This window comes from Phycodurus eques, chromosome 2 (assembly GCF_024500275.1).
Source record: "Phycodurus eques isolate BA_2022a chromosome 2, UOR_Pequ_1.1, whole genome shotgun sequence".
Classification (NCBI taxonomy): domain Eukaryota; kingdom Metazoa; phylum Chordata; class Actinopteri; order Syngnathiformes; family Syngnathidae; genus Phycodurus; species Phycodurus eques.
The window spans coordinates 3,494,752-3,638,930 of NC_084526.1; the positions used below are offsets into that span (position 1 = coordinate 3,494,752).

A 144,179-nucleotide genomic window follows, 5' to 3' on the forward strand; every position below is an offset into this window, starting at 1 on the left:
AATCAAAGTAACAAAGAAACACTTGAATATCTAAAACTGGAAACAAACTATGACCTGTGAGTAAGACGTGGAATAGAAACGGAAAATGACACCTGACAATGACATACCACAATGATAAAAACAACTGACGACTATGACATGGCAGAGACATGTGACAACAACAATGAACCGACAAGAACTGAAAGAAACCAGGGAACTAAATACAAACAGATAGACGAGACAACGAGGAACACCTGGACAAGACATGAGTGGCTGGAGAGAGCTGATTGGTCGACAAAGCAGACGAGAACAGGTGGACACAACAACTTAATGAGCACACGACAAACATGGAACACAGGAAAACATGGAACAAAACTAAACACAACCCAAACCAAAACACAGACCATGACAAGTTCAGGGTGTACCCCACCTCCTTCTCGAAGATCGCTGGGATAGGCTCGAGCATGCCCGCGACCCTCGTGAGGAGAAGCGGCTCAGAAAATGGATGGATGGATGGGATATATATATATATATATATATATATATATACACACACACACACACACACACACACACACACACACACACGGTCTGTATCCATACATCAAGTTAACGATTCGGTAAATATCATGGTTTTTTGGGAGGGTTATAAGAGAATTTTAAACAAATATGTCTTTATTCAGAACACTTAGATAAATGGTTATAATATATACATATATATTATAAATATCCATCCATCCATTTTCTGAGCCGCTTATCTTCTCGAGGGTCGCGGGTATCTCAGCTGACTAGACTATTGGACTATTTTGGAATCAGTACAAAGAGTAAGAGATCGAATTGATTCAATCGTTGGTGGTCAAAGACAATACGATACGAATACTGGAAATTAAATAACAAAATGTGTAAAAATGAAGACACTTTTGTCTTTTCTGTTTAAAAATACTAACACCCAACTCAGCTCACACTCCTTTTATTTCTTTTTTGGTCACACTTTTTGTCAGAAAATGTTCTGTGTCCTGGCAGTCCCAGTCACAAGCACCGCTACTGTAATTAGTTTGCATTAGTGTCACGGACCAACTGCTTCGTGGTTCGAGCTGTGGCCGTTGCACGTTGCCATCCGCACACCGCTGTGATTGGTCGCCGGTTCAAATAACCAGTCATTTTTTATTTTTTTTTGTGTACAAGTTATCACATGATTGTTAAGTTAGATAAATATGCTTTCAAATAATGTAAGGAATGAATACTGTTGCCAATGTGTGTATATGAAGTGCATTGCAGTATTATTATGGTCCACATTGAGTCGCCATTTTCACATGCATTTTCAACACAGGTACAATGCAGAAATTAGTAAATGAATGTGTGTTTATTACTCTGTCAAAATCACTATATAATCACAGTAGATTGATCCTTGATCCTTTATCATTTGAAGTCATTTGGTTCAGTACGGCATTTGCTCAAAACATCGTGATCGGACATTTAAACAGCAGTAGAAGCAAGTCCTCTGTAACAGACATAAAGAAATTGTTACACAATTGAAAACTTGGACACTTGGACAGTTGAACAATTTTGATGTAGTGGTTTGAAAAAGTGATTGATCTGGAGACAGTGATGTAAATTTGGTGTGAAAGGTGGGGGAATGACAAATGGAGATGATTCCCCCAACTCCCCCAATTTTAAATGCATCAATAAGTGTACCTTGAGGGTCACGTGGACAATAATTAAGTATAAATGAACAGCATAGAGCAGTGGTTCTCAAATTGTTGAATGGTGCGGGTTCCCTCGAGTGGTACCTGAAAAAAATCCGCCCGCGACCCAAGTGAGGATAAGCGGCTCAGAAAATGGATGGATGGATGGAAAACAAGAGACAAATTAATTAGAAAATCTTTGCAGTTCGGGGTAAACAGAGACTTTTACTGCCCACATCAGCAAGTGCATGGATGATGTCACCACCACGAAGTCCATCACTGTTCGTGCTAATCAGAAGCCATGGCTGTTGGGGGAGGTCTACAGACTACTGAAGGTCCGCAACACGGCTTTTAGATCTGGGAATGAGGAGGGCCTGAGGACAGCCAGGGCCAATTTGTCCCGTGGCATCAAGGAGGGAGGACTCCAGGAAGATCGCCCACCGCTTCAGTGACAGCAGTGACACCAGGAGTCTGTGGCGTGGTATTCAGACCATTACGGACTATAAGCCCACACCACACCACACTGTGACAGCTCCACCACCCTGCCAAATGAGCTAAATGACTTCTTCGACAGGATCAACACACGAAAAGCCCTGGGCCCAGAAAACATACATGTTCGTGTTCTGAGTGACTGTGAAGCTGAACTCACAGATGTCTTCACAGACATTTTTAACACCTCCTTGACTCAGGCTGTTGTCCCCACGTGCTTCAAAGCCACCACCATCATCCCAGTCCCAAAGAAGTCATCTCCCTCCTGCCTCAATGACTACCGTCCGGTGGCGCTCACTCCCGTCCTGATGAAGTGCTTCGAGCGGCTAATCATGCACCACATCTTGTCCCCCCCCACTCCTCGGACCCTTTCCTCACCTGCAAAGTCCTCCGCACAGCGGGGGATGCCACCCATCCATCACACAGCCTCTTCAATCTGCTGCCATCAGGCAGGAGACTGCGGAGTCTCCGGCCCAGGACTAGCCGACTCAGTTTTATTCATAAGGCCTCTCAGGAATCTGAACTCTCTGCCCGCTCTGCCCCCTCTACCTCTTCTGTCCTTTGCCCACCTGAACTCTGACACCCCACAAACATACACATGCACACACATTCACGCACCGATTACCTATCGCAGCCGATTTCCCAGATCGGGTCCCGACATATGTCGGGAACGACAAAACTTCTTGTAGTGTGACATAAGCCACGACAAACGATTTGGCCCTACGACGCCAATGAAGTCTGGCAAATTGGATTTTTTTTTTTTTTATATCTTCCGTCCCGCGACCCTAGTGAGGATAAGCGGCTCAGAAAATGGATGGATGGATGGATATCTTCCGTGCAGGGTGACATATCAACAACAATGATCCGACAGCGCAACTTGATGGAGACCAGTAGGATTGCGTATTGTGACCGGCGCTTCGCCTCCCGTACTTGCCGTTGTCAACATACTTGCGCGCCGTTGTTAATATTTATTCTCACACACAAACCAAGGTTAACCGAAGCTTTAGGGCATGATTCCACAGAACGCCGGGATGTTTACGTACAACCGTATGTGCTTGCGCTTGCTAGGGTACATTTTGTTGCCTGCTTGCGAGCCGTATCGTATGAAAAGTACGTGAACATTCCTCAAGCAATCTTTCAATGAACGTTCTCTCCCGAGCACCAGTCACGAACAGGTTTTTCCTCATTTCGTGCCCCCACAGTCACTCACACGCACACACAGAAACAAGACATTGGCGTGGCGCATTGTTGTTGTCGTCACCATCGTAACGAGTGTGTCCCGTCGCGTTGACCGGTGACACGTTTTCTGCGTCCACCTCTCGGACAGTGTTTGATTTGACAAGATAAATCCCAGTGATGGTAAAAGACGGGATAGGGTGCTATCGGAATAAATGTTGAGTCGTGTTGCCACTGTCTGCCCCAGAAACGGCTAGGTTTGATGGCAGTTGTCTGACATCGTGTCATCGGGAAAGACCAAATGTGTCTTGGAGCCTGATCCAGCCATGAGACAACCTGAACAGCCCTGTTGCACATTCCAACTCCAATGACGAGACAACAGAGTGGCGCAGCGGAAGTGTGCTGGGCGCATAACCCAGAGGTCGATGGATCAAAACTGTCCTTTGCTATCTGGAGCTTGTTATTGTATGTCTGCTCATAGGATTTTGTGGAACTGCTATCATTTAACGTCTTACTCTTCGTGAGAAATATTGTGCAATTAAGACTTGTCAACTCATTGGCTGAGGCCCACGGGTAGTGACACTTTCCTCAATTCACTTTGTACTGACAAAAATGTTTGTCCTTTATTCACTGTTCTGTCAATTTAAAATCACTGTGTCAGTACCCATAAAGGTGGCACGACAGTTCAGCGTGAAAGACAAAGGTAATGACATAAAGGCAAACACTTTCAGGGGAGCTAATATTTTACGGCGACAAGCAAATGGTCCAAACAGAACGGCAAAGAGCTCGACTTCTTTGTGGCCAAAAATACGTATTATCCCAAACGCCTTGTCGGAGCCAATGACAAAATGGTAGGATATTAACGATAAGGAAAAGGAAGTGGCGGGATTTGAAAACACGTCTCCTGAGAGACAAGAGCTTAAATCCAGAGCCTTGGACTGCTCAGTCACACTACCTGCAAACCCCATTTTTGCTTGGGGATTTTTTTTATAAATGTAAGCCCGACCGAATGGGAAGTATGGTGACAAAACTTCTTGTCGTGTGACATAAACCACGGCAAACGATTTGGCCCTGCAACGCCAAAATGAAGTCTGGCAAATTTTTTGATATCTTCCGTGTAGTGTGACATATCAACGACAACTCTCCGACAGCGCAACTTGACAGAGACCAGTAGGATTGCGTATTGTGACCGGCGCTTTGCCTCCCGTACTTGCCATTGTCAACATACTTGCGCGCTGTTGTTAACATTTCTTCTCACGAACAAACCAATGTTTACCGAAGTTTTAGGGAATGATTCGACGGAACGCCGGCATGTTTACGTACAACCGTATGTGCTTGCGCTTGCTCGGGTACATAACGTTTTGTTGCCTGCTTGCGAGCCGTATCGTATGAAAACTATGTGAACATACCTCAAGCAATCCTTCAATGATCGTTCTCTCCTGAGCATCAGTGACAAACAGGTTTTTCCACATTTTGTCCCCCCACAGTCACTCACAGGCACAAGCATACACAGAAACAAGATGTAGGGGCGGCGCATTGTTGTTGGCGTCACCATCGTAACGAGTGTGTCCCGTCGCGTTGACCGGTGACACGTTTTCTGCTTCCACCTCTCGGACAGTGTTTGATTTGACAAGATAAAGCCCAGAGCCGAGCTGGTGTGTGAGGTCGAGAAGTTCCGACTAGATATCGTCGGACTCGCCTCCACGCACAGCTTGGGCTCTGGTACCAGTCCTCTCGAGAGGGGTTGGACTCTCCTGCCCATGGTGAGAGGCGCAGAGCAGGTGTGGGTATACTTATTGCTCCCCGGCTCGGCACATGTACGTTGGGGTTCACCCCGGTGGACAAGAGGGAAGCCTCCCTCCGCCTTCGGGTGGGGGGACGGGTCCTGACTGTTGTTTGTGCCTATGCGCCAAACAGAAGGTCAGAGTACACAGTATCCAACATAATGGAAACCCCTAATGTTAATAACTAAAAAAAACATCCTACATCATATTATTTGTTGTGTTATAATTAATACATAACACATAATAATACATAACACATAATAATATGTTGGGATCGTCGTATGAAATTGTGTGAAAGAAGGAAGGAGGAACTTTGTGAACCAAAAGAGGAGAAGGAGAATTTTTGTGTCTTGTAAGCTGGTTGAGTAAACATTTGTTCATGCCAACTGAAATCAGTCGTCAGTCCGAAAATGTGATTGCAATGGTGGGAAGTAACCAAGTACAGTAAACACCGTTATATCGCAGTTCACTTATCGCGGTCCGGCTCTATCACTGACTTTTTTTGTGTGACTGCAGTTGTTGCTCTAATTTTTGTACTGTTAATATCATATTTTTATCTATTACTCTTACGCTCTTGCGATATATTGTGTTTAAATGGGTTTGTATAAAGACCTTAAAAAGGTTTTGAGTCCCGTAAATGCCATAAAACCATGCCTAGGGTGTATTTCAACAGGGTTTTTCGAAACTGCAGAATCTCACTTATCACAAAATGATAAATGGACTGGACTTATCTGGAACTTTTTCTACAATATCACAGTCCCCAAAGCGCTTCACAAAGCATCCCATTCACCCACTCACACACATTCATTCACCCACTCACACACATTCATTGACCAATGGGTGGCTGCTGCCGTGCAAAGCGTTGCCGCGCCCACTGGTAGCAAATCAGAATCATCTTTATTTGCCAAGTGTGTCCAAAAAACACGCAAGGAATTTGTCTCCGGTAGTTGGACCCGCTCTCGTACGACAACAGACAGTCAATTGACAGAGAACACTTTTGAGACATAAAGACATTGACAAAAAACAGTCACTGAGCAATAAAGGGTTAATAGTTATCTGGTAATGCCAGTAAATTTTTTTTGTTTTATTTTTTTGACAATTGTGCAAAAAGATGCAGATTCCTCTACCACTTAGAGCAGTTCAAATGACTAATATTGCAATAGTCCGGTGCAATGACCATTGTGCTTAGGGCGCCGAGACTTCAAGGAGTGTATGTGGTTTAAAGTGACGAGTAGCGCGATAATCTGGGACAATGTTGATTGTGCAAATGTTGCAGATACTTCTCAATCAGTGTGCAAATGGAGCAGATGCTACTCTGGCATGAGTGGCCAGTATTGGTCAACAACAGATACGCAAATAGTGTAGCGTGGTGAGACTACTATAGTGAGTGCAGGGGTAATATATAATTGGCCCCACAGAAATGTGACAATGAACTCAAGTAAAAAATTGCCAGCATGTTGAAATGGAATTGTAGGTTAGGTGTTTAAGAAGTTGATCGCAAGAGGGAAGAAGCTGTTGGAATGTCTGCTAGTTGTAGTTTGCATTGATCGGTAGCGCCTACCTGAGGGAAGGAGCTGGAAGAGCTGGTGACCGGGATGTGGAGGGTCCGAGAGAATTTTGCACGCTCTTGCCTTAGTTCTGGCAGCGTGCAAGTCCTCAAGGGTGGGTAGGGGGGTACCGACAATCCTTTCAGCAGTTTTGATTGTCCGTTGCAGTCGGAGGGCCTTTTTGAGGACGGAGTTGATGTTGATCGCCCACTTCAGGTCCTGAAAGACTGTAATTCCCAGGAACTTGAAGGTCTCGACGGTTGACACAAGGCAGCTGGACAACGTGAGGGGCAGGATGCCTCCTGAAGTCCACGATCATCTCTACAGGCCTGAGAAATGAGAAAAAGAAATCAGCGTCTTCATTCCGTTTGTGCATTTTTATAGGTGTTGGGTGAGATAGATCCAACATTAAATTGTTCCTTCGAGCCGGATGTCAACACACCCGAGGATTCTAGTTGTGGAGCCGACTTCCAGTTAAGAGACCGTGGCCACGGCAAGTAAGACCCTTTACGGGACTGGTCTTCGTACTCCTCAACTGGGATCTGAAGGTTGACGACAATCCACAGGATTGAAGACGACTTTGGTGAGTTAAATTTTAAAAAATGTTTTAAAAAAGGATTAAAATTCGCAAAAATTGGTTCAACTTCGAGACGAAATAAAATGTCGACACAAAAATAATATATAAAATATAGAAAAAGAGGGATATGACGACTTATTCTTCTGGCTAAACATGGCGTCTAAAAGAGAAAAAGGAAGGAAGAAAAAGAAGGACTTAGAAAGTGAACAGAAAAGACAGGCAGGTAGGGATAAAGAAATGTTGTTTCAAAGACAGAAAGATGACGAGACAGGACCAGTGGTCAGAGTAAGTGAGAAAAAGATGGTTGAGAAAAAAGTGTGAAAAGAATGATTGAGGTGGCAAATTCAAACGTCCTAGACGACAAAAAAAGAAACTATTTTGGTCTATAGGACCTGGACTAATGAGGATGTGAAAAAGGCCGTAGCCGGCATCACACCCTACAAAGTAGACATTGTCCAGTTTGTTGAGGAAATGGAAAATATTAGACAGTCCTATCATTAAAATGGAACAGAAACTCAATAAATTTGGATGACTGCAATGGGGCCTGATTGGCACCTTTGCCGAGGAGATTGGGACCCAAAACACCATGGTGTTGTAATGCCACATAATGACAGAGAATTACAACATCGAGTTAGGGCTTTAATAGAAAGAACCACAGCCAGGTTCCGCAAAAGGTCAAATTACACGGAAATTAGTAGGGTGAAACAAAAAGACGAGGAACCTTTTGAAGAGTATAGGGTTAGAAGGATCGATTGTTTTAAAGCAAACAGCGGCTTGAATGAGGATGCCAATCCTCAGGGCCCTTATCAACAACAGTTAAAAAATGTTTTACATGCGAATTCGAAAGAACACATTAACAGATGGGTAGATAAACATTGTTGTTAGGACTCAAAAAGAAGAAGATAGATGTCTTCCTCAATAAAGAAACAGAAATATACTAAACTAGACCCAAAACAGAATATAGACTATGCATTTGTTGATATACATTAAAACCAGATGCACGTGAAGGAATCAAACCGGGAATTGAAGCACTAATTAAGGCAGGAGTTACAGTGGAGTGTCCAGAATCACCATGTAACACACCCATTTTCCCCGTGAAAAAAGCCCCACCTTCAGTGGGTTGGAGAATGGTACAAGACTTACAGGCAGTAAATTCTGCAGTAATACAGAGAGCAGCATGCATACCAGATCCACACACATTGTTAAATTCATAAAGAACAGACGCTACTGTTATCTAGCATTATTTTCTGTACCAGTAGAAAAGAACAGTCAATTTTGGTTTGCATTCCCATTTGAGGGCAAAAAAATAGACATTTACTAGATTACCACAGGGTTACTGTGAAACTCCAACCATTTATTCAAAAGTAATGACAACACGCATGTCTAAATTCACTCCCCCAGGAGGGAGCCAAATTTTACTGTATGTAAAACAGTAAAATTTGTAGATGATGTTCTCCTGGCATCTCCAGATGAAGAGACATGCATCAAAGATTCATTGGCCTTACTGCATCATTTAGCAGAAGAGGGACATAAAGTTAGCAAAAAGAAATTACAATTGTGTAAAAGGCAAGTCAAATATCTAGGCCATAATTTAAGTGGACGAGGAAGGACTATATTAGAAGACAGGAAAGCTATAGTCTTAAAAGCCCTTAAACCACAGACGAAGAAACAGATGATGTCATTTTTAGGTCTGACAAATTATTGTAGAGCATGGATTGGCAGAAAAGGTCTTATGAGACATTAATCAGAATCAGAATCAGAATCATCTTTATTTGCCAAGTATGTCCAAAAACACACAAGCAATTTGTCTCCGGTAGTTGGAGCCGCTCTAGTACGACAACAGACAGTCAATTTACAGAACACTTTGGAGACAGAAAGACATGGACAAAAAAAAAAACAGTCACTGAGCAGTAAAGGGTTGCTCAACCACGAACTCCCTAAATACAAGCAGCACAGAAAAGGCCTTCTGTGACATTAAACGACAATTGGTGTCCAGTGCGGCGCTGGCCCTTCCAAATTATGATAAACCATTCATTCAAATGGTAGATTGTAAAAGCTATTACATGACCTCCGTACTTACACAACAATACGGTGATAAGCTAAGACCAATAGCTTATTTTTTCGACTAAATTAGACAGCGTGACGTGTGCATTACCGCATTGTGTCAGAGCAGTTGTGGCAGCCTCGATGGCAGTTGACTGTTGAGCGATGCACAACCTTAAATCCAGCCACACTAATACCCTTACTTGATGAAGGCACTGCAGCATGATTGTCAGGAATTGGCTGAACAAGCTGCTGCATTAGTATCATTAACCGAGGGCATGCAAACTAATGATAAATAAAGATGTTACAATCTATACTGATAGCCAATATGCGTATTCCACAACAAGAACGCAATTATTGGGAAAAACAAGGTGCAAAACTACAAAATGAAATTTACATTAGCACAGAAGGGAAACAAATACTTCCAAAAAAAAAACGATTCAAATGGGCTGCTATATTGAGCCATGGTGTGTCACATGTCTCAACCGCAGGGATGGTGGCACAGCTACATCGACACTTTACAGCCCGAAAAAATAGCAGAAAGAAACACGTGGGTTCATTTAACACACTGTAAAAGAGTCATTTCAGCTGAGTACTCAAATAGTGAAGGTGAGCAAAAGTCTGATAACGGAGCGGGAGCAGATGTGTAGATTCTGAAAACGCTTACTGGTCAGTGAAGAAAAAAGACACCAACCCGTTTAGTGAGAACTCAGCAGAATGGCACACCCGCGTTGGTTACGAAGATTCGATAGGTTGTTACGTAGCAACTTTGGCTACTATGGTGTTGGTTTTGTTTATGTGGCATATGGGACGTCACACCCTGAATGATACCAACTGAGAGGTGTAAATCATGGGATCCTATATATCCTGTAAAAAAAAAAAAAGCACCAATGTTGTTGTCAAATCTAGAACATAGACAAAAAAGAGATTTATCCTGGCAGGGGCAAAATGATCCATCATAAAACATACATCGACGCCATAGGTGTTCCTCGTGGGGTTCCTCGTCAATACAAATTAGCTGACCAAGTTGCAGGAGAATTTGAGTCCCTCATATGCTGGTGGTGTACGATTAATAAAAATGTTGATAGGATAAACTATATCCACTTCAATGTACAGAGATTAGGAAATTGGACTCAGAGTGGGTTGGAAGCTGTGCATGAGCAGCTCAATGCTACCTCTTTAATGACGTTCCAAAACCGCATAGCTGTCGACATGCTCCTCGCAAGAGAGGGAGGTGTTTGAGGTATGTTTGGAGAACAATGTACATACATTCCAAACAATACTGCTTCAGATGGCAGCTTGACCAGAGCCATCGATGGTCTACGGACCCTATGAAGGAACACTCTGGTGTGGACACCTCCTTGTGGGACAGCTGGATGGACGTTTTTGGTAAATACAAAATCCTAATTTCATCAATATTGATATCAATTGCTGATTTTGCAGCCATTCTGACATTGTGTGGATGTTTTTGTATCCCATGCATTCGGGCTTTAATCAGTAGATTAATCACCACAGCAATTACCCCCATGGAGAACCGTATGGAGCAGATGTATCCTTTACTGGTTGTTGATAATGACGATGATGATGATGATTTTGCTTTACCTGATTTGTTTCCTGATCCAGATGATGACGATGTTTAAACTACAACATTCATGTATGACAAGTTTACTCTGAGTGTAAATGTATTTGTTTCATAAAAATGATTCTACAGTTAAAAATCGAAATGAAGTGACTGTAAGATGATATGAGAATTTGTGCAAATACATGATAAACAGGAGGGAAATGTTAAATAAATTGTAGAAGTTATCATTTATTTGCTTAGCTTGCATTAGTATTATGGACGATTTTGATGGTTGCTTGCTGACCGTGGGGGAAAGGAAGATGTCTCGCCTTCTGGAAGATGACTCAGTGGGAATCGTCAGAGAGGGGCGCCTTGACCAAGGACATGTGGCCGGGTGTTGGTCTCATGTCTTCACCTTGAAACCCTCCCCTTAGTGTGTTATGTCTTGTAACTTAGATACCTCCCTATTTCAAATAAATACAGGAGCAACGGGGGAGATTGTTTAGAGCGTGATAGGAGAATGAAATTGAACTATCTCCCACGTTCTCCTCATGAGCAAAAAGAAACCAGCGTCTTCATTCCTTTTTGTCTATTTTTTATAGGTGTTGGGCGAGATAGATCCAACAAATGTGCCACAAAGTTCCAATCCTTATAAGGCGAACAACAAATGTTACAACCTTCAGTAACAAACCAAGATAAATGACTTATACTTGCGAATATACATAATCTTTTCTGTTCCTCTTCCCAGGCTACGCCTGTCTAGATCTCACACCACCTTCTTTATTTATTTATTTTTGATATGCAGGCATTCTATCTTTATAAAATTATATCAGTTTCAAGGAATTTAAATGTCATAGCAAATAGAACAAGTGTGTTGCCAGCTTGTTAACCGAAGTGCTAATGGTATGTTAGCAAGGGATGAAAGCGTACCTGATGATTTCTGACACACTCAAAATCACTACAGATAGCTGCATTCATACCTTGGCTCGCATTATGGATAAAAACTGAAACTATACTTCAGGGATCCATAAGAAGTGAACTCTCGACCCCTGGTTTACAAGACCAGATCTCTAACCACTGAGATTTGAGCCCATGATATTTAAGTTATTGGTGTTCTTTGTTTTTAAATGGGCACTGCTTAAATAGTTGTGTGTTTAAAGCTGCTTTTTTCTGTTTTGGGGAACAGACTTACTCTTGTTCACGCGTTGTTGAATCTTTAGTTGGACCAATGTTCATTCAGGGTCAAAGAAGGAGGCTCTTCCAAAGACAACTGCAGAACATCGCTTTTGTCTGCGGCTAGCGTTGGCATTTTGTTTAAAGTATTGTATACTTCAGGCCTGAGTGAGAATTTAACTCACAACCCCTGATTTACTAGACAAGTGCTCTAACCACTGAGCTATGAGGCCTTGCTTTCCATGACACAGTTACCATTTTGTTTAACGAGCTAACAAACACAGGGAAACTGCATTGTCAGCTTGTGAAGAAAAAAGGTTTTAAGGAATTTAATTGTCCTACCAACACACATTTACACATGCTATGGACAATTTAGAGTCTTCAATTGACGTACCATGCATGTTTTTGAGATGTGGGAGGAAACCGGAGTACCCGGTGAAGGCCCACGCATGCACGGGGAGAACATGCAAGCTCCACACAGGCGAGGCCTGAGTAAGCATTTTGGTTAACGAGCTAACAATCAAAAAGCGGGCAAAAGTGCATTGTCAGCTTGTTAAGAAAAAACAAGGTTTCAAGGAATGTAATTGTCTTACCAACACACATTTACACGAGATTGTGAGTATAGACTGAGGAGAAGAAGGTTGCTCTTCCAATGACAGCTGCAGAGTGTAGCTGTTGGGTGTCATTATCCTGGTTCACATTGTGTGTGTATTTTTGCTGCTGAGCAGACAACTTGCCATCAGGCCACAGTGAGAACTGAATTGATGACCCCTTTTTATAAGACCAGTGCTCAAACGATGAGATATGTGGCCTTTCATTGTCGTGTCGCATTAGTATTTTTGTTAACGAGATAACAAAAGGGCAATGTCGGGCGATGTTAGCATTTTAGGTAAAAGCATTTTTTTCTGAAAATCCAGGGACAGTGCTTTGATTGGAGGAGACAAAACACATACCTGCTGGTTTTTGATGCATTCTTAGAATGACTGCATAATTTGCCAGCTTTTTTTCTTGGTTAACACAACCACTGTCCCACAATACCTGTAAGTGTGCACCCCTATCCGCCCTCCTTTCCACCAAACGGGACACCGTCTCGCCCTCGGGGTGGGCCGGGCACTGGCTGCATTGTGGGGTGTCTCGCTCTCTCGGGGATGGGGGGGCGGGGCTGACTATGGGGTTGGGGTTGGGCCACTGCGGCCTCCTTCGGGTGGCCGGATTTCATGGTGCCTCGGTGAGGCCAGTGAACCATCCTTCTGTTAGCAGTTTAGCTAACTGTTTTAATAATTTAGGTGTGTGTTAAAATATGCGTTGACATTCAGTAGGACCAAGATGCTCATTTATTGTACAGAGATCGTGAGGATAGACTGAGGCGAAGAAGGTGGCTGTTTCAATGACACGTGCAGAGTGTAGCCTTTGTCTGTATTAATCCTGGTTCACATAGCAGCTGTTTAGCTAGCAAACAGGCCGCAGTGAGATTTGAACTCACGACCCCTGGTTTACGATACCAGTGCGCTAACCACAGAGCTATGAGGCCTTGCATTACAGCATACGGTTAGTATTTTGGTACACGGGTTAACAAACACAAGATGAATATTCCCATATTTTTTCTTGCTTAACTAAATGGCTTAGTAGACCATTGCAGTATTCACTGAGCGATGAGACCGAACTTTGTCATTTTGGTTAACAGGCCAATACAGCAGAAGCTTGGAGGGAGACAAGAGATTATTGACACATAAAAGTACCTATACCCACACATACATCACAGAGTCTCATGTGTAACTTGTCATCAGGCCCCAGGGACAATTGAACTCATGACCCCTGAGTTGAGTGCGCTGCTCTATACAGCACTTGTTTTTCAAGTTTGACAAAAGGTAAGAAAGATCTGAAATCAGCTTGTTAACCATAGTGTTAATGGTTTGTTAGCAAGGAACGAAAGGATACCTGATGATTTGTGACACTCAAAGTGACTACGCATAGAGCTTAATTCCTACCTCTTTTAGCATTGACTGTGATAGTATTGTACACTTCAGGCCTCAGTGAGAATTGAACTCACAACCACTGGTTTACTAGACCAGTGCTCTAACCACTGAGCTATGAGGCCTTGCTTTCCATGACACAGTTACCGTTTTGTTTAACGAGCTAACAACCACAGGGCAAATTTGCATTGTCAGCTTGTGAAGAAAAAAGGTTTTAAGAAATTTAATTGTCCTACCAACACATATTTACACATGCTATGGGCAATTTAGAGTCTTCAATTAACCTACCATGCATGTTTTTGAGATGTGGGAGATAACCGGAGAACCCGGTGAAGGCCCACGCATGCACGGGGAGAACATGCAAGCTCCACACAGGCGAGGCCTGAGTTAGGATTTTGGTTAACGAACTAACAACCAAAAAGCGCGCAAAAGTGCATTGTCAGCTTGTTAAGAAAAAACAAGGTTTCAAGGAATTTAATTATCTTACCAACACACATTTACACGATATTGCACGAAATTCGATACCCAAAGTCCCGGATTAGCCGAATAACTTTTGAAGTGAAATCACAATAGAATCAGAAAATAAAAATAAATAACGTAACGATAACACAACGATAACAACAATAAAACTAATGCTAAACCCCCGTTGTGAGTTTGCCCAAAGATGCAAATGCAGTAAAGGCTGAGGATGCAACAGAAATACAAATGTATGAGGCTTGAATTGTGCATGATATTTACATGCTCATTTAGTTACTGGTTTACTATACCAGTCATCTAAGCACTTGTTGTCTATGCTAGCATTGGTTAAAGCGCTAACTTCGTTGCCACCGCATAATATGTCCCAGATTAGCTCGCAGTGGCTAGTTGTAGGTGTGTGTTTAAAGCACACTTTTTAATTAGTCAGTTTTGTGGAATACAGTCACTCTTGTGCATGCATTGTTGACCTTCAGTCGGACCAAAGTGGTAATTTATGGTACAGGGATTGTGAGTATAGACTGAGGAGAAGAAGGTTGCTGTTCCACTGACAGCTGCAGAGTTTAGCTGTTGGGTGTAGTTATCCTGGTTCACATTGTGCATAGCAGCTGTTTAGCTTGCCAACAAGGACCAGTGAGAATTTAACTCACGACCACTGGTTTACAAGACCAGTGCTCTAACCACTGAGCTATGAGGCCTTGGATTATATCATATCATCATCCTGGTCTGGACACACAATATATCAACCTTTCTAATCGTCATGTCAACCAACTCCCAAGATTTTCCTGTCATCGTCCCAACATTCAAAGTCCCCACATTCAGTTCTAGGCTCTGTGCTTTCCTCTTCTCTTTCTGCCGAAGAACCTGCTTTCCACCTCCTCTTCATCTTCGACTTCGACTCACAGTAGTTGAATTTCCACCAGCGCCCTGCAGGTTGACGGCGCCGGTGGCGGACGTTGTTATCCCGGGCAATGACCGATCCGGTATGGAATTCTTTGGATGAACGCTCATATTTGTTTGCCAAAGTTTTAAGCCGGATGCCCTTCCTGACGCAACCCTCTGCATATATCCAGGTTTGGGACCGGCCTACAGTTTGCACTGACTTGTGCCCCCCATAGGGTTGCATTCAACTGAACACGATTGTAATTCAGAATACAGAATACAAAGAAACCACAAGTCAAGAATGGTTAGCATAAACATTAAATCTGTATCTGGGTGGTAGAGATTGCGAGTATAGACTGAGGAGAAGAAGGTTGCTGTTCCAATGACAACAGCAGGTTGTAGTTATCCTGGTTCACAGTGAATACCAGCGGTTTAGATTGCCAACAGGGCCCAGTGAGAATTGAACACCCGACTCTTGGTTTTACAAGACCAGTGCTCTAACGGCTGAGCTATCGCCTCGACTCAGGATGCTATGAGCCGGTGGGGAGAATACTTCATTGCAACAACTTATTTTACAATGGAACTCTCTGTTGTCAGCTTGTTAACCATTGCGCAAATGGCCGTTGATTCTTCCGTTCCACTTATCCTCACTAGGGTCGCGGGCGTGCTGCAGCCTATCCCAGCTATCTTCGGGCGAGAGGTGGGGTATACCCAGAACTGGTTGCCAGCCAATCACAGGGCACACATAAACAAACAACCATTCACACTCACATTCACACCGATGGGCAATTTGGAGTCTTCAATTAACCTACCCTGCATGTTTTTGGGATGTGGGAGGAAACCAGAGTACCCAGAGAAAACCCATGCAGGCACGGGGAGAACATGCAAAGTCCACACAGGCGGGGCCAGGTCCTCAAAACTGTGAGGCAGATGTGCTAAACAGTCGCCCACCGTGCCGCCATTATATAAATAATAATATTATATAAATAATAATATTATATAAATATATAATAATAATAAACATATACATCAAAACATCCATCCATCCATTTTCCTTGCCGCTTCTCCTCACTCGGGTCGCGGGCGTGCTGGAGCCTATCCCAGCTATCATCGGGCAGGAGGCGGGGTACACCCTGAACTGGTTGCCAGCCAATCGCAGTGCACATACAAACAAACAACCATTCGCACTCACATTCACACCTATGGGCAATTTAGCGTCTCCAATCAACCTACCACGCATATTTTTGGGATGTGGGAGGAAACCGGAGTGCCTGGAGAAAACCCACGCAGGCACAGGGAGAACATGCAAGCTCCACACAACTAACCTTAAACCATCCGAAACTGCCCTAACCCATACCTTAGTCCTAAACATAACCACAACAAAATCATTTATTTTGTACAAATGTGATATATATTTGGGATGGACATCTTGTTCAAGGCAGCACGGTGGGTGACTGGTTAGAGCGTCTGTCTCACAGTTCTGATGTCCGGGGTTCAATCCCTGACCCCGCCTGTGTGGAGTTTGCATGTTCTCCCCGTGCATGCGTGGGTTTTCTCCGGGCACTCCGGTTTCCTCCCACATCCCAAAAACATGCATGAATTGGAGACTCTAAATTGCCCGTAGGTGTGACTGTGAGTGCGCATGGTTGTTTGTTTGTATGTGCTCTGCAATTGGCTGGCAACCAATTCAGTGTGTTCCTGCCCGATGATAGCTGGGATAGGCTCCAGCACGCCCGCGACCCTAGTGAGGAGTGGCGGCTCAGAAAATGGATGGGTGGATGGATCTTATTCCATCTGTGGAGCCTACCCTTCTCGCGATGCAGGAGCCAATCACATTGAAGCGGTGCGGGTCGTGGGATTTCTCAAAGCGTCTGTGAAATGGGACGTTGCCTTTCCGGGTTGTTTCAATTGTAATTTGTTTCGTCTTTTGGAAAAGTGTTTCTGCTTTGGTTTTAGTGTTTCCTGAAATGTTAGTGTTTCATGTTTTGTTAATTTGTTTTCTGAAATGTAAGTCTTTCACAATTTGTTTTGCACTCCATACAATACACACACATTTATTTTTGTTTTGTTACATTTATTATTTAACTGACCAATAATTGTCCTAAACGTGGGTGTCCAGGATCAAAGGTGATTAACAGCTTTTTGACTGCGCTGTAGCCTATTGCAGCTTCCCCAGTCACATTTTGCAACCTATTTTCAAAAGGTTTAGTGGTGGTTCACAGCGCTCTGCTTCTGACAGGCATCCAACAAAGATGCCATTTCCAAAATGGCTGACAGGAAAAGAAAATACTTAAGCAAAACTTTTTTTTTTTTTTTTAATTCAACTCCAAACTGAAACTTTCACTGATTAGTAGGTTAAATTAAAAAGGCCTCATTACTTTTGGACTGCGTCTTTTATTTTCCATAGGTTAGTTTTGGCACTGTCAGAGACAAGTGGCTGCTTGGAAAAGCATTTTTATTTTCATTCGTGTAGGCAGCACTTCATAACTAAGCAAGCTTATTAAACTTGTCATTTCGTGTGGAGATACATGCATGTGGAGCAAGCGGCGGACACACAAAGTTAAGAACGCTTTGTTCCCCAACGCATTTTCGGAAATAGGCAACTAACACAAGATTTACTTGGTTGTGTAATTTCACAGAAGACGTGTGAGCAAGCATTACAGACAACCAACTATTTGCATAGAAGCCGTGAAAAAGATATTTTTCTATAATATGTCCCCTTTCAAATTTTGTCCTTGACCTCATCTGTTTGTCTTCATCGCAGAACATCTTGAAGCAGTTCGTGGACGCAGCAGTCACGATGGACGCTGCAAACGTTTTCCATCGTGACATCAAGATGGAAAACGTCCTCATTGACACCAGCTCCGATTTCCCTCGTGTCTGGATCATCGGTCTTGGAAACGGCGGCGTTGGAACCACTTTGGTGCACAAGAATTTCTTTGGTACAGTGTTCACCTCCTGCTCTTCTCATTCACGTCTGCTGTTGTTCTCAGACTGAGTCTCATCATTTATTTCTCTCTGTACGTCTTGTAGGAAGCATTGACTTGGCTCCTCCAGAAGTTACTGCATCTGGGGAGTACAAGGCCAACCCCACCACAGTTTGGCACCTCGGGACTCTGCTCTTCGAAATTCTGCATTATGCTCCATTCGAACAGAGGAGTTCTTCCTCAGGCGGGAAATCGACGCATGGCTCTCTCAGAGTAAGTTTAAGGATCCAGTCAGTACTGGCCATGATACTGTCAGCAGCGTTTCACTCCATGTTGTAGTTCGTAGACCGCATCTTCAACTTTTCCTTGCATCTGTCCTCGCAGCCTGCCAAAATCTGCTGAGCGCATGCCTGACAAGAGACCCTGACGCCTGTGCCACTCTGTCCCAGCTTCAACAGCACCCTTGTTTCCACTGAGGCAGCACGGAAGACTACTGATCAGCCAATTTTATTCCTGAAATTCATATCAACTGTATATATTGCTGTACAAAGAGATCCAACGGTGACAAGATGCTTCAATTTTGAAATCACACCGTGTTTATACTGTATATTTCTGTATTATTTTATGGTTGTTACATTCAGACTTTTTAGCTTTACGGTCATTCCAAAGACTTTTTAGAATGGTACACATTCCGTTCCAAATTAAAATGAACATAAAAGAACATGCAACAATCGTACAAAGCAAACTAAACATTTTTAGCAATATAGCAACTGTACATTCAAATTAACAGTAGCAACAACTGAGCACAAGCCAATATGAATTACATGTTCAACATGGAAAAAATCCATCCATCCATCCATCCATTTTCTGAGCCGCTTCTCCTGACCAGGGTCGCGGGCGTGCTGGAGCCTATCCCAGCTGTCATCGGGCAGGAGGCGGGGTACACTCTGAACTGGTTGCCAGCCAATCGCAGGGCACATACAAACAAACAACATTCGCACTCACATTCACACCTACGGGCAATTTAGAGTCTCCAATTAATGCATGTTTTTGGGATGTGGGAGGAAACCGGAGTGCCCGGAGAAAACCCACGCAGGCACGGGGAGAGCATGCAAACTCCACACAGGCGGGGCCGGGGATTGAACTCCGGTCCTCAGAACTGTGTGGCAGATGTGCTAACCAGTCAGTCACCGTGCCGCTGATACAAAGTTGTTCTTAAAAAATGAAAATCAAATTCCCTTAGCTCTTCATTTATTTTCAAAGTCTTCTGGTTGAAACTAAATCTGGATAAATGTGACTTATTGACGTTGCATGACTGCCCTTTGCATCAATTAATGGGATTACAATCAAAGAGAAGGTTAAATACCTGGGTATTATCATTTCAAAAGACAAAACTGTCATGGAAAACAAAAATATTGGAAGTAATATAGACAAATGTAAATACACACTTGACAGGTGGTTGAATAGAGATATTACAATCTTTGGGAGGGTGCTTTTATCCAAAACTGAAAGTTTATCTCGACTCATTTATCCGGCTTACTCTTTACCTATCTCAAATAAAATAATGAAGGCAATTAATAGCATAAACTTTAAGTTTAGATGGAGGAATAAATGTCAGTACATTAGGAAAGCAGATATGGTTAAAAGTCATGAAGAGGGAGATGTCAATGCTATTGATTTTGAAGTGATGAATGGTGTTCTGAAATTGAAGTGGCTGATTGGGTTTCTTAAAAATAGACATTCTTTTTGGAACATTGTCCCCAAAGTAATTTTTCAAAACATAGGTGGGATAGAATTTTTTGTTAAGATGCGATTTTGTCAATAGCGATAAATATAATCTTCAATGTTTAGTTAGACAATATGAACGGATGATTAGAGCCATTCCACTCCCCTTAGTTGCAATGGTTAGAGAAGACACTTTGCGTTCAAATGTCTCCCCAAGACTAAGACAACTCTGCATACAAGGTATGGATTTATGTGACGTTAAAATTACTAATAAGGTTATCAGGGTCACTTTAACACAATAAACTGTTGATATTAAACAAATTAGAACTAGATATCTTTCATTTCCAGTCCCCCCCCCCCCCCCCCCCCCAAAAAAAATTAAACAAGTGCATTTCAAAATTCTAAATGAGATTTACCCCACTAAGGAATTTTTAAGACTAAAATTTAACATTGAAGCGAATTGCTGTGTTTTTTTTGTGATCAGGACATTGAAAACTTGGAACATCTTTTTTTTTTTTTTCTTGCGAATCAGTACAGACCTTTTGGTTGGATATGCAGAGCTGGCTTCACTCTAAAGATATTGAACTGGCACCTTGGACGATGGACTATATTAAGTTTGGTGTGTTTGTCAAGGACAAGAATTTGGATTTTGTTAATATGTTGTTATTAGGGAGTTTTTTTTAGTCACAAATGCAAATATTTCAGGACAAAACCCTGTTGAAATAAGTGGTTGAACGAGTCTCTGCTTTTGTACAAATCTTTGTAGTTTGTAAAGAATACGAAAGCCCTTCAACGTTTCTCTCTTCTTAGTATATTTAATTTATAACTTAATAAAGCCCTCTTCTGTATTATTATTTTTTAAATTATTTTTTCCCCATGGATTCTACTGTAAAGTTCGACATCTGGCTCATGATATACAGTATGTGTGATATTTAAGGAATGACTTACATAATTCATTGTTTACATTTGTTCTTTCAATTAAAAAAAAACAACAACTTGACAATGACATGACATGTCAAGTCATCAATGGCGAGAGCAACACTGCCGGTCTCAAAAATAAATGCATGTGCCCATTGATATATTATATATATATATTATATATATTATATATATATATATATATATATATATATATATATATATATATATATATATATTTACAAATGCAAAATCATGATAAATGCACACACAACATTAAACAAACAAAAAAAAAAAAACACGTATACATCGTGGATATTTCTGAATTTGTAAAATACGTGCAAATAATTTGTGGATTGGAGTTTGCATGTTCTCCCCGTGCCTGCGTGGGTTTTCTCCGGGTACTCCGGTTTCCTCCCACATCCCAAAAACATGCATTAATTGGAGACTCTAAATTGCCCGTAGGTGTGAATGTGAGTGCGACTGGTTGTTTTTTGTATGTGCCCTGCGATTGGCTGGCGACCAGTTGAAGGTGTACCCCGCCTCTCGCTCGAAATAAGCTGTGATAGGCTCTAGCACGCCCGCGACCCTTGTGAGAATAAGCGGTGTGGCCTGTAGACTTTGTATTATTTTCATTTTAAAGAGTTTTGGTTCGCCATCGAATCCAAATAATCATCAAGTCCGAACTCTGAAATGTACTTAAGTACAAGAGAATAATCTTTTACTGTCAATTATACACACTATTAATTTGGATGACTTGGGAATAAAGTGGCCACTCACAAATTAGTTTTTTTTTCTCTTTTATTAGCTTTACTGCATGCTAAAATCTGACAGGATCATCAGGACTGAGCACATCTGGCATAAGCAAAACAAAACAACAAAAATGCCAAATTATACACCTTATCTGTACTTTTTTTTTTTTTTTTTTTCCCAGATGAGACAGAAAAATTTAACGGCAGAAGGTTAGGCTGGCACAAGACAGCGCATTTACCACGAATCAGTCATTCAACGTTATTAACTATCCATGGCCATGGGGAATATCTTGCATCTCAATATCTGTTGCATCATTGTTGTTTATACTTCTCCTCCAGTCCGTTTTTTTTTTTTTTTTTTTTTTTATAATAGTCCCAGAGATTTCAATCAATCAAGAGCTCAACTGCAGTTGGCTGTGCCTCTCTCTGTCTTTTTTTACGTTGTCGCATCATCCTCTTAGGTTGGGAAAAAAGAAACAAGCCTATTTGGACAAAGCATGGTGTAGAAAGTCCAGATGTTTTCAAATGTAGGGAGTAAAAGTAAAAGGTCATCAGGAAAATAAATACTCAAGTGAAACACAAAGTATTCATACTTCATTACGTCCTACTACTCTTGAACAGTGGAATAAGGTCATGCAGTCGTTGTGACGGACTGAAGGTGAGTCCAGTTCTGTCTACTTCACACAAGCGTGAGGTGGCAGTGCTGCGATATGCTTCCTTTGGTTACATTTACATTCAGCAATGTTGAGTCTGACTAACTGAATATACTGAATAAATTCATTTGTTTCATCCATCCGTCTATCCAGCTTCCGTATTCCAAGCAGGCGGACTGGAGCCTATCCGAGCAGACTTTGGGTGAGAAGCAGGGTACACGCATACAATGCTACAGAAAATTGGTTGTCATAACAACAGCTGATGGTGACCCCCACCCCCCAAAAAAAGATTAGCATATTAGTGTATATGATATTTTTTTGTATCAGTATAAATACAAACTTTAAAGCATATTTAAACACTATACCTTATCATAATACATCTTTTTGGTTTCATAAAGAAATGGAGAACAGCATCCTATGAGCAAGACAGAACGCACAAACATCTGTTTTTTTCAAATCAATTTCTGACCATCTAACCTTTAGTTTACAGCTCTACTTTGTTTTCTTTGGAAAACGCAACTACTTCCTAAATGACTTTTTTTATTTTAGTTTCCCAAGAATAAAAGATAATACAAACAGCATTCAACAACCAAAACACCTAACTGTTACTCAGGGTAAAACACATAACAAAAAGTAAAATCTTAATTTAATATGAATAAATATTACACAAAATAAAGGCTCAGCATATATAAAAAATATTAACATTTCTTATGGTTGACAACAACGAGTGTCATAATGGAAATGCTGTGTTGACAAAGTTGAAATCTGCAAGCGCCCCATCCTTTTCTGTTGCAGTTATTAGCAACCGTGCTACCAGCCTCTTCGGGCCGATCCGATCAATGACATCGTTGATCTGCTCCGCAAAAGACATTTACTCCGCGTCGCCATCATGTACGGTATGTTTGAATCCAAAAGCTAGTTTATTTTTAGCCTTGACACGTGTCTTTTGACATAGTACTGTAAATATCTGGCCGCCAAAAAAGTTATTTAAAAAAAAAAAAAAAAAAAAAAAACACGTCGGCGGTGTGAGACAGACAACACATCTGAAACAGACAACATGTAATGCCCGGATCAGACTACAAGACAAATTTGGTCTTTCACGATTTCAGACTACTGCAAAATCTTGTATTCTAATACCACCGCATCCCTTCTTTTACGATCACTGGGCTTTATCTTGTCAACTCAAACGCGACCGGATACGCTCGTTTCCACGGCCACGACAACAACAATCGATCGCGTTGTGTGTATTATAAGAACTAAATGGGGATAAACATGTGTTTGTGGTCACCGGTGCTCGGGAGAGGACTTTAATTCAAGGATTGCTTGAGGTATATTCACATACTTTTAATACGATACGGCTCGCAAGCAGACAACAAAACGTTATGTAGCCTAGCAAGCTAGTGCTAGCACTAACGGTTGTACCGGCGTTCTGTCGAATCATGCTCTAAAGTTCCGGTGGTGTGAAGTAATGTAACCTTTATGGAGCCAAGGCACATATTTTACAATTGAAAAATCACACGGCACACCAACCAAAATGTTACAAAAATTGGATACATGAATTACTGTATGTACTTCCTGCCATCTAATAGAAGAGCAATTATTTGTTCTGTCTGTCACTATGCCTCACTGACATAAATAGATGAACAAAAATGTATTTCTTCTCAACAATTTTTCGAGCAATTAAGTAAATGAACAAGTCATTTAAATAGACCCATTGCTCCATCTTGTGATCAGACCGGTGATCGGTTATCGTTTTTTTTTTTTAAAACTCGGTGACCCCAAAACCCCGATCGTGTAAAGCCTACTCTTTACCAATTCATTTATGCCGGTGATGGAGGGTTCAACCTGCCAGCTTTCTTTTACAAGATGACAGAAGTATCGCTCGTCTCACAGACCGAAGAGCCGAAAAATGATCATGTACGCCAAATAGGCAAAAAAAAACAAAACAAAAAACAAAAAAAGAATTACTGGATATTTTCTTGAATGTAAATAATACTATAATAAATTTGCACATAAGTGGTGCACAGGTGTGCATGTACATTGAAAATACTAAAAGCACACCAGATTCATGTGTCACTGCGTGCCGAGAACTTTACATTTTGTTTTTGGTGGTGGATGGGGGGACGCCACCAGTAGTGTTGTGTCGTTCGCGGACGACTTGTTCAAAAGACTGAATCTGTTGAGTAAACGTACTGATTGGAATCCCTTCATGAACAGATTTGTTCCTTTCTTAGTTCAGTTGAGCTCAGCTGCGTGTGCCACACAAGAAACTCAGCCGCAAACGGCACCACTTGTGAGGTGGCGACGGTGGCTCATGAGCGCGGAGGGACTACGATGACGTCTTTAAAGGAAACTGGTCTGTGGAGCATAAAATACTGCGGGCTGCTGTCCAAGACAACTGAGCCATATCAGCTGATTGCACAGTCTCGTACTGTAATATAAGAATAAAAAATAAAAATAGTGTGTATCCACCGCAAGAAAATCACACATATCTGGATTCGTCTTTAAAAGATCGGTCTCATCATGCTGGTCTCACGTAAATCAATTCATCTTTGAAATTTTACACACATGCCTACTTTAAGTTCATACAGTGATGTTGGTGGGTAAGGCAAAAGCCTTGCACCAACAACCTCTGATGCCCCTTTGAGAACGAGATCAAAATAGTTATGCACCTCCCTGACTATAATTACGCTTACCTCTCTCATAGAAAACAATAAACAAAACATGAGCCAGTCAAACAATTACCTGTAGAGTGGAAATCTAAATAGAGGCATGTAGGAAACACCAAATTAAAATAAAACGCCATATAAAACATCCAGGCAAAGGAGGAATAAGGAAAGGAGTATGTATCAATGACAAAAAGAAACAAATATTGCAGCTCATCATATGAGCTGCTTCATTAGTGAACTTTCCTTTTCCTTGATCGGTAACGTCTCCTCCTCTGCTTGTATAGATATCGGAAATTGATGAAGAGTCCTGAGGAAGAAAAGAAACGCTGGTCAATATTTATTTAATGTTTATTCATTTATTTAAACACAAAGCACAATAAGAACAAATAATCCCAGAAATGCAATTAATCCATCCATCCATCCATTTGATTCGCACACACATTCAGACCTGCGAGCAATTTAGAGTCTTCAATTAACCTACCACGCTTTTGGGATGTGGGAGGAAACCGGAGTGCCCGAAGAAAAGCCACGCAGGCACGGGGAGAACATACAAACTCCACACAGGCGGGGACGGGGATTGAACCCCGGTCCTCAGAACTGTGAGGCAGACGCTCTAAGCAGTCTTTCCCCGTGCCACGCAATTGATACAACATAACGTAAATGCAATTTGTTGTTGTTGTTTTTAAAAGGAGATTCTATTATGGGAAAACTTCAGGAGTGTCATACGTTACCAATTGCTGTATGAGAGAAAAATCACATTAATTCACTCAGTCATTAAATCAGCAGAAACAACAATGGGTAAAGATGCAAGTGTGCGGTTGCTGCCTTACCCAAGAACAGGAGAACCAGGTAGAGCTGCAGAGTATATGAGAAGCTGAAGTAGTGTCCCAGCAGTGCAGGCAGAGGGAGGCTGAACAGCTGTGTTGCATCGAAGATGGGGAGGGACTGGATCACAGCAGCCGCTACACAAATCCATAGAAAGACAAGCTGTCACCAACACATAAAATGTACTGTATTACCTTTACTCCTTACAGGGGCAATTACCTTCAGCCACAACCCCAAGTGGGTACAGTGGGATCCAAAGGCTGTATCTGAGCCATGTCAACAGCTTCCACTCCGTGCCAATGCAGGCCAGCATGTAGAAAGGGTACCTAACAATGAGAAGCTGAATCAGCCAAAGACAGCCATCATCGTCATCAGCAGCAGTGTTGATAGCTTACCTGAAGACTTCAATGGTGCTCCACAGGTAGAACACGAAGAAGACGACAGGTTTTTTCTGCATCTCTTCCAAGCAGCCAAAGATGACAAATAAAATGACATTCCTCCCTGCTACCTGTGACATGGTAAAAATAGATGTGTCTTTCATTCGTCCAAGACGATCACGAGTGAACATATGGAGAACATGCAATTATGAAGTCAGTAAAACGTCTTATTGAAGATAGGAACAACTTTCCTTTACCTGTATCATGGCGGGGAAAAAGCCAGTTTTGACCAAGCCTAACAAGGGGTTAATCACCTCGAGCACGGCCATCATCTGACAGAAGTACATCACATCAGCTGTGACGTGGAAGGTATCATAAAATGAATCTGTGGAGAAGTAAGGAGAAAGGAGAAGGAAGAGGAACAAACCGCTATAATGAAACAGCACATTGCATGAGGTATTAAGCATAATCATAATTAGTAATCATTGCCATTTGCAAGACAAATCCCCACTGTCTCCTTGTGTTTCGGTTCACTTTAAATAAGAACAAAATGTGTAAAGAGAGTCCATCAGTGTTTCCTTGACCATTTTGTTGTTTTCATGTTAATGAACATACACAATGCACTGATGCGAATTATGTTTGCAATTAAAATCTAGCCAAAATAGTGGTCTAGTATTCACTCAAGTTCAAAAGCCTATCATGAGAACAAATGCATTACTACTGTTCTATTTAAGGCCCCTTAAACGAGATTCCCCTTTCCGATGTTTTATAGTTAGTGTTTAAGAATTGCGTTTCCTCCTCGTCACCCTGCTGACCTATGACTGCGCACCGACATACAGCTCCAACCTCTTCATCAAGTTTGCAGACGACACAGCTGTGGTGGTTAGGGTTGTTTGATGTTGCTGGTCCAGGAGAGGTCCTCAGTGACGTGCACTCCCAGGAACTTGGTGCTGGGCCCCCTCTCCACCGCAGCACCGTTGATGTTCAGGGGAGGGGAGCATGTTGGGAGTGCACTCTCCTGAAGTTCACAACAATTTCCTTGGCCGTAGCCACGCTCAGCGAGAGATTGTTGTCCAGGCGCCAGGCGGCTCATCTCACTCCTGGAGTCTGTCTCATCCCCGTTGCTGATAAGACCTACCACAGTTGTTGTCTGCAAACTTGATGAAGAGGTTGGAGCTGTGTATCGGTGTGCAGTCATAGGTCAGCAGGATGAAGAGTAGCGGGTTCAACACACATCCTTGAGGAGCCCCCGTGTTCAGGGTAATGGTGCTGGATGTTTTGCTGCCGAACCGTATTGCCTGCGGTCTCCCTGTCAGAAAGTCCAGTAGCCAGTTGCACATTGAAGTGTTGAGACCCAGCTGGTCCAGTTTGCGAATCAGTTGTCGGGGGATGATGGTATTGAATGCTGAGCTGAAGTCTATCAACAGCATTCTGACATGAGTCCTTAGAGTCCAGGTGTGTGAGGGCAGAGTGGAGGGTGGTGTAGATGGGGGTGACTTGATGTGGTGCATGACTAGCCGCTTGAAGCACTTCATCAGGATGGGAGTGAGCGCTACTGGACGGTAGTGATTGAAACAGGAGGGAAACGACTTCTTCGGGACCGGGATGATGGTGGTGGCTTTGAAGCACGCAGGGACAACAGCCTGACTCAAGGAGGTGTTGAAGATGTCCGTGAAGACATCTGTAAGTTCAGCTGTACAGCCCCTCAGAACACGACCAGGTATGTCATCTGGGCCCGGGGCTGTACGTGCGTTGATCTTGCCAAGGGATCTTCTCAAGCTGTCCCGGGTCAGTGTCAGCACATGGTCACCAGGAGAGGGTGCAGAATGGTGTCCAGGTGTGCTGTTGTGTGTCTCAAAGCGAGCAAAGAAGTTGTTTCGCTCATTCAGCAGGGAGGTGTCACAGGTCTGTGGTGAGGATTTGTAGTCCGTAATGATCTGAATACCTCCCCACAGCCTCCTGGTGTTACTGCTGTTACTGAAGCGGTGGGCGAACCTCCTACAGTACTCCCTCTTGGCCTACCTGATGCCACGGGACATCCCCAGATCTAAAAGCAGCGTTACGGACCTTCAATAGTCTGTAGACCGCCGTTGTAAGCCATGACTTCTGATTAGCATGAACAGTGATGTACTTAGTTGTGGTGACATCATCCATGCACTTGCTAATGTAGGCGGTAACAGTCTCTGTGTACTCCTGAAGGTCAGTGATGGAGTTGTCAGTGGCAGCCTGTTTTAACATGGTCCAGTCTGTGGTGGCAAAACAGTTTGGAAGTGCCTCTAGGGAGCTTTCTGACCACACCTGTAACCGTTTCCTAACTGGTTGCGTGACTTTAACCAGTGGTCTGTAAGCTGGCATTAGCATTACAGTGAGGTGGTCTGAGGCACTGAGGTGGGGGAGTGGAAGGGCCTTGTAGGCTCCTCTCAGAGGGGTAAAAACGTTGTCCAGAGTGTTATTTCCCTGTGTTGGAAATTGAATGCTGTTATACTAGTTATAGGAGATATATCTTAGGAATTGTCGTATAAACCATACAATATAATTCTTATGTTATCAATTCTTTTAGTATTCCTGGATTTAGTATTTAGTATGAGATTGCTTACACTCGTGGTCCAACAGTAACCTTGAAAAAACATTATAGTTTGTGCAACATGTTCGCAGTGTGTGTCTTTGGATAAGTGTGGGGGGGGGGGGGGGGGGGGGGGGACAAATAAAAATAAATAAACACTAATCAAGCAAGTCAAGTCGAGTCACCACTAAATTTCAAACAAGTCGAGTCAAATCATGACTTGATTTAATGATTTGACGCGACTTGTTTGAAAGAATGACAGGCACAGCAAATAAATCAAGTAATACAAGCTTGCTCCAATCGCAACATATATTGGAGTGGTAATAATTTATTTTCCCCATAAATCATAACACAAAAAAGGTATTCACACCTTATGAATGAACAACAACTGAGATTATGAGTGATTGCTTTGAATTGTTTTAAAGTTATATTTCAAACAATTTAACTGAACTTTATTTCTGAACAAACTATGCTTTGTACCTTTTGGTGAAGCCTTGTAACTCTTCTTAAGAGAACACAATGAAGCAAAAGCCAAGACTGTTTTCTGTTGGTCAAATATAATTACATGTGAACTTAATGAGCTCATGCAGAATGACAGAGATTTATAATTAAGGGAATAATACATGACATAAAAATGTTGCCATCCTTCAAAAAAAAAAACAAAAAAAAAACATTTGAACAAACTCTGCATTCCATTTCTCTCCTCTACTTTAATTAAAACACTTAATCGGGTTTGTCAATTTATTTAGAAGCACTGACTCAGAACAATTGTCATTAGATTAAACGTTATGTTTCATATGCTGTGGTCTCAATTTTAAAAACATAGTGCAGAGAGCTTTATCAAAACGCCGACACAACAGATGACATTTTGATGGTGACACTTAAAAACGTTCACTCGCATGACAATTATATTCACACGCAGCCACTCATAATTTGTACTGTACTTTGTAATAGTGGAACGCACTTTTGTCAACGATTGCGATTGTCGTGACCGTAATGCAAAGTGATCCGTAATGCACTTCTAACGCACCTGGCATCTTTTAGCCCTTTCGTCATGCCCGCAAACGTCTCCGCAACTGTTTTCTTTTTATTAAATCTCCACAACGCTAGCAACACCGCTTCACTTCTGCATTCAGCGTTTAGCATTATATTTTAGGGGCTACTTTCTGTTCTAGCATGAGCTAGAGAGACAGAAAGAGAAAAGGAGATACTTTTGCATGCCTACGAACCGAGACGAAAGGTTCAGACAATTATCATAAAGTGTTACTTAGCTGTACTGAAACGTTCAAAATCAGAGGATTTTTATTTTTAATCTTCCCAAACCAGTCTATGAATCTTATGTTTGACGAGCTGGCGAAACTGTTAAATTAGCTTACCTGTCTTTGTGAGTTTTGTAGTGACGGATGAAGGTGGTGCGAGTTGCAAGCCATGCAGGCTGCCATCCTCTTTTCGCAGACTTCATCGACAACATAATCCTTGAATCCAAAATTGTATTATCTTTGGAGCTCCTTCCATCGTTGTTCATGAAGGTGACTACGTCACACTGGCAAGTGCGCAACAACGCAGACTGTGTTGCCATATTGACGCGAATGACCCACCCAAAATGTTTCTTACTTTCAAAATAAAAAGGCAAACTCTCAATTCAAATGCAGATTTCCAACTCGAAACAAGATGACTTGTCAAGTCATGTAGTTCAAGTCAAAGTCAAGTCTTTCTGAAGTATTTGCCAAGCAAGTTGCAAGTCATAAAACTGGCAATTCGACTTGACTCGAATCAAGTCATTTGACTCGAGTCCCCCCCATCTCTGGAATGAGGTACTTCAGCTTCCTCGAGTCCTAATACATTCCACAAACATGTATGGTAGGTTCATTGGCAACTCGAAATTGCTCATAGATGTGAATGTGAGTATCCTCATTGTTTCGTGACAAGTGCAGCGTTCCCCTTCTCCCGCCCCAAAGTCACCCATGGCCCTGAACAGGATAAATGGTATAAAATGGATGAATGTTCCCCCTCCGGTTGTGAATTGTAATTTACTTTGAGCCTACTGTATGGGAACAAGACAAACTAGACTACTACTAACATTCTCCTATAATTTAAGCAAAAATAGGGCTTGTGCCAGCACTGAGCAGGTTCAGTTGGACAGGGGTATGTCAAATGTTATATGTTTTGTTTTAATCTGATATTATGAATGACAGAGGCACAGCACAGCAAATAAATACAACTTGGAAGGAGATTGACCTTATCATGTTACAAAAACATTCAGAACACTAATTAGAAAACAGAATGGTGTTCAATCAGACATAAACATAAAGAAAAGCATTTGCGCAAACACTTATGCACCAACAATTCTAGGTCCGACCACCACTGAGGATTTGTTCACGGCACTGGGGTAAAATCATGCACTCGACCTCTCGCCATTGCAGCAAGGCCCTGAGGCTCAGCCCACCCCCAAGCTAGGTGAGCCCCCAGGGTAGGGCTAGGCATGGGGGAGAAAGCCCCAAATCATGGCTACCGTGCCACCATCTCCAAAAGGGGACTTGGCACCTCAGACATGCCAGCTCTAATCTAGTGACAAGACCCACCACCTATGTAATTAGTGTATTTTCCATCCAGTCACAATTGCCAAGTCCCAGATTGGCAAACATGATCTTCAGGAATCTACCTGTGAATACCGCATAAAGAGTATATATATATATATATATATATATGCATGATTAATGCATTCAAATTGGGAATGTAGGTTGGGAGCAGTAGTGCAACACAGAAGGCCATGGCAACCCTTGGACCGCTAACCTACACCGCAACACTGACCACCACCACTAAACCAAACTTAACATTGTTAAGCTATGTCACATAGTCAATTTGAAGGTGCAATACGTTTGAGTCTCTGTCGACTTTGCCCTCTGTTGGCAGTGCATTACAAACCTTGACCAAGAATGAAGAGCCGTACGGTCATGTGGACAAAGATCCAGGAGAATCCAAGGAACTGCACCAGATTGTACATAAATAAGTAGCCTTTCTTCAGGCCGAGGTGGACTATGGAAGAAGAATGAAGTGAAAAGAAAGTGATGACAACTATCATGTCTGATCGTTTTTGATTCGTATGCGGGTGAAATTTTAATCTGGACTCACGGTCTTTCTGAATTCTTGACTCCACATGTATCTTCTTGATCTGTTCTTCCTCCTGAAAGATAACAAACCATTATGTTACATATTAACATTTTATTATTCCAGAAATTAATGAGAATGTCTGACTACAGGATTTTTTTTTTGTCGAGCTACTGTTTTAAGGCTATACTTAAAAACATTGAAGTAAAACCTCACAATATATTCTGAATAGTAAATATTGTAGCACTTGGAACGTTTTTCTGCTAAAGATGATGGTCTACATCTCATGGTGAAGACAAAGACAACTTTAAAGATGCCAAGAGCAGTATTTCTGTCACTGAGGGATATCCAGACTTTGTTAAGAAAGAGGGATTTTCTGATGAAGGAATGTTAGATGTTGAAAAGCAGCCCAGCCCTTCATTTTAAACCTTAGCCTGAAGCTCCTTCTCAGCATCAGACTCATCCAGCCAGCGGTTGAAGTCTGGAGCCAGAAATAGAGGCTTCTTCTCCTGTAGCGTCAGACGGTCCCACCAGCGCTCTTCCTGCTTCTTGATTTTGATGTCAACCTGATGCTGTGTTGACTTGTGTTCAATCTGAATGGAACACAGTGATGAAAGAACAACATGGGTAAGACATCAAATGTCCTCATCAGGGATTATGTTAGGCAGCATCACATGCATTTGGCATCTTGGTTATGATACACCAATACGTTCAGTGAAAGCACACTGACTGACCTCATGGTGTACATACAAAGACATCAAAACAAGCATTATACAATGACCATAAATCACAACAGTACCTGTATACAGTAACTAGTCAATCTAACCACTATCTCAAATGAATGATCCGACACTATCAGTCATGATTCTTAAATAGTACTAAAAAGGTAAAAATTTGAAGTAGTTTGTTAAGCAACCGCAACCAAAAAGACATAATTTTGATTCAACAAAAATAAGCTGCAAATAAGTAAAGGGAAGGAATCTTTTAAGTTACCGTATTTTCCGCACCATAAGGCGCACCGGATTGTAAGGCGCAGTTTCAATGACTGGGTCTATTTCTGTACTTAAGCCATACATAAGGCAAACCGTATTATTCGGCGCATGCTAAAACAAGGTAACGGAAGCAAAACAGTGAGTTTGGTTGAACTTTATTCTACTACGCATTTAAAAATACTCTCACATTATTTTTTGATCAATCTTTTGTCACAAATCCATCAAAGTCCTCATCTCCTGTATGTGAATTGAATAGCTGGGCAATTTCGCCATCAAACATGCCGGGTTCCCTCTCGTCATTGTCAGTCTCGTTGCCAGGTGGCTGTTCAGCAATGATGCCGGCTTTCGCGAAAGCTTGGACAACAGTCAAAGCAGATACCTTCGCCCAGGCATTCACAAGCCATTCACATATGGCGGCGTAACTCGCCCGGCACTGCCTCCCAGGTGTCTTCGCCGTCTCTCGTCCGTCGCTCCCACGCCGCTCGCAACTTCACTTTGAACGCCCTGTTTTCACCAATGTGCAGCGGTTGGAGTTCTTTTGTTAATTCTCCAGGAATGATGGCAAGCTCCGAATTAATTTGCTTCACTTGGTTTTTCACAGTAGCGGTGATATGGGTGTGCAATGGAGTCTCCTGCTTCCTCTACTTCCGAACCATAGATTCATTGATTTTGAATTCTCTCGCGGCTGCTCTATTTCCATTTACAACCGCATAACTGATAGCCTGTAGTTTGAATTGTGCCTCGTAAGCAAGTCTCTTCGCTGATGCCATTTTCGGGGGTCCTTAGCCAAACAAATGTTTAGCAGCATACAGGTAGTACAGCATACCTACCGTAGGCGTGGCGGAGGTAAGCGTACGTACTGTACGTAGCTTAACGTAATGTTCTCTAATTGGTTTATCGCTGCCAGCGTACATAGTGTACGTATTACGTCCCTAGGTCGGCGGGAAATGGTCCGACAGGCAATCAAGCGGAGTGCTTACCAAAATCGCACAACATTTTTACAGATTTTGGAACTCAGTGCATACATAAGGCGCACTGGGTGAAAATGCGCACCGTCGATTTTTGAGAAAATTAAAGGCGTTTAAGTGCGCCTTATAGTGCGGAAAATAAGGTAGTTGATTTCTATTTCACCCCTGCTGACCGACAGAAGGCAGGGCTGAAAGTACTGAATACTCGCTTGTATGCATACAAAAAGGTATTGTGTTTATTGTAAAATTTAGCCTGGTGTTGTCACCCAGGCTACTCGGCCCTGCCTCCTATTTTCTCCATTTCACCTCCTTTTTGCTGGCGAAGGTGGCATTTGCATCCCCTATCCCAGCTTATGGCGTTGAGACTTCTCGAAGCAAGCCACCGATGGGGTGTCCCAACTCTGCTGTGTTTATAACTTTGAATGGTGGCCTTTGCTGGGGACAGTAGCGTCCACGCCCCCTCTCTCGGCATAGGTTGTTGCGGCTTTTCATTGTGAGCCGCTTGCGGTACATAGTTCCCACGCGTGCCACAACTTAACTCTTTTGTCTGCCGCGACGTAACTGTTGCACCCAGGCTGCTCGACTGGTTTTGTTCATTCCTCATCTGCTGGTGTGATCATAAATATGAACATTAGAGCACCAGCGCGCAGTAGCAGTCGTGCCTACGTGGCGGCCATCTTGGGTAGGTTGTCGTTACCATGGAAGGCAATGCATGGACATTGAAAATAAGTCGTAACTTGCTTGTTTTTTTGTTTTTGTTTTTTAAATAGATTTTCGTGGGGTTTGCTGTTGTGTCAACACTGATGCGTATGCTATCAGTACGCAACGTTTGAATATACAGAGTGCAAGACACAATGCATATCTGTGGGTGTGATTGTCACCGCACATCCTGCTGGATGGCTCTTGACCGTCCGCTTGGCCTGGTATTAGCACTCAGGCTGCCCGACCCTGCCATGCTTATTTATCCCATCTCTATGGAGTTTGGGTGACATTCGTTCACCTGTCCTCGGCTTTTTGACACTTCTTGTTGTCTATTCGGTGGGTTTCATTAGCTGTTGTTCATAGCCTTCGCTGGTGAGGGCGGTGACCACGTACCCTCGCCCAGGCTGCGCCGTTGTGTTTCTCATAGTGATCCGCGGGTAGGGTTGTTACCGCCCATACCACAGGCCTAGCGTTGGCGCTCATGCTGCTCGACTCTACTATGTTTAGTCTATCTATTGAGTTTAGGTGGCTTTCGCACACCTTTCTCCAGCTTGTTGACTCTTTTTGTTTGTTCGGTGGAGTTCTGCGTTATGGAGTCATGGACTTTGATGACATGGTTGATGTTCGCATGCTCTCTCCAAGCCTACGGCATTTCGGCTTTTCAGTGAGCTGCAGGTAAACTAGTTACCGTAGGTGCCATGGAATGGTTGTTTGTCGTCTATCCTGTTGACATGGCGTTGGCGTCCGGGCTGCTTTGGTGCCCGAGCTACAGACCCTTTCAAAAAAAAAAAATGGAATATCATGGAAAGGTTTATTTATTTCCATAATTCCATTCAAAAAGTTAAAAGTTCATAGATTATAGATTCAGGGCACATAATTCAAACAATTTCAAGTATTTATTTGTTTATTTTTACGCAATTTGGCCTTCCAGCTCATAAAACCCACGAAATCAGGAATTTAAAAAATTACAAGAAATTACCATTTACTTCTCAGTTTTTGTAGAAAAAAAGAAAGAAATTAGGGTCTCAATAAATATGTGACACCAAAATACAACATATGGTACTTTCAAACCGATGTTAATCTTCAATACTTGGTTGGGAATCCCTTTGTTTTCACTGCCTCGATGCGCCGTGTCATTGAGGCAATCAGCAGTTATGGAAGCTCAGATTTCCTTGATGCTTGCTGTCAGTTCGTCTTTGATTTTGGGTCTGGTGACCCTCATTTTCCTCTTGATAATACCCCATAGATTCTCAATGAAAACTAAACTTTTCCTGTTTTATGAGTTGGCTTGCCAGTCAAGCACTGTGATGGCATGGGCATCAAACCAGGTTTTGGTGCTATTGGCGGTATGGGCAGGGGCCAGGTCTTGCTGGAAGATGAAATCTGCATCTCCATACAGATCCTCAGCAGAAGGAATCATGAAGTCCTCTAAAACATTCTGGTAGCCTGTTGTGGTGACCTTGGACTTAAGAAAGTTTACCAACACCTGCACTGGACATTGCACCCCAAATCATGATCAACTGTGGATATTTCACACTGGACCTCAAGCACCTTGGGTTCTGTTCTTCACCCGTCTTCCTCCAAACCCCTGGACCTCGATTTCCCAAATGAAAAGCACACTTTACTTTCATCGAAAAAGAGGACCTCGGACCACTGGCCGACAGTCCAGTCCTCCTCCTCCTTGGCCCAGTTGAGACGTTTCCTATGTTGGCTCAGGCTCAGAAGTGGCTTGACCTGAGGAACCAGACAGTTGTAGCCCATCTCCTGGAAGCGTCTGAATATGGTGTTTTTTTAATCTGAAACTGTTTCTAGATCTCTGCTAGATTCTAGAATCTTCTCTGTTGGATAATCCGCTGAAACCCACGGTCATCTCTTTTTGCTGGTGCATCTTCTTCTGCCACATTCTTTTCCTTCCATTAGAGTTTCCATTGATATGCTTGGATACAGCACCTTGTGAACAGCCAGCCTCCTTAGCTATGAACCTTTGTGGCTTTCCCATCCTATGGAGGGTATCAATGATGGTCTACTGGCCAGTTGTCAAGTCTGCAGTCTTCCCCATATTGAACCCAACTAAGACAATTGAACCATACTGAAGCAATTTAATGACACCTGGGGAAACCTGTGCAGGTTCTTTGAGTTTAGGAGGTGATTAGTGTGTGACACTCAGTTTAAAACATTTATGGCCTGCAAAATTTGGGCTGATTTCTTCACAGTATTCAAATTGTTTGAATTCCTGGGTTTTATGAGCTGGAAGCCCAAATTATGTAAAAATAAACAAATAAATACTTGATTTTTTTTTTTTAATTGTGGGCCCTGAATTTATAATCTATGAAAGTTTAACTTTTTGAATGGAATTAGCGAAATTAACTTCCATCCATCCATCCATTTTCTGAGCCGCTTCTCCTCACGAGGGTCGCGGGCGTGCTGGAGCCTATCACAGCTATCATCGGGCAGGGTACACCCTGAACTGTTTGCCAGCCAATCGCAGGGCACATACAAACAAACAACCATTCGCACTCACATTCACACCTACGGGCAATTTAGAGTCTCCAATTCATGCATGTTTTTGGGATGTGGGAGGAAACCGGAGTGCCCGGAGAAAACCCACGCAGGCACGGGGAGAACATGCAAACTCCACACAGGCGGGGCCATATTTGAACCTGGGTCCTCAGAACTGTGAGGCTGACGCTCTAACCAGTCAGAATCAGAAACAGAATCAGAATCATCTTTATTTGCCAAGTGTGTCCAAAACACAAGGAATTTGTCTCCGATAGTTGGAGCCGCTCTAGTACAATAGACAGTCAATTTACAGAACACTTTGGAGACATAAAGACATTGACAAAAACAATTGTGCAAAAAGATGCAGAGTCCTCTAGCACTTAGAGCAGTTCGAATGACTAATATTGCAATAGTCCGGTACAATGACCATTGTGCAAAGGGCGCCAAGACTTCAAGGAGATGTATGCGGTTTAAAGTGACGAGTAGTGCGATCATCTGGGACAATGTCGGTTGTGCAAATGTTACAGATACTCCTCAATCAGTGTGCAAATGGAGCAGATGCTACTCTGGCATGAGTGGCCAGTATATGCAAATAGTGCAGCATGGCGAGACAACTACAGTGAGTGCACGAGTAATACATAATTGGCCCCACAGAAATGTGACAACGAACTCAAGTCAAAAAATTGCCAGCATGTTGTAATGGAATTGTAGGTTTGGTGTTTAAGAAGTTGATCGCAAGAGGGAAGAAGCTGTTGGAATGTCTGCTAGTTCTAGTTTGCGTTGATCGGTAGCGCCGACCTGAGGGAAGGAGCTGGAAGAGCTGGTGACCGGGGTGCAGACGGTCCGAGAGGATTTTGCACACCCTTGTCTTAGTTCTGGCAGCGTGCAAGTCCTCAATGGTGGGTAGGGGGGTGCCAACAATTTTTTCAGCAGTTTTTATTGTCTGTTGCAGTCGCAGTTTGTCCTTTTTTGTGGTCGCACCAAACCAGACTGTAATGGAAGAACACAGGACTGATTCGATGACTGCTGTGTAGAACTGTCTCAGCAGCTCCGGTGGCAGGCCGTGCTTTCTCAGAAGCCGCAGGAAGTACATCCTCTGCTGGGCCTTTTTGAGGACGGAGTTGATGTTGGTCGCCCACTTCAGGTCCTGAGAGATTGTAATTCCCAGGAACTTGAAGGTCTCGACGGTTGACACAAGGCAGCTGGACAACGTGAGGGGCAGCTGTGGCGAAGGATCCCTCCTGAAGTCCACGATCATCTCTACCGTCTTGAGCGTGTTCAGCTCCAGGTTGTGTCGGCCGCACCACAGCTCCAGCCGCTCCGCTTCCTGTCGATATGCAGACTCGTCACCGTCCTTGATGAGGCCGATGACAGTGGTGTCATCTGCAAACTTCCGGAGCTTGACAGTCGGGTTCGCTGAGGTGCAGTCGTTCGTGTAGAGAGAGAAGAGCAGCGGAGAGAGGACACAACCTTGGGGCGCCCCAGTGCTGATGCTGCATGTGGATGAGGTGGCCTCCCCCAGCCTGACCTGCTGTGTCCTGCCCGTCAGAAAGCTGTAAATCCACTGGCAGATGGCAGGTGAGACGCTGAGCTGGAGAAGATCGGTTGAAAGGAGTGCAGGGATGATGGTGTTGAACGCTGAGCTGAAGTCCACGAACAGGATCCTCGCGTAGGTCCCTGCACTGTCGAGGTGTTCTAGGATGAAGTGCAGTCCCATGTTGACTGCATCATCCGCAGACCTGTTCGCTTGGTAGGCAAACTGCAGGGGGTCCAGCAGGGGACCTGTGACACTCTTGAGGTGGTCCAGCACGAGACGTTCAAAGGACTTCATGACCACAGATGTCAAAGCGACAGGCCTGTAGTCATTCAGACCAGAGATTGCAGGTTTCTTGGGGACTGGAATGATGGTGGAGCATTTGAAACAGGATGGAACTTCGCACATTTCCAAAGATCTGTTGAAGATCTGAGTGAAGACTGGAGCGAGCTGGTCCGCGCAGACTTTGAGGTAGGATGGGGACACATGGTCCGGTCCTGCCGCTTTGTTAATCTTCTGTTGTTTGAAGATGCGTCTCACATCCTGTTCATGGATGGTTAACGCAGAAGTCAGAGGTGTGGTTGTGGTCGCGGGTGCGGCCGGGTGGGTGTGTGGAGTGAAACTGTCCTTTTCAAATCTGCAATAGAAGGTATTCAAGTCGTTGGCTAGTGTGCTATTGTTCTCAGCTTGGGGGGATTGTCGGTTGTAATTAGTCAGCGATTGGAATGCATGCCAGACTGATTTTGAGTCGTTCGCGCTAAACTGTTTTTCCAACTTTGCTGCATAGATCCTCTTTGCAATGTTAATTTCTTTAGTCAGCTGGTTTCTAGATCGATTATACAGGGCCCTGTCCCCGCTCTGATATGCATCTTCCTTAGCTTGGCGAAGCTGCTTAAGTTTAGCAGTGAACCCCGGCTTGAATGTCCGAAATGATTTTGTTGGTTCACAAACCTCTTCACAGAAACTGATATAGGATGTGACAGTGTCCGTATATTCATCCAGGCTTCCAGCTGAATTTTCAAAGACACTCCAGTCTGTGCAGTCTAAACAGCTTTGAAGTTCCATCTTGGCTTCATTGGTCCACTTTTTGACTGTTTTCACTGTAGGCTTCGCACATTTAAGTTCTTGCTTGTACGTCGGTATGAAGTGAATTAAGCAGTGATCAGACGAGCCCAGGGCTGCACGAGGTATAGCACGGTATGCGTTTTTTACCGTAGTGTAGCAGTGGTCTAAAGTATTATTTTCCCTGGTAGGACAGTCAATGTGCTGCTTGTATTTAGGGAGTTCGTGGTTGAGTTTAGCTTTGTTAAAGTCCCCGAGAATAATGAGGGGTGAGTCCGGGTGTTTTTTTTTCAATTTCGTTGACTTGTTTGGCGAGCGTTAGCAATGCGGCGTTCGTGTTAGTTTGCGGTGTAATATAGACTCCAGCCAGTATAAACGATGCAAACTCATGTGGCGAGTAGAATGGTTTACAGTTCAAAAACAGCGACTCCAAATGCGGGCTGCAGTGTGTGCTGAGCACCGTGACGTCCGTAATAAGTATCCCCACACCTGCTGGTGCCTCTCACTGTGGGCAACTCCAGAGTGAAAGAGAGTCCAACCCCTCTCGAGAGGAGTGGTGCCAAAGCCCAAGCCGTGTGTTTAGGCGAGCCCGGCTATATCTAGTTGGAACTTCTCAACCTCACACACCGGCTCGGGATCCTTCCCTGCCAGAGAGGTGACATTCCACGTCCCTAGAGCCAGCTTCTGTAGCCTGGGATCAGATCGCCAAGGTCCCCTCCTTCGGCCACCACCCAGCTCAGACTGCACCCGACCCCTATGGCCCCTCCCACAGGTGGTGAGCCCATGGGAACGGGGACCCATGTTACCCTTTCGGGCCGTGCTTGGCTGGGCCCAGTGGGTCCAGGCCCGGCCACCAGGCGCTCACCTTCGAGCCCCACCTCCATGCCTGGCTCCAGAGGGGGTCCTGGTGAACCGCGTCCGGGCAAGGGAACCCTACATCCATTTGTTTTATTCATCATAGGGGTTTTTGGAGCCATGCTTACTATGGTCCCTCACCTAGGACCTGTTTCCCATGGGTTACCCTACCAGGGGCGTGAAGCAACAGACAACTTAATTCCGAGGATCATTTGGACACACAAACCCCTCCACCACGATAAGGTGACTGCTTAAGGAGGGGGCATTTTCAGTCTCGGTCTGAAATTCTTTTATCTCTGAAACATCCCGTCCAAGACAGGATGTTGTGATGATGTAATGAGAAATTGCGACCAGCATCGCCTGACTGGATAAATGGACACGCATTTGGGTTCACCTAAAGACTATAGCATAATCATGATTATAATTTTTTACATCATCACCCAGCCCAAGTGTAGCATCCCTTCCCCCCTTCACATTGCGCAGGCGCGCAAGAGCTGCGAAGCAAACGCAAACAAACATGTCAGATCAAATTGCACTCACCATAAATAAATTGAAAGATTTACAGCTAACCTACCATGAATGTTTTTGCAATGTGGCAGAAAACCCACGCAGGCACTGGGAGAACATGCAAACTCCACACAGGCGAGGCCGGATTTCAACCCAGGTCCTCAGTAGTGTGAGGCGAATGTGCTAACCGGTCCTCCACCGTGCCGCCCCATGAATGCAATTGCACTAATTATTTCTTAAAGGGACCTAAATAATACAGTATAAAGACACTAAATATGAAATAATCACAAAAACCTTACGTATTATATCATGAATATACGGGGCCACCACTCAAAAAAGCTTTATGTTGCACCCTTGAAAAGCTAATATTTCTTGCTTGAAGGAGATATATTGTGTGTTTTTTTTCACAACTCAAAACAGGTCCTCAGTGTCCTAATAACACAGCTGTGACAAACGCCCCCACCCCAATCAAAGAATTGTCACATAGTAAAAGAAACTAACGTAGATGTTAGCTAATGCTAATCTGTGCAATCAACAAAAATCAACGCAGCTCTGCTTATCCTGCTATCACCCTAAAATTATTTAAACATATCACTCCACTCCCTCTTTTAGTTCTTGTTTGTTTCTGGGGGTTTCTCCCTTCAGTCTCCTCTTCAGGAGGTAAAATGCATGCTCTATTTGGTTAAGGTCCGGTGATTGACTTGCCCAGTCTAAGACCTTCCACTTTCCCCCCCCTGATGAAGTCCTTTGTTGTGTTGGCAGTGTGTTTTGGGTCACTGTCTTGTTGCATGATGAAGCGTCTCCGTATTACAAACAAACAAGAACTGAACACGGCTGCAGTAAAGGCCTGGAACAGCATTTCAAGTGAAGAAGGCAACAGTGTGGTGAAGTCACTGGGTCGCAGGCTTGATGCAGTTATTGCAAGTAAGGGTTATGTGACCAAATATTAAATGTTATTCACTTTTAGTTAATCATGTCTGTTCCAATAATTTTTCTCACTTAAAAAGTGGGTAGCTTCAAACAAAAGGTACTCTGTCCTGAGTTGTTTAACACATCTAGATGTAAATACCATGAAATGAATATATTCATATTCATCTTTCAATCTGAAAACCCAAATGTCTTCAGTATACACCAAAAACAAAGGAATTGACCTTGACCTTGCCGTTCCAATACTTTTGGAGGGGACTGTACTTGGCACAGCTGGACTGGTAAATGGACAGACAGAAAGACAGCTATAGTAAAGTACAATTAGCTGGAACTAAAAAATAATGAAAAAAGACAATACCTTAGGTCTGATGGTTTCCAAGAACTCTAAACTAAACTTGTATTCATTATCTCCTCTAGCTCCATGTCCTAGTGCTGTGGAAAACAATAACATTATGAATTGGAATATATATATAGAATATATGATTTGATCAATTTGATGCTGCAGTTAGTCTCTACTAAATTGAAGAATTAAGACGTACTGTACACTAAGATACTGTACATTGACTACTAGCCACCTAGCATTTTGTTTCTTTAGATAGTGTAAAGACATTTGCAAAGATACAAAAACACACACACAAACCTCTGAACTGAATTGTGTTGTTTTGCAGGTTGATTTCAAGATTCTGAAACAGAAAACAGAAAAGACAATAAAATCAGACTTTCACCCCTATATAATGTTATTGTGTATTAATACTCATTTTATTGAGGTGTAACATATAGAGTATTGTTAAATATTCCCCCAGATTGGATGCTAGGTACATTTCAAGCAATGACATAACTCTCTCTCATAACTCTTCTTGTCCCTCACCAGGGACAGGACCTTGTCATTTCCTCAGCATGTTGTAGAAGAAATCATTTTAAAATGTTAGTTATGTTACTAAATCCTGATCATCGGCCGCCATTTTCTTTCCATTTCACTATGCCCGGATTTCCCGAAGCGAAACGGCAACAGAAGACATGTAAATTATCCATCCATCCATCCATTTTCTTGATATCCTATTATCCTCACTATAGGGTCGTGGATGTCCAAACTTGAATTCAGCGGCGGTCCACCAAAATCGCGTTTGTCATTGTTTCGCGCAAGGTAATCCTTGTTCTACTGGCCAATGACGTTGTCTTTACCACATCGTTTTTGAAATTTTCAATTCAGATGAGATTGACTGTGACTGTGGTTCTGGCAAAGATGAAAATGTTCCTCGATTTTGGCATCCAAAATCAAATGTTCATAGAATTTTGACATGATTGAAAGGTACAGTGACGTGATGATCTATTATAATGCTTTTTTTTCTGTTAAGTTTGATGTAAATCTGTCAATTAGCGTTGTCTCGACATGATCCGGAATAAGATGGCTTGAGCGGACACCGCCATTGGAGAAATTTGAAAATGTCCTCTTTAAACGTCACATTTGTGTCTCAACTAGTAAGAAACATACGGGCATTTTTCAACCAAACAGTCAAGGTTTCGGTCAAATATTTCCTCATGACTTAGACTAATTTCTGTACAAGTCGATTTCGTACAATTTGCAAGATAAAAAGTGGCATGAAATATAAAATCCTTAATCATTATTCAACTCTTACAAACTGGGGCTCACAACCAAGGCCATGACCCGCAGCACCTCAACCCGAAAATACAAAAGACCAGTGCAACAAATACGACACTGGCTGATCTGATGAGCAAAAATGTTGCATAAACGTAAGCGTAGCAATAGAGGAAGAGATCGGGTCGCAGGGGCAGCAGTCGCGAGGGGATCCCGAGGCATTCCCAGGCCAGCCGAGACACAGTCTCTCGAGCATGTCCTGGGTCATCCCCGCGGTCTCCTCCCGGTGGGACGTGTCCGGGAGGCATTCTAATCAGATGCCCGAGCCCCCTCATCTGGCTCCTCTCAATGCGGAGGAGCAGCGGCTCTACACTGAGGCCCTCCGGATGACCGAGCTTCTCACCCTATTTCTAAGGGAGAGTCCGGACACCCTGCGGAGGAAACTCATTTCGGCCGCATTTATCCGGGATCTTGTTCTTTCGGTCATGACCCACAGCTCGTGACTATAGGTGAGGGAAGGAATGTAGACTGACCAGTAAATTGATAGCTTCACCTTTCGGTTTTGGTCATTCTGGACTACATCAGACCGATAAAAATTCCACATCACTGCTGACGCTGCACCGATCCGCCTGTCGATCTCCCGTTCCATTCTTCCCTCACTCGTGAACAAGACCCCAAGATACTTGAACTCCTCCACTTGGGGCAGGATCTCATCCCTGACCTGGAGAGGGCCCTACACCCTTTTACGACTGAGGACCATGGTCTCAGATTTGGAGGTGCTGATTCTCATCCCAGCCCCTTTACACTCGGCTGCGAACTGCTCCAGTGAGAGTTGGAGATCACGGTTTGATGAAGCCAACAGAACCAAATCAGAGCAAAGATGCAATACTGAGGCCACCAAACCGGACTCACGCTATGCCTCGGCTGTGCCTAGAAATTCTGCCCATAAACGTTATGAACAGAATTGGTGACAAAGGGCAGCCTTGGCGGAGTCCAACCCTCACCGGAAACGAGTCCGACTTGCTGCCGGCAATGCAGACCAAACTGTGACACTGGTCGTACAGGGACCGAACAGCCCGGCACCCCATACTCCCGAAGCACCCCCCACAGAACTCCCCGAGGGACACGGTCGAACGCCTTTTCAAAGTCCACAAAACGCATGTAGACTGGTTTTGCGAACTCCCATGCACCCTCAAGGACCCTGCCGAGGGTGTAGAGCTGGTCCACTGTTCCATGGCCAGGACGAAAACCACACTGCTCCTCCTGAATCTGAGATTAGAGTTCCCCACGGTCCCTCCTCTCCAGCACCCCTGAATAGACCTTACCAGGGAGCCTGAGGAGTGTGATCCCCCTGTGGTTGGAACACACCCTGCGTGCCCCCTTTTTAAAAAGAGGGACTAGCACCCCAGTCTGCCAATCCAGAGGCACTGTCCCCGATGTCAATGCGATGTTGCAGAGGCGTGTCAACCAGGACAGCCCCACAACATCCAGAGCCTTTAGGAACTCCGGGCTAACCACCTCAGTGACCTCAACCTCAGAGATAGGAGAGCCCGCCTCAGAGACCCCAGACTGTGCTTCATCATGGGAAGGCGTGTCGGTGGAATTGAGGAGGTCTTCGAAGTATTCTCCCCACCGGCTCACCGAACTCCTCACACGTCAAGAGTTTTTTCCTCATCAACCACCAAAGCTGACACGACCGATCTTCAAACTGCGACCTAAGGTGTCGTGGTGCCAAGTGCACGTGTGAACACCCTTATGCTTGAACATGGTGTTCGTTATGGACAATCCGTGGTGCGCACAGAAGTCCAGTAACAGGATACCACTCGCGTTCTGATCGGGGGGCCGTTCCTCCCAATCACACCCCTCCAGGTCTCACTGTCATTGCCCACGTGAGCATTGAAGTCCCCCAGCAGAACGGTGGAGTCCCCAGCGGGAGCGCTCTCCAGCACCCCCTCCAAGGACTCCAAAAAGGATGGGTACTCTGAACTGCTGTTTGGTGCATAGGCACAAACAACAGTCAGGACCCGTCTCCCCACCCGAAGGCGGAGGGAGGCTACCCTCTCGTCCACCGATAAGTATACCCACACCTGCTCGGCGCCTCTCAGCGTGGGCAACTCCAGAGTCGAAGAGAATCCAACCCCTCTCAAGAGGACTGGTACCAGAGCCCAAGCTGTGTGTGGAGGTGAGCCCGACTATATCTAGTCGTAACTTCTCAACCTCGCACACCTGCTCCAGCTCCCTGCCAGAGAGGTGACATTCCACGTCCCCAGAGCCAGCTTCTGTAGCCGGAGATCGGATCGCCAAGGTCCCCGCCTTCGGTCACCGCCCAGTTCACAATGCACCCGACCACTATGGCCCCTCCCACAGGTGGTGGGCCCATGGGCAGGGGGACCCACGTTACCCTTTCAGGCTGTGGGTGCAGGCCCAGCCACCAGGCGCTCGCCTTCGAGCCCCACCTCCAGGCCTGGCTCCAGAGGGGGGCCCCGGTGACCCGCGTCCGGGCAAGGAAAACGCAATCCAATAATGTTTCTCATCATAGCCGTGCTTTGTCTTGTCCCTCACCTAGGACCTGTTTGTCATGAGTGACCCTGCCAGGGGCATAAAGCCCCAGACAACTTAGCACCTAGGATCATTGGAACACACAAACCCCTCCACCACGATAAGGTGACGGTTCAAGGAGCTTATTGCTTTTGTTTTTGTTCATCTAAATGTAAACACAAGTAGTGCGCCGTTGCCGTCACAGTAACGACGACCTTCCCAAAATGGCCACCACGTAGGCACGACAATCAGCCGGGCTGGCATATCTCGTGTTAATACCTATGAATACCAACAGAAGATGTTGTGTGAGGTCCTGTGACTTTCTTGTGTTGTTTGATTGGTGAACTAGACTTAAACATCACTAGCGCTTAAATTGGATTGGCACAAACAGCGCCTGATTGCGGAAGTGGGAGTCACAGTCGCGCGCACGAAATTGTTGATAATTAAGCAATAATTGATAGATAAAAGTTGTGAGTGACACTTGGATTATAGTAACGGAGTAAAAGTAACGTTACTTATTAATAGCAGAAGCGGCGGAAGTGTTTTTTCTGGACTCGTCAACTTCTGTGACTTATCCAAAGCGAGGTCCCGAGCGCACAGGCGGAACCTCAGGCGAATGCGCGCGCATATTCGTCCGCCACAGAGTAATGTTCACAATTACATCTGTGTGTGGATGGTGGATGTGTGGAATGGAGCTAGCTGCCAGCATTCAAGGAGTACGAAACAGCCTATGACAAACCCCCCACTCCAGGAAAAACTCATCGGATCTATACGATTCAATGGGCTATTTTGAGTTCTAAACGGCGAATTTCGCCGAAAGGCGACTGATTTGTATATATGCTCCAATGACTTCCTCTATTTTGATTTGAATTTTTTAGTGACACACCTAAAAAACACTTGTAGAGATCTACGTATAGAAATAAAGTATTGTGTATTGACATTTATCTGTTTCCTACCTTGTTAAATCGTTGTTGATAATATTTGTGAGCATACACTTTAGTGTAATTTGAAGAAACTTGTGATAAAACTGGTAGCCCTTTGCATTGATCAGCACCAAAGATGTCACTCTTGCAGTTTCGAAAAGGTCGGTAACACCTGCTTTATAAAGGACAACCTTTGCGTGACCTTAAATGCTATACCCGTAATTCAATTCGCGAAGAAAACCGCTTTAATTATGCATGCAGTCAGTATAGCGAGAGCAAGTTAGCCAGACGTTGGACATTCGCCAGGGGCCAAGCATGTAACTGTAGTGTGACCACGATTAGGCTGAAGGCTAAGCAGATGGACGTAGTGGGACGTATTTTACCTTGGTATCGCTGAGCTCCACCCGGAGATAGATCTCTCCGTGCCGCTGCGCCCAGTAAACGTGAGGTGTGAGGATCTGCATTGCAACCGAGTTTCCTCTGATATCTACGTGCCACAATAACTTCCCAAGAGAGCGAACCTGCCCACCAAAGCGCCACACAGCGATGGAACATACTTCCGGGAAGAGGAAGTATGTTCAATTACAAAAGTAAAGGTTCATGTAGCTAGTTAGATTTCAAAATAAAACGGCAATAGAGGCGAAGCAAATTATTCATCCATCATCCCATCCATTTTCTTGATAACCGCTTATCCTAATAATGAGTTTACAGTTGCAAACTAACATCATAACGATAGACAATGCATTAACAACTTTAGACGTAGTCTTGATTAATATTTTGTATTAAAATGTGCAGGCCTATATAAAGTAATGGCTGGAAAGTGTATACTGTACGAATTAGTTATCGTTTCACTCAGACAATATAGTTCAGAACGTTACAATATAAACCCCCCTCACCGATATCATTCTATATCATTTTTTTAATATGCCCAAACGCGGCATCTTCCATCCATTATTTTCCGAACCGCGTCAATAAATCAAATGAAGTAGTTGTGTGAAAACACAAATGTTAATTGAATGCGTCTGTTCATATCTCTGCGATTTTTAGTGGTCATCGATTCCTTCTGTATTTGAATTAACTCAGACCTCCGTTGTTGCTGTTTTTTCTTTTCTTTTGTTTTGACCAACGAACCACACTCAACGATTAGTTAAGTGTTTTTTTGTAAAAATTTCAGTTTACCGTTTGTTAGTTTTTTCACATTCGTTTCGGTTTCCGTTCCAAAGTTCAGCTATTATACATGACGAGTTTACGGTGGCTGTCGTTCCGTACAGGTCACCTAATGACCTCTCCTCTTTTCCTAAATTGAGTTTGACTCAGCAACCCGTGTCTATCCGTGAGACGATAATACAACACGTTTTTTAAAAAATTGTTTTATTCGGCAACATGACAAGAATACTTGAAACCAGCGATGAAACGGCTTTTGTTAGCTTAAAAGCTAACGCTGCGACTCAACTGAAGAAGAAAACAACAATTAACGTCATTTATCTAATCGCTGCTTTGGACATAACATGGATGTTTGTACAGTTCTCCATAACGCCTGTAAGTGTTTCTGTTACATTGGACGAGGGGACGAGTTTTCGATGATTGCCTTCAAGTGCAAGTGGGGGCTCTTCCGGAAGTGATTCGGAATCTTTTATTGGTGCTGTGGTTTTGAGCAAAACAGAATTCATAATACACTTATAAATTAACGTTTGGCATTACAGTATAATGTGATAATTTTCAACCTGTAGCTACAACTTATTCTAAAATAGGTATGATTGGTTCCCTGCTTGGGTGTAATGCATAGCATAGATATATAAAAACTAGATACGCCAGCGCGCTTTAGTAGCCCGGCTAACCGACGTGCCTAAGTGGCGGCCATGTTGGAGAGGTCGTCGTTTGCATGCATAGAATGCAATGCATGGAAACTGAAAGTAACTGTCGTTATTTGCTAATTTCGGAACCGATTTTCATGAGGGTTACAGTTTTGCGAATGCTATCAATACACAACATTTGAATAAACGCGCATATAGACACACACACACACACACACACACACACATGTATGAGGAATACCGAGTTCCTTTGTCGTAATTGGACGGCGTTTTAAACAGCCGTATGCTGCACAATGTACCGGTCTTTTGGTTTTCTTTCCGCCCACACAAGTGGAATACGCTGATGACTTTGACCTTCCTAGCTTAGCGCCCCCGTGGGCATAGAACTATATATATGTGTTTCATGGTTTTACCATTGATTGTCATTATTTTACAGCATTACTTCAGATTAATTTTCTTACTAGGACCATATTAAGAAGACAGATCCTCAGTCACCTCACCACACATCTAAAATAATAATGATAACATCCATCCATCCATTTTCTGTAGTGCTTATACTCACTAAAGTCGCAGGTGAGCTGGAGCCTATCCCAGCTGTCTCTGGGTAAAAGGGAGGGTATACCCTGAACTGGTCACCAGCCAATCGAAGGGAACATGAAGGCATGAAGACACAAAAAGACAATCAGCCTGTTTTTGTCCTGATTTTGACCCTTTCCGACCAAGCATGTCATACGCCAGGCAATCTGAAGTCTTTTAAGATTGTCCTTAGGTCTGATGTGTGTTTAGAGTAGATTCGTCCCGATTTTAGGGTCAGAAACAGGTTGGGGCTGACAATCTTAAATAATGAATGTGTGTTCAATATTTAAAACTCTTCATGTGTGTGGGGAACGCCAACTACTCCCGAGTCATGAGGCTGAGAATGGTGACGTGAAACAAAATGTAGCTAATCAAAGAAGCACCCAAGAACACGGAAACATCTGTAAAAATGCAAACCAAAATGTCTTACCCAATGGTGCCGTATGTAGAAAAGTGGGTTCCCCAGACGGTAAGGAGTGTTGTCCAAAGCAAGTCGTTTTTTGAGAACATCACCATTTTACAAGGTTCTCCGGCAATCTTTGGGAACAAACATGAGCACATATCCAGAAGTGTTCCTTCTTTGGTTTTGTGAGATCAACATACAGTAAGTACAACAGAAGAAGCTTTATGTATGTGGTCTGCTAGGTTGAGATTCTTGGAGCACACCACACGACCAAAACCGTTGAATGCCCGATTTTAAAAAAAATCTTTTATGTGTGGGTCTGTAGCAGATGGAATAATCTTTGAAGAGTGGGACATTTTTTTTTTTCATATCTACAGGATAATTTTGATAATTATAGCTTACAGCAAATTAAATTTACCATCTCTAGAAACTAGAATATGATATAACAATCAATCGAGAAACAATGAAAATGATTGTTAATGTAGAAATTTAGGAAGGAATTTGCACTCTGAGAAGTATTTTCCTTCTGTCTCAGCAGCTTGGGGGGTGTTCGGAAAAATACTCAGATGCTGCTCTGCTACACTCGGGACCGTGCACTCTGAGAGTAAAGTTAGGGTGCCAGGCTGACTTTCTGTATGCACGCTTCCTTGGTCGGAATGAATGCGAGAAAGAGGAGCCGCTTAGTGGCTCTGCGCTCAACAATAACGCCGAGTAGTTTAGCACAGCTCCTCATCATCAGAGGTCGATACAGTAAATATAAGATGACATATTGTCATTCAGTGCATACTGAACCGTGACCACTGTAACGAACGATTCAACGCACGCATACATATATATCTATATATATCTGATCGGTCTGATCTGTGTCAGCCGATAATTAGCATTTTATGCTGATCGGCTTTAATGTCATGCTTCGCTCCGCAAAAGACATTTACTCCACGTCGCCGTCATGTACAGTATATTCAAATTATTTGTAGCCTTGTCGTTTGTCTTTTGACGTAGTACTGTAAATATCTGACCACCAATAAAGGTATTTACAAAAAACATGTCGGCAGTGTGGGAGAGACAAGACGTAATGCCCGGATCAGACTGCAAGACAAATTTGGTCTTGCAGTCTTACTACTGCAATCAAAGCTCTTTTTTCCCCACAATAAACATGTTAAAGTTTGTCTGTTTTGTGCTTCTAACAGTATTTGGCAAAGAAACTGGGTTTTGACACTTTGTGGTTTGGTTATTTACAAAGCATGGTTGGTCTCATCCAGCTGTTTGCGGGTCCTTTGTTTGGAAGGTAAGTACAGGCAAGCTTCGTTTAGATGTTTTAAGAGCTTTGTCATGAGCAACCTAAACACGTGTTGTAATGTTTCCTTTCATGTATGGCAGGTTCGCAGATGTTATCGGGGCCCGAGCGGCACTGTCATTGGCGTGCACTGCAAATATTGTTTTCTTCATTCTGCTGGCTGTAGCAGACTCTCCTGTCATGCTTTTTGTCCACAAACTCCCCACAGTTGTAATGCATGTCCTACCAGGTGAGTCTCTTTTGTATTGCAAATCTTATCCACCAGTGTGGTTATGTCACACATTGAACTTCTATTACATAATTTGCCGTATCTTCCATCTTTGTACCTCTACTGTCGGTTTTGAGAGAGTACGTTGTTGTAATGTTGAGCTCAGTATTAATTTCCGTTCACAATTAAAGTGATGATTTTGCTCTCCACATACCGTCTTTCCAAAAGTATTCTAAAAATGATGAAAGTTGCCTCTTTTTTGCTGAAGACACAAACATTTGGTTTAAAAAAACAACAACAGTTCAACTTTTATTTCCAGGTTTTACACAAGGATCTGATCCACAAAATAGAGAAGTGTTTCCCAACCTTTATTGAAAAATATCTCAGGGCACACCATCAAACATAAATGTCACAAAATGTATACAGAAATAATGATGATGAGTTTGTGCTGTCATGACTTATTCAGTTGTATGAATGGAACAGGTGGATACACAGGTTAATTGTATCTTCTGCCATCGAGTGGATTAACATAAAATCTTTCTGCCTGTCACAATATGTTGCCACCATATCGAAACTACAGGCACCGTAAGGGACAAGCGGTACCAAACGCGGAATAACTATGCTGTTGACTGCTATTCAGAACAGAGATTGAGACAGCGGAGGAGAAGATCATTTTATCACCATACCCCAGCAAATTGCACTACTGCAGCAACATAATGTAGGACTGTGGATATCCAATGGAGACGGTTAGACCATTGACGAGAATGCAAAATAGGCAATTTAAGCAGCTGAGCATTCAAAAGACAAACATCGGGCTAGCCTTCCCCAGGTGGAAGGAACTCATGAAGGAGAAGGATTTTAAAAGGTGACGCTGAAGTTGCCAACTTTTCCTCGACAAGTAAGGGCTCGGAAAAGTCTCGCGACACCGCGTTGCATCGCCATTTCGGACGCTACGGGTTTTTTGTTTACAACTGAAGACGTGCTTGGTCATGGTGTTGCCTCACTATTAACTTCTTATTTTGTTATTCGAATTTAAGGATGGTGAGACACTGCTGTGTTACATGGAGCAGGAGCTTGTCACATGATCGCAAAGGGGGAAAAAATTAACAACAGACGACATTTTTGCAGCTTTCCTGCTTGGCGGTGGCAAGAAAGAGGGAAACCTAGTAGTAGTTTTAGATTACGTCGGATGGCTTTGATGTCAGCTGTAAAATTAAAAAAGAAAATCTATCCTTCGACAATATACTTACATTTTCCTTACAGTAAGTAATAAAATATATACGTGTCCTGTTTTTGTTTTTGTTTTTTTTACATGCAACAAAGCATGTGGGATTTGTCATTATCTGACAGCTGCCTTTATTGAGATTCGTTAGATAAGAATCGTTCATTCTCGCTGGATTGCTGATTAATAGTATAAAAAAAGTATTGGAACAGACATTATTAAATTAACTTAAAGTAAATAACATTTCACATTGGGTGGCATAACCATTACTTGCAATAACTGCATCAAGCCTGCGGCCCATTAAGTTCACCAGACTGTTGCATTCTCCATTTGAAATGCTTTTCTAGGCCTTTATTGTGGCCTCTTTCAGTTGTTGTTTGTTTCTGGGGGTTTCTCTCTTCAGTATCCTCTTCAGGAGGTAAAATGCATGCTCTTTTGGGTTGAGGTCCGATGATTGACTTGGCCAGTCCGACATTCCATTTTTTACCCCCCGATGTAGTCCTTTGTTGTGTTGGCAGTGTGTTTTGGGTCATTGTCTTGTTGCATGATGAAACTTCTCCCTATTAGTTCGGATGCATTTTACTGTAATTTGCCAGACAAAATGGTTTTGTTGACTTCAGAATTAATTCTGCTGGTACCATAATAAGTTGCATCATCAATAAAGACAAGTGAGCCCGTTCCAGAAACAGCCATGCAAGCCCAAGCCATGACATTACCTCCACCATGCTTCACAGATGAGCTTGTGTGTCTTGGATCATAAGCAGATCATTTCTTTCTCCATACTTTGGCCTTTCCATCACTTTGGTAGAGGTTAATCTTGGTTTCATCAGTCCATAAAACTTTGTTCCAAAACTTTTGTGGCTCATCTCTGTACTTCTTAGCAAAATTCAATCTGGCCTTCCGATTCTCTTTGCTGATGAGTGGTTTGTATATTTCTTCTCTTGAAGTCTTCTTCGAACAGTGGATTGTGATACCTTCACCCCTGCCCTGTGGCAGTGATGTCACTGGGTTTTTCTTCACAGCTCTCACGTTTCTGTCATCAACTGTTGTTGATACCCTTGGCCGACCTGTTCGATGTCTGTTGCTCAGTACACTAGTAGTTTCTTTCTTTTACAGGACATTCCATAATTGTTGTTTTGGCTATGCCCAATGTTTGTGTAATAGCTCTGATAGATTTTCCCTCTTCTCTCAGCTTCAAAAATGGTTTGCTTTTCTCCCATAGACCCCTCTCTGGTCTTCAAATGCAGTTTTTCACATCCATCCATCCATTTTCTGAGCCGCTTCTCCTCACTAGGGTCGCGGGCGTGCTGGAGCCTATCCCAGCTGTCATCGGGCAGGAGGCGGGGTACACCCTGAACTGGATGCCAGCCAATCGCAGGGCACATACAAACAAACAACCATTCGCACAACCTGGTTAGAGCATCAGCCTCACAGTTCTGAGGACCGGGGTTCAATCCCCGGCCCCGCCTGTGTGGAGTTTGCATGTTCTCCTCGTGCCTGCGTGGGTTTTCTCCGGGCACTCCGGTTTCCTCCCACATCCCAAAAACATGCATTAATTGGAGACTCTAAATTGCCCATAGGTGTGACTGTGAGAGCGAATGGTTGTTTGTTTGTATGTATGTGCCCTGCGATTGGCTGGCAAGCAGTTCAGGGTGTACCCCGCCTCCTGCCCGATGATAGCTGGGATAGGCTCAAACACGCCCGTGACCCTAGTGAGGAGAAGTGGCTCAGAAAATGGATGGATGGATATATATTTTATTTTATTTTATTTTTTTAAGACAGATGGTTAAAAAGCATATACAATGGGCAACTTAGTTTAACTCCACGTACATTCGTCCGAATGACGTGTTGACATTGTTTGACATCATGTTAAAGTCAGCATAATTCTGAAACTGCTCCGAAGTGTAGGCACACCACGTATGAGGTACACAAATCCGCTGCACACAACAGAGGAAGTAGGTCCGAGGTCACTGCTCCACTCTGTATTCAGAATTTGTACGGATCCAAACTATTTATACTGCGTGTATTCTTGCCATGTGTCGGTGTCTGGCGTTGCAGTTTTTCTGTGTAAAATCCCATCTCTTTCTTGCATTGTAACATGTTTTTCAGTCGCAAAAAAAAATCCACAGCGATTGTACAGTCTGCTTATTAAGCCATTGTTTACCTTCTTGGTAGCCCCTAAAATGGTAGCCTCAACCCACAATGCAAAGCGGTTCCCAAGCCCTATTTCATTTGGTTTTGTTAGACTGTTGTTTACCATAGGGAGCATAACATAGTAGGGTCAACTGTCCCGTATTAGCCAGTGTTCCGACAAATGTTCCTGTCTTTTGAGTTTTTCATATATGACGGCTACCGTTGTTGCAATTCGTGTTTGAAAAACCGAGGCGCTAGAATGCACTATTCGTTTGGATGCTATGCACAATTTCAATGCTAGATGGGAGTAATTCCTACAGTTTCCCTTTAAAGCGTAGTTAGCACCTTTTGTTTGAACTTTCCAACATGTTAATGTGAGCAAAATTATGGAAACGTGACTTACAAGTTGTTTGCCGGGGATGTCCTATTACATAGATTATTCAAACAATAAAAAGCGACGAATGTCTACGCAGTACGCTCAGTTTCAGATTTAAATTTTGACTGTGAAGTCGACATTTCTACTAGAGGTGTAGCCGACATGAAAACCAGAAAACTGTCCACGCGTGGAAAAACAGGCAAGTGTTAAGATGAGAGAAGTTGGAAAATCAATCAGAACCTTTGGATAAGTATTCATTCAGTATACAACAAGCAACTAAATATTAACTTTTCAAAATAAATAAATTATTAATTAAATGTATTAATTAAATATTCACTTTTGCTGAGAAATTCTCATTTCATTGAAAATAATGCTATCCTCAAAGTTTTGTAGTCAGATTCAGATGTAAATTCATAGAAATAAAAACTTCAGCTCTTGTCTCATAATCATCTACAATGGGAAAGAATTCCATCTACAAAGCTTCAACAATTGGTGTCTTCAGTTCCCAAATGTTTATTGAATGTGGTTAAAAGAAAAGGTGATGTAACACAGTGGTAAACATGACCCTGTCCCAGCTTTTTTGGAACGTGTTCCAGTCATAAAATTCTAAGTTAATGATAATTTGCTAAAAACAATAAAGTTTATCAGTTTGAACATTAAATATCTTGTCTTTGTAGTGTATTCAATAAAATATAGGTTGAACATGATTTTCAAATCATTGTATTCTGTTTTTATTTATGTTTAACACAACGTCCCAACTTCATTGGAATTGGGGTTGTATTATTTTGTATTGGGGTTGTACATTGAATCCACAGCAAAAATAATGGTCCTCACTATTCCAACACCTTTGGAGGGGAGCATACAGTAGGTACAGGAAATATTTCTTATCATTGCTAGAAAAATTATCAGAACAATTTACAACTATGATGACTGAGAATACTGCGATTAGCTGGCAACCAGTTCAGGGTGTACCCCGCCTCTGGCCCAGATTCAGCGGGGATAGGGGACCCTAGTGAAGATAAGCGGTACGGAAAATTAATGAATGGATAAATGAATGACTGAGAATAAGTGTGTTTAATACTCAGTAGCCGTATTCCACACCAAGCTGACAAACTTAAAATTTCTTGAGGACCTTCAGGTGTAATGGAGATTTTCAATTAAGCACCAGCAGAAGATCATTGGTGATATAAACAGCTCCTGAATTAACCTCCGATTTTTATCACTTTCCTCTGTTTGTCTGCAGCTTCTCAGATGGTCGTAGCAGACCTTTCAGAACCTGAAAAACGGGCCGATGCGCTATCCAAACTAGGTCTTTGTTTTGGCATTGGAATGATAGCTGGCTCCACTTTAGGTGGCCATCTCGTCACAAGCTATGGGTGAGTGTCACACTGTCACTAACTGTACTGTAGCAGGGATGTACCAATATCTATGTTTCACGGTTCGGTTTTATTACTATATTCATCTCACGGTACAGTAATTATTGCAATATTGTGGGAAAGCTCACAGTATTGCAGTTGCGAGTGTTCCCTGTGGCCGCTGCGGACCGGGGCGTCGGCTTCTCTAACCCACTGTAGCATGTCTGGGCCGTGGGTCTGCGCTTGGCAGGGACGGACGCCGGCGTGAAGGGCGTCTCTCGCCCGATCGCTTGCGAAGTGACACTCAGACAAGCATAGCGCCGGGAGGGACTCGGGGGCCCCAAGGTGCAATCGATGTGTCTTTGATCAATTTGTCCTGCAATTCGCATTAGCTTCTCTCATTTATTTATTTATTTATTTATTTAAATTATTAAATCGGGCGATTCACGTTCGCCCCTTATAACCCAGTTACATTTGGCAAAGTGACGTTTTGTCCGCATTACTTCCGCATCCCAACGCAGCATTTCAGTCACGTGGGCCAGTCAGTCAATCAGTGTATTTATTGTATATACTCTAATAACAAAGTCGTGCGCTGTAGCAGCCTGGCTACGTGACGTGGCTATGTATAGCCGGCCCAAAATTAAAATTTAAGCACAACGGCTCATTGTTCTATACTGAGACAAGACCACGACGATATCGAGGCACTTGTAATAGCGCAATATTGTGATATTTTGAATATTGTAACATCATTAACAATTATACAAGTAATTTTTTTTTTTTTCAGGCATCACCTCTGAGTGTTAGCGAACTGGGAACTACAAAAGTTAGATATATTGAATTTGTATTTCTATCTCTTCATAATGATTGAATGGATAAAGAACATCAGACCATGAACTTAGTGACTCTTCGCTCAAGTAGACAGAGCGTTTAGATTTTGAATGTTTTTATTGTATGTATGCGAGTTTGTTGTGTTGTCCTGCTAATGCTGAATTTATCTTGTATTTCCCAGGGAGAGATTTGCTGCATACAGTGGCGCTGCAGGGAGCACATTAAGTTTGCTGTTGGTATTAAGCTTTATCCCTCAAACCACTAAAGTTCAATCTCCAACAGCCAAAACAGAGTGTAAGACGCACCCCAACGTAATGTTTTTTTGCTTCCTCTTTTTAACAAATTTGTACAATGACTAAACGTTTAATGAAGTTTGATTAGAAAATAGGTTGGTGAGTTTCAATGACTTCAGTTTTCAAGTTGACGTCATCAGTAATTAATATCAGAATCATCTTTATTTGCCAAAAACACACAAGGAATTTGTCTCCAGTAGTTGGTCTCCAGTCAATTGACAGAGAATACTTTTGAGACATAAAGACATAAAAATGGTAATGCCGATATATTTATTTATTTTATTTGACAATTGTGAAAATGATGCAGAGTCCTCGAGCAATTTAGAGCAGTTTCAAATGACTAATAGAACAATAGTCTGGTACAGTGACCATTGTGCAAATGGAACAGAGACTTCAAGAAATGTATGCAGTTTAAAGTGACTAGTAGTGTGATAATCTGGAACAGTGTCAATTGTGCAAATGATGCAGCTACTTCTCAAGCACATGAGTGGTTAGTATTGGTCAACAACAGATATGCAAGTAGTGCAAAGTGGCGAGACTACTACAGTGAGTGCACGAATAATGTATAATTGGCCCGACACAGATGTGACAACAATCTCAAGACAACATTGGCAGCACGTTGCAATGGAATTGTAAATTAACATTTTAAGAAATTAATGGCAAGAGCGAAGAAGCTGTTGGAATGTCTGCTAGTTTTAGTTTGCATTTTCCGATCGTGTGTACCCGAGGGAAGGAACTGGAAGAGGTGGTGACCATGATGTGGAGCGTCTAAGAGGATTTTGCATGCTCTTGTCTTAGTTCTGGCAGTGTGCCAGTCCTCACATGTAGGTAGGAGGGTGCCAACAATTTTTTCAGCAGTTTTGATTGTCTGTTGCAGTCGCAGTTTGTCCTTTTTTGTGGTCGCACCAAACCAGACTGTAATGGAAGAACACAGGACTGATTCGATGACTGCTGTGGAGAACTGCCTCAACAGCTCCTGTGGCAGGCTGTGCTTCCCCAGAAGCTGCAGGAAGTACATCCTCTGCTGGGCCTTTTTGAGGATGGACTTAATGTTGGCCTCCCACTTCAGGTCCTGAGAGACTGTAATTCCCAGGAACTTGAAGGTCTCAACAGTTGATGTAGGTCAGTTGGACAGCGTGAGGGGCAGCTGGGGCGAAGGATGTCTCCTGAAGTACACAATCATCTCTTCAGTCTTGAGCTTGTTCAGCTCCAGGTTGTGTCGGCCGCACCACAGTGCCAGCCGCTCCACTTCCTGTCGATACGCAGGCTCGTCAGTCTTTGATGAGGCCCATGACTGTGGTGTCATCTGCAAACTTCAGGAGTTTGACAGCCGGGTGCATTGAGGTGCAGTAATTTGTGTAGAGAGAGAAGAGCAGCGGAGAGAGGGCACATCCCTGGGGCGTCCTGGTGCTGGTGGTACGTGTAGATAAAGTGGTGTCTCCCATCTTCACCTGCTTTGTCCTGCCTGTCAGGCATCTGTAAAACTACTGGCAGATGGCAGGCTAGATGCTGAGCTGGGGAAGCTTGGATGAAAGGAGTTCAGAACGCTGAGCTGAAGTCCACGAACAGGATCCTCGCGTAGGTCCCCGTGCCGTCGAGGTGTTCTAGGATGAAGTGCAGTCCCATGTTGACTGTGTCATCCACAGAGCTGTTTGCTCGGTAGGCAAACTGCAGGGGGTCCAGCAGGGGACCTGTGACGCTCTTGAGATGGTCCAGCATGAGGCGTTCAAAGGACTTTATGACCACAGATGTCAGGGCGACAGGCCTGTAGTCATTCAGACCCAAGATTGCAGGTTTCTTGGGGACTGGGATGATGGTGGAAGATTTGAAACAGGATGGTACCTCGCACAGTTCCAGAAATCTATTGAAGATCTGTGTGAAGACTGGAGCAAGCTGGTTCGCGCAGACTTTGAGGCAGGATGGGGACACAAGGTCTGGGCCTGCCGCTGTGTTGGTTTTTGTTGTTGTTTGAAGATACGTCTCACATCCTGTTCGTGGATGTTCAATGCAGGAGGGGGAGTCAGTGGTGTGATGGTGGTCAGTAGTGCAGCTGGGTGGGTGTGGGGCGTGAAAGTGTCCTTTTCAAATGTGCAGTAGGTGTTCAGTATACCATTATTATACACTGCGCCTCCAAAAGCATTGGCGCAGCGAGGCCAGTTCATTTACTTTTCATTTACACACATTTCGGTTTGACAAAAAAAATTAACATGAAACGCATGCTCTCGATAGGGTTTAAGTCTGGAGATTGACTTTGCCAGTTGCAAACCTTCCACTTATTTCCCCTCGTTGGACTCCTTTGTTGTTATTTTTATTTCTTGACTCATATTTATATTTGGCTGCCAAACCCAATTTTTTGAGATCCAAAGATGAACATGAAATGCATACTTTCTATAGGATTTAAGTCTGCAGAATGACTTTGCCAGTTGAAAACTTTCCACTTATTTCCCTCCTTGGACTCCTTTGTTGTTTTATTTTTGATTTATTGTGTCATATCCTTTGTTGCCAAACCCAAATGTTTTCAGTCTACTGCAAAAAGGAAGGGATTGGCCTCACATTTCCTATACCCGAAGGAGGCTTTTGTATTAGCCTGCTATCTTCTTTATCAGTTTACCAGATGAATTTTCTCAAATGTTTATATGTTGTCAATCTTAGAGATTATCCTCAAATATCCATGTACCTCATCACTTTCAGTTATACTTGTCTCATAATTGTCATATGTTGTGAATCCACTGCAGCTGATACCAAAAGCAAGTCCATCTTCAGTGTGGGCCAGATCACAAGGCTTATGAAGTATGCAGGCGTGACACCAACGTTCTTAATAAAGATTGTTGCAGGTTTACCATCAAGTAAGAGATTTTTTTTTCTGACAAAATTGTTCAGTATGTTATACACACGTCACAATTAAAGTCCCCCCAAAGTCACCCAAAAATGTTTTGTAAATTTGACACATAAAAGAATAACAAAAGTCACGTTAAAAGCCGGACAATGAATAAAAATAACACAATGTGAAAAAAGGCTTCAAAATGGTCAAAACTTGAGACATTCTTTCGGCTTCTAGACACTGTGGGCGTGTCTCTAACCACTGTCAAATTGGCAAGGGGCTGCAGGACGGCGGATCCCGTCCGGTTCGCCGCTGCCTCGCTACACAAACGGCGGGGGAGACAGTGGCCCAGATAACACAAAACACATCACACTTCAGGGACGATGTATTTTATCGAGTTGCAGGCATAATTTGATGGCTAACTGCACGCTAAACTTGTAGAATTATGCGACGTTAGTATGAATAAGGAAGTGGCAATTCCGCCTAATTAATGGGGGAGGGAATTAGTGCCAGAAAGTATACGACCCAGCCTGGTTTCATCACGGGGATAGTTTTTAACCCTGCGCAAAAAATCCAGCCAGTTGAGAAGGTGAAAAACAGTTTCCAGCTATATCTCAACAATTCAGTACTATATAATTTTCAGTCTTCATCTATATTTTCAGCACTTCAAACTTATTTAATGCATTTATAAACAAATAATGACAATGCCTTTGGGGGGACTTTAATGTTACACATCTGAGAGGTCTGGAAAACATCCAAAGTCCACAGAGGAAAGGCCAAGTTAACAACAATTTTGTTCTTGCTTTGTTGTCGATATAATTGGGGCGATGTCCCTACCAAAAAAATCGGCCTTGGTTTGAACCAAGTAACCCAATCTGAAAAGTGTTTGAACGTACATTTGGAAAGCAAAAAGTCATCGTCTGCTTCATTTATACTTCTTAACACAATTTCGGAGTACTTGATAATAAAATTACTCAGATAAGGATTAAGGTTAACTTAAAAAGTAAATCCAAAGGAAGAAGAAAATGTCAGTTTTGCTGTTGTCTTTGTACAGGCATTTTCCAAGTGATGTTCTCTATAATTGCATTGGAATTTTTGAAGTTGACACCTGAGCAAAATGGATATATAATGGCATATTTTGGAATAGCCCAGCTGGTGAGTCATTATTAAAAAAAAACAAAAACACTTATACTGGACATGTTTTGAATATGAAGTTAAAGGTGCAGTGGGTAATAGGGAAAGAAAAACACTATCATCTATGTTATAACTCTCTCCATGACCTGACAGTGAACATTTTATTTAAATGATCTTTTGAAAACTCATCCCTCTGCGGCCTCATCTAATGCCTCAAATTTAATTTTCATTATTATTTTAAAAAGTCTCCATGATGGAGAGAATTGTCCACTTAGATACTGTACATACTGGAGGTGTGGCCTGGGAGTGTTTTCTCGTGTACGTGCATTTACGCCAGAAGGAAGCTCTGGGAGCAATGGCCCACGCAGAGGCTTGCGGCAGTAAATGCTCGCACATTTTGCGGCACCGGCATAAGGTCTTGGATTCTCGCGGTGTGAAATACGTCACTAACGGCTCACACTGGCTTACCGCCGGCTCATCTTGGCATATTCGACCTGCTGCTCATTCCACGACATCGTATGAGTTTAGAAACGGCTTGTTGTTTTTGATTGTGGTCAATATACAGTACGGTACATTAATACGTGTAAGGGCGATCATCCATCCATCCATCTATTTTCTGAGCCGCTTCTCCTCATTAGGGTCGCGGGCATGCTGGAGCCTATGCCAGCTATCATCGGGGAGGAGGCGGGGGACACCCTTAACTGGTTGCCAGCCAATCGCAGGGCACATACAAACAAACAACCATTCGCACTCACATTCACACCTACGGGCAATTTAGAGTCGTCAATTAACCTACCATGCATGTTTTTGGGATGTGGGAGGAAACCGGAGTGCCCGGAGAAAACCCACCCAGGCAAGGGGAGAACATGCAAACTCCACACAGGCGGGGCTGGGATTTGAACCCTGGTCCCCAGAACTGTGAGGCTCCACCGGGAGAGGGGGTGTTTAGTCCGGTGACTCATGGACCCATTGTTGTAATAGGCTATACTGTACTGTTTTCACCTACTACTGTCTATGCAGAGCCAGTCAAATTACGCCCACGTGTTTCCTAGGCTGTTGTGGCTGACTACCACCTGTCAATCAGTCCTCAGCTAACTGTACTTAGAACCTGTAGATAGATGGCCAGCCGGACCAGAGTTAAGATGGACAAGAGCAAAACAACCTCCAAAACGAAAAGGTGCTGCTGAGAAGTTGAGAGATAAAAATGAAATCCCTCAAGGAAGTGGCAGCCACACAAGAAAATATCGGAGTTATTTGGCGGTCGTTCGAGTTTGGCTACCGCCACACAAGATTCCGTTGCCAGCACAAGCCGCGGCGAGCCTTGCCCTCAACAGCTGGATATCGACAAACACGAAAAACACGTTGTTCAGTTACCTCTTGGTAACTGAACAACAAAGGATATAAATTCACCGGACATTGTTTCTGTACTACATTGTGGAGTATTGACATTTATAGCTTTTATCAAAGCTACTTGTTGCAAAATGGTGCTAAGAATGAATGAAATGCCATGTTCATGTTAATAACTTTGTAACTATAATGCCACAAGTTAGTTTGCCACTTATATACATGATGACTGTTATTATTATTTCTACTGACTGGTGAACAAGACATGCCGAAAATGGCAAAGTTGCTTCTATAAGGTGACCACAGTAAAGTCACTTACATGTGCACGCCTGCGAGGGGCGTGGATTCGGCCAGAGGGGAGGGGCAGGGAGTAGTGAAGTGAGGCTACATTCAAATCTTGCTAGCAGTTTCAACACTACACACTGCACCTTTAATATTATTTTGTTGCACTGACTGCTCCAATCTAACTGTACAATGAAGTTATTAAATCCCAATCATTTGTTCAGGTGGTTCAGGGAGGTGTGATTGGGCGACTTACAGCAAAATACACTGAGAGTTCACTGCTACTTCTGTCTATCGGAATTTCTGCTTTTGTGGGGCTCGCTCAGGTACACACACTGTACATGCACACTGGAAAACACACGCACCATGTTGTTGCATACCAAACTGGTCTACTGAAATTAAAGGTTTGTCTTAATAGGTTTTTCTCCTGATATACTTTTGTCAGCCCTTCTATGCTTCTCTTTTGTAAATACACAACTGCTACAATAACACGTGGTGAAAAACAAGCCATTATTTTCTTGTGATAATAGTTTTACATTGAGATGCGACACATGGCAAAGGTAGAGGTGGCAAAGGCCAAACAAGAGGCATATGATGACATGTATGGCAGGTTGGACACTAAAGAAGGAGAAAATTATCTATACAGGCTGGCCAGACAGAGGGATAGAGATGGGAAGGATGTGCAGAAGGTTAGGGTGATTCAGGCTCGAGATGGAAATATGTTGACTGGTGCCAGCAGTGTGCTAGCAAGATGGAAAGAATACTTCGAGGAGTTGATGAATGAGGAAAATGAGACAAAAGGGTGAGTAGAAGAGGCAAGTGTGGTGTACCAGGAAGTGGCAAGGATTAGTAAGGGGGAAGTTAGAAAGGCATTAAAGAGGATGAAAAATGGAAAGGCAGTTGGTCCTGATGACATTCCTGTGGAGGTATGGAAGCATCTAGGAGAGGTGGCTGTGGAATTTTTGACCAGCTTGTTCAAGAGAATTCTATCGCGTGAGAAGATGCCAGAGGAATGGAGGAAAAGGTTACTGGTGCCCATTTTTACAAACAACACACAACACGTGCTGAGCTGTGGGAACTATAGAGGAATAAAGTTCATGAGCCACACAATGAAGTTATGGGAAATAGTAGTGGAGGCTAGACTCAGGACAGAAGTGAGTATTTGCGAGCAACAGTATGGCTTCATGCTGTAGGTGTGACAGATGAATTTAAGGTGGAGGTGGGGCTGCATCAGGGATCAGCCCTGAGCCCCTTCATGTTTGCAGTGGTGATGGATAGGCTGACAGATGAGGTTAGACTGGAATCCCCGTGGACCATGATGTTTGCAGATGACATTGTGATCTGCAGTGAAAGCAGGTGGAGGAACAGTTAGAAAGATGGAGGCATGCACTGGAAAGCAGAGGCATGAAGATTAGCTGAAGAAAGACAGAATATATGTGCATAAATGAGAGGAATGAAGGGGGAGGAGTGAGGCGACAGGGAGAAGAGATAGCAAGGGTGCAGGACTTTAGATACTTGGGGTCAACCGTCCAGAGGAATGGTGAGTGTGGTCAGGAAGTGAAGAAACGGGTCCAAGTAGGTTGGCACGGGTGGAGGAAGGTTTCAGGTGTGTTATGTGACAGAAGAGTCTCTGCTAGGATGAAGGGCAAAGTTTATAAAACAGTGGTGAGGCCAGCCATGATGTACGGAAAAGAGACAGTGGCACTGAAGAAACAACAGGAAGCAGAGCTGGAGGTGGTGGAGAGGTTCGCTCTCGGAGTGACCAGGTTGGCTAAAATTAGAAATGAGCTCATCAGAGGGACAGCCAAGGTTCGATGTTTTGGAGACCAAGTTAGAGAGAGCAGACTTCGATGGTTTGGGCGCGCCCAGAGGAGAAATAGTGAGTATATTGGTAGAAGGATGATGAGGATGGAGCTGCCAGGCAAGAGAGCTAAAGGAAGACCAAAGAGAAGGTTGATGGATGTCGTGAGGGAAGACATGAAGGCAGTTGGTGTTCGAGAGGAGGATGCAGGAGCTAGGCTTACATGGAAAAGGATGACGCGCTGTGGCAACCCCTAACGGGACAAGCTGAATGGAAAAGAAGATTTTCTTGTGAGGCATATACAACCGAAAAAACAGAATACAATGATTTGCAAATCATGTTCCACCTATATTTCATTGAATAGACAACAAAGACAAGATATTTAATGTTCAAACTGATAAACTTAATTGTTTTAAGCAAATAATCATTAACTTAGAATTTTATGGCTGCAACACTTTCCCAAAAAGCTGGGACAGGTGGCAAAAAAGACTGAGAAAGTTGAGGAAAGGTCATCAAACCCTGTTTGGAACATCCCACAGGTGAACAGGCTAATTGGGAACACGTGGGTGCCATGATTGGGTATAAAAGGAGCTTCCCTAATTGCTCAGTCATTCACAAGCAAAGATTGGGCGAGGTTCACCTCTTTGTGAACAAGTGCGTGAGAAAATAGTCGAACAGTTACAGGACAATGTTCCGCAACGTACAATTGCAAGGAATTTAGGGATTTCATCATCTACGGTCCATATCATCATCAAAAGGTTCAGAGAATCTGGAGAAATCACTGCATGTAAGCGGCAAGGCCGAAAACCAACATTGAATTCCCATAACCTTCGATCCCTCAGGCGGCACTGCATCAAACACCGACATCAATGTGTAAAGGATATCTCCACATGGACTCAGGAACACTTCAGAAAACCAATGTCAGTAAAAAAAGTTAAGCGCTACTTCCGTTAAGTGCAACTTGAAACTCTACTATGCAAAGCAAAAGCCATTTATCAACAACAGCCGCCGGCTTCTCTGGGCCCGACCGAACTCATCTAAGATGGACTGACGCAAAGTGGAAAAGTGTTCTGTGTTCCGACGAGTCCACATTTCAAATTATTTTTGGAAGCTATGGACCGCGTGTCCTCTGGGCCAAAGAGGAAAAGAACCATCCGTACTGTTATGGACGCAAATGTGATGGTATGGGGCTGTGTTAGTGCCAATGGCATGGGTAACTTACACATCTGGGAAGGCACCATTAATGCTGAAAGGTACATACAGGTTTTGGAGAAACATATGCTGCCATCCAAGCAACGTCTTTTTCATGGACGCCCCTGCTTATTTCAGCAAGACAATGCCAACTGTGCTGGAGCCTATCCCAGCTATCACCAGTTCCCAAACGTTTATTGAATGTTGTTAAAAGAAAAGGTGATGTAACACAGTGGTAAACATGACCCTGTCCCAGCTTTTTTGAAACGTGTTGCAGCCATAAAATTCTAAGTTAATGATTATTTGCGAAAAACAATCAGGTTTAACAGTTTGAACATTAAATATCTTGTCCATGTAGTGTATTCAAGTTGCACTTAGTGCTGTAGCGCCGAACTGTATTTACTGACATTGGTTTTCTGAAGTGTTCCTGAGCCCATGTGGTGATATCCTTTACAGATTGATGTCGTTTTTTGATGCAGTGCCGCCCGAGGGATCGAAGGTCACAGGCATTCAATGTTGGTTTTCGGCCTTGCCGCTTACATGCAGTGATTTCTCCAGATTCTCTGAACCGTTTGAATATATTGTGGACCGTAGATGATGAAATCCCTAAATTCCTTGCAATTGTACATTGAGGAACGTTGTCCTTATACTGTTCAACTATTTTCTCACGCACTTGCTCACAAAGAGGTGAACCTCGCCCCATCTTTGCTTGTGAATGACTGAGCAATTTAGGGAAGCTCCTTTTATACCTAATCATGGCACCCACCTGTTCCCAATTAGCCTATTCACCTGTGGGATGTTCCAAACAGGTATTTGATGGCCATTTCTCAACTTTCTCAGTCTTTTTTGCCACCTGTCCCAGCTTTTTGGGAACGTGTTGCAGCCATAAAATTCTAAGTTAATTATTATTTGACAATCAAGTTTTTCAGTTTGAACATTATATATCTTGTCTTTGTAGTCTAGTCAATGAAATATAGGTTGAACATGATTTGCAAATCATTGTATTCTGATTTCATTTATGTTTAACACAACGTCTCAACTTCATTGGAATTGGGGTTGCACATTGGATTATTTGTGTTTATGTCAGTACAAAGTGGAACCTCGGGTTACCAACAATTCAGGTTATGTACAAAATGTTGGTAGAAAGCTTACCTCTAGTTACGTATTACTTTCGGTTTGCAAAAGTTCTTGGTATGGACGGACGGAAGGATCTATGTTGGACTTCTACTTGCACTGCGTGGAGATCATTGAGTCTGTGCATAATCCTTGGATTACTGAAAAGTATAATCTGTTCTGCGGTGTAAAGCGGAAATCTGTTCTGGGGGGATGTTCCGCCTCCACATCCTCGACCATCCAATCACAAATCCAATAGCATTTGTGATTGACGTCGTTAAAAAAAGTCAGGAAATCATTATTATTATTTTTTTATACATATATTCTGAATCAGAATTTCCCCATGTTATTATGGAAGAAGGCTCTTCAATGATGAGCTGTAGTCCTCCTCCCCTTTCCCCTCCTTAGTTAAAGTTAATGAGCAATAAACTGTTACCATATTTATTTAGTGTTTTATTTCTTTAAAATTGTGTGTTTCAATTATTTCTATATTGCAATATATTTATTTTTAACCACACACTGATAAAAAAAGGTAAGTGTATTTTAATTTGGGGGCTGGAACAGATTAATTGCATTTCCATTCATTTCAATGGGAAGCTTTAGTTTGTGTTAAGAACATTTCTGGATACAAACAAGGTCACAGAACCAATTAAATTGGTAACCCGAGGTTCCACTGTATTAGTACGTCATCTAACTCCAATTTCAAGTAAATGTTTATTAAGATGTGAAAACAGCCCTCTGAAAATGTCTTCTTCCTGCAGGCGTACATGCAGAATGTGTTCCAGTTCTGCCTCACTGTGGTCCCCATGATGTTTTCTCTCAGTATGTTTAATGTCATCACAGACAGTTTGCTCACTAAGAGCGTACCTTCCTCTGACACAGGTAAGATCCTGCTGAGTTGATGTACGCAAGTCAAAGGTATTTGTGTAGCTCCCAGACACAACGTGCAAAGTTCTTCATCTGTTTCTCATAACAAACTAATTTACTGTACGTTTTACAAAGGAAAAGCATGCAAAACCGCTAATGGAATGTTCAGTGACATTTTCGTGTTTACTTTAAGTCAATGAAATTCATTTGGACACAACTCTACATGCGAGATTCACAACAACAACAACAACAACAAAAATCATTATTTCTATCAGGTTATTAAGTGATACCTCTTCTGCTTCCTTGTCCAGGGACAATGTTGGGATTGTGTGCATCCGTTCAGTCTCTACTTCGTACAGTTGGACCGACCATTGGCGGCTTTCTCTATGTGAACTATGGCATTTTTTCCATAGGCTTTCTTCAGTTTATTGGCAATAGTGTTATGTTTGTGTACCTGCTGCAGCGTCGACTCAACAAGAAAGCCGAATATATGGAATGATACTCTTAATGTTTGCAAATCTTTTTATCTTCCAACGAGTTGACAAATATTGAGATAGGTTGTTTCAACTCAATGGGTAATGTAAACATATTTTACCCATTCTCAAATATGTACACAAAATCAGTTTACATTACATTTGTATTGTTTTATTCACATCAGTAGTACTGTGTTGTATAGTTGAATCAGTATTTTATTTTTTTTTTTCCCATACAATTTGTCAGTGTATAACTCCTGGACAGGATCTCTGGTGGGAGGGGCTCACATTTAAACAGAGGAGCAAGGAAGTTGCAAATAAAGAATTCATTTTGGACGCTGCTGTAAAATTTTGTCATGCCAGTGGACTTTCTGCCACGCACACAAAAACCTTTGAAGCAAGTATTACCACAGTTACTGGCACATGTTCACTAGGAATGTGTACAAGTGGTACACTGGACCTGGAGAACATGTTGGCGGATGTTGTAAACGAAAGGTGATGAAAGCTGAAAGGTGATTACGGAGAACTGGAGGTGCTGATGCATGCTTTTATCTGTTTTACCTGTCGTTTAGAATGCTGTAATGCCCTGCTCTCTGGTCTTCCCAAAAAGGACATTTCCACTCTAAAACTACTTCAGAACTCAGCTGCTCGTGTGCTGACGAAAGCCAGAGGTTGGGAACACATTACACTGATTTTATCACTCTCTTATAATTGATGTGCTTAACGGCTTGTTCCGTTAAGGGGTCGCCACAGCGTGTCATCCTTTTCCATGTAAGTCTATCTCCTACATCTTCCTCTCTAACACCAACTGCCCTCATGTCTTCCCTCACTACATCTATCAACCTTCTCTTTGGTCTTCCTTTAGCTCTCTTGCCTGGCAGCTCCATCCTCATCATCCTTCTACCAATATACTCACTATTTCTCCTCTGGGCGTGCCCAAACCATCGAAGTCTGCTCTCTCTAACTTGGTCTCCAAAACATCGAACCTTGGCTGTCCCTCTGATGAGCTCATTTCTAATTTTATCCAACCTGGTCACTCCGAGAGCAAACCTCAACATCTTCATTTGCGCCACCTCCAGCTCTGCTTCCTGTTGTCTCCTCAGTGCCACTGTCTCTAATCCGTACATCATGGCTGGCCTCACCACTGTCTTATAAACTTTGTCCTTCATCCTAGCAGAGACTCTTCTGTCACACAAACACACCTGACACCTTCCGCCGCCCATTCCAACCTGCTTGGACCCGTTTCTTCACTTCCTTACCACACTGACCATTGCTCTGGACTGTTGACAACAAGGATTTAAAGTCCTCCTCCTTGCTATCTCTTCTCCCTGTAGTCTCTCTCTTCCACCACCACCCCTCTCATTCATGCACATATATTCTGTTTTACTTCGGCTAATCTTCATTCCTCTTCTTTTCAGTGCATGCCTCCATCTTTCGAACTGTTCCTCCACCTGCTCCCTGCTTTCACTGCAGATCACAATGTCATCTGCAAACATCATGGTCCACGGGGATTCCAGTCTAACCTCATCTGTCAGCTTATCCATCACCAATGCAAACAGGAAGGGGCTCAGGGCTGATCCCTGATGCAGTCCCACCTCCACCTTAAATTTGTCTGTCACACCTACAGCATACCTCACCGCTGTTCTGCTGCCCTCGTACATGTCCAGTATTATTCTAACATACTTCTCTGCCACTCCAGACTTCCGCATGCAGTACCACAGTTCCTGTCTGGGTACTCTGTCATACGCTTTCTCTAAATCTACAAAGACACAATGCACTTTTCCATCAACATCCTCAAATAATACATCTGTGGTACTCTTTCTAGGCATGAAACCATACTGTTGCTCGCTAATCTGTTCTGAGTTTAGCCTCCGCTACTCTTTCCCATCACTTCATTGTGTAGCTCAGGCATGCCCAATGTCCGTCCCACATGCCAAATCCGGCCCATATCCAGATTTCCTCCGACCCGAAGCATCATGTCATAAAATCAGTAATATGTGGCTCGCCAGCACAGTTTCCCACAGTAAACAATACACACATAAAAAAAAAAAAAAAAAAGCAATTGTATATTTCACCAGAGGGTGGCAGTAGACCTGTGGCTGCACTCTCGTCACGTGACCCCTCTGTGAACTTTCACCCCTGTGGTATGTTTTAGCCCATTTCTAAAATGGCAACTGAAACTAAAAAGAGGAAAGTTGACAACGAGGGCCGCCGTTTCCAGCACAAGTGGAAATTGGAGTATTTTTTCACTGACATACGAAACAACTGTGTCTGCCGAATTTGCCAAGAGACTGTGGCTGTTTTCAAAGAATTCAATATTAAGAGGCACTACCAGACGAAACATGCTAACAACAAGCTAACGGCGAACGAAAAACTGAAGCAACTGCAAGCTGTTTTGATAGCACAGCAGCGTTTTTTCGCAAGAGCCCGTGACTCAAATGAAATTCTACAAAGGTGAGCTCTGAGTCTCAGTGAATTGGTTTTTTTTTTGTGATGGTCAAACCACAGTTTTGTCTAATTTCTGTCATTTGTTTTGACTATACTATAGTTAAATCAGTATATATAGTCACTATACTATTCTTTGTCAAAATGCACTGGGATGTGATTTGGTAAAACAAAATCAAATACATGTTTCTAAAAAAAATCAGTCAACTTTCATAAAATAGTTAATTTGTATTTAATTTAGTATGATTTTAACCTTTAACTATCCTGGTAATGCAGTTGAAAACAGATTCTCATTTGCAATATCGACCACGCCGCAGACAATAAAGTGATATAGATACATATTTACATGTTAATTTAGAATGGTAATGGTTCGAGGGATGTCAGGCCGAATGGTCGGCCCCCATACGTTTTCATCAGACCAAATCTGGGCCTCTTTTCAAAAGGTTTGGACACCCCGGTCGACAGTTTGCACTGGCTTGTGCCCCCCCATAGGGTTGCATTCTTTTAATTATTCCAAATACTAGAACAAAAACTTACAGAGAGGCTGCATTCAGCCATTAGGGCCCGCACCTCTCGAACAACCTGCCAGATGGCAGCAAGAACAGAGACTGTTGATGCTTTTTAAAGGAGGCTCAAGACGTTTGATTTAGCTTTTAACTGATTTATTTAGTATTTATTTTGCGACTCTTTTATCTTTATCTATTATGTATCTATTTTTATCCCATTTTATTGTCTCTCCTATTGTCCTTCAGTTTTTATCCACTCAAATTGTCTTTTAGTCTTGTTAAGTTTTACTTGAGTGCGTGGCTTAAAGTACTCCGACGTTGTGCCGGAAATCCGGTGTATGAATTTTTTTTGACAAGACTCACTGTACTTGTGTGTTTATAAAAAAAAAATAATAATAAAAAACTCACGTGACATGATATGAAGGGCGTCCATGGTTCCTGCCTCCACCTCCTTTCCACCTGCAGCCACCCCTGAGGTTGCCGCCCGTGCATCAGGGGATGCTACTGAATCTGTCTGCAAAGCCATTGGACCCGCCACCTTGGTCACCCAATCCAGGTCAAGGGTCACCGACCTCCTCATCATCACAGCGCTCATGGCGACAACATCTGCTGTGGCTGCGGGCTGATGAGCATGAGAGAGAAACCAAGACAAAAGACAAAGCACTAATTGTAAAGCCCAGGGGTCCACCCAAGAGCAGCTCGGTGGATGGGACACGTCCCACACCGAGGGACGCAGGGCGGTCCGCCAGCCCCACCGAGGCGCCCCAACAACTGGCCACCCGGAGGAGGCCGCAAGGAAACCCAATGCCACCACCTCCACCAATATTTATTCGGTAGGTCGATTATGCTTGAGTCGCCAAGTATGCACAATCTTGGGGAAAGTGGAATCCTGAAATTCAAAATATCAGAGAGTTTCTGTGTAACCGAAGACCAAAAGCATTGAATTGGTGTGCATTCCCATATAGCATGAAAATAGGGTATTTTTGGTGCATTGCGCGCATATATTAGATGGAGAGAAACCCATTTTATGCATAGTATACTGAGTAAAGTGTGTTCTATGGCGCACTTTATATTGTATAAGCTGTAAATTTGTGTTTTTTTGTCCTTCTAAACGTATTGTTACAAATCTGTATCCAGTAGCTACGGTCAGCGGACATGGGAATGTCTTCTACCCATTTGGTGATTGGTAAATGCATTGATTTAGAACATAAAATTCATTTAACTTTTGAAAGATCTCTTTTACTTTGCGGGAGAAGCTTCACTATTTGCTTGGCAAACTCCGGCACTTGGAGGGTGCTCTGGAGTGTATTCTTTTTTTTTTTTTTTTAATTGCTGCTTTTAATTGATTGTATTGAAGAAAGTTTCCGCCTGTTATTTGAAATTCTTGGAACAGTTCATCATGTGTCCTAAAAATATTATCGTTAAATAGTTGTTGTAGGTGGTCAATTCCATGTTGTTCCCATGTAGTAAAATGGACGATGCCAGATTGGGGAGAGCATACCGGGAGCTCATCGAGATCCTGTAGATTCTAAACTTTACCACCAAGCCGTTAATGTGGATGCGATTATTGGGTTCTTGAAGCATTTATGGCGTTTTAAGACGTGGGGAAATAAATGGCCGTTTTGGGAGTTTGATGTTGTTGCAGTCTATTTATTCCAATTCTAGCCAAGAAAAATACTCCTCATTGTGGTGCAACCATTTGATGAGGTATTGTCATTGGTTAGCTCAATAATAGTGTTTAAAGTTGGGAGCATTCCGGCCTCCCTCCTGTTTACTTTTCTGAAGAGTGGATAGACTAATTCTATTTTTCTTTTAATAAAAAATTATTACAGCAGAATCTAATGTTTGAAAGCATTTAAATGTGGTCTTAAATGGAATCATTGAGAATAATTTATTTGAGGTAAGGCTTTCATTTTTATTGTGGCTATTCTTCCCAGTAGTGACATAGGTAAGCGTCTTAAGTCATCTGAGATATTTTCCAGAAGTGGTGTGAGTTTTGGCGCAATATTAATACCTAAATACTTAATGTTTCCTATAGGAATGTCCACGAGTTTGCTGTTATTAGGAGTATTGAATTGTATATTGCGATCCAATGTATAACTGAATCTCCAAAGCCAAATTTGCGAAGTACAGCAAACAGGAAAGCCCAGTTAAGTATTTCGAAAGCTTTCTCTGCGTCAAGTGACATGATGATTGCGTTTAGATTTTTACGCCGTGACACGCTTATTAAATTTAACAGACGTCTGACATTATTTGTGCAACTTCGACCTTTAATGAAGCCTGTCTGGTCATAGTGGATTATCGACAGGAGTACCTTTTTAAGTCTCACTGCGAGGGCTTTCGAGATTATCTTGACATCTACATTAATCAGTGATAAGGGCCGATAATTAGCCGGGAGAGTGGGGTCTTTACCTGACTTTAGTAATAATTTAATTGAAGCTGTGTTCATATGGCTACTAATTTGACCTTTATCGTTTATCTCCTTGTTTTGCCTTTTTAAGTTGGTTTCTTAGCGTGTCTGTCGGATTAATTGCATATTCTTCTCCTCAATTCCATTTTCCAATTTTTGTTCTTGTTTTTTCTTATACGAAGAGTATGATACGATTCGACCTCTCAATAGAGCTTTCCCTGTTTCCCACAGCAGAGATGGGGATATGGTTGGGGAGTCGTTGAATTTCAAAAACCCATCCCATTTCTACCTCACAAAAGAATGAAAATCCGGGTCCTTCAATAGGGACGTGTTGAAGCACCATGTGGGCGGGGGTCCCAAACTTGACTGTTTTTAGATTGAGACAAATTGGTGCATGGTCGCTGATGATGATTGGATGTATTTTGGAGAGAATCCTTTGAGCTGCCAAATTGTTTGAAAGAAAGAAATCTATTCTCGTGAAAGAGTAGTGAACCGTCGAGAAAAATGTGTATTCTCTTATTGTATGTTTTGTCAGCCTCCATATGTCAACAAGACCAAAGTCGTCCATATACTGCTTGAGTATATTGGGGCATCGTGGCTGATTGCTATTTTTGAGATTTGAGCGATCTATTAGGGGCTTTAGCGTAAGGTTAAAATCACCTCCCATGATAATTGTAGAATTGGCTGACAAGTGTGAAAAAAGGCTGGATCATCTTTATTAGCAGCGTACACATTGACAATTGTGTAAAGTTTGTTAAATATTGTAGCCTGTATAATTATGTATCGGCCTTCTGGATCTGCGACTGTACTATTTATTTTAAAAAGTAGTCTTTTATGGACTTGTATTGAGTCTCCTCTTGGTCTACGGTTAAAAAAGGCCATGTAAATGGGTGCGTGAATCATAAATTTAATTAGATTGGGTACCATGTCTTCTTTGTTGTTGTTTTTGGGAGATTGTTTGGTATTGTGTTTACAAATGTTATTTAGAGACGGTGATAGAGATGCTATATTTAAGTACAGCAAAGCCAGGGTAGATGGAAGGGTAACGAACAAACACTGAACATAGAAAAACAAACAGCGATAAGGGGATAATAATAGTAATCAAACCTGTGGTGGTGGTTTGTGGTGCGCAAGAAGAGTTTTGAGTGACTTGTGTGTTTAGTGTGTGTGGAAAACAAGCAGAGCAGGAAAACAGACAGATAGGAGTGAGAATCCATGCTGGTTGCATGCGTGATTCCATTTTATTATCCATCCATCCATTTTCTGAGCCGCTTCTCCTCACTAGGGTCGCGGGCGTGCTGGAGCCTATCCCAGCTGTCATCGGGCAGGAGGCGGGGTACACCCTGAACTGGTTGCCAGCCAATCCCATTTTATTATTATTATTATTATTTGTTTTTTTTTTAATCGAAGCAAAAATGGAAAGAATGACACAAACTACAATACACTTTTGACAATTCATAACGACAACAGTGTCATGTACTGCCCTGCAGTACCGTCTCGGAGCCCGGATGGCGCTTTGCGCCCTCTCGTCTTCTCTCTCCCCTCCCCTCTCCGTTTCAGCTTCTCCTCAAGCCACGCACCTGTCTCCAATCAACCCTCATCACCGCCTACATTTAAGCCTGCTTGTTCCCGGTAATCCTCGCCAAAGTATTGCAGCCTCTCCTAGCGGCACCACGGCCCACCGCACTCATGTAAGCTGCTCAACTTAGTCTTAAGTTTACTTCTTAAAACTTTTGAGAGCTAAATTAAAATTCAAGTTCATCATGTGACCACCACCTTCTGAGGGGAAGCAGCCCAAGGTGCAGGTTGACCACAGACGTGGGGTCAGGTTGCGACTCACCAGAAGGCCCCATCCCAATCAAGAGGGGACAAATCGAGACACAACACTGCATTTTCAATAAACATCAGAATAATTAAAAAAATGTAACAACAAGCAGAGGTAGAATTTAAAACTCGCCTGTTCTACAGCAAAACTGTTCCAGCACAAAGGCATACAGATCCACCATTCTACAAGGTCATGCAGCTGAACAGGACAGGTTTAAAAAATATATATATATATTCAGTCTGAGGTCCTGAGCACTCTGGAGAAGGTTTTCGTCCAGGATATCACTGTACTTGGCCGCATTCATCTTTCCTTTGATTGTAACCAGTCGTCCTGTCCCTGCCGCTGAAAAACACCCCCACAGCATGGTGCTGCCACCAACATGCTTCTCTGTTGGGACTGTATTGGACAGGTGTTGAGCAGTGCCTGGTTTTCTCCACACATACTGCTTAGATTTAAGGCCAAACATTTCTATGTTGGTCTCATCAGACCAGAGAATCATATTTCTTACCATCTTGGAGTCCTTCAGGTGTTTTTTAGCCAACTACATGCGGGCCTTCATGTGCCTTGCCCTGAGGAGAGTCTTCCGTCGGGCCACTCTGCCATAAAGCCCCGACTGGTGGAGGGCTGCAGTGATGGTTGACTTTCTAGAACTTTCTCCCATCTCCCGACTGCATCTCTGAGCTCAGCCACAATGATCTTTGGGTTCTTCTTTACTTCTCTCACCAAGGCTCTTCTCCCCCGATTGCTCAGTTTGGCCAGACGGCCAGCTCTAGAAAGGGTTCTGGTCATTTCAAACGTCTTCAAGAATTATGGAGGCCACTGTGCTCTTAGGAACCTTAAGTGCAGCAGAATTTTTTTTGTAACCTTGGCCAGATCTGTGCCATGCCACAATTCTGTCTCTGAGCTCTTTGACCTCGGATAAGCGGTAGAAAATGGATAGATGGATGAACTTTTTTCTTACGACGTGATGTCAGCCGTGCAGCACGTTCAACCAGCTTACAGACGAAGTTGAGAGTTCTCACTTTTCCTTGAAAATATTATTTAAGCTCAGTATTTTACAACCCCAATTTCAATGAAGTTGGGACGTTGTGTTAAACAAAAACAGAATACAATGATTTGCAAATCATGTTCAACCTATATTGAATTGAATACACTACAAAGACAAGATATTTAATGTTCAAACTGAAAAACTTGATTGTCTTTCGCAAATAATCATTAATTTAATGATATTTAATGTTCAAACAAGATAAAATTGTTTTTACCAAATAATCATTAACTTAGAATTTTATCGCTGCAACACGTTCCAAAAAAGTTGGGACAGGGTCATGTTTACCACTGTGTTACATCACCTTTGCTTTTAACAACATTCAATACATGTTTGAGAACTGAGGACAGTAATTATTGAAGCTTTGAAGGTGAAATTCTTTCCCATTCTTGCTTGATGTACAGCTTCCGTTGTCGTATTTTACGCTTTATAATGCGCCAAAGATTTTCAATGGGAGACAGGTCTGGACTGCAGCCCGGCCAGTCTAGTACCCACACTCATTTACTACGAAGCCACACTGTTGTAACAAATGCAGAATGTGGTTTGGCATTGTCTTGCTGAAATAAGCAGGGGCATCCATGAAAAAGACGTTGCTTGGATGGCAGCATTTGTTTCTCCAAAACCTGAATGTACCTTTCAGCATTAATGGTGCCTTCCCAGATGTGTAAGTTACCCATGCCATTGGCACTAACACAGCCCCATACCATCACAGATGCTGGCTTTTGAACTTTGCATCCATAACAGTCCGGATGGTTCTGTTCCTCTTTGGCCTGGAGGACACGACATCCACAATTTCCAAAAACAATCTGAAAAGTGGACTCGTTGGACCACAGAGCACTTTTCCACTTTGCATCAGTCCATCTTAGATGAGCTCGGGCCCAGAGAAGCCGGCGGCGTTTCTGGGTGTTGTTGATAAATGGCTTTTGCTTTGCACAGTAGAGTTTTAAGTTGCTCTTACAGATGTAGCGCCGAACTGTATTTACTAACATTGGTTTTCTGAAGTGTTCCTGAGCCCATGTGGTGATATCCTGTACACATTGATGTTGGTTTGTGATGCAGTACCGTCTGAGGGCATTCAATGTTGCTTTTTGGCCTTGCCGCTTACATGCAGTGATTTCTCCAGATTCTCTGAACCTTTAGATGATGATATGGACCGTAGATGATGAAATCCCTAAATTCCTTGCAATTGTACATTGAGGATCATTGTCCTTAAACTGTTCGACTATTTTCTCACACACTTGTTCACAAAGAGGTGACCCTCACCCCATCTTTGCGAGTGACTGACTGAGCAATTCAGAGAAGCTCTTTTTATACCCAATCATGGCACCCACCTGTTCCCAATTAGCCTGTTCACCTGTGGGATGTTCCAAACAGGTGTTTCATGAGCATTCCTCAACTTTCTCAGCCTTTTTTGCCACCTTTCCCAGCTTTTTTGGAACGTCTTGCAGCCATAAAATTTAAGTTCATGATTATTTGCTAAAAACAATAAAGTTTATCAGTTTGAACATTTAATATATTGTCTTTGTAGTGTATTTAATTAACTATAGATTGAACATGATTTTCAAATAATTGTATTCTGTTTTTATTTATTTTTAACACAACGTCCCAACTTCATTGGAATTGGGGTTGTAAGTACTTGCCCACCCCGTGGGGGACTCAGCCAGGGGGTGCCACACAGCCCAAGTGAAGGGCCCCGACCAGTCCCAAAGGGAGCGGCACGGGTACAGACCACCACCACCCCCACCATGGGGGCCCCAACCACCAACAGGGCCCAACGCAGGAGCCAGCTGCCACCCAAAAAGTCACAGTCCGCCAAAAGCAAGCCATGTTAAGCGCCCGCCACGAGCAATGATGGGTGAGAGCACCAGGAGTGGGGGCAGGAAGGTGGGGACCCAAGGGGTGGAGGACCCCCATTCGCAGGGCGCAGGGGTCAAGCCAAGAGAAATGTGAAGACCCAACACCAACCCAATTACTGTGGTTACCAGGTCCACGACTGGCAACCCTTATCCCTCTACCGTGATCGTGTGGTGTAGTGCATTAAAATTGGGGAGACTGGTGGGGGTGGGCCGAGACACGGGGCAATGATGACCCACAACCCTCACCCCCACTCAGGCCAAAGCATGTACGAATGTATGTATGTGGTCTGCAAAAGTATTTTGTTCAACAGATATCTCACCACAGAGCCACCAAAAGATGACAATAGCTGGTGTTTAGGCTTTGTTCATGTATATCATATCATATTTGCATGAAACGTTTTACATGTATTAACTTTTGTCCGAATACACTAACCATAAAAAAAGAACAACCTTTTTGCAAGTTCCGCTTCAGAATCATAATCAGAATCATCTTTACTTGCCAAGTATGTCAAAAACACACAAGGAATTTGTCTCCGGTAGTTGGAGCCGCTCCACTACGACAACAGACAGTCAATTGACAGAGAACACTTTGGAGACATTAAGACATTGAAAAAACAGTCAGAGCAATAAAACCTTGCCAGTAATGTGGTAATTCCAGTACATTTATTTATTGACAGTCCTCTAGCAATTAAAGCAGTTTGAAATGACTCAGAGAACAATAGTCCGGCGCAATGACCATTGTGCAAAGGGCGCAGAATGCTTAAGTGTGGCAGTGAACCACGGTTTGTTGTTATTGATCGTGTGGCATGACTTCGTTGGTACACACACACACACACGTCTTCACAGAAACTGATATAGGATGTGACAGTGTCCGTATATTCATCCAGGCTGCCAGCTGAAATTTCAAAGACACTCCAATCTGTGCAGTCTCAACAGCTTTGAAATTCTCTCTTTGCTCATTGGTCCACTTTTTCACTGTTTTCACCGTAGGCTTCGCACATTTTAAGTTATTGGCTGTATGTTGGTATTAAGCGAATTAAGCAGTGATCAGACGAGGGGGGGTCAGAACGAATGAATGAAAACATTGCAATGTTAACAGCAATGTTGACTATTACAAATAGAAACGTGTTACACTGAACATAATTATACAGTTAAGGTGCTTGAAAACAGTTACACTTATTACATTCTGCAGTTTATGGAAGTTCACTTCAGCAGAGAAAGTTTGGCAACCACTGGCTTAACCTATCTACGACTGCCAGTTCGTACAAGCACACGCTCACATCCATTGCATGGATCCAATGGTTTTGGGTAATCTATGTAACGCCTCTAAAAAATTTGTTCTAATGCTAATTAGAATATTCCTCCAACACTATTTAGGCAAACATTGCATACATGTACACAGTTATCTGATTCAACTAATCTCATCAATTACTTTTAGAAACCAAGCAAATTTACATGAAGGCCCTTTAAATAGGAAAAAAGATAGTCGCCTTTCATTTCATTTTCCTATAACTATACCATCTGATCAAAACAATCTCCCATTTACTATTTTTATTTTATTTTTTCCCCAATTTTTCTACCTTACAGTTCTCCACTTCATCCTGTGGACCGGATTATACTCCCATGCTAGCCATCTTTATTTTGGTTAACACCTTACTTTTAAGTACGCATTACCAAAAATTCAAAACATTCAGACAGAACAAATTACAGCTCCAGTAATGGTGCCATTGCATGCTTCACGCTCAGCAATCTAGTCATTTGGAGATCTAAAATATGTCAGAACTTACTTACGTAGTGTTCAACACAGCCTTCAGAAATGATGGTGAAGGTAGTTTTGCACATTAGTTGGTGTGACGTGTGTAAATAACACAGCATTATTCTTTTTACTATTAGCACTTTTATTTACATAAATATTTCTGTGGGTTTAAAAAAAGGGTTGGAAACCCACACTACAATGAGAGAGGGGGTCCATCACTTCTTCTCAGGAGCCTCGGCTCCAGCTTCCAGTGTGGGCGGCACTTCCTTGTTCTCTCGGTGCGCGGGGAACACCTCCCACGGTGTGTTCAAGTCAAACTTCCTAAACTCCTGTGCCAGCTCCACTGGCTCCGCTACCACACGCTTCAGCTCATCATCGTAGCGCACCTGGCAGGACAGGTTCAATTATTGGACTTTCTTGTAAAATGTGCTTATAGTTTGAACTCATCTCTCTAATGTTCTAACTCTTCAGTAGTATACAATGGAATGTTCAAATTTGAATGCCCCAAAAGTGGTACAGTTTAACCACAATTTCTGCTAGAAATTCAAATTAAATTTGGAATTCAAGCCCATTATCCAAAAATCTTTCAAACATTGTTTTGCATTTTTCAAATTACTTTACCAAGCAGATGCATACAATTAAATTACAACACTTAAATATGCTGCCCACAACACACATTTACAGCATTACTTCAAAAAAATCCTACAAAGTGACTATAACAGTACAGATGCCTACATCACACTGCAAACACCTCCCTCTGCCCTCTCCATTACACATTTTTTAGGCTAAAGTAGCATTATACGAGTTGATATGTTACAGTTTCTAGGATTATATGCCCCTAACGTGATAAATCCCACTTAAAAAGATGAGAGAGGCCTGTAATTTTCATCATAGGTATAACTCACCTATGAGAGACAAAATGAGAAGAAAAAAAAAAATTCCAGAAAATCACATTGATTTTGAAAGAATTTATGAGCAAATTATGGTGGAAAATAAGTATTTGGTCACCTACAAACAAGCAAGATTTCTAGCTCTCACAGACCTGTAACTTCTTAAAGAGACTCCTCTGTCCTCCACCCGTTACCTGTATTAATGGCACCTGTTTGAACTCCTCAGTATAGAAGACACCTGTCCGCAACCTCAAACAGTCACACTCCAAACTCCACTATGGCCAAGACCAAAGAGATGTCAAAGGACACCAGATACAAAATTGTAGACCTGCACCAGGCTGGGAAGACTGAATCTGCAAGAGGTAAGCAACTTGGTGTGTGTCAACTATGGGAGCAATTATAAGAAAATGGAAGACATACAAGACCACTGACAATCTCCCTCGATCTGGGGCTTCCACGCAAGATCTCACCCTGTGGGGCCAAAATGATTACAAGAACGGAAAGCAAAAATCCCAGAACCACACGGGGGTACGTAGTTGAATGACCTGCAGAGAGCTGGAACCAAATTAAAAAAGGCTACAATCAGTAACACACTACGCCGCCATGGACTCAAATCCTGCAGTGCCAGACGTGTCACCCTGCTTAAGCCAGTATATGTCCAGGCCCGTCTGAAGTTTGCTCGAGAGCATTTGGATGATCCAGAACAGGATTGGGAGAGTGTCACATGGTCAGATGAAAACAAAATAAAACGTTTTGGTAAAAACTCAACTTGTCATGTTTGGAGGAGAAAGAATGCTGATTTGCATCCAAACAACACCATACCCACTGTGAAGCATGGGGGTGGAAACATCATGCTTTGGGGCCGTTTTTCTGCAAAAGGGACCAGGACGACTGAGCCGTGTAAAGGAAAGAATGAATGGGGCCATGTATCGTGAGTTTTTGAGTGAAAACCTCCTTCCATCAGCAAGGGCATTGAAGATAAAACGTGGCTGGGTCTTTCAGCATGACAACGATTCCCAAACACACACCCCGTGCAACGAAGGAGTGGCTTCGTAAGAAGGAACTGGAGTGGCCTAGCCAGTCTCCAGATCCCAACCCCATAGAGAATCTTTGGAGTGAGTTGAAAGTCTGTGTTGCCCAGCGACAGGCCCAAAACATCACTGATCTAGAGGAGATCTGCATGGAGGAATGGACCAAAATACCAGCAACAGTGTGTGAAAACCTTTTGAAGACTTAACAGAAAACATTTGAACTCTGTCATTGCCAACAAAGGGTATAAAAGTTTTGAGATGAACTTTTGTTATTGACCAAATACTTATTTTCCACCATAATTCAGAATGTGATTTTCTGGATTTTTGTTTTCTCATTTTGTCTCAGGTGAGGTATACCAATGATGAAAATTACAGGCCTCTCATCTTTTTAAGTGGGAGAACTTGCACAATTGGTGGCTGACAAATACTTTTTTGCCCCACTGTATGTCAAATGTTACCTAAAGCATTGTCTGGAAAGGTTTTATGATGGCAACAGTTAAGAGCCTGGAACAAATTCACTGTTACATTATTTCCTAGAACTTTGGCAGTTCCGCTGTATTAGGAAGAAAAGTAGTTGGGTGCATATATTGCCTCTCAAAAGTCACCTCAACATATCCTGACAGAGGGAAGTCTTTCCGGAATGGATGACCCTCAAATCCATAGTCTGTCAGAATGCGCCTCAGGTCAGGGTGGTTGGCAAAGAACACACCATACATATCCCAAACCTTAAAGAGAAAAGAAAAAAGCAACAACCTCACACATGCACAGTTGGGTATATGACTTGAGAACAGCTGAGAAAATCCCCCCCCCCCCAATGGCAAATGTATGGACTTGTGCAGTTGGTGATAGTGATGCGAATTGCGGCTCTTTTGGATCGGTTCACGTCACTCTTTTGGCTCCCAAACAGCTTTGTTACTAAATTTATTACTAAAAAATGTAAAATTGTGTGTATTAACATAAAAAAACATGCAATATTTTTTCCATTGTTTATCATAAAAATATGCCCCCTCCTGGAGCCGTCACCTTATCGTGGTGGAGGGGTTTGTGTGCCCCAATGATCCTAGGAGCGAAGTTGTCTGGGGCTTTAAGCCCCTGGTAGGGTCATCCATGACAAACAGGTCCAAGATGAAGGACCAGACGAAGCATGACTCAAAGAACCCCTTTTGATGCAAAAAATAATTGGACCTCGTTTTCCCTCACCCCTCTGGAGTCAGGCCTGGAGGTGGGGCTCGATGGCGAGCACCTGGTGGCCAGGCACACCCCGTAAAGGCAATGTGGGTCAACCCCTCCCATGAACTTACCACCTGTGGGAGGGGTTAAAAGGGGTCGGATGCAATGTGAGGTGGGCAGCGGCTGACGGCAAGGACCTTGGCGGTCTGATCCAACAGAAGCTAGCTCTTGGGCCGTGGAACGTCACCTCTCTGGCAGGGAAAGAGCCTGAGCTGGTGTGCAAGGTCGAGAAATTCCAACTGGATATAGTCCGGCTCGCCTCGACACACAGCTTGGGCTCCGGTAGGAGTCTTCTCGAGAGGGGTTCGACTCTCTTCCACTCTGGACTTGCCCACTGTAACAGGTGCTGAGCATGTGTGTGCATACTGATTGGCTCACGACTCGGTGCCTATACGTTGGGGTTCACCCCGGTGGACGAGAGGGTAGCCTCCTTCCGCCTCCGGACGACTGTTGTTTGTGACTATGCACCAAATACCAGTTCAGAGTACCCACCCTTTTTGGAGTCTTTGGAGGGGGTTCTCGAGAGCACCCCTGCTGGGGACTCCCATGTTCTTCTGGGGGATTTCAACACTCACGTGGGCAATGAAAGTGAGACCTGGAAGACTGTGGTTGGGAGGAACACACATCTCCCCACCCCACCCGCCTCCCGATCAGAACCTGAGCGGTTTTCGGTTATTGGACTTTCGTGCTCGTCATGGATTGTCCATAACTAACACCTTGTTCATAGGTGTTAAGGGTGTCCATATGTGCACTTGGGCCCAAGACACCGTAGGCCGCAGTTCAATGATTGACTTTATGGTCGTGTCAACGGACTTGCAGCCGTACATCTTGGACACTCAGGTGAAGAGAGAGGCGGAGCTGTAAATTGACCACCAATATGCCGCTCTGACCTGGCAGACCCAAGCGTTATGTGAGGGTTTGTTGGGAATGTCTGGCAGAGTGCCCTGTCAGAAGGATTTTCAACTCCCACATCTGGCAGAACTTGGAGCACATCCTGTGGAGCACTTTGAGTCTGAGTGGACTATGTTCTGCGCCTCCATTGTTGAGGCAGCTGACCAGAGCTGTGGCTGTAAGGTGGTCGGTGCCTGTCGTGGCAGCAACAACCGAATCTGTTGGTGGACACCAGCTGTAAGGGATGCCGCCTAGCTGAAGAAAGAGTCTATCGGGCCTTTTTGGCTTGAGGGTCTCCAAAGGCAGCTGACGGGTACTGGCTAGCCAAGCAGAATGCTGCTTTGGTGGCCGCCAAGGCAAAAACTCTGGTGTGGGAGGATTTTGGTGAGGCCATGGAGAACGACTTTCGGACGGCTTCAATGAAATTCTGGTCCACTATTCGGCGTCTCAGGCTGAAGAAGCAGTCCACCATCAACACTGTGTATAGTGGGGATTGGGAACTGCTGACCTCAATTTAGGACTTGTGAGTCGGTGGGCGAAATACTTCGAAGACCACAATTCGAGGAAGCAGAGTCTGGGGATTCTGAGGTGGCCTCTACTATCTCCGAGGTTGAGGTCAACGAGGTGCTTAAAAAGCTCCTCGGTGGAAGGACCGGGGATGGATCAGAATCAGAATCATCTTTATTTGGCAAGTATGTCCAAAACACACAAGGAATTTGTCTCCGGTAGTTGGACCCGCTCTAGTACAACAGACAGTCAATTTACAGAACACTTTGGAGACATAAAGACATTGACAAAAAACAATTGTGCAAAAAGATGCAGAGTCCTCTAGCACATAGAGCAGTTCAAATGACTAATATTGCAATAGTCCGGAGCAATGACCATTGTGCAAAGGGCGCTGAGACTTCAAGGAGTGTATGAGATCTGCCCCAGAGTTCCTACAGGCTCTGGATGTTGTAGGGCTGCCCCGGTTGACAGGTCTCTGCAACGTCGTGTGGACATTGCTTCTGGATTGGCAGACCGGGGTAGTGGTACCCCTTGTTAAGAAGAGGGACCAGAGGGTGTGTTCCAACTAAAGAGGGGATGAATGGTAAGCTCTATTTGGGGGTGATGGACAGGAGGGTCCGTTTGGAAGTCAAATCTCAGATTCCGGAGGAGCAGTGTTGTTTTCGGCCTGGCCGTGGCACATTGGATCAGCTCAAAAGCCTCAGGAGGGTTCTGGAGGGTACATGGGAGTTCACCCAACCAGTCTACATGTGTTTTGTGGACTTGAAAAAGGTGTTCGACTGTGTCTGTTGGGGACCCCTGTGGAGGGCGCTTTAGATGTATGGTGTACTGGACCCGCTGATAAAGACTGTTTGGTCCCTGTACGACTGGTGTCAGAGTTTGATCCGAATTGCCGGCAGTAAGATTACTCCGCCTTGGCTGCCCTGTGTCGCAGAATTTCTAGGCATAACCAACGCGTTGAGGGGGTCCGGTTTGGTGAGGTCAGTATTACATCTCAGCTTTTTGCAGTTGATGTGGTTCTGATGGCTTCATCAAGCAGTGCTCTTCAACTCTCACGGGAACGGTTCAAAGCGGCTGGGATGAAAATCAGCACCTCCAAATCTGAGAGCTTGGTCCTCAGTCGGAAAATGGTGGCGTGTCCTCTCCAGGTCGAGGAGGAGCTCGTGCCACAAGTGGAGGAGTTCAAGTATCTCAGGGTCTTGTTCACGAGTGAGAGAAGAATGGAGCGGGAGATTGACAGGGGGATCGGTGCATTGTCTGGAGTGATGCAGACTTTGTTCTGGTAAAAGGAGCTGAGCCGAAAGGTGAAGCTCTCAATTTACCGATCAAGCTACGTTCCTACCCTCACATACGGTCATGAGCTGTGGGTCGTGATCAAAACAAAAAGATTGCGGATACAAGCGGCCAAAATGAGTTTCATTCGCAGGGTGTCCATGCGCTCCTTGAGACATAGGGTGAGAAGCTTGGTCATCAAGCTCAGAGTCAAACTACTGCTGCTCCGCATCGAGAGGAGTCAGATGAGGTGGCTCGGGCATCTGATTAGGATGCCCCTGGACGCCTCCCTGTTGAGGCGTTCTGGGCATGTCCCACCAGGAGTCGGCCCAATGGATGACCTAGGACATGCTAGAGAGACTATTTCTCTCAGCTGGCCAGGGATCGCCTCGGGATTCCCCTGGAAGAGCTGGACGAAGTGGCTGGGGAATTGGCAGTCTGGGTTTCCCTGCTTAAGCTGTTGCCCCCGTGACCTGACCTCAAATAAGCGGGATAAAATGGATGGATGGATAAAAATATGCATTTATTCACTCTATATGGTGCAACAATAAACTAAATTAACTTAAGTGTGGAGCCACCTCGATAACAGATTTTTTTGCAGACTTTATAGTGCCGTTGTAATATAATTTAATCATCTTTATTGTCATGAACATGCATGCATGCACATGAAATTTGTTCTCTGCATTTTTACCCATCACAGTGAACACACATACACACTTGTTAATGGAAGACACTGGAGCAGAGGGCAACTTAAGCACCCGGGGAGCGTTGTCAAAGTTTAAATGTGTCCAGATTTTACCCTCTTCCTGCTGTCACTCATTTTGTTAACTTTTCCTTATCAGCGTGCTTGTGTTGTCTGTTGTGGCCTTTTGCCCTCTCTCTCTCTCTCTCTCTCTCTCTCGCTCATCTTCCTCATCTGTGTGCTCTGTAATGTGTTGCTGCCTTCCTCTGCTTTGTGCAGTCAGAGACAGAGAGACGATGCCATACATATTGACCAATGACATGGTTCACTTCAACGATCCGGATCTTTAGAGCCGTTCCGTTCGCGGCAGACATCACTAGCTCATGACTCACCTCCCTCTCGTACCAGTTGGCAGCCATGTGGACGGGAACAGCAGAGTCCACCGGTGTGAGTTCGTCTGTGTATGTCTTAACTCGAATACGAGAGTTGTAGCGTAGTGACAGCAGGTTGTACACAATCTGAAAACCAACACACAATACATTGAACAACTGATGTTTTAATTAGTGCAAACAGCTGTCATCAAATTAGGAATAGGTGGTTTGCTCTATGACAATGATAACACAAAGTGTGCTACTTTAAAGGAACTGCCTGAAGTGATCAGAGACAGAATTGTGGCAAGGCACAGATCTGGCCAAGGTTAAAAAAAAAATAATAATAATAATTAAAAAAAAAAATCTGCTGCACTTAAAGTTCCTAAGAGCACAGTGGCCTCCATAATCCTTAAATGGAAGACGTATGGGACGACCAGAACCCTTGGACTTCCTTTATGCCAATGTGAAGGGAAGCATACAGCTCTTCTCTCCTTACTCTGGGGAATATAACCACAATTTGAACACTCTTTTTTTATTTAAAATGAATATTTAATGTATTTATTTAGCATTATTATTACTTTGTTTTATTTATGTACAGCACTATTAAACCTGCAGTCGTTTTTAAAGTACTCTATAAATAAGGCTGAGTAGACAAGACACCAGGGTTTTAAATTGTGAGAAAAAGGCTCCTTTGAGAGAACGCAAAAAGAACTGCAGTACCTCAAAGCGGTTTTGACGTGTAGGAATGTCCACAGCGGTGAGGTCGATCATGTTTCTGAACTGAGCATTGGTGTGGTCCCTCAAGAAAGTCAGCACAGGGATCACGCCGTCAGGATGGATCATCACCTCCAGCTCATTATAACACGTCACCTAAACACACACACAGCTTTTATATATATAAAAAAAAAAAAAAAAAAAAAAAAAAAAGCAACACCTAGACATTGATTATGTTACACTTGTTCTATGTGAGAGTCCCAGGATGCACATGTCTGGAAACAATGAGTCCCAGCCCTGGAACAATGAGCCACTGGAAATATCATGGAATACATCTACAGTAATCCTATATCACGGTTCTTGCTTCACGGTCCCGCTATATTGCAGATTTTTATTACAGTTGTTACTCTATTTTTTTATGTTTGTACATTAATTTTGTGTTATCTATTGCTCTTGCTCTAGTGTTTAGGCCTACGACAACAGCAATTTTTTTAGGACGATATATTTTCACAAAAACTATCACAAATAGTATTGTTGATTTTTTTAATGCCACAGATAATGATAGAGATTAATAACTTTACTATGTAAAATAACTTGATTCTAAAGAATATTGAACATTGGCATTGTAATGTAGAACAATAAGTACAATATCTTCAATAAATAAAAAATAAATAAAACAGGCAGGCTCTGTTCACAAAAATTTACGTAAAGGCTCCATATTTTGGCTATTTAGACCTCCAAACAGTGATTAACATGGACTTAGTATCAAAGTGTCAGTTTAATTTTAAAAAACACTTTGGTTTTGTCATACCAATGTCCAGAAAAGGCCCCTCTGACAGTTACTTCTGTTTGACCCAGTTTTGTATCTGCTTTGTCCATATTTGGCGAGGACCACCCCCTTTCCTGATTGGTTGGTAGAAGACACAGCCATCACTACTTGTGAGAGCATAGATGTTTGTTATGTTGAAAGCGCTGGCTCGGGAGTGGAGAGGTAGATGGAGATCTTCGCTAGTGATGTAGATAAGCTCGAGAAATTCTAATGACCTGATTACAGGCCACCCGGCAGAAAAACGTCTGTCACTCAGGAATGTGTGGACGATTTTAATTCCTATTTCACTATACTGATGCACCATAGAAACAATATAACATTGCAAATATGAAAAACGGTTGGTTGGGTAAAATACAGGAAATAAACATTTGGCAGAGAAGTAGAGTCATTAACCCACTAAAGTGGCCAAAATAAATATCCACAGAGAAGAGTGTTCTTAAAAAAACCACCGAAATTTTAATGATTTAAAAAATAAATAAATGAATCACCATGTATGTAAAATAAGGCCTGCCCTCGAGCTGCAGGACTGTGAGACCTTCACCCACATACATGTACAGGTCAAAGCTATTTTGAGCTCTGTGCTGAAAAAAAAAAAAAAAAAAAAAAAAAAAGACCAAGGATGTTGTATACGGTTAGATAAAATGCCGTACAAGGGGACAAAATGCATGGTACGGTGACACGTTTCCAGCGGTAAGATTAGACAGCATACCAGTTTCCAGTGTCCATCTGCTAAACTATTGGGACGCCTTCTGGCTGAAAAATAATCTCCTCCTTTAAATGTGTGATATCGTGGGGTTGTGAAAAACAGAGTCCGATATATCCAGTACTGCATCACAAAACGATGTAAAATTAGGTATTTGGCAATGTATACCTCAATTACCATTAGTAAAATATGGGATGCATGTTTTTAAAGTTTACAGTAAAAAAAAAACTTTTTCTGAGCAGTCAAAACAAAGAATCAACCGTTTATTTATCATCAGTCAACAAAAAGAACATGAATTTATAACGAAAACTGTGTGGCAAGAAGAGAGGTAAACAATGGTGATCGCTGATTGGTCAAAAGCAGAGCTGTCAAATATTAGGGAACGCCCATATTGTGTAACAGAAAACACTGAATGCTCATTCGTTCCGGGCGTAACACTAAATTATACATTTCTTAAATTAATTCCATGAAATAAACAATATTTAAAAAAAACAAAAACAACACAAAAATGGCGCGTCAACGTTGAACAGTTGCCCAACCTCCCTGCTTCCTGGGTACGACCACTGACTGCACGGTGCACACTATTTTATGATGAACCCCTCCCTGGCTACGGAGCCTCGGAAGCGAAAAGTTCAGAGAGTAACAAATTAATACAGCTCTGGAGGTAAAAATGTAAATTCACGACATTTCAGGATGCCATCTGAACCGGAAATTAATTTGTACGTTGCTGCGCATCTCACTTCAGAACGAGGCAAGGTCAGAAGATAAGAAAAAAAACTAGTAATAAATATTTGTAATAAGATAATCTTTATTAGTCCCACAATGAGGAAATTTGCATGGATTCAGTAGCAACAGTGAATACAGGAAATAAATACATCATATAAATAGCATGCAAGAGAATCAGAATCATCTTTATTTGCCAAGTATGTCAAAAAACACACAAGGAATTTGTCTCCGGTAGTCGGAGCCGCTCTAGTACGACAACAGTCAGTTGACAGAGAATACTTTTGAGACATAAAGACATATATATATATATATATATATATAAAAAAAAGAACAGTCATTGAGCAATAAAAGCTTGTCAGCAATGTGGTCATGCCGGAACAATGTTTTTTTTTTTTTTTGGGACAATTGTGCAAAAAGATGCAGAGTCCTCTAGCAATTAGAGCAGTTTGAAATGACTAATAGAACAATAGTCCAGTGCAATAACCATTGTGCAAAGGGCGCAGAGACTTCAAGAAATGTATGCAGTTTAAAGTGACTAGTGGTGCGATAATCTGGGACAATGTCGATTGTGCAAATGTTGCAGATGCTACTAAGGCACATGAGTGCCCAGTATTGGTCAACAACAGATATGCAAAGAGTGGAACGTGGCGAGACTACAGGAAGTTCTCGAGTTACGACGTACTCGACCTACGACGTTTCGACTTTACGACGCCCGTGCCTCATCCACCATTTTGTCCCCAGCACCATAGTGTTTCTGCTTAGCTAGTGCACAGTGCTTGTCTGTGTTTGTGCGCCGGGAGTATCTTTGCCTTTTTCGCCCTTTTTCACACTCTCAGCAGTAATGTTAAGTACAGCATCTTATTTTAATGTATTTTAGTTTATTTATACGAAGTGTTAACCTTTTCTGCTACGGTCACCTGACCGTGGTCGGGAGACGCCCTCTCCAGGGCCGAGGTTGTCCTCCTCGGGGTTAACTCCCTTCTCTCGTTGCACAGCTGAGCTGGGTGGCGGCAACAATAAAGGCACGAAGTACCGATTTGTTGCTTTAATGGCTTTATTAGCTCCTCTGCACATTCAACGTCAACGGGTCCTCCGCTAATCACTACACTTGCCACTGTACACACTCGCACCTGCGTCGTCCGGCGGGACTGTGAAGGAGGAAGGAGTGCGTTCGTGTTCAGCTCCAGGTGTTGTCGGCCGCACCACAGCTCCAGACGCTCCACAGACTTTTCACCGTCTTTGATGACGCCGATGACTGTGGTGTCGACGCTGAGGTGGAGAACCTTGGAGGAGAGGAGGTCAGGGACGATGGTGTTGAACGTGGAGCTGAAGTCCACGAACAGGATCCTCGCGTAGGTCCCCGCGCCGTTGTGGTGTTCCAGGATGAAGTGCAGTCTCATGTTGACTGCATCATCTGTGGACCTGTTTGCTCTGTAAGCAAACTGCAGGGGGTCCAGCAGGGGACCTGTGACGCTCTTGAGGTGGTCTAGCACGAGGCTTTCCAAGGACTTCATGACCACAGATGTCAGGGCGACAGTCCTATAGTCATTCAGACCAGAGTTTGCAAGTTTCTTGGGGACTGGGATGATGGTAGAGCGTTTGAAACAGGATGGTACTTTTCACAGTTCCAGAGATCTACTTGCCGTCGTGTGAAGACGGGAGCGAGCTTGTCCGCGCAGACTTTGAGGTAGGATGGAGACCCAAGGTCTGGGCCTGCCGCTTTGTTAATCTTTTATTGTTTGAAAATGCGTCTCACATCCTGTTCGTGGATGGTCAACGCAGAAATTCAGAGGTGTGATGGTGGTCGGTGGTGCGGCTGGGTGGTTGTGGGGTGTAAAGGTGTCCTTTTCAAATATGCAGAAGAAGGTGTTCAAGTCGTCGGCTCGTCTTTTATCGTTCTCAGCTTGGGGGGATCGTCGCTTGTAATTGATTAGCGATTGTAATGCATGCCAGACTGATTTAGGGTCATTAGCGGTAAACTGTTTTATTAAACTTTACTGCATAGTTTCTTTTTGCAATATTAATTTCTTTAGTCAGGTGGTTTCTAGCGCAATTATACAGGGCCCTATCCCCACTTCGATGTGTGTCCTCTTTGGCCTGGCAAAGTTAAGTTTGGCAGTGAACCACGGCTTGTTGTTACTGAACGCGTGAAATGACTTTGTTGGTACACACGTCTTCACAGAAACTGATATAGGATGTGACAGTGTCCGTATATTCATCCAGGCTGCCAGCTGAATTTTCAAAGACACTCCAGTCTGTGCAGTTTAGACAGCTTTGAAGTTCTCTTTGCTTCGTTGGTCCACTTTTTCTATGTTTTCACCGTTGGCTTCGCGCATTTAAGTTCTTGCCTGTATGTTGGTATTAAGTGAATTAAGCAGTGATCAGACGAGCCCAGAGCTGCACGAGGTTTGGCATGGTATGAGTTATTCAGCGTAGTATAGCAGTGGTCTAAAATTTTATTTTCCCTGGTAGGACAGTCAATGTGCTGCTTGTATTTAGGGAGTTCGTGGTTGAGTTTAGCTTTGTTAAAGTCCTCAAGAATAATGAGAGGTGAGTCTGGGTGTTTTTTTCCCAATTTCATTTCGAGGAGAGTAGAATGGCTTATAGTTCAAAAACAGCTACTCCAAATCCAGGCTGCGGTATGTGCTGAGGTCCATGATGTCAGAACACCATTTTTCATTGCTATAGAAGCAAATCCCGCCACCTTTTGTTTTCCCCGATAACTCCATGACGCGGTCTGCCCTGTGAAGATGGAAGCCGGGAAGCATTATGGCACCGTTGGGGCAGAGTTCACAAAGCCAAGTCTCCATTAAACACAGGGCGGCGGAACATCTGAAGTCTTTACTGGTCTTTGTCAGAAGATGAAGCTCGTCCATTTTGTTGGGTACGGAGCGTAGATTCGCGAGGTGGATCAACGGGAACGTCAATCTGTACACTCTCTTCCGGAGCTTAACTTTGATGCCAGCGCGCTTCCCCCTTCGGCGCCAACGTCTCCATTCACCATAGATCGCAGCCGCCGCCCCGGTGAGTAACTCGGTGGGGAAAAAAACTGAGCGAATTTGCGAAAGTTGGTGAAAGAAAGTCTGAGGTAGACTCTCCCTGATGTTCAGTAATTCCTCCCTTGTGTAAGTGAGTCACGTAATGTCTCCAAAGATGAACGAAAACCACAAAAACAAAGACAATACTAGACAGGACGTAACAGAGGCGTCCACACGGATAACCGCCATCTAATGATAAGACATCTGTACAAGTATATTCACAAATTAGAAACCTTTATCATACATTTAGCACGTTTCAATTCAATCAAACAGTTGACTTCACCTCAAAACCTTCACTTCTAAATCAACCTAGTGTAGCGTTGCAGAGGAATATACAGTGGGTACGTAAAGTATTCAGACACCGTTAAATTTTTCACTCTGTTATTTTTCAGCCATTTGCTAAAATCATTTAAGTAATTTTTTTTGCTAAAATCATTTAAGTTCATTTTTTTCCTCATTAATGTACACACAGCACCCCATAAAACTGAATTGTTCAAATGTTTGCAGATTTATTAAAAAAAAAAAACTGAAATATCACACAGCCATAAGTATTCAGACCCTTTGCTCAGTATTTAGTAAAAGCACCCTTTTGAGCTAATCCAGCTAGGAGTCTTTTGGGAATTCTGCAAGTTTTTCACAACTGGATTTGGGGATCCTCTGCCATTCCTCCTTGCAGATCTTCTCCAGTTCTGTCAGGTTGGATGGTGAACATTGGTGGACAGCCATTTTCACGTCCCTCCAAAGATGCTCAATTGGGTTTAAGTCAGCGCTCTGGCTGGGCCATTCAAGAACAGTCACGGAGTTGTTCCGAAGCCACTCCTTTATTTTAGCTGTGTGCTTAGGGTTATTGTCTTGTTGGAAGGTGAACCTTTGGCCCAGTCTGAGGTCCTGAGTACTCTGGAGAAGGTTTTCGTACAGGATATCCCTGTACTTGGCCGCATTTATCTCTCTTTTGTTTGCAACCAGTTGTCCTGTCTCTGCAGCTGAAAAACAACCCCACAACATGATGCTGCCACCACCATGCTCCACTGTTGGGACTGATTGGACAGGTGATGAGCAGTGCCTGGTTTTCTCCACACATACCGCTTAGAATTAAGGCCAAAAAGTTCTATCTTGGTCTCATCAGACAAGATAATCTTATTTCTCACCATCTTGGACTTGTTGGAAGTATGACTCTATTTTTATATATAGGTTTGGCTAAGCACACACTGAGTTGATAAAAACAGTAACCCTTATCTGAAATTATCAGGTCTTGGGTCTTTCCAGAGATGTTCAATTGGATTCAAGTCTAGGCTCTGCCTGGGCCTCTCAAGGACATTCACAGGCTGCTCCTGAAGCCACTTGTCATCTTGGCTGTGTGCTTTGGGTCATTGTCATGTTGGAAGGTGAATCGACGCCCTAATCTAAGTTCCAAAGCACTCTGGAGCAAGTTCTCGAAGTATTTATCTATATTTGGCAGCTGTCATCTTACCCTCTGCAGACTAGTCGCCCAGTTCCTGCAGCAGAAAAACAGCTGCACAGCAGAAAAAGAGCCCCCACAGCATGATGGTGCCACAACCATGCTTCACAGTAGGGATGGTGTTTGCCAGGTGATGAGCAGGGCCTCTTCTTCTGACGCTTGCAATTTAAGTCAAAAAGCGTTATTTTGGTTTCATCAGACCAGAGAATTTTGTCTGAGAATCGTTTTTTTTTTTTTTTTAAAACCTGTCCTATTCAGAGGCATGGCCTTGCAGAAAGGTGGATCTATAATGCCTTTGTGCTAGAACAGTTTTGCTGTGCAACCATGGAGTTTGAAATACTCCATCTGCTTATTTTAAGATTTTTTTTGTTTTTCTTGTTTATTGAAAATGCAGCTGGACAGAAAATGGTTTTAGGGGACAAACAGAGGGACAAAGTGGACAAGGGGACTAGGGGTGTAAACCACAGCAGAACAATAGTGAGACAGTCTAGATATTTGAACACAAGTAACATTACAACAGTTATTTGTAGATTGGGGGTTGTGGGGACACCCGGTGAGGACATGCAATAACTAACCAAGAGAACCAGATAAAAGGGGACAGAAAAGGGTAGGACAGGATGTGGGATAGTTGAATATTTTGTTTTTTACAGGCTTCTGATTTCAAAACTAGTTATCTATTTATTTGTTGTGTATATGTAATAAGGTGATCATACATTTATATGGGCTTACAGTCATAGTAGCCCACGGGGATCAAACTGGTGGCCCGGGGGCCAGATCCGGGCCACCACATAATTTTATGTGGCCCGCGAAAGCAAATCAAAATTGCTCATTGTGTTCTGGTGTAATACCATTGAGATATTTGACCTTCCCAACATGGCAGCTACGGATGGATTTGGGTGCTTCCTAGTACCAAATCCATTGCCAAAGGCGGACGGCTTGACAAAAAACTGTTACTGTACCAATAATAGCATGTTCCAGACTCCAGAGACTTGTGTTTGAATTCCTCAGTTAACACTGCCGCCATATGGCCCTCTCTCTTTGCTCTGCGAGTCTCTGTACAATAGACAATAGATACATCCATCATGACATGGCCACCACGTCAATGCCCCACATTCAACATGGCCCGCCACGTCTTTTGAAATTGATCTATTTTTTTGTATACCTGTGATTTGGGAATACATCAGTCCCATTCTCTGCCTGGATGTTTTGGGGATGTGGGAGGAAACCGGAGTACCCGGAGAAAACCCACGCAAGCATGGGGATAACATGCAAACTCCAAACAGCCGAGGCCGGATTTGAACCTAGGTCATCAGAACCGTGAGACAGAACTGTCAGGGCAATTTTGGAACTAGCATACTTTGTCAACTACACTCTAAGTGACAAATAGAAACTATTTTTGGACACATTGTTCAGTCCCAACTGTCCGTTTTGTCCAATATAGGGCTCAGTTTTATTGAGGTTTCACTGGATATGAAACTAGGCTTCAAAATCATGAACTATAAGGCCCACCTCTCAAGTCTCAAACGCTGCAGGCGTGTCGCTGAGAGCTCTGAAAATCCTGCCTCTCCTCTCACTCAAATACACTACCTTTCTTCTCTCACGGCTCCTTTCCAGCAATGGAGATAGCACACTTTCACGGGCTGCAGAGAAGCTGCCTCTGACACGATCTAGTAACCATAAACCGCGCTGGCAGGACAATTTTCCCCTCCTTTGAATCTCAGCGGACAACGTGCTTCTGTGGCCGCCAAATGGCGCTCCATAAGTGGCCAAAGCCACGTCACGCTCACTGGTCCCCCGGATGGATTTGTTGGCGAGGAGAAGGGAAGGAGGCTGTCAGACTAACACTGGACCAACAGATTCTCTAACCGCTGGCGGCGGATCTTGTTCATTTCACCGCTGCCTTGCAACACACAAGGTGCGGGGGAGCCAGACAGCAAGACACAAATAACAACACACTTTACACTTCAGGGAAAATTTATTTTTTTGAGTTGTGGGCATAATTTAATGGCCAACTGTATGCTATACTGCTAGAACTAGGTTCAGTTATTTATGAACAAGAAAGTGGTCAATTCCGCCAAATGGCCACTGCGTGGAATAAGGGTGCTCGGAGTTTATATAGTGGGGTACACGCCGCAGCCCAGTGACATCACAGGCCTAGTTTTTAGCCCCACCCACAAAATCAGGAACATTTTGGTGAAAGAGTTTTAAGCCATAATCAACAATTTAATACTAGTGTTCTCAGTCTTTGCACATTCATTCAGTACTTCAAACAGATTTTTTAAACTAAAGAGAGTTTTTGGTCGCACTGTGTTTTGATGCCATGTTGAAGAATTAATAAAATTTTCTAATTCCATTCCAGGGTGAGTTGGAGCCTATTCTACCTAGCATTGGGCAAGAGGTACACCATGGACCCTGGACTGGTCACTTGACAATTGCAGGAACCATTTTGACAAATCCCATGGACGCCCATGGACATTTAACAGTCTTCAATTAACTTAACATACATGTTTTTGGGAATGTGGGTGTGTGTGTGGAGTACCCTAAGAAAACCCATGCAGCACTGGCAGAACATACAAACGCCACACAGGAAGACCAGAGGGAAGATTCAAACCCCAAATCTCAAAACTGTGAGGCAGACATGCCAACAACTACGCCAAAGGATTCAGTAGAGCGCCCACGTGGAGGCTGCATGCATAAAGAAGTAAGACTTCAGGGATGTCTCAATAAAGTTGTTCTTATGGTGTCCCAATAATATCATCCCACATAACCATTCACATTTTCATTTGGATCAGGGTGCACTTAATTCTGCACTGAAACATACCTGAACCTGCTGGATGTATTTGGGCATCAGCTCAGCCACATACTCCCCAAATTCTGTCAGTTGGTTGTGGGCGACTGCATCCTTGGGCCGCATGGTGGCTGTGGAGAAGGCGTGAAGAGGTAAAAAGATGTTCATAAGACTAAGTAAACCACTGACCTCTAACTTCACAGGCAGATCTTTTAAATAAACCTGCAATTGTTACTGTGAATCAATACTTTGGAGTTCCATTTAAAAATACCTATTTTCTAAGAATATTTAGATTGATTGTTGGAATAATTGCATGTACCCAAACAACAGCCTGTTTCATGATTTGAGGTTATGGGTGTCCTGTTTAGGAGTTCCGATCCTACTGAAACGACAAAAAGAAATTTGTCCAAATGTGCCATAGTCCATCATTAACCTAAGTTAATGTCATGGTTGTTTCCTGCAGTTCCATCTGCTCAAATCCCTGCTTCCTGCTCGCTCCTTGTCCCAACGGTCCACCCTCTCGCCTTGGATATCCTTACCCTGAGCCAACCTTCAATAAACTATTCTAAATCTACTCCCGCCGCTTCAGTCTGCTTTTGGGTCCAGTCAAAGCTGGTACGAATTAGAATCGTGACAGAATACTCTGCCCATCATGGACCCAGCAACACCAAAAGCGTACAGGGAAGCGCTCACCCATCAGGGCACGCAAATAGGCAGACAGGACAAAGCCCTCCGCGAGATCATGGAATCTTTGAATACCCTCACACAACAAGTATCCCTTCTGTCCTCCGAGAGCCACTTCAGCAATCCTTCCGTGAGTATTCCTCCCAAGCCCACAGCCCCAGCCCCCCTCCTGTACAAAGAGCCACACGTTTCTCCTCCGACTGTACTCTGGGGACCTAGGTTCATGTAGCCAATTTTTATTAAACTCCTCATTAGTCTTTGACCTTCAACCATTTAGTTACCCCACGGACAAATGCTGCCTCTTGTCCATCACTGTTTGGAGTCCATTCTGTCACTCCAATTGTCTTCTCTTGGCCGTTCCTCCCTCCCTCCAGTAAAACGGAGGTTTACTGGAGGGAGGAGGTTTACCTCCGTCACCTGCCACACCTGTCGATCTCTCCCGGGCTCCGGAGAAATACCACAACCTTTCGCCAGTGTTCAGTAAAGATCTTGCCATTTCACTCCCCTCCACCGCCCCTATGACTGCCCCATTGACCTCCAGCCCTGTGCCCCTCTCCCTTCCAGCCACCCGTTTAACCTGTCCCATCCAGAAAAGGAAGCTCTGGAGGAGTATATCAGCGACTCCCTTGCCTCAGGACTCATCTGGCCCGCCTCTTCTCCACTGGGGGGCGGATTCATTTTTGTCGACAAGAAAGATACCACTCTCCGCCTTTGTATTGACTTCCGTGGTCTCAATGACAGTGAAAAATAAAGCCCCCCTGCCACTCATTGACCCATCCTTCGAACCCCTCTGCAACGTTCAAATATTCACTAAGTTGGATCTACGCAACGCGTATCATCTCATCCCCATTCGAGAGGGGGACAAATGGAAGACTGCCTTCAACACTCCCCTCAGACACAGAGCACCTGGTCATGGCTTTTGGATTAACCAACGCCCCCGCAGTTTTCAAACCATCAACGACATCCTCTGTGACATGCTCAACCGGTTCGTCTTTGTATATCTTGACGACATCGTCATCTTCTCTCGCTCCCCTGACGTACATCACCAGCATGTCTGCCAAGTCCTTCAGCGCCTACTCGAAAACCGCCTTTTTGTTAAACCAGAGAAGTGTGAATTCCATCTCTCCTCCATTCACTTCTTAGGATACATCATTGCAAAGGGTCAGTTACAACCTGAGATCCAAGCCGTTGTCGACTGGCCCATTCCCTCCACCCGCAAGGAGCTGCAACGATTCCTCGGCTTCGCCAATTTCTACCGTCGGTTCATCTTTGACAACAGCAAGGTTGCTATCCCCCTCACCAGTCTCACCTCAACCAGTTCCCCTGCCGCATCGCAAGCATTCGAACGCCTTAAGGAACTATTCACCAGTGCCCCCATCTTGAGACACTCCGACCCTTCCCTGCAGTTCATCGTGGAAGTTGACGCCTCTGACATGGGAGCTGGAGCAGTCCTCTCCCAGCGAGACCCTGTGTCCCAAAAATTACATCCCTGTCCTCTGAAGGTTAGTCCTCCACATATTCAGACTTCATGGCATTCCAATAGACATCGTCTCAGACAGAGGTCCTCAGTTCTCCTCCCATGTCTGGAAGACGTTCTGCAAGGCGGTGGGCGCAGCAGCCAGTCCGTCTTCCGGCTACCACCCCCAATCCAACGGCCAGACAGAGCGGGCGAACCAGAGCCTGGAATCTGCTCTTCACTGTGCTGCCGCTCACAATCCTGCCTCCTGGAGCACCTTCCTTCCGTGGGTTAAATATGCCCATAACTCCCTCGCCAGCTCCGTCACAGGTATGCCTCCATTTATGGCTTGTTACAGTTTCCAACCTCTGTTATTTAAGGAACAGAAGCATATGGTGGCGGTTTCCGCGGTGAGGGAGCACCTACTATGGGTCCAATCCGTATGGGCTGCTCTGAGTCGTTCTGCTGAGAGTAACAAGCGGCTGGCCGATCTCCATCGCTCTCCCATGGCAGAAGACAAGGCTGGTTAGATGGTTTGGATCTCCTCCCGTGACCTCCCTCTCCAGACTTAATCCTGAAAGCTCATTCCAAGTTTCATTGGTCAACTTCCCTATCATCAAAATCATCAACACCACCTCTGTACAGTTAAAACTTCCCCTATCTCCTAAGATCCACCCAACATTTCCCTCGTTTCCCTGCTCAAGCCAGTCTCCACCAGTGCCCTTAGCCCTGCGGCCGTAACCCCCCCACCTGTCTCCCGCCCCAGCAAATCAGCACCACCTTGGCCGCGCACCACATCAGGACTCATCACTCCCATTGTGGTACACGGGAAGACCCTCAATCTCTTGTAAGCAAGTCACTTGCTTTCCCAAAATCATACTTACCTCGTGTTCTCCTTCGTCTCCAGTGCCCCCCCCAGCCACGCCGCCAAGCTACCCCACCTGCTCACGTCCCCGCTTCCTGCTCACGCATTGTCCCGACAGGCCACCATCTCACCTTGGATATCCTTACCCTGAGCCAACCATCAATAAACCATTCTAAATCCACTCCCTCTGCTTCAGTCTGCTTTTGGGTCCAGTCAAAGCTGATTTAGTACGAATTAGTATTCTAGAATAGTATTCTATTCTAGACCGCAAATACAAAACAATCACATGGAAATACAATAAGTATGACGGTCATTACCTCAAAATGTCATGTGTTGGGACTGTCATGAACTGACGCATTACAAAGCATAACCCAATATAGCTTTAACGGTCAGATGACAAATGTTATGCGGTCAGTTAAAATTCATATTTGCATTGTTTATGTTATGTAATACATGTACGTAACTTCCAGAAAGTTTTAAACGATAGTTTAGCTAAAACAAAAAAATTTATTACGCATATTGAGCCCTCCCCGAACATACCCGAAGCTCAAGACACCGGGGTGCGGGTACTCTACCCACCGAAAGGGCTACCGGAAGTGACATTGCAATTGTCAAACACAGCGCGCTACACTCTATACGGAGGAAGATTTCAACGTACAGGAGCACCCAACTGAACTTGGCAACGTCAAACCGTATGTTTGAGCCAATCAGGAGGTCAGAACCTGACGGTGATGACGACGAGCAGCCAAGTCGCAGCAGTACAACAGAAAAAGAGAGTGGCCACTGGGTCCACGTGACGGTATGCCAAAAGCACGTATTTTTATACAGTCATGGCATGAAATAACCACACCGCAGGGATGCCAATATTTTTTAGCACAACTATATGCATTATATATTCATACATTTCAGTCACACGACACAAGCGTTTACATAATATTCAGTATACCTATATATTGTGTGCCCCTCGCTGGAGTAGCGTTATAACACACCGCACAGAAAGTCTTTGCCATGTCTGTTGGCTTGTCAAATAAGCAAAAGTACAGACGACAGTACTGAAAAGTACTGCGTGGGTCTTTTTTTTCCTACTGCCCTGTGGATAGTAACCATAATAGGCGTAGGTATATACAAGGAAATCCACACCGCTTCGTTGCGGCACCGTGGCAGCTGCAAGATTTAGTTCTGTTGCTGGCGGTTGAGGTCCCGATGGCCTTAGGAAAAGCTGGTTTCAGCCTCGACCTCCGTATCCAATATTTTCTGCCAAGTCTTTCTCAAAACACACCGGTTCTAAGTGATCAGCACAGAGTTTGGAATGCTTTCTAGGTACCCATAGCTGATCATGTTTCTTCCCCTGTCGATTTGACTTTCCCTATCCACTGGTCACTTATTCGTTTTTCACTTGGAAAGCCCAAAAAAATAAAACTTTTGCCACTCGTTGCTGCTCCTTGCCACCAACGGCATGGAACAATAGCACACAACGCCGAATGAACAGGCTGTTTGGCTCGTGTGAGGTCACAGTGCCGGATAGAGCCGAAGACCGGAAGGCGCTAGATGCAAAAAGCAGAAGGCGCATTCTGCATCATATTTATCGATTTAACTGCTGTATATTTGCTATATAATAACTTCGAAATGGCAGATGTGATTTTTAAAGGGGTTCTCGAATTATCAAGAACATTTTTAACATCTTTGTCCTCTGACCTTTAAGGAAGCCAAACTTAATTTGACCCAAGAAACTAAACTACAATTGTATTAAAGAAATGGTGACATTGCTCGTTGTGATTCAACCTAAGACTATGGTAAGAGAAAGTCCATCCATCCATCTTCTACCGCCTATCGGAGGTCGGGTCGCGGGGGCAGCAGCTCCAGGAGGGACGCCCAGACTTCCCTTTCCCCAGCCACTTCATCCATCTCTTCCGGGGGGATCCCGAGGCGTGCCCAGGCCAGCCGAAGGATGGAGTTTCTCCAGCGTGTCCTGGGTCGTCCCCGGGGTCTCCTCCCGGTGGGACGTGCCCGGAACACCTCACCAGGGAGGCGCCTGGGAGGCATCCGAATCAGATGCCCCAGCCATCTCATCTGGCTCCTCTCGATGTGAAGGAGCAACGGCTCCACTCTGAGATCCTCCCGGATGACCGAGCTTCTCACCCTATCTGTAAGGGAGAGCCCGGACACTCTGCTGAGAAAACTCATTTTGGCCGCTTGTATCCGGGATCTCGTTCTTTCGGTCACGAACCACAGCTCGTGACCATAGGTGAGGGTAGGAACGTACATCGACCGGTAAATCGAGAGCTTTGCCTTTCGGCTTAGCTCCTTCTTTACCACAACGGATCAATACAAAGTCCGCATCACTGCAGACGCTGCACCGATCAGCCTGTCAATCTCCCGTTCGATTCTTCCCTCACTCGTGAACAAGACCCCAAGATACTTGAACTCCTCCACTTGGGGCAGGATCTCATCCCCGACCCGGAGAGGGCACGCCACCCTTTTCCGACTGAGGACCATGGTGTCAGATTTGGAGGTGCTGATTCTCATCCCAGCCGCTTCACACTCGACTGCGAACTGCTCCAATGAGAGTTGGAGGTCACGGCTTGATGAAGCCAACAGAACCACATCATCTGCAAAAAGCAGAGATGCAATACTGAGGCCACCAAACCGGGCCCCCTGTACGCCTCGGCTGCGCCTAGAAATTCTGTCCATAAAAGTTATTAACAGAATCGGAGACAAAGGGCAGCCTTGGCAGAGTCCAACCCTCACCAGAAACGAGTCCGACTTACTGCCGGATATGCGGACCAAACTCTGACACCGGTCGTACAGGAACCGAACAGCCCGTATCAGGGGTTCGGTACCCCATACTCCCGAAGCACCCCCCACAGGACCACCCAAGGGACACGGTCGAACGCCTTCTCCAAGTCCACAAAATACAGGTAGACTGGTTGGGCGAACTCCCATGCACCTTCGAGGACCCTGCCAGGGGTGTAGAGCTGGTCCACTGTTCCACGGCTAGGATGAAAACCACACTGCTCCCCCTGAATCTGGGATTCAACTTCTCCAGCACCCCTTAATAGACCTTACCAGGGAGGCTGAGGAGTGTGATCCCCCTGTAGTTGGAACACACCCTCCGGTCCCCCTTCTTAAAAAGGGGGACCACCACCCCAGTCTGCCAATCCAGAGGCACTGTCCCCGATGTCCACGCGATGTTGCAAAGGTGTGTCAACCAGGACAGCCCTACAACATCCAGAGCCTTGAGGAACTCCGGGCGAATCTCATCCACCCCTGGGGCCTTGCCACCGAGGAGCTTTTCAACCACCTGGTGACCTCAACCCCAGAGATAGGAGCGCCCGCCTCAGAGAACCCAGACTCTGCTCCCTCATGGGAAGGCGTGTCGGTGGAATTGAGGTCTTCGAAGTATTCTCCCCACCGCCTCACAACGTCCCGAGTAGAGGTCAGCGGCGCCCCATCCCCACGATACACAGTGTTGATGGTGCACTGCTTTCCCCTCCTGAGACATCGGATGGTGGACCAGAATTTCCTCGAAGCCGTCCGGAAGTCTCTCTCCATGGCCTCACCGAACTCCTCCCATACCCAAGTTTTTGCTTCAGCGACCATCAAAGCTGCATTCTGCTTGGCCTGCCGGTACCCATCAGCTGCCTCAGGAGTCCCACAGGCCAAAAAGGCCCGATAGGACTCCTTCTTGAGCTTGACAGCATCCCTCACCACTGGTGTCCACCAACGGGTTCGGGGATTGCCGCCACGACAGGCACCGACCACCTTACGGCCACAGCTCCGGTCGGCCACCTCAGCACTGGAGGCGCGGAACATGGTCCACTTGGACTCGATGTCCCCCACCTCCCCCGGAACATGATCAAAGTGCTGTCGGAGGTGGGAGTTGAAACTCCTCCTGACAGGGGATTCCGCCAGACGTTCCCAGCAGACTCTCACAATACGTTTGGGCCTGCCACGTCGGACCGGCATCTTCCCCCATCATCGCAGCCAACTCACCACCAGGTGGTGATCAGTTGACAGCTCCACCCCTCTCTTTAACAGAGTGTCCAAGACATGCGGCCGCAAGTCCGATGACACGACCACAAATTCAATCATCGAACTGCGACCTAGGGTGTCCTGGTGCCAAGTGCACGTGTGGACACCCTTATGCTTGAACATGGTGTTCGTTATGGACAATCTGTGACGAGCACAGAAGTCCAATAACAGAACACCGCTTGGGTTCTGATCGGAAGGGCCGTTCTTCTCAATCACGCCCCTCCAGGTCTCACTGTCATTGCCCATGTGAGCATTGAAGGCCCCCAGCAGAACGATGGAGTCCCCAGCAGGAGCACTCTCCAGCACCCCCTCCAAAGCCTCCAAAAAGGATGGGTACTCTGAACTGCTGTTTGGTGCATAGGCACAAACAACAGTCAAGACCCGTCCCCCCCACCCGAAGGCGGCGGGAGGCTACCCTCTCGTCCACCGGGGTGAACCCCAACGTACAGGCGCCAAGCCGGGGAGCAATAAGTATACCCACACCTGCTCGGCGCCTCTTACCGTGGGCAACTCCAGAGTGGAAGAGAGTCCAACCCCTCTCGAGAGGACTGGTACCAGAGCCCAAGCTGTGCGTAGAGGCGAGTCCGACTATATATAGTGGAACATTCTCGACCTGACACACCAGCTAGGGGTTCTTCCCTGCCAGAGAGGTGACATTCCACGTCCCTAGAGCCAGCTTCTGTAGCCGGGGATCGGATCGCCAAGGTCCCCGCCTTCGGCCACCGCCCAGCTCGCACTGCACCCGACCCCTATGGCCCCTCCCACAGGTGGTGAGCCCATGGGAAGGGGGACCCAAGTTACCCTTTCAGGCTGTGCCCCGCTGGGCCCCATGGGTGCAGGCCCGGCCACCAGGCGCTCTCCTTCGAGCCCCAACTCCAGGCCTGGCTCCAGAGGGGGGCCCCGGTGACCCGCGTCCGGGCAAGGGAAACCTGAGTCCATAATTTGTCTTCTTCATAAGGGGTATTTGAGCCGTGCTTTGTCTGGTCCCTTACCTAGGACCTGTTTGCCATGGGTGACCCTGCCAGGAGCATAAAGCCCCAGACAACTTAGCTCCTCGGATCATTGGGACACACAAACCCCTCCACCACGATAAGGTGACGGCTCAAAGAGGGGGGTAAGATAAAGTGAGAAAGACAAAAGATTGATAGTGTGTAACATTTTAGCTGTAAATATCCACTGTTTATAATATGTTGTTAAACAATGTGTTTTAAGTAGTACTTACGTTTTGTCTCAGTGGTGAAACTCTGCAATCTGGTCTGCTGCTGCAGGAGGCATGAAGTCCTTGCAACTAGACATTAGAAGCCAAAGTGAAAACTTGTACATCCATTTGGCGCATTCTTGAGATTTACTTTTTATAATTAATCGCCAGCTATATGGACCCTGATAGAGGAAACGTGATTAAAAATAGGCAGACTCAAATCAGCAAGATAGTTTACGTGATACATAACCATGCTACTGTTTCATACATAACATAGGTCAAAATTAGTCTGTGACATGGTCAAAGATTGACATCTATGCGGTTTGTCGTTACAACGCCAAAGCCTGTAACCAGTACCAATAGCAAAAGGAATGAAATAAAAGGCAATGTGTGTGGACCTCACCCAATTGACTAAATATTCATTAATTAATGTTAATTAACTTCTGTGCTCACCATGGATTGCCCATAACGAACACCATGTTCAAGCATGATTAGGCACAAGGTGGGTAGGCACAAGGTGGGTAGCTAGGTGTTTGTGATACTGTGAGACATTTGTGTGAATTTTGAAATTTGCCAAGCCGAGCAATGCTCCGCAAAACACATTTACTCAATGTCGCTGTCGTGTACAGTATATTTTAATCCAAAAGCTAGTTTATTTTTAGCCTTGTCGCATGTATTTTGACCTAGTTCTGTAACTATCTGACCACCAATAAAGTAATTAAAGAAAAAAAAAACCTTCGACAGTATGGGACAGACAACACGGAATGCAACAAGACAACAAGACAATTCAATGTCAGACTACTGCAATAAAATGTTGTATTCCGATACCAACGCATGCCATCTATTACGATCACTGGGCTTTATCTTGTCAACTCAAACGTAACCGGATACACTCGTTACCATGGCGACGACAACAATAATGGATCGCGCTGTGTTTTTGTAAGAACAAAATGGGGGAAAACGTGTGTAGGTGGTCACCGGTGCTCGGGAGAGGACTTTCATTCAAGGATTGCTTGAGGTATGCTCACGTACTTTTAATACGATACGGCTTGCAAGCAGGTAACAAAACATTATTTTATTATTGTTATTATTTCTGTCATGTTGTAATTTTGGTTTGACCTGTCTGATTAGAATACATGATATGACTAGGGCAGTGACTTCCAACCTTTATGGAGCCAAGGCACATATTTTACAATTTAAAAATATCACGGTACACCAACAAACAAAAATGTCACAAAAAGTGGATACATTAATTACTGTATGTACTTCCTGCCAACTGATAGAAGACCATTCATTTTTTCTGTCTGTCACTGTACCTCACTGGCATAAAAAGATGAACAAAGATACTTTATTTATTGTAAATATAATTTCTTAGCAATTAAGTACAGAACTATATACAGTAAATCAAAATCATCTTTATTTGCTAAGTATGTCCAAAAAACACAAGGAATTTGTCTCCGGTAATTGGAGCCGCTCTAGTACGACAACAGAGTCAACTGACAGAGAACACTTGAGACGCAATTGAGGGAGAACCGGAATGTTACTCGCAATTCCAATGGGTTCTCGATTCTCGATGCCCAACCCCAGGCGCTACTAAACCATTTAAAAAAAAAAAACTGTACCAAAAAAACAAAAGGATCAAAATGTTTGCATGCTTAATGTGTCTACAAAGTTTCATGAGTTTTCTTGCATGTTTAGACCCTCTAAACAGCGTTGGTTTCTTTCAGCGTTACATGGAATGAAAAGCTTTTAAAAACTTTCCATCTTAAATACCTTTAGATGAGATACCCAAAGTTTGAAGTCAAATGGATAAAATCTGTAGGAGGAATTCGTAAAAGTATAACTGCTTTTAAAGTGGAAAGGCCAGAATTTGAAGGTAAATTGGGTTTATGATATGTCTCCTAAATGAACAAGTCATTTAAATAGACAGATTGCTCCATCTTGTGATCGGTTATTTAAACTCGCTGATCAGTCCCAAAAATCGTTTACCTTGTTAGCTGCCTCAATGTTGGCATTTTTTCACGATGACATTTTCAAAATGCGTATGCCTCATCTGCCGGTCTGCCATTGCATTACCATAGAAGGGAAATGTGGAGCGGCATTTTAGGACTGTGCTTGGAAAATACAACACTGACTACGCATCCCTGGCTGATTTACTTCAGTGCAAGTCATTGGAGTAAACTCAGGTAATGACAAAAAGTTTACATTGTTAATTATGTTGTGTTGTGCAAGATTGGCTCATGCAGTGATGCAAGGTACATCAACATACATTGGTGCTGAGCTGTGTCGGCAGCCCAGAAATTTAGCTCACTGGTAGTGGTGTGCACTCTCAAACTGGAGACATGGTCGCTGCCCCCACCCCTCCTAAAAAAAGGTAGATCGCGGGAGGTTGGATGCTTGAAATGTAGATCTTGTGGCACCCCTGCTTTACACGATCAGGATTTTTGTGGTCGATCACTGATCACCAATTTTAAAAAAACGATAACCGATCACAAGATGGAGCAATGTGTCTATTTAAATTACCTGTTCATTTACTGTATATACTTGTGTACTTAATTGCTCAAAATTTGTTATTTACAATAAATGTGTCTTTGTTCATCTATTTATGCCAGTGAGGCATAGCGACAGAACAAATGAATGGTGGTCTAAAAAGGTTGGAAATCACTGCTCTTGTCAGATCATGTATTCTAATCAGTCAAACCAACATTACAACATGACAGAAATAATGGGTGCTAACTTACTGTAATTAAATTACTTTATTGTAATTAAATTACTTCACTCACACAGAAACTTTAGAGCACGATTCGACAGAACGGCGGCATGTTTACGTACAACAGTTAGTGCTAGCAGTAGCTTGCTGGTCTGCATAACGTTTTGTTGCCTGCTTGCGAGCCGTATCGTATTAAAAGTATGGGAACATACCTAAAGCAAGCCTTAAACGAACGTCTTCTCCTCTCCTGAGCAGCGGTGACCACCAGCACACATTTTTCCCCAGTTTGTACTTATAATACAGTTGGCACGATCCACTCTTGTTGTCGTTGCCACGGTAACTAGTGTATCCGGTCGCAATTGACAAGATAAAGCCCAATGATTGTACTGTAATTAAATATTGAATACAATATTTTATTGCCATAGTCTGACAATGCAATCGTGAAAGACCAAATTTGTCTTGTAGTGTGATCCACACATTACATGTCTGTCCCACAGCGCCAACATGTTACTTTTTTTATAATAGATTTATTGGCCGTCAGATATTTACAGTACTATGTCAAAAGACACGCGACATGGGTAAAAATAAACTAGCTTTTAGATTAAAATATACTGTGGACGATGGCGACGCGGAGTAAATGTCTTTTGCGGAGCGAATCGGCAAATTATGACATTAAAGCCGATCAGCATAAAACGCTAATTATCGGATGATACCGATCAGGCCGATAACATCTGTGTAAAGTCTACTTCACACCTACACCACAAGTTCAACCTGCTTTACAATGGCTACATGTGCCTTGTTTTCCTTTTCTTTGCATTGTTTCCCTGTCGTTAGAGCCCTGCTAAATTTCATTAAATTTTATATAAAACCCACTATCTGTATCGTTTATCTGTTTGGCTATGACAAGAGACCTCTGGGATCTTGAACTCTTATTTAATTCCTGTAGCAACCTTCAGATTATGAGACAGTTTTTCCATCAATTTTTCCTAAAGTTTTACAGGCATTCACCTCCGACGAATTTATTGCTTAAATAAATTGCGCTTTATCCCAAATGCATATACGCGTCAAACCAAGTTTTAAGTCAATCGGATGAAAGTTGGAGGACAATTTTGCCATGGTATGACCCCTGTGAATGTGGAAAAAAATAGTCAAAAAAGGGAAAATTGTTTTTTTCAACAACAACAACAAAAAATCTAGCTCACTTCCTGTGCATTTTAGGATATGTCTTCTGCTGACTTTATTGTACGTCTCGGGATGCTACATGTGCCTCCCAATTTTATAGCCATAGGTGACACGTAGAGCAGTGTTTAGGCACTACACAGCCATTAATAAGTAATCACATAAAACAACTTTAAAATATTTTTTTCGCCAGCCCCAATGTGCATGCAAATTCGTCAGGTTACACGGAACACGACGGGACAAAAGAGCCAAGTAGTCGCTCCAGCTATCTCAGTGCATATAAAACCAGTCAACGGCACAAAATCTATTGTTTGATTAAAAAGCATACCCTCAGACGTAGCGACCGTGGCGCACGGCACCAAATGACGTCCAACGTAAGTCATAAACAGCCCGCATAAGCTAAATTCTATTAAGGTGAGTTGCTAGCATTCGTTAGCTCGAAGGTCAAACCTCTTGACATGTAGCCGTGATAATTGACCGTATCGTTTCCAAATGGCCCACAAACACCGAATGCATTTAATGCCGTTTTGGCTTGAAGACTCCATGATTATTTACGGTTAACTTACTGTTGTAACTCCGTCCGAGACCTCCGCGGATATAGCGCACAAAGGACGCAGCCATGTTGACTACAATAGTATTATTATTTTTCCTGCTGATTCTTCTTCTTCGTCTGTTGTTTTATGGAGGTTGGCAACAAAAGCTAAGGTGCATTACCGCCACCTACCGTACTCTACTCTTCTCTACTCCCCTGTTCATTCGTGTTGCAATTTTCACCGAGTTATTCCACATTTTTATGTTATCTATCAGTTGTTGCATAGTCATCCTTGAAGGTACTCCATAAATCACTCCTTTACAGCCACTCGACCAAACTGTCTGCTACAGTAGATTCATTTTATCTTGTTTCCAGTATTAACATTGACATTGGACTCAACCACTGCTTCCCATGTATGCATTATGCTGGCGTGTTAATTAAATTACTGAATAAAAAAGGTGAGGCAAAACCAATCATTTATTTAAGATAGTCTGATCTTGGCGACACGGTGGATGACTGGTTAGCACATCTGCCTTACAGTTCTGAGGACCCGGGGTTCAAATCCCAGCCCCGCCTGTGTGGAGTTCGCATGTTCTCCCCGTGCCTGCGTGGGTTTTCTCTGGGTACTCCGGTTTCCTCACACAACCCAAAAACATGCTTGGTAGCTTGATTGAATACTCTAAATTGCCCGTAGGTATGAATGTGAGTGTGAATGGTTGTTTGTTTATATGTGCCCTGCGATTGGCTGGCAACCAGTTCAGGGTGTACCCCGCCTCCTGCCCACAGTTAATTGGGTTAGGCTCCAGCATAACCGTGACCCCAGCGAGGATAAGTGGTGTGGATAATGGATGGATGGATGGATGGATAGTCTGATCTTGTTTGTGGTACTTCACCTTGTTGGTCCATCTTCATTCCCTATGGTTAATTGTTACAAAAACTGTATTCTGTTTTTTTTTTTTTTAACTCAACTCTGTGTAGTATAGACAATTCCAAAAGACACATTGAAAAGGTTGAATGCATGCTATGATTTTTTTCTAATCAATTTTACATTCTGACTACACGATGTAGTACCTCCCAATACCTCTCCTCATAGAATGAAAGTGTTCAGTCAAAGAGAAAATGAACCTTATTGGTGCCAAAATCAGCTCTTTTTCCTCTTCATCTAACTCCACCTCTATAAGCTCAGAGAACTTGGAGAGCTGCTCCACGGTCTCTGTCAGTTTCCCTTCCCCCATGCTGACAACAGGAAGGCCCGAAAAAGATGAGGGTTTCTTTGGACCCATGCAGCTGTTTGTTGTTGTTGTTGTTTTTTTTTTTGATTATTGTTTTTTTTTTTTTTTGCAGTCATTAACTCCTTTGTACTTCAGTACTTTCTATGGGGGAAAAAAAAGGAAAAATGTTTAGAACATCAAAATGACAAAGCTTTCCCCATGAGTATCCGATAGAAATGTCACCCATTTCCATCTGTTCGAAAATGCTGTTGTTGTTGCTCCTCTTCCTTCAATACAAAAAAAAATAAAATTCTAAGTCAAGAGCAAAAACCTTTCAAAGAACTTGTTCTCCTAAAACCGCCATGGTAAAGACATTTTCCACCACTGGGTGGAACTTGTCAGTGACAAGAAACATTGGTATAAGAGTGGTCTGTCCAGTTGGTGCCTGAAGACTGCAGGTACCTCACCTCGCAGAAGTGCACTTGAAGCCTCTGTCCAGTGGGCGAGTAATATCCTGTAGCTCAAATAGGAGCTAAAATAAAGACAAATAAATACTGTATACAACTTGGTACAACAAAGATTATGTATCAACATTCTTGAGTCAAACAAATTATACAGTTGTACAGTGCCAACGTCGAAATTTTCCAAAAGTAGTATACACCACCAGTTGCTAAATGATGGCACATCAGTCTTAAGAAAAAAAAAAAAAAAAAAAAAAAAAAAAAAAAAGAAAATATCAGCATTTACAACTACATTCATTGTCAGCTTCAGCTTAAACTAGGAGGTTAACTAACAATGGTCCAGTCATAGGGGGCCTGCAGGACTTGATAAAGGACATGCTAGTTATATATTGTTAAAATATATAAAGACTTATAATCTTACCTACCATCAGTATAAAGATGTCACAATCAACACCATACAGCTGTCCCGGAAAACCCTATCACATAAGACAGGAGTTAGAGGTTTAGGTCTAGTTACACACCATCATTAAACGTACATGTGTAGTAAGGTAATTACCTTTACCGGTATGTTCAAAACAGTGCTTTCTTTCCATTGTCCAGGATTAACCGTCTGGCAGAGGCTTCACAATTTTTAAAGAAACCAAAATTAAGATCTTCATAGGGGTGAATTGTAACAGCTGAAAATGTAGAGTTGAAAGACATTTTCAAAACAAGCGCTCTGCATTCCCCGAAAAATACCCAACCGGGGATGAGCGAAAGAGAGCAATTTCAGACCTGCTACGAAAAGCTGAAGAGAGCAACCTATCTTTCAAGAAGTGGATTACCTCTCTGGAGATCGTAAACAGGAGAAAAGCTGTTCACAGACGGAGAATATATAAAAGAATCGTTCATAAAAATGTCAGAGCATCTATTCTCCAACTTTAAAAACAAGCAGGAAATTGTTTGGAAAATTAGAGAAATGCCTCTCTTTGCAAAGACTGTCAGGGACAGGACCATTAAAATGGCAGAAAACATCACCAGTAAGCAAAGTGAGGACATCAATTTAGCTCAAGCATTTTCAATTGCCTGTGATGAGTCAAGTGACGTAAACGATGTTAAGCAGACAGCACTATTATGCAACTCTGATGGGCCGCAGGAAGATCTGATTTATGCCATACCGCTAAAGAGCCAAACACGGGGGCAGGACACTTGTGAACCTGTTGTGAGTTGTCTCGAAGCGAAAGGAATAAAGACCACTCACCTGGTGTCAGTGTCTACTGATGGGGCACCCAGAATGAGAGGAGCACCGAAGGGCTTTGTGAATTTATTTCAAAAGTCACTGGATCGGGAGCTGATGACGTTTCACTGCATCCTCCACCAAGACGCGCTGTGCGCACAAACATTCCGCCCTGAATGTGTGGAAGTTATGAACCTCGTTATCAAGATAGTGAACAAAATAATTGCGAACGGGTTTAGCCACCGTCACTTTTGTTCCTTGTTAGAAGAAGTCGACAACGCATATTCAGATCTCCTGCTGCACAACAGAGTTCGCTACCTGTCTGGAGCATGTGAAAACCTTCTTGGAAAGCAAAGGCCTCAGCTATCCTGAACTGGAAGACTTCGATTGGCTGGGAAAGTTTTACTTCATGGTAGATATGACAAGTCACTTGAACACGCTGAATAAAAATCTCCAAAGAAAGGGAAGCACGGCCCTTCAGATGCTGGAGGATATTTTGGCATTTGAGCGCAAGATGACAGTGTTTGCAAGAGATGCACAAAAAGGTATGCTCTTTCACTTCCCCTCCCGAGGAGAGTTCAAAGAACCGAATAAATTGTGATTATTTTTACCGTGCCATCAATGCAATGCAAGATGCATTTGGAGAAAGATTGAGTGATTTCAGAAAGGAGAAACCTACTCTTTCTTTCCCTGGACATCAACCCATCCCTTCTGAACACAGTTGCATTCACCCGAGGAAGTCAGCCTGATCTAGAAATTGAACTGGCTGACATAGCGGATAAAGATTTGTGTGTAAATAAGTTCAAATCACTGACAGCGGAACTTGAAGAAATCGCCCATCAGAAGGCTATTCTCGCTAAAGAGCACAATTTGAGTGATATGGAAAAACTCCCACACCCCGACAAACTTGTTTTTGAAACATGGAGTGCCATTTTTGACACGTATGTTACCATGAAAAAGTATGCATTTGAAGCACTGCCCATCTTTGGCTCAACGTACTTATGCGAGCAAGTTTTCTCAAGCATGAACTTCATAAAGTCCAAACACCACTCCCGCCTCACAGATGAGAGCCTACAGTCCTTTATAAAGAAACCCGAAGAGGAACGGAAAACACTGACATGGACTTGTCGAAGACGCTCCTAATTTTATATTTCTTTTTAAAGCTGCTAAGCCCCCTCCTTGACTAGATATAGTCGGACTCGCCTCCACATACAGCTTGGGCTCTGGTACCAGTCCTCTCGAGAGGGGTTGGACTCTCTTCCACTCTGGAGTTGCCCACGGTGAGAGGCGCCGAGCAGGTGTGGGTATACTTATTGCCCCCCGGCTCGGCGCCTGTACGTTGGGGTTCACCCCGGTGGACGAGAGGGTAGCCTCCCTCCGCCTTCGGGTGGGGGGACGGGTCCTGACTGTTGTTTGTGCCTATGCACCAAACAGCAGTTCAGAGTACCCACCCTTTTTGGAGTCCTTGGAGGGGGTGCTGGAGAGCGCTCCCGCTGGGGATTCCATTGTTCTGTTGGGGGACTTCAATGCTCACGTGGGCAATGACAGTGAGACCTGGAAGGGCGTGATTGGGAGGAACGGCCCCCCCGATCAGAACCCGAGCGGTGTTCTGTTATTGGACTTCTGTGCTCGTCATGGATTGTCCATAACGAACACCATGTTCAAGCATAAGGGTGTCCACACGTGCACTTGGCACCAGGACACCCTGGGTCGCAGTTCGATGATCGACTTTGTGGTCGTGTCACCGGACTTGCGGCCACATGTCTTGGACACTCGGGTGAAGAGAGGGGCGGAGCTGTCAACTGATCACCACCTGGTGGTGAGTTGGCTCCGATGGTGGGGGAAGATGCCGGTCCGACGTGGCAGGCCCAAACGTATTGTGAGGGTCTGCTGGGAACGTCTGGCAGAATCCCCTGTCAGAAGGAGTTTCAACTCCCACCTCCGACAGAACTTTGCTCATGTTCCGGGGGAGGCTGGGGACATCGATTCCGAGTGGACCATGTTCCACGCCTCCATTGCTGAGGCGGCCGACCGGAGCTGTGGCCGTAAGGTGGTCGGTGCCTGTCGTGGCGGCAATCCCCGAACCCGTTGGTGGACACCAACGGTGAGGGATGCCGTCAAGCTGAAGAAGGAGTCCTATTGGGCCTTTTTGGCCTGTGGGACTCCTGAGGCAGCTGATGGGTACCGGCTGGCCAAGCAGAATGCAGCTCTGGTGGTCGCTGAAGCAAAAACCCGGGTATGGGAGGAGTTCGGTGAGGCCATGGAGAAAGACTTCCGGACGGCTTCGAGGAAATTCTGGTCCACCATCCGACGTCTCAGGAGAGGAAAGCAGTGCACCACCAACACTGTGTATAGTGGGGATGGGGCGCTGCTGACCTCGACTCGGGACGTTGTGAGTCGGTGGGGAAAATACTTCGAAGACCTCCTCAATTCCACCGACACGCCTTCCCATGAGGAAGGGGTTCTCTGAGGCGGGCTCTCCTATCTCTGGGTTTGAGGTCACTGAGGTAGTTAAAAAGCTCCTCGGTGGCAGGGCCCCGGGGGTGGATGAGATTCGCCCGGAGTTCCTAAAGGCTCTGGATGTTGTGGGGCTGTCCTGGTTGACACGCCTCTGCAACATCGCATGGACATCGGGGACAGTGCCTCTGGATTGGCAGACTGGGGTGGTGGTCCCCCTTTTTAAGAAGGGGGACCGGAGGGTGTGTTCCAACTACAGGGGGATCACACTGCTCAGCCTCCCTGGTTAGGTCTATTCAGGGGTGCTGGAGAGGAGGGTCCGTCGGGAAGTCGAATCTCAGATTCAGGAGGAGCAGTGTGGTTTTCGTCCTGGCCGTGGAACAGTGGACCAGCTCTACACCCTCGGCAGGGTCCTCGAGGGTGCATGGGAGTTCGCCCAACCAGTCTACATGTGTTTTGTGGACTTGGAGAAGGCGTTCGACCATGTCCCTCGGGGAGTCCTGTGGAGGGTGCTTCAGGAGTATGGGGTACCGAACCCCCTGATACGGGCTGTTCGGTCCCTGTACGACCAGAGTCAGAGTTTGGTCCGCATATCCGGCAGTAAGTCGGACTCGTTCCTGGTGAGGGTTGGACTCCGCCAAGGCTGCCCTTTGTCGCCGATTCTGTTCATAACTTTTATGGACAGAATTTCTAGGCGCAGCCAAGGCGTAGAGGGGGTCCGGTTTGGTGGCCTCAGTATTGCATCTCTGCTTTTTGCTGATGATGTGGTCCTGTTGGCTTCATCAAACCGTGAGCTCCAACTCTCACTGGAGCAGTTCGCAGCCGAGTGTGAAGCGGCTGGGATGAGAATCAGCACCTCCAAATCTGAGACCATGGTCCTCAGTCGGAAAAGGGTGGCATGCCCTCTCCAGGTCGGGGATGAGATCCTGTCCCAAGTGGAGGAGTTCAAGTATCTTGGGGTCTTGTTCACGAGTGAGGGAAGAATGGAACGGGAGATCGACAGGCAGATCGGTGCAGCGTCTGCAGTGATGCGGACTTTGTATCGGTCCGTTGTGGTAAAGAAGGAGCTAAGCCGAAAGGCGAAGCTCTCAATTTACCGGTCGATCTTCGTTCCTACCCTCACCTATGGTCATGAGCTGTGGGTCGTGACCGAAAGAACGAGATCCCGGATACAAGCGGCCGAAATTAGTTTCCTCCGCAGAGTGTCCGGGCTCTCCCTTAGAGATAGCGTGAGAAGCTCGGTCATCCGGGAGGATCTCAGAGTAGAGCTGCTGCTCCTCCGCATTGAGAGGAGCCAGATGAGGTGGCTGGGGCATTTGATTCGGATGCCTCCCGGACGCCTCCCTGGTGAAGTGTTCCGGGCACGTCCCACCGGGAGGAGACCCCGGGGACGACCCAGGACACGCTGGAGAGACTACGTCCTTCGGCTGGCCTGGGAACGCCTCGGGATCCCTCCGGAAGAGCTGGATGAAGTGGCTGGGGAGAGGGAAGTCTGGGCGTCCCTGCTAAAGCTACTGCCCCCCCGACCCGACCCGGATAAGCGGTAGAAAATGGATGGATGGATGGGTGTGTGGCTTTCCTAATCAAGTCCAATCAGTATAATCAAACACAGCTGGACTCCAATGAAGGTGTAGAACCATCTCAAGGATGTTCAGAAGAAATGGACAGCACCCGAGTTAAATATATGAGTGTCACAGCAAAGGGTCTGAATACTTGGCGGTGTGATATTTCAGTTTTGCTTTTTTAATAAATATGCAAAAATTTTAACAATTCCGTTTTTTCTGTCAATATGGGGTGCATTAATGAGGAAAAAAAGAAAGAAAGGATTTTAGCAAATGGCTGCAAAACAACAAAGAGTAAAACATTTAAGGGGGTCTGAATACTTTCCGTACCCATTGTATATGCCTCTTCTTCACCCAATCATACACATGGACACACTATTAGAATGGGGAAACAGAAAGGCATGCACCAAAACAAAGTACATAACTTTTAATATGATGATTATAAAAACTTGAGCTTTATATGCACCGTATAAGCCTTCACACATTATTTTTCAAAACCAAAATTCTTCCATCCATCCATTTTCTTCCGCTTATCCGAGGTTGGGTCGTGGGGCCAGTAGCTTTACCAGGGATGCCCAGCCTTCCCTCTCCCCAGCCACTTCATCCAGCTCTTTCCAGAGGGATCCCGAGGTGTTCCTAGGCCAGCCGGGAGACACAGTCTCTCCAGCGTGTCCTGGGTAGTCCCCAGAGTCTCCTCCCGGTGGTACTTGCCCGGAACACCTCACCAGCGAGGCGTCCAGGAGGCATCCTAGTCAGATGCCCCAGCCACCTCATCCGGCTCCTTTCAATGTGGAGGAGCAGCGGCTCTACTCTGAGCCCCTCCCGGATGACCGCCCTCACCCTTTATCTAAGGGAGATAACCCTGCGGAGGAAACACATTTTGGACGCTTGTATCCGGGATCTTGTTCTGACCCACAGCTCGTGACCATATGTGAGGGTAGGAACGTACATCAACCGATAAATTGAGAGCTTTGCCTTTCGGCTTAGCTCTTTCTTCACCACAACGGACCGATATAAAGTCTGCATCACTGCAGACAATGCACCGATCCGCCTGTTGATCTCCCATTCCATTCTTCTCTCACTTGTGAACAAGACCCAGAGATAGTTGAACTCCTCCACTTGGGGCAGGTTCTCATCCCCGACCTGGAGAGGGCACGCCACCCTTTTTTCGACTGAGGACAATGGTCTCAGATTTGGAGGTGCTGATTCTCATCCCAGCCGCTTCTCAATCGGCTCCGAACCGCTCCAGTGAGAGTTGGAGATCAGCCAAAGAAGTCAACAGAACCAAATCATCTGCAAAAAGCAGAGATGCAATACTGAGGCCACCAAACCGAACCCCCTCTATGCCTCGGCTGTGTCTAGAAATTCTGTTCATAAAAGGAATGAACAGAATCGATGACAAAGGGCAGCCTTGGCAACCCTCACCGGAAACGAGTCAGACTTACTGTCAGCAATGCGAACCAAACTCTGACACTGGTCGTACAGGGATAGAACAGCCCATATCAGGGGGTTTGGTGCCCCATGCTCCTGAAGCACCTCCCACAGGACTTCCTGAGGGACACGGTCAACGTCCACAAAATACATGTAGACTGGTTGGGCAAACTCACATGCACCCTCGAGGACCCTGCCGAGCGAGTAGGTTCCACTGTTCCACGGCCAGGACGAAAACCACACTGTTCCTCTTGAATCTGAGATTTGACTTCCCGACGGACCCTTGTCTACAGCACCCCTGAAAAGACCTTAAAAGGGAGGTTGATGAGTGTGATCTCCCGATAGTTGGAACACACCCTCCGGTCCCACTTCTTAAACTCCTCCTACAGCTTTCATCTGATTAACTTCAAACTTGGTGTGTATCATTTCAAGACATGGGACATTAAATGTTACCAAAAGCTTTTTAATCCGACGAAGTATATGACGGGGACGGGCCTTCAAACCTTCCATTCCACATTTTGCGACAAAACCAAAAATGCCAAAATTTCATCAATCCATCCATCCATTTTCTGAGCCACTTCTCCTCACTAGGGTCACGGGCGCGCTGGAGCCTATCCTAGCTATCATTGGGCAGGAGGCGGGGTACACCCTGAACTGGTTGCCAACCAATCGCAGGGCGCACACAAACAAAGAACCATTCGCACTCACATTCACACCTACGGGCAATTTAGAGTTGTCAATTAAACTAACATGCATGTTTTTGGGATGTGGGAGGAAACCAGAGTGCCTGGAGAAAACCCATGCAGGCACGGGGAGAACATGCAAACTCCACACAAGCGGGACCGGGAATTGAACCCCGGTCCTCAGAACTGTGAGGCCGACGCTCTAACCAGTCGTCCACCGTGCAGCCCTGACAATAAATATTCGAGTAAAAGTTAAAAAAGTATGCTTTATTAAAAGTATTTTGACAAGTAAAATTTTTCCAAAATGTCATAGGTAAATGTAGCACGTTCCTACCCACCTCTGCGAACAAATGCTAAAATATAAGTAAAGACTTTGTTTTTTTTCTTTTAAACTAATTGACTTGTTTTGTTTGCCACCGTTTGTTGCAGACAAATGTCTTGTTCACAGTAAAATATTTTGCAAATATCATACCTCTAGTCACTGTCAATGTTTTACTTCAAACGAAACTTGGGTATGCCATGGTCATGCTGTAGCTTCTCAAAAAAGCGCACGACCAAATCATGTGCTGGTACGACCAACTGAAAAAGTTGGTCGCACCAGTGCTTCTCGTGCAAAAGTTAGTGTAGAGCCCTGAGAAGATTTGTCTCCCACTTCCAACACTGGAATGCAACCCGATCCCAAAATAACCGTACTGAAAGCTACACTTCGAATGCCACTCTTCATCATAGCCACCTGAAATGCATCGCCGGAGCGATTCCTTGCTTTGAGGCCAACATCCTTCTACTACTGTAAAGAGATACAGTACATGGAGAGAGAGAGAGAGAGAGAGAGAAATAGAGAGAGAGAGAGAGAGAAATAGAGGGAGTGAGAGAGAGCGAGAGCGTGCATAAAGTGCGGTATCAGATTAATGGTCCCCATGACGCACACTTTCCTCAAAAGGTTGATTTAGGATTGGTCATTGTGGGTGGGGTGTGTCTTGGGGGAACACACAGGCCATTGCAAGTGAATGCCTTCAGGACGTCTATCTTGGAAAACGGTCGTACTACTTACTTGGAGCCATGCACCAGTAAGAGCCAAGTAAAGGAGAACTTCAACTGTCAGCCCCTCATTAAGAATCTCGCCAGACTTCACACACTGACAGACGCCGGAGAGAGTCTGGGACAGTCAGTCCCTCAGTGACCACCACCTTGTGCCATCTATGGAAGATTTGACTTTCCTTCAGTTAATGGAAGACGAGTGCTATCAGGACAGCTCTAACATCTGGGTTGAGCCTCTGCCTTTCCGTTCCCTTAGACAATGGTTACTGTTGGATCTATCTCACACAACACTTATAAAAAATAGACACAAAAGGAATGAAAACGCTGGTTTCTTTTTCTCATGAGAAGGGCGTATGGGAGATTGTTCAGATTACAGCCTCTCATCACACTATAAACAATCTGTCCCGTCGCTCCTGTATTTATTTGAAATAGGGAGGTTTCTGAGTTTACAAGACATAACATACTAATCTTACAAGACACAACACACTAAGGGGAGGGTTTCAAGGTGAAGACATGAGACCAACACCTGCCACGTCCTTGGTCAAGGCGCCCTTCTATCGGATGATTCCTGCTGAGTCATCTTCTTGAAGGCGAGACATCTTCCTTTCTCAAAATCGTCCATAATACTAATGCAAGCTAAGCAAATAAATGATAACTTCTACAATATATTAAACAGTTACCCAACCCAGACTATGCCTACCATCGCCTCTCTTCACTTCACCAAAGTCGAGAAAAAACGACCAAAGATGAAGCCACAGTACTTTGACTCATTAACCAGCATGCTGAAGTTGCTCCACCACTCCCTGAAGCCCAAGAGTGCTGATTCCTCCCATCATTTGGGGCCTCTCATCCCAGAAAGCCAGAGAAAATTCACATGGTCTTCGATTTGAGTGCTTCCTTTGAGAGAATTTCTCTGAATGACATGCTGCTTACTGGGCCTGATCTTAACAACAGCTTGCTGGGCGGCTTGGTGGTTCAGGAAAGAACTTGTGCCGTTACCGCAAACATTCAACACGTTTCACTGCTTTGTGGTTTGAGAAGACCATTGGGATTAGTTCAGTTTCTTGTGGTACCGTGACAACAATCCAAGCAATGACATTATAGACTACAGAATGAACGTTGATTTGGAAAATTTATGTTTCAGATATACCAAATATTAGTTCTATTAGTTTTATACAACCTTCATGTTTTATTGTTCCATAGCTCTTAGTCAGCACAGTACTTATGTGTGTCCCGGCCATGTTTTGACTACTCCCTGTTTTCCTCCTCCTTTCTTATCCTCTGCATGGACCCATTCCCATAAAGATTTGAGTGCAGCTGGACGAAGATAAGGTTCAGGAAGGTTGTGTGAGAATGTTGTGGGAATGAGATGGATCTATTTCTTTTTTTCTCTCTTCTTCTCTCTCCCTTCTGTATAACAAAGGTGATGTTTTGGTTGGGTTTCAGTAAGACTTGTACCTTTTGCTCTCCTTGCAAAGATTTCTTCTTTTTCCGAAATAAAAACCCACAAATTGCTTCCTTATTTATTCTGTCAGAAAAAGATTGAGACATGCACACCAAAACAGTGTGCATGTCTTTGGCAACAGCCTATCTCCTGCAGTTGCGATCTACAGCCTCAGAAGAGCAGCCAAGCAAGGCGAAGCAAAGCAGTGACACCAGACAGTACGTAGAGCGAGACCTCTCTGTCGATGACGATCTTAAGTCCTTCTCTACAGAAGCAGAAACCATCTGTGTCATCAAGCGAGCTCAGCAAATACTTGCCGCATCGAACCTTCGGTTGCAAAAGACAGCTTCTAGCAGAACTGTCATCGAGGCTTTTCCGCCTGAGGACAGAGCCAGAGAAATTAGACTTAAATCTCCTCACAGAGAATCTCCCTCTACAGCGAAGTCTCTGAGTGTCTTGGCACATTGTTACAGACACATTCACCTTTCAGATATCAGACGACAAGAACCCAAGAGGAGTTTTGTCTTTGGTCAACAGCCGGTACAACCCTCTTGGATTTGTCATGGGTGTGTGTTCCGGTTGTTGTTTCCCCCCCGTCTTGTACACACCTGCTCCTGAGAGCATCTTCACCACCTGTGCCTCGTTCACCCTAATTACCCCTTACATTTAACCTCGTGTCTCATTCTTTCTAGCTGCCAGTTCGTTGTACCTTGTCGTCGCGTTCAGGCATTCCTTGTTTCCATATCACAGACTCACAGTAAGACTAGACCCTGTTCCGATTATCGACCTCGCCTTTTTGCCTCACGTTTTTGGATACTGTTGCCTTTTTTTGGATTGCCTGCCTGTGTACCGACCTCTGCCCGTATATTAAACCTCTCTTTTTTGAAACTGTCCATTTGTTTTGGAGTCGTGCATTTTTGCATCCTATCCTCTGTTCCGTTCATGACAGGCTTCCTGGCCCCTGTTATCATACGTAGCAGACTTCTTGCTTAGAGACCTCTAAGCAAGGCGAGGACTGGGATTTACCACTTCCTCGTGACACTGAAGGGGAGTGGACGACATGGAATACCTCCCTTCTAGATCTTCAGGAGTTCCAGTTACCACGACCCGACTCATCATTTTCGCTCTCCAATGCTCAAGACAAAGAGCTATTCATCTTTTTCGACATCTGTGTTAAGGCCATTTCAGCAGTAGCTTATTTGAAACTGACCACTGACGATATAAAGACTCATGTTGGCTTCGTCTCCGGGAAAGCTAGATTGGCCCCCCCAACCAGAGATCATGGTTCCTTGGTTGGAGCTATTTGCGGCTCTTCTCGCAATTGAACTTGCAGAGCAAAGGTGGACATTAGAGCCCCCAAAGATGGAGCCCAGAAAGTTTTCACTCGACCAGTTACTGAAGTGGTCCTTCTTCTGTCTCCTGAGGACTCCAAGTGAAGACTAGTTATGTGGGATCCATGTATGACCCCAGGCAGGGAGTGTAAAGGACTCTTTGAACTGCGGAGTGTTCGTTTTGTTGTTTAGAGCCCTCTTGTGCCCGTTCTATGTTAACCTTACTCCTAACCTTTGAACTTACCTCATATCCTGTTTAGAGAGGAAGTTATCATCAGTCAGAAAGTAGAATGACATGAAAGGCTGCGAGAGTGGTTTTCTGAGTGGATTTTTTATCTTTTTCCATCTTCTTCTATGCTTGATAATACGCAATTGTCCCTAAGTATACGTTATGCGTGTGCTTACTTTATGTATTTGCCTACTCTTTGTACATGCATATATATTTTGTGTTACAGTTTCACACTGTGGTTTACTTTAGCCACTTTGCACTCAGTATCTATGGGCCGACTTGCATTTGTTAGTTGTCAGTTTTCTTTATATATATTATAAAAAAAAAAAAAAAAAAAAAAAAAAAAAAAGCATTCCATCTTGAAAATGCAGATTTTCAAACAGGCAGCGTTCAAATACTTTAACAATGAATATCAGTACAGGATTTTAAACTATGTCGATGATAGGATGTGAAAAAACCCAAAACATTTGTAAAACAACAATCCCAAATGCAATTTTGCCTATCTATCTTCATCTATTTTTTTTGCCCTTATTCCAGTAACGTGAGCTGGTGACTCTGCTGGACTGGTCACCAGTCAATTGCAGTGCACCTAACAGACAACCATTCACAGTCATGGAAAATTCAGGTCTCCAATTTACCTAGCACATTTATGGAATATAGGAGGAAGTTTGAGTAACTCAGAGAAAAGCAAGCAGGGGGAAAGCATTCAAATTCCACACATGAAGGCCACAGCCAATATTTGAACTCAGAGGCAACAACTGTGCTGCCCACAATTTGAACAACTTGGAGTGATTTTAGGTTTCATGTAGTGATAAACTGCGCTCATTAAATTTGGTCAGACAGAAAGAGAAACAGAAAACCACAACTCTATTTTGTTGTACATTGACAACTAAAAAGGTGACCAATCCAGCAACCAGACGAGATCTAAATTATTTCATCAAGGTAAACGGTATATGAATGTCAGTAATACAAATAGAACTGTCATGTCTAGTTGTGGGTAAACTGTAAAACAGGTGCCCTAGGTTACTTTGTAGTGTCAATGTGCTGCAATGCTCTAAAAGCACATTACCAACCGCATTAATGAATCGATCATAATACTGTGTAGTGGATAAGACAATCAGAATCTGGCAGTATTTAAATATTTTATTGAAGAAAGAATGTCAGTATTTTAAACTACATTAAACAACAGGAAAAATTAAGACTTTTTGCACTGTGGTTGGTGGCTGTAAAATCAACGGAATATAATTTGAATTCACTTATTTTAAAAGGTTTACATGTTCAGATCCTGTTTGATTAACTGTATTACTGCTCTCTTCAATACAAAATACATTTGTTCAGACTGCAAACAGAAAACCATTCAGGGTAGGAAACGTTGAATACAAGTTCACTCTTTTGTTGTACAGTATTGAACTAACAAAACAAACAAAAAAATTTAACCAATCCACTAAAACTTTGAAAATGCTCATTTAAAAACCTAAAAGGTACAATGAGCCCTGCTGTCTGAGTACACAGAGTGTACAAAATGGTACAAAATAAACCAAGTTCACGTGTGGCCAAGTCCAGCCGTAGGCACATAATGCTGTCCATACGCCATGCTTCACTCCTACTGGGACTTTGTGCACACCTGCAGGTGGTATTTCCTCAGCATCTCCAGCTGGGCAGTACGTACCAGGATGTGTGGCCGGACAGACACCAGTTTCTGACACGCTTCCTCAGGGGTGCAACAGTGTAGCTGTCAGCAAAGAAGCACAATGTCAAAATCTAAATCAAACGGATGCGCTACTTAAAGCTAATAATTAAAAACTAACAATTATACTTCAAGAAGAAAGTATTTGACTTTAGTCGTAATTTAATTGAAGCTGTGTTCATATGGCTACTTATCTGACCTTTATCGTTTATCTTGTTGCAGCTGGACATAGATAACTGTTTTGTTTTCTTTCTCCGTTTGATATAACAAAGGGGATTTTAGTTTGGGCTTCAGTAAGTGGTGACAACTCGTAAGTCTTGTACCTTTTCCTCTCTTTGCAAAGACTTTCCTTTCTTTTTTGTAATAAAAACCCACAAAGACAAGATTGCTTCCTCACTTATTCTGTCAGAAAAAGATTTGCCAAAACAGTTGGTGTCAGAAGTGGGATTTCAGTCCTGCCCTTACCCGAGCATTAGGACGGGGGACTGTCCGGTTGCTCTCCTGGATCGGCCATCACCTCGAGATTCCAAACGGACCAGAACAGAGAATTACGGAAATAATTTAATAATTTTTGAATTGGTAGGAGTGTCTTAGGTATTAGGTAATCTTGTCTTTGTATTAAGTGGTATTGGTAATTGCTCTCCCCACATTCCATTGGTAAGGTTCGAGTCCTTAAAGCTCAGGCTATAAAGTTTCCCGGTTCGAGACCCCAACAATTTCGAAGACGTTCGAATATTGTAATAAAGAGAAGCGCTTCTAAATACTGCAGTGAGTACGGACAATGGGAAGTGGTAAGAGCAAAAACAAAGAATTACCAGAGTGTACGTTACCTATCATGACCCATATGAGGGAAAAATATGGGGAAAAATCTATAGGGTGTGTGGAGAAGTGTGTAACTGAATATGGTTTCGGCAGTTGCAGCATCTGAACGAAAGGTTGGAGGAGGAAAAAAGTAGATGTTAAAGATTTTTATTTTGAGAAAAATGCCAAATGCCTGGAAATATGGTTGACAGAGGCTAATAAGCGGGAGAAGAGTCAAAAGAATTCAGATAAGAATAATATGAAGAAAGAAAAAAGTGCAAAGCAACTCATAACTGTGTATCTCCTCCTGTGTCCCTGTATCCGAGGTTGCCTGGTGGAAGACGTCGGGACGACGCCAGTGATTGGGTTCCCCCATATCCCACGCAAGTCAATCAGCAGCCCGAGCAAATCCAGCCAGGCGATGGCAATCAGTGGCTGCCACCTGCCCACGCGGCACCACCACCTCAGAGTCCTCCGCTCCCTCCCCTCCTCACACAACCTGCTGCTGCTGCTCCCCTCTACTCTCTGCCTGCGCAGCCTGCTCCTGCTGGCAGCATGCCACCTCCTGCCATGAAACAAGAAAGATGGGTCCCGGGTCCGCCATCGCCGGCAGTTACCAGACAGAAGGCCAAGATGGATCCAAACTTTCGAATGCCAATGGTTGAGTTCCCCGGCCCGGACAGTCAGCCTGTTCTGGCGTACCGTCATATGAACCCAGAAAGGAAGGATGCGATAAAAGAGTGGCCGCATCCCAATGAAGGTGGCCACAAACTGAGTCGTGCTTTCTTCCAGTTTGCCCGACAGTGGAGAAAACATCGGCAGTGAGGTTCGCAAACGTCTCCTCCACCTGGGAACAGAACGTCAGCAAAGGTTCTGCAGTGGTAGAACAAGGAGAGTATGAGCAGCTGCAAGCGAGGACTGCCTCTTGGAACCCAAATGGATAATGGGACGTGCGAATAACAGCCATAGGGGAGGCCCTGGAGATGCACTTCCCCCTCCGCACCGACCTGTCACGGATTCGTGCCTGCGTGCAAGAAGCGGATGAGACAGCAGCGGAGTACTTGCATCGTCTCATCGGCCAGTTTTGACGATGATGAGAGCCCCTTCGAGGCCATTGTGAAGGCAGCATTTATGGATGGTCTACGTTCCCCGTTGACCAAACTCATGGCTTCTACACTGATTGGCGGCTGGCCAAACAACCGCCTGACAGAAATTATGCGACATGCAAAGGATGCTCAGACAAAATAATGCAGCCGAAAGAAGAAAAAAGAAGAAGATTCAGTAAAAGCATCCCTGAATGCGCACTTGGCTATGACTGCACTTGCTCAAGGCCAATTTCAAAGCCGAGGACATGGTGGACGAGGCAGGAGACGTGGAGGGGGTAGGATAGGAGGCTACAACCCCAACAGAGTGAGTGGCATCTTCGATTACGACACTTGTCACGACTGCGGGGAGAAGGGACACTGGCAAAGAGACTGCCCGAAAAGGCAACAAGACATGCAACGGGAGTATGCCACAAAAACTCGCGGGGGTGGTGGGGGACCAGGTTCGCGCGGCATCGCCTCCGAGTGATTCCTGACGGACCCTGGAGACGGAGCAGCGCAGTTGACCGGTGATGCACAAACACACCTGCACCATACACTCGCTCCTTTGTGCAATGAAGACGCGCTTGGCACTGATACACTGCTTGCTGATATTCAGAATAACATTGTCGAAAAGAAATTGCAGCGTAACCACCAGATATTCACACACTTTTGAAAACTGCTGCCTACATGAACTTTCCCACAGTTGAATGTTTGGTAAATAATATACCCATTACTTTCCTTGTTGATTCTGGAGCTTCAAATTCCGTGATTATGACTTCCGAACCTGTTGTTCTTGCTCCAACCAAACGAGCTTGTTACTCAATGTGTGCAAATGGAGGTTTCACAAAAGATACATTTACACACCCTGCTTCATGCACATTCAACCTGTTGGGAAGGGATTTTATGATAAAATTAGGATTGGTACTGACATCCACTCCCGACGGTATTGAAATCACGCGTCCGGTAGATAATGCGGAAACGTCATTTGTTAAATTCAGTCTCCACAAACCGCTATACATTTACCATTGGGGAATCAACGGTCCAATCGGCACCTATTTGACAAAATTAGCGACTCAGTTCATTTCTCCCGGTTCTGATGTGATGAACAGCCGCAAATTGCATTGTACGACACATATACATGACAGACTGGACCGACATTTTGAAGAGACTTTTTATAAGGACTTGAATGACTCGCTAAATATCAGTGACCTCTTTTTTAATCATGACATTTGCGCAGCGTCTGTCTCACTAATATCAGCGCACCGGTCTGTTTTTGATGTTGTCCGTTCAGCACCACACATTTCTTTGGCAAAACAACCTACAGCGCAATGGCAGGATGTAGGTTTGTTTATCGATGTCAACGCGCTACTGATTGGGCATCAACATCGGATCCGACAATGTTTTTTTCAAAATCTGTTAATGCACACTGAAAGGTATTCAGTGCGCACAACAAGTGCCTTGCGTTCCGTCTATCTTAAGTTGAAGTCGACCTTGTTTCAATCTCAGTCGTTTTACACACAAACTCCGACGGACATCTCTCCTCTGCTGGAGCAAGACCCACCTATGCTGTGGGCTACCAGCAAACATGATGTAGGGCGAAATAGAACTGTCCACCTGTTCAGATCGAACCCAAGTCGTCCTATCGCCCTCTACAGCGTCAATACCCACTGCGCGCAGACGCTGTTGACGTTATTCGACTAGTATTTGAGGCATTGCTCAAAGCTGGAATAATTGTACAATGTGACAATTAACCAGTTCAAACTCCCATATTTCCGGCGGGGGGAATAAAAAAAAAATAAAAATAAAAAATCAGACCTCAAGTTCATTGCTGAGGTTCAGAATAAGATTGTAGAAAGCCCCATCCACTTTTGTGAGGCACTCACCCGCAGTCCTGAACCTTTGACACTCACACCGGGCATAGCTTTATTATTTATGTCGATGACTTGTTGATTGCCGCACCCACCAAGGAACTATGTGAGACTGATACGATCGCTTTATTAAAACGCCTTGCATCGGAAGGTCACAAGGCATCCTTGTCAAAATTGCAGTTTGTGTCACAAAAGATTAGGTTTCTAGGACACATTCTCACTCCTCAAGGGAGAACGCTTTCTCCAGCCCGAGTGCAAGCTATTGCTGACACACCCAAACCACTCACTAAGAAACAGGTGTTGTCTTTTTTGGGAATGTGCTCTTATTGTAGACATTTCATCTCAAATCATTCTGATTATGGTTCTGCTGTGCGCTCTCTCACCCTGGACAGGTCACTCACTTCCCCATCACAAGTTAAGTGGACGCCTGAGGCGAGTACTGCCTTTGAACACCTGAATGGCGCTTTGCAGTCCTGCCCCACTCTTGGGCTTCCAGATTCCAACATGACATCTATGTTACTTCAGCGCCATGGCGACCATCTCCGTCCAGTGGGTTAGTTCTCTCGTCAACTTGATCCGGTGGCACGTGGTCTTCCTGCGTGCCTCCGTGCGGTAGCAGCCTGTAAACAGGCTGTACTTGCACGTGAGTATGTGGGGTACGCCCCACTCACTTTGTACGTTACCCACTGTGTAAGATCTATTCTGCAGGAGCAACGCTCATCACACTTGCTTCACGCTGGCTCCGATACAACCCAGTGTTGTTGGGACTTCCTCACGTAACGGTACAAAGTTGCAAAAGTCTCAACCCTGCTACTCTCATGAACCACATTCTTGCGTGGCAGAGTTACAACATTTATGTACACCTCGTGTTGACCTCTCTGATATGCCCTTCCAGAACACAGATTTGGTCTTTTATGCAGACGGCTTTTCTTCACGGGATCCTGACACTGGGGTTCTTGCCGCAGTGGCTTTGCTCTGGTTGACGACTTTGGAGTAGTGTCTTCCTCACCACTCCCTTCTTATTATTCATCACAAGCGGCTGAATTGGTGGCACTCACAGAGGCTTGTCGTTTGCCAGAAGGGAAATCTGTTACCATTTATACAGACTCCCGCTATGCCTTTGGCGTAGTCCATGACTTTGGCGCTCTCTCTCTGGCGCCACCGCAATTTTTTTTAAATCTGATGGCAACCCTATTCTTCACTCTGACAAGGTTGCAGCTCTCCTTGATGGGATGGTTTCTGCAGTGCAAAGTCATTGGTTTACAAAAGGGTTTTCCGCTTTTGCAACCAATTTTTGTAAATCCTGCCTCACGTGCTCGTTTTAATTGTGGTAGACCACGTCCACTCACGCAACAGGCAGCACATCCACCACCTACATGACCATTCCAACATGGACCTTCTCCACATCCTAATGCATCATCACTTTTTCCTCACATCTTAGAGTCTTTTGTTGGTCCACATTACCTTATTCAAACTGTCTTTGCTGTAACGGGTTCTCCTCTCCCCTACATCAATGTGACACAAAATTTTAACGGTTTTAAACCCACTAATGATTTGGGTAAGGTGCCTTTGTTTGGCCCAGTTCACATTCGTCCCGGAGTGAAATTCCGCTGTTTTGCTATGAACAAGACTATTTGGCCAGCGTGTGTATGTTGGGAAGGTACCAAAATCTTATTGCCAATCTCCATCTGTACCATGCACAACCTTGGTCTCTAATTCTCTTAGCAATTCCCAAGCTCTTTCTGATGTCTTCCCTATATGTCAGCGCCTGACCGGTTGGGCATGTTGCCTTTTGAGGGTGTGTACTGGCTTTGTGGACACAATGTCTACACTAGACTCGTTCCTAATTGGTCAGGCCGGTGCGCTCCTGTTGCTTTAACAGACCACTCATACATTACTTCTGCCAGATCTTGTTCCCGTCGTCGAAGACAAGGCCGATTTAAGGAACACGATTCAGTTTGGGGCAAAGATGTCTCCCCCGATCACAAGGTTTGGAGTACAGGTGCTAAGATATTATACTCACTATTTCCTCAAATTGGGGCGGGCAAATTGATGTTACGATATGACACTTTAAATTACCATTTTTCTAGTTTTGTTAACACTACCCTGACCATTCTTGAGGCTTCACGTGTGGAAATTAATGCAATTCGTGAGATAGCCCTCCAAAACCGCATGACACATGATCTACTATTGGCTTCCCAGGGCGGTGTTTGTACTCTCTTGAACCAAACCTGCTGCACATACATTCCTTACAATACTGGCGATACAGGCATCATAGCCAGTGGCATTAGAAATCTCACTACACTTTGTGATGCCATTGCCTGCGAGGAGCAGCTCAATTCAAATTGGTTCACTGGACTTGGGTGGCAAGCTTGGCTGTATTGCTTTGCACTGATGATTTCCATCGCATTGCTTGTTCTCTTTTTCATGTCCTGTTGTTTGGTCCCTTTAATAAGGCCTCTGATCTCGCATGATTTCAGCGTCTGTTCACAATTTCAGTCCCTGACGAACATTTATTTTCCTGACCTCTTCCCTCAATCCGACTGCCAGGATGACACTGGCGACTCACATGATGACCATGTTTCGGTTTCCTCACTCTAACTCTGTTGCATGACTAACTACGACCCGCTCATGAAGGATTTTCTTAAACGCGGGGTTAGTTCAGCTATATGTGGTGACTTTTAGTTGTTTGATTGATTTTTAATGGATTTTTGTTGTTTATTGCTTTAGTGGCTTTTAATCATTAGTGTTTTACAGTATAACTTTTAGCTCGGTTAATTTTTGTTGAATTATTTATTTGGATTTTGAACATTAGTGTTATATATGATTGATGGTAGATTGATTTTTGTAATCAATAGGGGGGAGTTGCGTTGGGAAATGTATATTTAATAAATATATATCAAATATGACTTCTATTAGTTTTAGACATCTTCACCTTCACATTTTGTGTGGGTAACAGTTGTTCCTAGTTATGTTCGACAACCTTTACATGCTTTATTGTTTGTTTGCTTTATGTTGTGACGACTAGCTCTGTGTGTGGATTACTTGTTGCAGCTGGACATAGATAACTGTTTTGTTTTCCTCTCTTTGCAAAGACTTTCCTTTCTTTTTTTGTAATAACAACCCACAAAGACAAGATTGCTTCCTCAATTATTCTGTCAGAAAAATATTTGCCAAAACAGCTGCTATAATAATTGCAAAATATTTCATTTATTTCTAGCAGTGACTGTGTACAGCTGCCATTTAAATCCTGAATGGCTGTAATTAATGATTTTTCATTGTTGCGCTGAAGTTGGTTCGCAAGAAATTTGCATTATTTATTGTACTCAAATTTAGTGTATCTGAACTGTTGTAGAAAGTCTGTTCTTTTTGATAAGATGATATTAAATTGATGTTTTGCCTTCTGAAGTTGGTTTCCAAGCATAATTAATTACATATTCTTCTGTGAGATGTTTAATTTTTTCCTCAATTTCATTTTCTAATTTTAGTTCTTGTTTTTTCATTGTACAGAGAGTATGATATTATTTGACTTCTCATTATAGATTTTCCGGTTTCCCACATCAGAGATGGGGGATATGGTTAGGAAGTCATTGAATTTCAAAATATGGTCTCATTCTCTCCTCACGAATTAATCAAAGTCCGGGTCTTTCAATAGGGAGGTGTTAAAGCGCCATGTTGGTGGAGGTCCCAGATTTGACTCAAGTTTTAAATAGAGAGAAATTGGTGCAGGGTCACTGATGATGATCGGAGGTATTTTGGGGGTAATTCTTTGAGCTGCCGGATTGTTTGAGAGAGAAAAAAATCTATTGAGAAAGAGTGGTGAACCGACGAGAAAAATGTGTATTCTTTTTGTACGTTTTTTTTTTTAGCCTCCGTATGTCAAAAGTCGTCCATATACAGACCTTTTCCCAAAAAATTTAATATCATGGAAAAGTTTATTTATTTCCATAATTCCATTCAAAAAATTTTACTTTCAAAGATTACAGGTTTAGGGCCCACAATTTAAACAATTTCAAGTATTTCTTTATTTTTACATAATTTGGGCTTGTAGCTCATAAAACCCAGGAAATCAGAAATTCAAAAAAATTGAATACTGTGAAGAAATCAGGCCAAATTTTGCAGGCCATAAATGTTTTAAACTGAATGTCACACACCAATCACCTCCTAAACTCAAAGTACCTGCACAGGTTTCCTCAGAATTCATTAAGGTGCTTCAGTTTGGTTCAATTGTCTCAGTTGGGTCCAATATGGGGGAAGACTGCAGACTTCACAACTGGCCAGAAGACCATCATTGACAACAAAACAACTAAAGTTCCGAGCTAAGGAGTGGCTGTTCACAGAGTGCTGTGTCCAAGCATATCAATGGAAAGTCTAGTGGAAGGACAAAATGTGGCAGGAGAAGATGCAGCAGCCAAAGAGATGACCGTGGGTTTCAGCGGATTATCAACCAGAAAAGATTCAAGAATCTAGCAGAGATCCAGAAAGAGTGGAATGAGGTGGGAGTCACAGCTTCAAAAACCACCACATTCAGATGCATCCGGGAGATGGCCTACAACTGTTGGGTTCCTCAGGTCAAACCGCTTCTGAGCCTGAGCCAAGGAGAAGAAGGACTGGACTGTTGGCTAGTAGTCCAAGGTCCTCTTTTCCGATGAAAGTAATGTGTGTCTTTCATTTGGGAATCAAGGTCCAAGAATTTGGAGGAAGTCTAGTGAAGAACAGAACAGAAGCTGCTTGAGGTCCAGTGTGAAATATCCACAGTCAGTCATGATTTGGGGTGTAATGTCCAGTGCAGGTGTTGGTAAACTGCTTTCTTAAATCCAAGGTCACCGCAACAGTCTACCAGTGTTAAAGAGGACTTCATGATTCCTTCTGCTGAGGACCTGTATGGAGATGCAGATGTCATCTTCCAGCAGGACATGGACCCTGCCCATACCGCCAGAAGCACCAAAACCTGGTTTGATGCCCATGACATCACAGTGCTTGACTGGCCAGCCAATTAAACCCCATTGAGAATCGATGGGGATTATGAAGAGGAAAATGAGGGGCACCAGACCCACAAACAAAGAAGAACTGACAGCGAGCATCAAGTAAATCTGGGCTTCCATAACTCCCAGGCAATGCCACGGCACATCGAGGCAGTGCATAAAGCAAATAGATCCCAACCCCTAATTTCTCTCTTTTTTTTTTTCTACAAAAACCGAGAAGTAAATGGTGATGTCTTCACAGTTTACATTTTTTGAATTCCTAATTTTGTGGTTTTTGTGAGCTGGAAGCACAAATTATGTAAAAATAAACAAATAAATATTTGAAATTGTTTAAATTGTGGGCCCTGCATCAAAAATCTATGAAAGTTTAACTTTTTGAAATGAATTATGGAAATAAACTTTGATGATATTAAATTTTTTTGGAACGGGTCTGTACTGCTCTAATAAGTTGGCGCAATGTGGCTGATTGCCATTTTTGAGATTTCAGCGATCGATTAGGGGATTTAGCGTAACTTTAAAGTCGCCTCCCATGATAATTCTAGAATTGGCTGACAAGTTAAGCAAGTGTGAAAATAGCGTGTGAAAAAAGGTTGGGTCATCTTTATTAGGAGCATATACATTCACAATTGTGTATAGTTTGTTAAAGATAGTAGCCTGTATAATTAATGTATCGGCCTTCTGGATCCGCTACTGTGCAAAGCAAAGGAAATGTATTTATATAGCGCATTTCATACACAAGGTAACTCAATGTGCTTTACATGATTAAAAGCATTGAAAAACAAAGAGGAAAAAAAAACAGCTTATAAACATTTAAAACAAAGAGAAAAAAATAAAAGTACAATTAAAACAGTGTACAGTGCAAGAAATATTTAAAAGTGGAAATGCTCTAAAAAGCACACGAAAAAAAGAAGAGTTACCATGGACTTAAAAACATTCACACTTGGGGCTGACGTCACTTCTGAACAGCCCGTTGATGGTTTCAGCTGCTGAACCGCTTACAGTTTTTTAGTGAATTGTATCAAATTCTGAGATGGTAATATGGAGTTTTTCCTGGGTGGCTTCAGATGTAGTATCATTTTATCATTTTGCTGATTTGAGCTGATATTTAACCTGATGGATTGTATTTACCCTCCAATTTCAACATCCTTAGAGATGACCAGGTCTAAGATGTGACCTTGAGTGTGGGTTGGACGCTTAATATGTTGAGAGAGGTCAAATGTCTAGTATAGCAGAGTTCTTTAGATTTGTTTCCATGTTATTGTCAACATGAATGTTTAATCTCCGGTTATGACAAAACTTCCCTCTGTGGTGTCGCCTTGGGCTCCTCCATGTACAATAGACTGCGGCCGCTCCACCGGTGAGCAACTCCGTGAAGAAAAGTAGCAGGATTGTGAAAGTTGGTGAAAGAAAGTCTGGAGTAGACTCCATAATGTTTAGCAAGTATTCCCTTGTGTAAGTATGTTGGGTAATGTTTCCAAAGACGAACGAAAAACACAAAAACAGACGAGAGAGCACGTTACAGAGGCGACCACACGGTTAAGAGCCATCTTGCACGATTTGTAAACAGAAATATCAACGCAAAATTTTGTGTTTTCTCTGATCCAAAAGAAATTCTGAACTGACCCGTATGAGGTATGCAGCAGCCAGCGTGGCACTCCGAGATCGTCCAGCCTTGCAGTGGACATAAACGCTGTTTCCCTTCTCTCTGTGTTGCAGAGCGAACTCGACTCCTCGGTGCAGGTTCTCTAAACTGGGAACACCGGTGAGGTCCACTGTGCTCAGCCTCAGTTGGTCCACCCCAGCAGCCTGCCACTCCTGCCACACAAGTATACAGGTACGTCAAAAAAATAAAATAAAATATATATATATATATATATATATATCTGAATATCATGAATAAAGTTTAATATTTTTCATCACTCATCAGAAAGTTAAAGCCATGCATTATATAGATTCATGACACAGTGTGAAATATTTCAAGCCTTTATTTCTTGCAAATTATGTCTTACTGTTGGATTTCTCTCACCCAACATTATAAAAAATAGACACAAAAGGAATGAAGACGCTGGTTTCTTTTTCTCATGAGGAGGGCGCATGGGAGATTGTTCAGGTTACAGCCTCTCAACACGCTCTAAACAATCTCCCCCGTCGCTCCTACATTTATTTTAAAATAGGAAGGTTTTACAAGACAATGTTCTAAGCATTAAGACACAACATAAATCATGGGAAACTTACGGTCGAGGCTCCAAATGGGTCACTCGTTATTGGTTCGCCGATTATCACGTTGTTTTGTTAGCCCCTTTCGCAACAGTATCGTTGGGATTTATCATCTTGTGCCTTTCGCACGGACACAACACAAAACATGGGACCAGACCAACACCTGTCACGTCCCCGACCACATCCGATCACGTCCTTGGTCAAGGCGCCCTTCCATCGGATGATGCTGAGTCATCTTCTTGAAGGAGAGACATCTTTCTTTCTAAAAATTTTACATAATACGAATGCAAGCTAAGCAAATAAATGATAACTTCTACAATATATTTAACATTTCCCTCCTGTTTATCATGTATTTGCACAAATTCTCATATAATTTTACAGTCACTTCATTTAGATTTTTTAACTGTAGAATCATTTTTATGAAACAAATACATGTCACGTACGTGCTTAGGGCGAGGGCGAGTAAGGCAAGAACATGGTGGACCCAATTGCAAGGCAGGAGTGCGGGACTCTCAAAATAATATTTAATCTTCAGAAAGGGGAAACAAGGATATTGGCTAAAGCAAAACTGAACGAAGTCCCACAACAGATAATCAAACCAAAGTAACAAAGAAACACTTGAATATCTAAAACTGGAAACAAACTATGACCTGCGAGTAAGACGAGGAATAGATAGGGAAAAATGACACCTGAAAATGACATACCACAATGATAAAGGCAACTGACATGGCAAAGACATGTGACAACGACAATGAACCGACAAGAACTGAAAGAAACCAGGGAACTAAATACAAACAGATTGACGAGACAACGAGGAACACCTGGACAAGACACGAGTGGCTGGAGAGAGCTGATTGGTCGACACAAAGTAGACGAGAACAGGTGGACACAACAACCTGATGAGCACACGACAAACATGGAACAGCGATAACTCTTGATTCCTTTGCCTGGGTAGTGTGCCATCTGACAATAACAAGACTATTTTGAAAGTGTAAAAGTAAACTTTTGACTTCTGTATTCTATGTTGTCGAGGTTGTTGTTTTATTATTCCATTTGTCATTCCCTTTATTTTTTCTTATTCATTTATGTACTTGTGTTTTGTTCCCATTATTTTTATTTTCTGTTGTTATTTTTTAGTTATTCATTTATTTGTATTTTCTCTTTTTTTTCTTTCTCACATTTTCGACCGATTTGCATGGTGAAAGGACACATGCATGGAGTGGTGAGTTCTTCTTTCCCTGTGTTTGCGGTACTGGCGTCTGTGGGGGCGGGACTTTCTTCACTGGATTGACCTCCTGGAGAGCATTGATGGTGTGATGGTGACTCACCCATGTTCAGTGGATGCTGGGGCAGTGCCAGCTGGTGCCCGCCTGGGTCCCCTGCCCTGGCTACTGGTGGGGGTGGGGGTGGTGGGGCCCCCCCTGTCACTCCTCGGGCCTGTTTCCTCCTCTTCTCTCCGTTCTTTGCATCCCACTGCGGTGGTCCCCTACGGGTTGTGGGGACTGCTGTGGAGTTCTTGTCCTTTCCTGGTTTGGGGGGGTAGTGGGTGCGCTTGCTGGAATGTGGGGGGAACCCGGCGTCGGTGCAGTGGGGCGGCCCTCCTCGTCTGTGGTTGTCCTGCCTGATGGGCCCGACCTGCAGGAGCCATGCCTCTTAATCACTCACCTAGCACACACTCACACCATCTATCCATCCATTTTCAACACCGCTTATCCTGGTTAGGATCACGGGCCGCTGGAGCCTATCCCAGCTGACTTTGGGCGAAAGGCAGACTACACCCTCAAATGGTCGCCAGTCAGTCGCAGTGCACATGTAGACACGGACAACCATTCGCACCCACATTCACACCATCGCTGAGTGGGAACTGAACCCACGCTTGCCCGCACCAAAGTCAGGCAAGTGTACCACTACATCATCAGTGACTCATACATACATGTATATATGGAGGCCTCATATATATTTTTCTCACTAGGCACATCTGGGCATACATACATATCCAGGGGTTCCTGGGGGACTGGTATGGGGTGGGGAGGGTGCGGGTGTCAGACTGGGTTTCAGCACGTTTCAGCCGGTCCGGGCACATTGCCCCCCCAGCCTGTTTGCCCCCTTGGATTTTAATGCATCACACACGCTCATCCCCGTGTGTCTTTTAATGCACCACTTACACCCATTTCTGAGGGATGGTGGGTCTTGGGTGGTGGGGTGGGGGATTTGGCTGTTAGGCAGCAGTGCCTGGCAGCCCTGCCCCCCACTGGCCTCTCCAGATTTTAATGCAATGCTCGGGGGGCACTAATACACGGGGTAGGGCCAATGACTGCCAGTCAGGGACCTGGCCGGTGGTCGGGGCGCCTCGGTGGGGCCGGCGGACCGTCCTGGGTCATTCGGTGTGGGTCGTGTTCCATCTGCCGGGCTGCTCTCAGGTTGACTGGGCGTGTCCTTTCACAGTCAACTAGCGGCTGAATAGCGGCTAGGTAGCCAACGGCTTCCGGACGGTCCTCCGGAAGCTGGATAATGGCACAAATGTCCATGGGGTGGCACCAGAGGAAAACAACAAGCATGCGTAAAGGTTTACGTACACAAAGAAGAATGGAGACATACGGAGGCCGCGTTTTTACATACAAAAAGCTAACACTTTAGCTCAGCAGTTGAAGCGCGGCTTAATGCGATCAACAAGGGTCTTCGGTTTGTACAACACGATTTGTGCACAGTGACTTCCCAAACTTCTTGTTACCCAGCGGGTGCGTCAAGATTTATTCCCCAGCCGCAATTGGCTTATTACTGATTCAGGTAGCTAATCTGAACAGTGACATGGAGATGGGCGATTTTTTGGAACGCCCAGAATTCCTGGCACGTCAAACCTCGAAGGCCTTTTAAACAACTAACGGTGAAGGGAATCCTGCCACCGTCGAATGCATGGTCTACATAGTATTCACGGAGTTTCACAGCCTGAACACCATTTAACATGTCAACGGATTTGCTCCAGTTGGACTGGGGGAATGTGCTTTACACAACGGTTATTCATTGGCTTCCACAGCCCGAATAACAGTCGACAATTCAGCCAATTTACTCCAGTTTAGCTGGGGAATTTGATATACGTCTCATTAGTTTCACAGGTGCTGTTGTATTCAAACTCACTCCACTCTAAACAGTGGTCTCTGTGTGTTTATTTGTCTCTGTTACGTGTAACGTTGCCATTGTGACGGAGGATGCTCATACACAAACTACAGGCATGTCTATAGCGGAAGTGCACCGCACCATGAATGCGGACACGCTGTATCCAGTTGATGAAACATATTGTGAATTTTATGTGCGAGCCAAAGCAAGCCTTGTAAATCGCCTCACACGGACGGCACCAATCTGTAGCGTATATTGTTGTTAAAGAAAAACGTACTGTCGGAGGATAATGTTTGCGTTCTTCTTCATTCCCTGGGGGTCCATTTCAATCGAAACGGGAGGATATTGTACCAAAAGGTGTTAGATCAAACTGGGGCACCACGTCATTGATTAGTTAACAGCAGGGCAAAACGCCAAAAAACCTCATGGATCAATCTTTTTCTGAAAATGTTGCACCAGTTATGTAAAATTAATTTTCAATTGCAGTGGTCAATTTAGAATTTAGTGACTTGATAAAAAGACGGATAGGCCAGTCTTTGGTGGTCCTTGTGTGGAGAGTCGATATCCGTTATAGCCCCCTAAACCTAATGACTGGTTGGGCCCCCCCTAGCAGCAACAACTGCAATACAGAATTTGCAAAAACTTGCAATGAGTCTCTTACAGTGCTGTGGAGGAATTTTGGCCTCCTCATCATTTCATCATTTGTTATCATTCAGCCACTTGGAGGGTTTTTGAGAATGAAGCGCCATTTTAGGCTCATGCCACAGCATCTCAATAGGATTCAGTCCAGGACTTTGACTAGGTCACTCCACAGTCTTCATTTTGTTTTTCTTCAGCCATTCAGAGGTGAACTTGCTGGTGTGTTCTGGATCGTTGTCCTGCTGGAGAACTCAAGTTCGTTTCGGCTTGAGGTCACAATCAGATGGACGGACATTTTCCTTAAGGATTTTTTTGGGTAGACAGCATGATTCATGGTTCCCTTTATCACAGCAAGTCTTCCAGGTTCTGACGCAGCAAAACAGCCCCAGACCATAGCACTACTACCAACATGGTTTACTGTTGGTATGATGTTCTTTTTCTGTACTGCGAAGTAACTTTTACGCCAAATGTAATGGGACACACACACACCTTCCAAAAAGTTAAAACTTTTGTCTCGTCAGACCACAGAGTATTTTCCCAAATTTCTTGGGGATCATCAAGAAGTCTTCTGGCAAAATTGAGACGAACTTTAATTTTCTTTTTGTTCAGCAGTGGTTTTTGTCTCTGCCATACAGGCCATTTTTGACCAGTCTCTTTCTTATGGTGGAGTCATGAACACTGATGTTAACTGAGCCAAGGTGAGGCCTGCAGTTCTTTAGATGTTGTTGTGGGGTCTTTTGTGACATCTTGAATGAAATTCAGGAACAAATGAGCAGCGACGACTCATCCGAGCTCAGCATGATGTCTAGCTTTTGAGGATCTTTTGGTCTCCTTGACTTTGTCAGGCAGGTCCTATTTAAGTGATTTCTTCATTGAGAACAGGTGTGACAGTATTAGGCCTGGGTGTGGCTAGAGAAATTGAACTCAGGTATGATAAACCACAGTTAAAGTGGGGCAAAAAAGTATTTAGTCCAACTGTGCAAGTTCTCCCACTTAAAAAGATGAGAGAGGCCTGTAATTTTCAAAAACTTTAGGTATACCTCACCAATGAGACACAAAATGGGGGGGGAAATAAATAAATAAATAAATTTATTCGCACATTATGGTGGAAAATAAGTATTTGGGCACCAACAATCGAGCAAGATTTCTGGCTCTCACAGACCTGTAACTTCTTCTTTAAGAGGCTCATCTGTCCTCCACTTGTTACCCTTATTAATGGCACCAGCTTGAACTTGTTACCAGTATAAAAGATACCTGTCCACAATCTCAGTCACACTCCAAACTCCACTATTGCCAAGAGCAAAGAGCTGTCAAAGGACAGTTGTTTTTTGTTTTTTCCTCATTGAATTGACCTGTGTGGAGTTTGCATGTTCTCCCTGTACCTGCGTGGGCTTTCTCCAGGTAGGCCGCTTCCCTCCCACATTCCAAAAACATGCATGGTAGGTTAATTGAAGACTAAATTAAATTACTTAATTACTTTTTCATGGCACTGTATCTTGAAATACTCCAACTCCTGTACTCTTGATAATCACCTGTTGTTGACATTTGACAAGATTTGACTGTCATGGAAAAGTTTATTTATTTCCATAATTCCATTCAAAAACTAAAACTTTCATAGATTATAGATTCAGGGCCCACACTTTAAACAATTTCAAGTATTTATTTGTTTATTTTGTACATAATTTGGGTTTCCTACTTATGAAAGCCACAAAATCAAGAATTCAAAAAATTTGAATACTGTTAAGAAATCACCATGTACCGTAATTTCTCGGGTATAATGCGCATTCACCCCCCTCCAAAATTGTCAAAAGTCAATGGTACGCATTATACATAGGTATAGGGGCAAATGGGGAAAAAACTTTCACATTTTATAAATGTATGCTGCCATCTACTGGTTATGAAAAAGCTGTATACTTTCATTCCAAACTGCCACCGCCACCTAGTGGTTATAAAAAAGGTGTAGCCTCCACTTTCATTCCAATATGACAGGGTTACCTATGACTGAATATATGTACATTTGTGCTGATAGGTTTACATACCCTGGCAGAATTTGTGAAATATTTAAAAAAAAAATTTAATATGACTGATGACTGAACAACAGCGGACGACTGGTTAGAGCGTCTGCCTCACAGTTCTGAGGACCGGGGTTCAATCCCCGCCCCGCCTGTGTGGAGTTTGCATGTTCTCCCTGTGCTTATGTGGGTTTTCTCCGGGCACGCCAGTTTCCTCCCACATCCCAAAAACATGCATGGTAGGTTATTTGACAACTCTAAATTGCCCGTAGATGTGAATGGGAGTGCGAATGGTTGTTTGTTTGTATGTGCCCTGCGATTGGCTGGCAACCAGTTCAGGGTGTACCCCACCTCCTGCCCGATGATAGCTGGGATAGGCTCCAGCACGCCTGCGACCCTAGTGAGGCAAAGCGGCTCAGAAATGGATGGATGGATGGATGGACTGAACAACAACCATCATTTTCTTTATGGTTATGTTATGTTTAATGATAATACTTTTCTGAAATGCTTGACCGTTTAATTTGAATCCCATTAAAATAAAATTAAATGTGTTTCACCTGGTGCATGTTTTCTTTAAAGAATTGTACCCATCTTACAAATTCTGCCTGGGGTAATCAAAGATATGAGCACAACTGTGTGTTTTCTAATTTACTAAATAAAACTAGGGTTGTGAATTTCAAAATAAGAGCAAGTAAATTAAAAAAAGGATTAAGTGTTCAAACCAAGTGATTCACTTCAGAATAATTGTTTGAAAAAAACCTAACAAAATACAGATAATACAACATGTTTTGATCAAATGGGTAGAAGCAAAGTCATGCATTGTAAAAATGCATTATACATAGGTAGAAGGGTTTTCCAGAATTTTGAGGTCAATTTAGGGGGTGCATGTTATACATGGGTGTGCATTATTCATGAGAAAAAAAAAAAAAAAAAAGAAAAACATTAAATTCACACAAACCAATAAAAATATGGTACTTTCAAAACGATATGTTAATCTTCAATACTTGGTTGGGAATCCCTTTGCTTTAATCACTGCCCCGATGTGCCGTGGCATTGAGGCAATCAGCCTGTGGCATTGGCTGGGAGTTATGGAAGCCCAGATTTCCATGATGCTTGCGGTCAGTTCTTCTTTGTTTTTGGGTCTGGTGCCCCTCATTTTCCTCTTGATAATACCCCATCGATTCTCAATGGGATTTAGATCCGGCGAGTTGGCTGGCCAGTCAAGCACTGTGATGGCATGGGCATCAAACCAGGTTTTGGTTCTTCTGGGGGTATGGGCAGGAGCCAGGTCCTGCTGGAAGATGAAATTTGCATTTCCATACAGATCCTCAGCAGAAGGAATCATGAAGTTCTCTAAAACATTCTGGTAGACTGTTGCGGTGACCATGGATTTAAGAAAGCAGAGATTACCAACACCTGCACTGGACATTGCACCCCAAATCATGATTGACTATGGATATTTCACACGAGACCTCAAGCAGCTTGGGTTCTGTTCGTCACCCGTCTTCCTCCAAACCCTTGGACCTTGATTCCCGAAGGAAAGACACACTTTACTTTCTTCGGAAAAGAGGACCTCGGATCACTGGCCAACAGTCCAGTCCTTCTCCTTGGCCCAGTTGAGACACTTCCTACGTTGGCTCAGGCTCAGAAGTGGCTTGAACCGAGAAATCAGACAGTTGTAGCCCATCTCCCGGATTCGTCTGAACGTGGTGGTTTTTGAAGCTGTGACTCCTGGCTCGTTCGGGATCTCTGCTAGATTTTTTCATCTTCACTGTTTGATAATCCGCTGAAGCCCACAGTGATCTCTTTTGCTGGTGTATCTTCTCCTGGCACATGCTGTCCTTCCACTAGACTTTACATTGATATGCTTGGACACAGCACTCTGTGAACAGCCAGCCTCCTTAGCTATGCACTTTTGTGGCTTACCCATCCTATGGAGAGTATCAATGATGGTCTTCTGGCCAGTTGTAAAGTCTGCAGTCTTCCCCATATTGAACCCAACTGAGACAATTAAACCAAACTGAAGCAATTTAATCACTGTGCAGGTGCTTTGAGTTTAGTAGATTAGTGTGTGAGACTCAGTTGAAAACATTTATGCCGTGCAAAATTTGGGCTGGTTTATTCACAGTATTCCAATTTTTTGAATTTCTGATTTTATGGGTTTCATGAGCTGGAAGCCCAAATTATGTAAAAATAAACATAAATACTTGAAATTGTTTAAATTGTGGGCCCTGAATCTAAAATCTATGAAAGTTTAACTTTTTGAAATGAATTATGGAAATAAATAAACATTTCCCTGATGTAATTTTTTTTTTGGAAAGGGTCTGTACATCTTCGAAGATAAACACCATCCATTTGAGAGTCTGGTTCTTCAACTTACAAATATGAGTGTTAATGAACTCACCTCAGCCGAGTTGCAGAAGTGTTTGGTCTCATAGTTCTCATTCATTGTGATAACTCCTCGGACATTCTCAGTTTCTACCAGCTGAAAGACAAGAAGGAACAATCAGTCAGAGCACTACACTGTAAGCACTACACTAACCCGTGAAAATGTATTGGCCCCCTTCTCAAATTCTTAGGTTT

The 144,179-nt window shown here is 43.8% G+C and overlaps 4 protein-coding genes and 2 non-coding genes across 14 annotated transcripts in view; 1 reads left to right on the plus strand and 5 right to left on the minus strand.

Moving 5' to 3' along the window:
* Window positions 1–14,039: 14,039 nt before the first annotated feature.
* Window positions 14,040–14,112, minus strand: trnat-agu (transfer RNA threonine (anticodon AGU)). Its single transcript has one exon. It is a non-coding gene; the product is annotated as a tRNA-Thr (tRNA).
* Window positions 14,113–15,086: 974 nt separating this feature from the next.
* trnat-ugu (transfer RNA threonine (anticodon UGU)) lies at window positions 15,087–15,160 on the minus strand. Its single transcript has one exon. It is a non-coding gene; the product is annotated as a tRNA-Thr (tRNA).
* A 6,360-nt stretch (window positions 15,161–21,520) lies between these two features.
* Window positions 21,521–47,520, minus strand: LOC133395325 (very-long-chain (3R)-3-hydroxyacyl-CoA dehydratase-like). 2 transcript variants are annotated; one of them, XM_061664106.1, is made up of 11 exons: window positions 47,348–47,520; window positions 42,547–42,589; window positions 42,265–42,338; window positions 32,289–32,453; window positions 31,885–31,936; window positions 31,678–31,788; window positions 26,447–26,574; window positions 26,208–26,320; window positions 26,032–26,138; window positions 25,818–25,949; window positions 21,521–25,294 (listed from the first exon to the last, which is right to left on the minus strand). In XM_061664106.1, exons 1-11 carry the CDS (start codon window positions 47,426–47,428, stop codon window positions 25,218–25,220), a joined length of 1,083 nt encoding a protein of 360 aa, XP_061520090.1. In that variant the 5' UTR covers window positions 47,429–47,520; the 3' UTR covers window positions 21,521–25,217. The 2 variants fall into 2 exon arrangements, with proteins under 2 accessions (XP_061520090.1, XP_061520092.1); XM_061664108.1 differs by lacking the exons at window positions 42,265–42,338; window positions 42,547–42,589; window positions 47,348–47,520 and adding an exon at window positions 35,211–35,266.
* A 668-nt stretch (window positions 47,521–48,188) lies between these two features.
* Window positions 48,189–100,856, plus strand: slc22a18 (solute carrier family 22 member 18). Of its 7 annotated transcripts, XR_009767227.1 has the most exons (13): window positions 48,189–48,503; window positions 50,948–51,045; window positions 51,138–51,283; window positions 56,237–56,369; window positions 57,358–57,470; window positions 60,205–60,315; window positions 61,345–61,445; window positions 63,275–63,376; window positions 67,917–68,037; window positions 69,068–69,266; window positions 69,914–70,949; window positions 71,871–72,279; window positions 97,041–97,433. XR_009767227.1 is itself a non-coding variant. In XM_061664061.1 (10 exons), exons 1-10 carry the CDS (start codon window positions 48,348–48,350, stop codon window positions 68,519–68,521), a joined length of 1,269 nt encoding a protein of 422 aa, XP_061520045.1. In that variant the 5' UTR covers window positions 48,189–48,347; the 3' UTR covers window positions 68,522–69,055. The 7 variants fall into 7 exon arrangements, 6 of the variants coding, with proteins under 6 accessions (XP_061520045.1, XP_061520062.1, XP_061520071.1 ...); XM_061664061.1 differs by lacking the exons at window positions 69,068–69,266; window positions 69,914–70,949; window positions 71,871–72,279; window positions 97,041–97,433 and adding an exon at window positions 68,334–69,055; XM_061664078.1 differs by lacking the exons at window positions 48,189–48,503; window positions 50,948–51,045; window positions 51,138–51,283; ... (4 more) ...; window positions 63,275–63,376; window positions 67,917–68,037 and adding an exon at window positions 97,933–100,856 and having other exon boundaries at window positions 69,243–69,266; window positions 97,041–97,621.
* On the minus strand, window positions 80,084–110,258 carry ndufs3 (NADH:ubiquinone oxidoreductase core subunit S3). Its single transcript, XM_061664117.1, has 7 exons — window positions 110,160–110,258; window positions 105,729–105,794; window positions 97,503–97,600; window positions 87,933–88,082; window positions 87,234–87,359; window positions 82,865–82,984; window positions 80,084–80,724 (listed from the first exon to the last, which is right to left on the minus strand). The coding sequence occupies exons 1-7, from the start codon at window positions 110,212–110,214 to the stop codon at window positions 80,554–80,556; spliced, it is 786 nt and encodes a 261-aa protein (XP_061520101.1). The 5' UTR covers window positions 110,215–110,258; the 3' UTR covers window positions 80,084–80,553.
* A 14,063-nt stretch (window positions 110,259–124,321) lies between these two features.
* Window positions 124,322–144,179, minus strand: part of ptpmt1 (protein tyrosine phosphatase mitochondrial 1) — a 25,924-nt gene continuing 6,066 nt past the window's right edge. The window contains exons 2-4 of one of the 2 annotated variants that reach the window (XM_061664209.1): window positions 144,001–144,081; window positions 135,238–135,429; window positions 124,322–124,920 (exon numbers count right to left, since the gene is read on the minus strand). In XM_061664209.1, coding sequence (XP_061520193.1) covers window positions 124,792–124,920; window positions 135,238–135,429; window positions 144,001–144,081 — 402 coding nt within the window. In that variant the 3' untranslated portion in view covers window positions 124,322–124,791. Of the gene's footprint in view, window positions 124,921–135,237; window positions 135,430–142,573; window positions 142,891–144,000; window positions 144,082–144,179 lie in introns of those variants that run through there. The other variant, XM_061664218.1, reaches the window with a different exon arrangement.

What these genes read in the sequence shown, in the direction of transcription:
- LOC133395325 (XM_061664106.1), bottom strand. Translation starts at nt 47,428, where the DNA reads ATGCAGATCCTCACACCTCACGTTTACTGGGCGCAGCGGCACGGAGAG. An exon ending in CAACACAATTCAGTTCAGAG is followed by an intron (nt 42,339 to 42,546) that starts GTTTGTGTGTGT and finishes TGTTTTCCACAG; the next exon opens with CACTAGGACATGGAGCTAGA. An exon ending in GTCAAGAATTCAGAAAGACC is followed by an intron (nt 31,789 to 31,884) that starts GTGAGTCCAGAT and finishes CTTCTTCCATAG; the next exon opens with TCCACCTCGGCCTGAAGAAA.
- slc22a18 (XM_061664061.1), top strand. Translation starts at nt 48,348, where the DNA reads ATGACAAGAATACTTGAAACCAGCGATGAAACGGCTTTTGTTAGCTTA. An exon ending in CATCTCGTCACAAGCTATGG is followed by an intron (nt 56,370 to 57,357) that starts GTGAGTGTCACA and finishes TGTATTTCCCAG; the next exon opens with GGAGAGATTTGCTGCATACA. An exon ending in CGTACCTTCCTCTGACACAG is followed by an intron (nt 68,038 to 68,333) that starts GTAAGATCCTGC and finishes TTCCTTGTCCAG; the next exon opens with GGACAATGTTGGGATTGTGT.
- ndufs3 (XM_061664117.1), bottom strand. Translation starts at nt 110,214, where the DNA reads ATGGCTGCGTCCTTTGTGCGCTATATCCGCGGAGGTCTCGGACGGAGT. An exon ending in CACGTCAAAACCGCTTTGAG is followed by an intron (nt 87,360 to 87,932) that starts GTACTGCAGTTC and finishes GTTGGTTTTCAG; the next exon opens with ATTGTGTACAACCTGCTGTC. An exon ending in CTCTGTCAGGATATGTTGAG is followed by an intron (nt 80,725 to 82,864) that starts GTGACTTTTGAG and finishes CTGTCCTGCCAG; the next exon opens with GTGCGCTACGATGATGAGCT.